The sequence below is a fragment of the Rana temporaria genome, chromosome 7 (genome assembly GCF_905171775.1).
Source record: "Rana temporaria chromosome 7, aRanTem1.1, whole genome shotgun sequence".
In the NCBI taxonomy this organism is placed as follows: Eukaryota; Metazoa; Chordata; class Amphibia; order Anura; family Ranidae; genus Rana; species Rana temporaria.
Window position 1 is genome coordinate 127903420 of NC_053495.1, and position 144179 is coordinate 128047598.

General features: G+C 42.5%; 1 protein-coding gene and 1 long non-coding RNA gene across 2 annotated transcripts; one reads left to right on the forward strand and one right to left on the reverse strand.

The window, feature by feature from the left end:
* The first annotated feature begins 2638 nt into the window (after nt 1-2638).
* On the forward strand, nt 2639-5684 carry LOC120945639. Its single transcript, XR_005750611.1, has 2 exons — nt 2639-2668; nt 5497-5684. It is a non-coding gene; the product is annotated as an uncharacterized LOC120945639 (long non-coding RNA).
* Nucleotides 5685-30454: 24770 nt separating this feature from the next.
* On the reverse strand, nt 30455-91642 carry SOAT1 (sterol O-acyltransferase 1). The gene is made up of 16 exons (XM_040359961.1): nt 91416-91642; nt 77240-77360; nt 65029-65087; nt 64237-64385; nt 63071-63133; nt 62692-62799; nt 59497-59776; nt 55107-55185; nt 53423-53504; nt 53122-53167; nt 51804-51933; nt 49097-49194; nt 47516-47614; nt 44823-44958; nt 42869-43014; nt 30455-31629 (listed from the first exon to the last, which is right to left on the reverse strand). The coding sequence occupies exons 2-16, from the start codon at nt 77355-77357 to the stop codon at nt 31573-31575; spliced, it is 1650 nt and encodes a 549-aa protein (XP_040215895.1). The 5' UTR covers nt 77358-77360; nt 91416-91642; the 3' UTR covers nt 30455-31572.
* Nucleotides 91643-144179: the final 52537 nt, after the last annotated feature.

The following is a 144179-nucleotide window of genomic DNA, read 5'->3' on the forward strand; positions in this document are numbered from 1 at the left end:
GCCGTGTTTTTACGGCCTCTCCTTTACACGTTCCCCGCGCGCGCTCCCGAGCGCGCGGCGGGGAACTTCTGTACTGGCCGTGTCCCTTGGACACAGCCAGTCACAGATCGCCGTGAACGGCCAATCGGAGCGGCCGTTTCCTAGGCGATCTGTGCGGCCAATGAGAGATGATCTCATATGTTTACATATGAGATCATCTCTCATTCCCGGCTCTCGCAGACAGCGGTGCTGTCAGGGGAGAGAGGAGACGGATCTGTGTCTCTTGTACATAGAGACATAGATCGGTCACCCCCCCCAGTCACCCCCCCTCCCCCACAGTTAGAACACTAATTAGGATACACATTTAACCCCTTCCTCACCCCCTAGTGTTAACCCCTTCCCTGCCAGTCACATTTATACAGTAATTAGTGCATATTTATAGCACTGATTGCAGTATAAATGTGAATGGCGCCAAAAATGTGTCAAAAGTGTCCGATGTGTCCGCCATAACGTTGCAGTCCCAATAAAAATCGCAGATCGCCGCCATTTCTAGTAAAAAAAAAAATTATACAGTAATTAGTGCATATTTATAGCACTGATTGCAGTATAAATGTGAATGGCGCCAAAAATGTGTCAAAAGTGTCCGACGTGTCCGCCATAACGTCGCAGTCCCAATAAAAATCGCAGATCGCCGCCATTTCTAGTAAAAAAAAAAAAAAAAATAATAATAATAATTCTGTCCCTTATTTTGTAGGCGCTATAACTTTTGCGCAAACCAGTCGCTTATTGCGATTTTTTTTTTTTTTACTAAAAATATGTAGAATACGTATCGGCCTAGACTGAGGATTAAAAAAAAACGTAAAAAAAAAAATTGAGCTATTTATTATAGCAACAAAGTAAAAATATTTTATTTTTTTTCAAAATTGTCGCTCTATTTTTGTTTATAGCGCAAAAAATAAAAACCGCAGAGGTGATCAAATACCACCAAAAGAAAGCTCTATTTGTGGGGAAAAAAGGACGTTAATTTTGTTTGGGAGCCACGTCGCACGACCGCGCAATTGTCAGTTAAAGCGACGCAGTGCCGAATCGCAAAAAGTCCTCTGGTCAGGAAGGGGTTTAAGTGCCCAGTATGGAAGTGGTTAAGAGGGAAGTTTCAGGAAAAAAAATTTCCACGGCCCCCTGCGTATAACACGCAGGCACAGTTTACACTCTATTTTCAGGGTAAAAAAGTGAGTGTTATACGCCAATAAATACAGTATATATTTCACACAAAAAAATAACTGCAATGTTCATCAATCACAACAAAAAGGTCAAAAATAGTCTGATCAGAACAGCATCACTCTCCAGCAATGATCACATCATGTCTTGTTAAGGATTGCAATCAACTATCTGGTCAACTTGCCTCTTCTACTATGTCACCATCTCCTCAATGCTCGATAGAAGCATATGAAAACAAAAAGGGGAAGATCTAATGCTCTCTGTTTCAGGGCTATTTATTGAACAAATCTAGCTGCGCTTACAGTGTAGCAGTCTTAGACTAGGCATGTATACCAAGCAGCCAGCATCCTCAGTGGGCTCATTCACATATACAACACTCCTGTCCTCCCAAATGGTTGTTGAGATAAGTACGCCCACTCACGGAATGACGTCACAATCAGCACCCTGCTTTACGTGTTATGTACAGGGACTTCCTCAGAAGCTGTCTACCAGAGAGGCAACTTTGCACATATTTGGTGAATGTGGAGGATAACAAGGTGGCAATTGTGGTGGAGAAGAGACTGTGATAAGCATCCAGTTTTGATTGATGTATATTGTGGCATATATGTTGCATACATTTTCTTTGCAAAAAAGGACAAACATTTTTTAACACAGCATTGTAATATAAAGCTTTATTTACATTGTATACAGTACACTCTTTGTTTTAATTAAGCACAATTATTTGTTATTTATGCATTTATAATTTATTCAAGTACAATTATTTGCAGTTTATATATTATTCACTGTATATTATTAGCACTAATTTATTTATATGTTTTTTCTGATTTATACTTGTGGAGCGCTGCACCATATGTTCTTTGCAATTTATCAAAAACTTGTGTGGAAAAATGTGGGACTCTAATTTACGGCGATTTTGAGTTGCTACACGGTGATACACATTTTATATAATTATGGTTATACTACTGAATGGAGTGCTTTTTGTGCATTGAGATCTTCCTCTAGTGGATCTTTGAAGCAAACTCTCTGCCAATAAACAGTATATGGATGATCCACAAGCTGTGACTCTGCTCTTTTCATGTTTGAACATTTATAGCAGATCTGTCAAGTTCCATCCAGACTTCACTGTGACTATTACAATTGGACACAATTAACACACATCATAATTAGTACTGATGCTCTATGGTTTCTTCAATGTTCAATAATTCACTGTCTGATTAATTATCTCCTGACACTGGATGTGTGTTTTGCCTATTATTCTTTTTTCTTCGTATTTTTTAATTTTAGGATGTACCGCGGGTATCCTCAGTGGTGGAAGATTTGGGCTACAACACTTATACCTTAGACATTTCACCATGATTAGTGTTTTTAGCTCTTTTAGAGTGCTGGGTTGCAATTTTTTGTCTGTAGTTAAATATAAATTTGCTTTCTTTTCCTCAACCAGGATGGGCTTGGAAATTTAGGTGGTGTTTTGGTAAGTTCCATCTGTAGATGCAAAATATATCCATTGATCCTAGTTTTTGAAATCTAAATAATATTTTACTTAATTATTAACTGCTTTAAGATTCATGCCTTTATTATTTTTATAATTGTCTGTTTTTACTATTTAATAACCAAGTAAATCAAACCATTCTTTTTTTTTAATGCCATGGCCGTAAATTTGCATGGACAGTAAATTGAACAAGTATTCTATTTTAAAGCAGTATTGAAATATAAACACTTATGTGAACAGTTCATCTAATATGATGATTTTTTTCAAAAAAAGCCTGGGCAATGGAGTTCACTATCTGTGCATTTCCACACAGGCAGTTAAGTTTAACAAGTAGTGGAGATCAGCACATCACAAATATGCCACAAATCTTTTGTACAGACCATTAGATTCTTTGCTAGAACCTTATGGCTCGAAACACTAAAGCCAGCTTTATACAGATGGAATTTCAATCAGTTCAGCAGAGTGCTGTCAAGATTCCATCCATGTTTGGGCAGGCTGAATGTTGCCAAGTCGATCCATTGATTGCCTTGGGTAAAACCAGCATGTACAATTTTTTAGCATGCGATTATTGCCAGCGGCTATAGCTACTAGCAACAATCATTGTGTTCACAATACATTGTGATCACAATAGCTCTGCAGAAGGAATACAGTCTGTGTTGATGGGGGAATTAAGCAATTGTTGCAGATCAAAAGTCGCATAATCTATGGCCTGTCTTACTCTGTTGGTGCCCTTAGTATGTCTGTTAGAATAGAGTTTCCTTTTATCAGGAATTTTTTGATGTGTTGACCTCCACATTATAGTAAATAAAAACCCGCCTGGATAGAACAGAGAAAGTGCAACCTGTAAGCAAACAAAAGTTTTTGAGGCCTAATAAAATGTCTACACATATCTATGAGTTGTCTATTCTATACACAGAAATAAAATCAGGTATCACAAAAATGAGTGCTGTTGGTAAAGGGTGCAACCTGGGCACCTACCAAGGGCCCCAAGTTTCTACGTTTTACCATCCTTCAAATTAGGTACACTTGTGAATTCCGGAAAAATGGTCTACATTTGAAGCCAGACTTAAGTTTCTTCTGACCTGCCTCATACTTCCCTTTAGCTTGCTTTATGAAGCTTCTGAATGCATCCACATTGACTTTTAGAAGGGAAAAATAGCAGTTCAGATTAATATATTAAATGATATGCTAAATTCACTAAAACAAGTGAGCACTGCTCCTTATGATCCAGTTAAAAATCCAAATCCTCCTAAACTGCTCCAACATTTGTCAGAAGTAAACAAACACCCGAGTACACAAGCTTTTCGTGTATAGGATTAAATGTATTACTGAAGGAAGGTCTGGGCTTGTACCTGGAGTTTCTTGAAATAGTAATGAGCAACTAAGACAGCGAGAGAGAATTAAGAACAAGTGTCTGAGACAAGTTCCATCTCAGCTGATGCCCTTGCCCATAGAAACCAGTCAGCCTCTATCTTTATCATAGGTGTGCGCAGCCTATTGCATTAGGGTGTGCACACCAAAGCTCAAACACACGTGTGTGTAATATACCATATATGGCAGTGGGCAAGTCAGTAGGGCTTTGTCAGCAGGGCAGAGATCGGTGTCAGTAGTTTATCTTTGTTTGTATTATTATTATTATTATTTTTTTACAATTTTATTTTTATTATTATTTTTTTAGGAGCCCTGTTTGGGGGCTTTGGTGAAATATCAGTGGTCTAAACAGACCCCTGATGTCTAACTTTTGAGGCAGAGAAAGGGACTGAGGACAGAGATTCCCCAGTCCCTTTCTCTGCAGCCAGTCAGCAGGGGGAATCTGCATAGTACAGGGTGATTAGGGTGTGCCCAGGCACACCTTACACCCTATGTGCGCACGCCTATGATCTTTATTATTTTTCTTCAAGCTTAGAAAATAAAAATGTAAAAGCTGATTGGCTGTGGTTCAGTAAAAAAATGTTTGTCTCAGACACTTTTTTTTTCATAACTAAATGACATTTATAATATTGTATTAATTCAGCAGTATTAGCAGAGTATTGACTAGTATGTAGTAGTATAAATCCAGTCTGCGGGAGATGCTATTGCAAATCATTGCACTCTATGGAGAGAAGCGAGTCATACATTAGGCAGCCAGCAGTGTGTGAGGTGCAGTGCGATGACAAGCACTCTGCCAATCCCATGTTTGCTTCACTAAGTGCATAATTCAACACTTTGTACTATTCAGCTGTGATTAAAGCTCAGTTCACATTGGTGCGATGCAGGAAGCCCTGCAAATCCACTGTGGGTTCCTGCATCGCACCCGACTCACAGGCAGTTCACGCTGCCCTAGGCGAATCGCTGGGAGTATCAATACAAAGTCAATGACACCCCAGATCGGTTTGCATATCGCAGTGTGAACTGTCAATTCGACATGAATCAGATCACATGGGCGTGTACACCTATGCGATCCGATTCTGGTGCGGACCAAAAAAAGGGTCCTGCACGACTTTGGTCTGAATGCGACGCAAATTCAGACGTACAATCTGTATGGCTGAATTTGCATCGCACAGACATCGCATGTGATTTGCACAGCAGTGTGAATGACTTCGAACCGCGCACTAATGTAAATCCAGCCATAAAAGTCAATAAAAACTACTTCCAACTCTGCCAGGACTCCTGTATGTCCCCCATTAGCATCTGATATAAATGACACCCACTGTCTTCTAAAATCACAAATCTGATTATTGTATTTAGTTTATCACAACTCCCAAATAAAAGACTTATAATAACATATGATTTAATATGTACAATACTGATATCACATTATTCTTTTACAGGGGGTGGGCCTCTCTGTGTGAACATGGAAAGAAGATCCTTCACATGGATGCAATCAAATACTGAAATTCCAATCAATACTCTCTTTTCATTTACCTTTTTTTCCTAAATCAAATCTCTCTAAATTAATATTAGAAAGTAGTCTCTACTGATTTTCAAATAATTGATTAATAAATTCATTGCATATCAATCTATGTGTTAGTGATTTCTTCTCATAGTTTTCTTCATTTGAGCCGTGAACATGTCTGGTAAAAGAACATATACGTTAGCCGGTATTAACACAGACCTATAAGTAATATTATATTTAATATTGCATCAGTCATACATATTATAGTTAGGGGTCTATTCATCAATGCTATCAGACAACTTTCACCCAAAATGTACACACATTTTACATTGGATTGTATTAGAAACACGTGTGAATCTTGGGTGAAAGCATTGACATGAAAATGTCACCTGTAAATTCTCCTTTATCCTTCCCAAGTATTGTGTCAGGGCAATAAATTACAATTAACAACTAGAAAGTTACTGAGGAGTCTCCAGCATAGGGAGAGAAACGACTTGGCTATGCAACTGCTTTCATTAAAAATTGAAAAAAGTGTAAAAACAATATCTTTTTTAATTCTTTCAAGTAAAAGTGACCTTTTAAAGTGTAAGTTCACCTTCACAGAAAATCTGTAGGGTGACGTTACACTGGACCCCAATACCCAATCCCCCCCCAGTCCCACTGCACCAGACTGACGCGATCCCCTGCTGTCAGACAAAAAAATGCCGTTTCACTGGTCCGAGGATTTGAAACCCCAGACCGGTGAAGTGGCTTTTCCGTGTTTGACAGCAGGGGATGGCGGAAGTCTGGTACAGCAGGACCGGGGTATGGAGAGGGGGTCCAGTGTAAGGTAAGCTTAGAGATTTTCTGTAAAGGTGAACTTACCATTTAAGTGAACTCTATGCGCAAAAACTGTCAATTAAACATATCCCCATAACAGCCACGAAGAATATAAATCCACTTTGTGGGCACCGCATGCCTCTAAAAACTCAGATATTACCATGTAAAATTAGCCGGGGCATTATCACTGTGCTGCACACAGCTTGTTTTTAGGGTTTATTGGATGTTTATATTTTTTTTTTACTTTTACATGTTTTTATTTGTTAAATAAGAATATTCTAGTTATACAAATTCTTGATCTCGTATTTACCATTTAATATAGAATGCCACCATGACCTAAAGCGTTGTGGAATTTCTAAACAGAGCACACAGCAGAAGCTGCTTCCAGACTCTGGGCTAGATTCAGAGAGAATTTACGCCGGCGTATCTATTGATACGCTGCGTAAATTCAAATCTGCGCCGGCGTATCTTCTTTCTGTATTCAGAAAGCAAGATACGCTGAAATTTGCCTAAGATCCGACAGGCGTAAGTCTCTTACGCCGTCGTATCTTAGTTGCATATTTACGCTGGCCACTAGGAGGCGCTTCCGTCGCTTTCAGCGTAGAATATGCAAATTAGCTGGATACGCCAATTCAGAAACGTACGTGCGCCCGGCGGAATTTTTTACGTCGTTTGTGTAAGGCTTTTTCCGGCGTAACGTTGCTCCTGCTATATGAGGAGCAACCAATGTTAAGTATGGACGTCGGGCCAGCGTCTAATTTTGCGTCGTTTACGCAAGTCGTTCGCGAATAGGGCTTTGCGTAAATTACGTCCACGTCGAAAGCATTGACGTTTTGCGGCGGAATTTCGAGCATGCACACTGGGATTCTTTCACGAACGGCGCATGCACCGTTCGTTAAAGACATCATTTAGGTGGTGTCATGTTTTATTTACATAAAACACGTCCACCTCTAGCAAATTTTGAATTCGCTTACGCCGGCTGATTTACGCTACGCCGCCGCAACTTACGGAGCAAATGCTTTGTGAATACTGCATTTGCCCGTGTAAGTTGCGGCGGCGTAGCGTAAATAACATACGCTACGCCCGCACAAACTTACGGCGGGCTACTTGAATCTAGCCCTCCATCTCTAATTTCAAGACCACACAGTGCTGTACAGAGCAGACAGAGAAGATGAAAGGAAAAGGAATTCATCATTTAGCTGTGTGTTAATCTGAGCTCATTAAACTCTTTAAACCACAGGTTGAGCAAAGCAGTTAGTGTTAGCCTGGGAAACACAATAAGTGGGTATCACTAAATGGCGGCTCGTGGTCCATGCCCGACCTGAGCAACTGCTCTATCTGGACTGCCGCGATCGAGCCACTGACACCAACCACTGCCCTACTGACACAGACCACTGTCCCACTGACACAGACCACTGTCCCACTGACACAGACCACTGCCCCACTGACACAGACATGACCACTGCCCTACTGACACTGACCACTGTCTGACTGACACCGACCACTGCCCTGACACCGACCCCTGACACCAACCGCTGCCTGACTGACACTGACCACTGCCCTACTGACACCCTCCACTGCTCCATCCCACACCTTCTTTCCCAAAAGCACTGTGAAAAAATATATTTAAAAAATAAAACCCCACCCCCCATCATTGTGAAAAAAAATTGTACAAAAATAAATTGTAAAAAATAAAAATAAAAAACAAAATTCTAACACTGTCCATTGCTCTACTAACACCATCCACTGGTCCCAAAAAACAGTTTGCAAAAAAAAAAAAAAAAACTACTGACTCTGTCCTACTGACACCATCCTGCATATACTACCCACCACTGTACACTCCACATTCCTCACCTGCACATATTACCCACCTCCATACATTCCACACTACTCTCCTACACATACTACCCACCTCCATACACTTCACACTCCCCTAGTGTACATAGTACTCACCTCCATGCACTCCACACCCCTCTCCTGCATATACTACCCACCGTCGTCCACTCTACCTGTGCATTCCCTATTTAACATTACTACATTCTGCGCTATGCAAGTCATCTCAGATTGTATTAAACCACACCCCTTTAAGTCAACGCCCAATATTTTATGCAAATTGTAGCACCCTCTAGTATTGTAGGTGCTAGAGTGAGAGTTGTTAGTGTATGTACATTTAGGCTGGCCTGGCTGGCAGCCAGGCCTGTTTGTTTTTGTTTGATCTGGGCTGGGATTGGCTCAGGGTAGAATCTGGGTGACTCACAGGCAGCATTACCAAGACCTCCCTCTTATTTCCAGAGTCTATAGAATGTTCTGGAAAGAGAGAAGGAGAGGGGATGTGGAGCTGCCTGAGGTATTCTGAGGAGCCCTGACAAATCCCCAACTTGGAACTGGCAGGGGGCAGGCCTTCTCAAAAACCCAGGATCAGCCCAATTTGGGAGAAGTTGTCGGGTGGAGGAGTTGGAGTACTGAGGCTGTCAGGGCCTTGGAGGGAGCTCTCCAGTTTGGGGGGGGGGGGGTGACCTTGGGCATGGACTCGGGTGCGGACAGGACTTTCCAAGAAAATGTGGAGTTGGTAAGAAGCCAGTTGTTGCCAGAGAGCCAGATCTGGTTTGCAGCCCTATACATAAGTTTGTGGGCAGAAGATGGTCAACTGAACCAAGGGAGTTTAGTCCACTTGATCCAGATCCCCCTAGTACTAGATCCACCATGCCTGCAAGGCCCAGCTTCAGCTGTCCAGGCTTTTAGCCACAAGCTTCTATGCATGATAAAAGGAAAGTAAAAGCTAACTTCACCTTTGAGATTATGTTACACATTACATCCATATTTATGGTGTAATTGTTCCGTTAACCATTTAAAGACCTGAAGAATTTTCCCCCTTAATGACCAGGCCATTTTTTCCAATATGGCACTGTGTCGCTGAAATAAAGTTGATAACTTGGCTTGTATTTAAATAGCACACTTACTGCTATTAAATCGATCGTGAGACAGATTCGTGAATAAAAAACGTGTGTTTAATGTACACACTTAACATAAGTACAAAAACAGTTTCAATGTATAAAAATAGCTTCAAATAAGAGTTCAAAAAATAAGAATTTCAAATGAATGAGATGTGTGCTTCAAGACTTTTCTGTATGCTTGCAAGATGTCTGTCAATTGTGAGCTCCTTCTTCTTGGTGGCTGAATAGGAAAAAGCTGCCGAAGCCATCAGACCTAGAGGTTATATATCAAAGACATTTCTTTGTCTGAATTTCGCGCTCAGAAAAATACCCTCCCAAAAGGGTGTGACTTATAATGAAAACCTGATACAACATCTGTTTTACATCTATCTCAACCTTTACATAGGAAATGGCTCCTGAGAACCTAGTCTAAATATTCTGTAGATCTCAAGAGGAAATGGCTTGTTTAGGTAAGAAAAGGTGAAAGGTCTGCAGACACAGCTAAAATCACAGTCTAAACAGAATGTGGCCTAGCTAATCAATCACTGAGAAACAGCCATATGAATTACCTCAATAGGAGAACACATTCCAATCAAATACAATTCTTTACTTACAACATTAAACACTTCAAATGCACATATATATATTTCATATTCAAACTTATACGTTTTTGGAGTTTCAAATCTCGAATTCAGCGAATTACACAAGAAAATTAATAGCTCAAACAGTCTCACATTCATTCATATTAACAAGAATATATATATTCTTTATAAAATCCTTCCGGAAGGGATTTTAGAATATAACATTCCCCTCTGAAATATGAATAATGATCATATTTCCTAATCATTTATACACCCATTTATGTCACAAACACTCTGACTTTGATCTAATAACTCCAAATGCATTGTCACCTGTCATCGAGTTCGCAACTCCAAAACCTAATCTCCTTTTAAGCTTATTTTGCAACATATCATCACCTTTCTTGATTTCATTTCTGATTTGCTTATACAGTTTTTTCATTCTAAACATTAAAAATAATTGATATATAATGCATAACATAATAATAATAAAAATAATAACTATAGGATGTGATAAAATATTTCCTGCTGCGGAAGTAATTGAAGTTTTTCCCCAAATAGATATACTATTTTTAAATTGATGCCACCAGCTAGAACCAGTTAAAGTGGACCATTGATGAACTACCTCTTGCAAATTCCCTTGCTCATGTTTAAACGATATCTCTGCATTCCTGAGTTCTTTAGCTAGAGCCATTAATAAACCTTGATCCTTTTGAATTACGTTAACCCATTCTCTCCATGGAAACTCATCTATTTGAGACAAATTATATAGTGTTGGACTAACACTAACATTTCTCAATGATAAATGAGATAAATTAGTTCTTATACCATTTACATTTATGGCCCTTAAATCACCTTTTACACAATACAATCCCCGTTTTAGGTTTTCTGTGTTTGTGCAAGAGGAAAAGAAAGTCTGAACCCTTTCTGTATCTTTCATGATCTGAAAACAAACCTTCCTTTTATCTACAAGAGTAGTTAATTCAGAAGAAGCTTCAAATGTTTCTATTCTTGCAGAACATAATGTATGATTATGATAACAAGAATGAAATATCCTTTTATCTTGATTAGGTAAACAAATAACTTTAGACTGAAATTGTAAACATGATGACAAATCTAATTGTTCTAATTCCAAATTATCCTTGTTAAGCGCAAAATCTGTATACTGCAATTTATAAAATAATAATTGAGTATCACTAATTGGTAATCCCAAAACAGTAATTGGAACCAAAATTTGTTCTCTCCCTGCTATAGGAATCATAGAAGAACTGTAACATACATCCTGACTACATCCTAACCATTTATTTACCCATAAATCAGTATGATTTCTTGCATATGCATATTCTCTGGGTAAATTCTGCAATATACCAAGAGGGGTAACTCCACTCTGAAAAGCTTGTGCAATTATTTTAAAATTAGTGGAATATTCCGTTTGAATTTCTAAACATAATCTGGCAATATGTGAATGTTCTTCACTAGTCATTAAATTGAGAGTAATATTCTGAAGATGTAGTATGGATGGACCCATTACATTGGCTGTTTTAATAACCATATCTTCTAATATCTGATTTAAGTTTCTTTGGATCTTAAAACCTTTACTTCCCACTAAACCTGCTGACTCAAGATCAGATTTTAACGTGTTAATATCCATACTATTTGCAATGCTGCCAATTATACCTATGCCCCCTAGGGCTCCTTCAACAATACCACGTTTATTTCTGTTATGATTCCTACTATTAATTCCAAACCATCTTTCAATACCCAATTCCATATTAACCAAATGTCTTTGACATTGTGGAAACCTTGTAGAAATTTTCCATTCTGAAATATTAAAATTCCACAATATAATGACGAATGTTCCCTCTCTCAATAGAGCTCTGGATTGTAAATGGTTAATCTGGAAAGGATTAGCAAAAACACTGTTTTTACCAACACATGGAGTTTTCCCTGGGGACATGACAATTATACTTGCATTAGCACATTTCAAGGGATAGCCTTCTATTAATATGCAGCACTCATATATACCAGTATCATTTAAAGATACACCTGATTGATGATAAATAAATTTATCATTGATCCAATTCACATTACCAAAAATTCCTTTGTGAATTATATTAGTTGTACTGTGGAAAAAACTACCCAAAAACTCACCATTCCTTTTCCAAGTTAACAATGAATTTTGAGGTAAATATATCTGAGTACTACACATCAAATTCAATCCATCTTCATCTTCAATGACTTTTAAAGACTGTGGTGACACTTTTATCTCTGGAACAATAATATCTACCACAGTAATGCTAATTTTGACTCGTAACTGAGTAGATTTTCTTATTACTCTAAAATCCCATTTTCTTACAATGTCTCCTTTTTCATCTCCAATTATATTTAGATGTTCTGGGTCTAATATTTTTACAAAACATTGAAAAAGGTAATAATACTGGTCTACTGGATAAAATATTTTTCCAGACCTTGACATATCATTATTAACATCTCATGACCAGATTGTTGAATCATTACCTTTTATAAATAATGACCAAAAACTCTTTTCAGTATATTACATTCAAAAATCTTGGTTAAATTATTAACCCTATAAAATCCTTGCATTTTAACAAAACTTGTTTTCGACTCTATTTTAACTTCTATTTCCACCTCATTACTATGAATGAAATATAATTCCATACAATGCTCATATCCCTGTCCCACAGCTATATACCCAATCAAATCATAAGCTGTATTGACATTGGTATATCTAAACCTATCCAATTTGTTATCTACATTAATATCATTGTCCATATTTCTTTTGCTTCTTAATACTGTAATGTCTTTGAGAAAATTGTCAATCCTGTTAACCTCTACATGGCTGGAACAGTTTGTGATATATTTTACCACTGATAAAAATGTCAATAGAGAAAAAATGAATCCTGTGACAATGACGATGATGATCAACTTTCTTTCTTTAAGATTTTTCATCTCTTTTGTAGTCATCTTTCCTTCTTTGATCAATTTTTGTAAAAATCATTCCTAGAAAAAAGAAAAGCAGTATCATTTATCTCAAAATATAAATTTTTATCTCATAAAATAACATTATCTTCTCATAATATACCATTTCCACTAATCAATGTATATCCATATTTTTGTTGTCTACGTGCATATTCCACTGAATTGAGAGGTCTTTGAACTTCCACCATTAATCATTATGTTTTCTCTATTGCCCCTCTGTGCATCGTAGACAAAAAAAAATTCATTGAAAAACCAAATGACATTTTCCTTCCTGTCAATAAATTCACAGTGTTACAGAAAACGCTGTACTTCTGAAACTTCATCTCAAAACAAACAAGATTAAATTACACTGTCTGCTGTGTATTCCATTTTGTCCCAATAAAACTTTACTATAAGAAAATCAAACAGTTTTTCCTTTACCAAAGTGACCTAAACTCTCATGAATGAATTTAGTGAATTCCCTAAAGGTGTTGAGGTATAACAAGACACAAAAACCCATTGAAAGTCATGACGCAACATCAACGTTCTCATGAACCATAGAAGATGTCGAATCAACCTGTAGAGGAACAAAAATTCCTTTTTCTGTTCTTCAGCAAATTAGGGTATCTGTGTGTTTGTTTTCCTTGCAACAATTATACCAATTCAGGTTGAATCACCATTTCACCATGTAAAACCTACTTCCTTTGCTAAAGTCTCTTAAATAGAAACTTCAAAATACTAATAAAAATAGTATAAATATATATATATATATATATTGTGCGTATGTGTATGTGTTTCAAACTGGATCAACTTCCTTGTGTGTGTGATTTTTCAAAAGTGTGTGTGTGTGTGATTCCTATCAGACTGTCAACACGTCTGCATGTCTCCCTTTGGCCCCCACCTTTTCTTACAAAGGAGAGCTTTGGAAGCAAAACCCCGCGAAATTTAAATCACAAGGATGTATGTCACTTACTCCAAAATTACTAAGGATGGACTGTAAAGAGCTGAGATAGGAATAATATATATTGTACTCAATGTTTGAAACAAATAACACTACATACATACACATATATAAATCCTTACTTATTAATTCGATTTCTTTTATCATTAAAATCAATTCCCTTCATGTCTTAAAAAAACTTCAATATGATCTGTTACATTTACTGCACAATGCACATCCACTACACTATACAAGTAAAAAAACAATCAATTCTGTCTCTTTTTCTAAACCAATTAATATTCCTTAAAATTTCACTTCACTTTTCATGAGCTAGACGTTACATATATTCCACTTAAAATCTCTTCTTTCATAATTGTCTGCAATTCTGCCAGAAAAATAAAATATTCAACTTTCTGATTCCCAACATGAAATCTGTCGAACTTACGTCAAAACCTTATTCAATAAACCTTATGCAATACCAAAAATCATAGCCAAAAAGTCATAACCAAAAATCATAAATTCCATGCCGGTCACTAAGGAACATGCCTATTTTTTCCTCCCAGCGTGACATTAGAAGTAACAAATGGCTTATTGTACTTTAAATAATATTGTTCTTCTTGTCTTACTTGAAAATTATACCTCCTATGCCTTGACATATTACTCCATCTTACAGAGTAAACTTCATAACGCCTTGGAGACGTTTTGAAATTATGTGACTTCCTGTCACTCACTGACCAACAATATTTTGCCATATGACCTTTCCTGCGACATAAAGAACATTTGAAAACTTGCTTTCTCTGTGCATATGACGATGGATAAACACATTGCTTCTTAGAATGAACAAACGTAACACATTCCTTGTCACTATTGCCTGAAATGCTTTCAAAAACATTCACTGTGTTTTTAGTAATGTCTGCTGCAATAATATTATCCTGTTTCCCTGCATGTGGTATCTCCTCCATTTTATCTGAGGACTGAGCAAATTCTGTTAATACCATATCTGACTGCGTTTTTTCACTCCGCTCAACATAATTACATACAGTTCCACAATTTAAACAACTAGCTGCAGTAGATACATTCTCATGTGTTTGCATATTGCCTGCATTACCCGAAGTGTCCTCTGAATGTATTTCTGTTACCTCAGAAATCATTGAATTAAAATCTGTAACTAGTTTCATTACATTACTTAATTTCCTTTTAATTTTAGCCAACGAGAATCTCTCTGCATCAATAGCCAGATTAGATTCTAAACATTGCAAATATAAAGACTTCCATAAAACAGAATAACAAATCTGTTTCGATAAACCTTGACATTCATCAGCTGAACATTTAAAACATTCCATGATTTTACTCACCGAATAAGAAGTCTTCCGTGTTCTACGAATCTCCAGGTCATTCACGATAAATCGATACTTCTAGGCTCTCGTCAAACTCTTTCCGTAGTTTCTCTCAGTACTAACATGTTCCCCCTTTCGATATAAGGGACAGTTGTAAAAAAACTGCGACAAAATGAGCGACTGGCTGATTGTTGACTTCTAGGTTCTCGTCAAACGTTTCAAAAATTATTCAATACTCTACTTCTCTGCCCTCCGATAGCACTTTGAGAAAGTGGTATAAAATTTGAAAATCGTTCATCGAATGGCTGGCTGAGCCAATGAAATAAAGTTGATAACTTGGCTTGTATTTAAATAGCACACTTACTGCTATTAAATCGATCGTGAGACAGATTCGTGAATAAAAAACGTGTGTTTAATGTACACACTTAACATAAGTACAAAAACAGTTTCAATGTATAAAAATAGCTTCAAATAAGAGTTCAAAAAATAAGAATTTCAAATGAATGAGATGTGTGCTTCAAGACTTTTCTGTATGCTTGCAAGATGTCTGTCAATTGTGAGCTCCTTCTTCTTGGTGGCTGAATAGGAAAAAGCTGCCGAAGCCATCAGACCTAGAGTTTATATATCAAAGACATTTCTTTGTCTGAATTTCGCGCTCAGAAAAATACCCTCCCAAAAGGGTGTGACTTATAATGAAAACCTGATACAACATCTGTTTTACATCTATCTCAACCTTTACATAGGAAATGGCTCCTGAGAACCTAGTCTAAATATTCTGTAGATCTCAAGAGGAAATGGCTTGTTTAGGTAAGAAAAGGTGAAAGGTCTGCAGACACAGCTAAAATCACAGTCTAAACCAGGGATCCTCAAACTACGGCCCTCCAGCTGTTGTAGAACTACACATCCCATGAGGCATTGTAACACACTGACATTCACAGACATGACTAGGCATGATGGGAAATGTAGTTCCTGAACAACTGGAGGGCCGTAGTTTGAAGACCCATGGTCTAAACAGAATGTGGCCTAGCTAATCAATCACTGAGAAACAGCCATATGAATTACCTCAATAGGAGAACACATTCCAATCAAATACAATTCTTTACTTACAACATTAAACACTTCAAATGCACATATATATATTTCATATTCAAACTTATACGTTTTTGGAGTTTCAAATCTCGAATTCAGCGAATTACACAAGAAAATTAATAGCTCAAACAGTCTCACATTCATTCATATTAACAAGAATATATATATTCTTTATAAAATCCTTCCGGAAGGGATTTTAGAATATAACAGTCGCTTTAACTGACAATTGCGTGGCCGTGCGACGAAAATTTACGCCATTTTTTTCCTCACAAATAGAGATTTATTTTGGTGGTATTTGATCACCTCTGCGGGTTATTTTTTTTTTTTTACTTTTTGCTATAATACATATCCAATAAAAAAAAAAAATTATATATAAAAAACAAAATGTATTCATCAGTTAAGGCCGACATATATTCTTCTACATATTTTTGGTAAAATTTATCACGACTACAAACTATGGGATAAATTTAGGGGACTTGCATTTATTTTTTTATTGGTAATGGCGGCAATCTGCGATTTTTAGCAGGACTGACATTGCGGCAGTCAAATATGACCCCAAATGACGTTTGGGTGGACAGGGACATTTTTACATTGATCAGTGCTATAAAAACACCGGCAGGGAAGGGGATAATACTAGGGGGTGAGCAAGGAGTTAAATGTGTTCCAACTGTAGGAGGGGGATGGGCTGCCTGGGACATGACAGAGAACACTATTCCGGATGACTAGGAACAGTAGATCTCTGTCATGTCATCTGTCAGAATGGGGATCCGCCTTGTTTACAAAGGCAAAGGCTCACCCACAACTGCGCCTGCACGAGCCGACGTACGTCTAAGATTCACGCAGCGGAGCCCACCTGCAGCTGGTCCTTAAGTGGTTAAAGCAAAACCCATGAAAAACAGATCATGTTGTTTATTTATTTCCCAATCCATTTAACTGTAGTTTGACATACCACTGTAAATTGTAGCAATAGCTGGTTGCAGGGCTGGGCTGATATAAAGGAGATTTTAAGAGAGAGTCTGAGGCCTCGTACTCACGACCGTTTTCCTCGGCAAAATCCATCAAGAAAAATGCTGGCAGAGCATTTTTGCCAAGAAAAACGGTCGTGTGTATGTTTTTCGTCAAGAAAACTGTCGTGGATCTCGACGAGAAAAAAACAACACGTTCTCTTTTTTCTCGTCGGGAGTCTCAATTTCCTTGTTGCGTTTCTCGTCGGGCTGGTTTACGACGAGAAACACGTTTGTGTGTATGCTTAGAAACCCGCGCATGCTGAGAATAAAGTATGAGATGGGAGCGCACCTTCGGTAAAAGTAGCGTTCGTAATGGAGATGGCACATTCGTCACGCTATAACAAACTTTTACTTAACACGCAGTAACATGAGATTAGCAAAAGCAGCCCCAAGGGTGGCGCCAGTGGAATCGAACTTCCACTTTATAGTGCCGTCGTATGTGTTGTACGTCACCGCGTTTGAGAACAACGAGATTTTGTCTTGACAGTGTGTATGCAAAGAAAGCTCGACAAGATTCTCGACAAGCCTGACAAGAATCTCGTCGAGGAAAACAACGATTCATTTACGACGAGATTCTCGGTCGTGTGTACGAGGCCTCAGACTGTCTATCTGCATAATCTTTAAAAGAAGGGACATCTCAGTTTAAGACTGAGACAGCAGGATGAACTACAGGAATAGACTACAGTTTAGTGAACTATTTTTCCCTTCTGGGTCTGCCGTGTCTACGGCCGGTATTATGGGATACAACTTAGCAGAAAATTGGAAGTGGGAGAAGCAGGGGTTTTGCTGGGAAGAGAGCCATTCCTTAGGGTTTCATGCTGGTGGAAGTTCATGGAAGGCATGTAAACTACACTGGCACTGGATCCCGCATGTGGGACTCAGCTAACTCATATATGCAAATGTCTGTTAAGTAACAGGAGTTAGCAGGTCATGGGCCGTTGATTCTGTTTGTGGCATTGAATGGCAGTGAGGAGTTAATTGAAATAAAAGAAAAAAATTTTTTATTAAGCTAAGAATTATTTCCCCTGTGAAGAAGAGGTCATCCATCTTAGGACAATATTAAAAAAACTGACTAGTCAGAGTGGAGAAGGGTTAGAGCATGGGTCTTCAAACTACGGCCCTCCAGTTGTTCAGGAACTACAATTGCCATCATGCCTAGTCATGTCTGTGAATGTCAGTGTGTTACAATGCCTCATGGGATGTGTAGTTCTACAACAGCTGGAGGGCCATAGTTTGAGGATCCCTGGGTTAGAGGGTAGGCTCCCAGTGGGTATGTCCTTGAAAGCTTATTAGTGTCTTCTAATCACCTGCAAGTATGAGCCTATAACCCAAGGTCCAGATACTTTGCCTGTATCCTATACTGTGCATTAAGATACAACAATTCCCATAAGCCCAATGTGTTCTCTCTCCCATCAGCATCAGTAGCATAGGTGAGTGGGCTGCACCTGTGCAGTGGCTTTGCTGGGCTGTGCTTGTGTCAGTCAGCTGCATCTATGCACTGGAACCAGACAATAAGAGGAATCAGTGTCCATTCAGCAACTGAATAGGACATGCACAAGGATGCCCATAGAGCTTTCTAACCAGCCAGGATCTCCTACTCCCAGGCACAGAGGGGAACATCTACCCTCGCAAATAAACCCCACAAACAGCCTGGTGGCGGGAAACAGGTGGACTCGTAACACCCAATATTCACATTCTTCTGGATAGCATACTCAGTAGTGTCTTCTGTGATTGGGCTCTGCCTCGGCAGGCCATGAACTTTGACCCCTAAAGCACCCCACCAGTTAACTCAGAGACGCAATCGCCTGTGCCACACACACAGGATCCAGTGACAATGCAATTTACATGTCTTTAGCGCAATTCCACCACCATCAAACCACTCTTTCAGGAACTGCTTTTTTCCCAGCAAAACCACTCTAGTTATTAAAGCACTTTATAGACCTCACACACAGCAGCACCCAACAATATGAGGGATGTCCTCCCATGCTTCCTCTCCGCTGTCATACAACAGATCGTAGCGAGGAAGGAGCTTAGAAGAGCTTTCCTTTGTTCAGTGCCGACTCTATATCTAAGGTCTGCCAGGACTGGCTGGGGTCATCCTGCAGAGCCTCAAGTAAAGCAGCAATGTGTGCCTGGCTAGAGTTGCAGTCTTAGATCACAGCATGGCTGTACCTGGAGACGGTTGCCCCGGCCCGCAGGTATACTACTGCTTACTGGCATCTGCCGGTGTTGCCCCCTTCGCTATTTGTATTAGCTATAGAGTCAATTAGGGTGCTATTTGCACAACACCCAGAAATTATATATATATAAAATTTGTTGCCAGATTCATTGCCAATTTGGTGACAATATTATGGTCATCACTAATCCCACAGTCTCCCTTCCTAAATGTATGTAAATCATGTAGCTTTGCAGCCATCTCAGATCTCCACATAAATAAATGTCTAAAGCCCTAGATATTTCCCCACTCACCAACTTGGCCTGCACCCTCCAACAACCCTATGATTGCCAGTGTGTTTGACCACCTGAGAGATCTCACTCACAAAAACGTACAGCAATTTATGCCATTCTAATTACACCCATGTAATTAGAAATCTGAACAAGTAGTTAACAGACTGGGAATGCTATCTGATCTCTTGGGAAGGGCATTTCAATCATAATGCCCTATCTGCTCAAGTTGTTATACTACTTTGGAGTACTCCCAGTTTATAAACAAACACTCGCATAATACGGATTTTACAAAAAAAAAAAAAAAAAAAAAAAAAAAAAAAAAAAAAAACTCTTTGCCCCCTTCCTGTTGAATTTTTTTTATTTGCCACCCTTAAATGATTGACTGATTTTTTTTTTCCTATATTACACAAAGGATAACCCAAATAAATACAAATGCAGTTTTTAAAATTATGATTTCTTTTATTAAGGGGGGGAAAAAAAGCCGTCCAAACCTGCCTGACCGTATGTGATAAAGTAAGTGCCCCATAACCCAATAACCAGTTGGGCTGCCCTTGACGGCAAAAAACTGCAATCAAGCGTTTGCAATAGCTAGCAATGAGTTTTTTTACATGTCCCACTCTTCTTTGAAGAATTGTTTTATTTCAGCCACATTGAAGGGTTTTCAAGCCAAAAAATGGCCTGTTTAACCCCTTAGCGACGACCATACGCAGCCTCGGCTTGAAGGTTGCAGGCATAAAGCTGGTACTATTTTTTAGAGCTGGCGGTTGACTATTTAAATAACAACTGATGTGGCTAACCAATGACCGCTCCACTGTCATCCTAAAGGAGCAGGTGGGGAACCTCCCCCCTCACGCCACTCCTCAGGCTTTCCATCCCACTTGGGAACCCGATCCATGATCCGGCACTTCCGTTGGCTAGGCCGAGACTGGAACCAAGACAGAAACTGCTTCGATCTAGTCTCCTAAAAAAAAAAAATTGCCCTTTTTGGCGATCTGAATACTTTTAAGTAGGGTTGTCCCGATACCACTTTTTTAGAACTGAGTACAATTACCGATACTTTTTTTAAATGTGTCCCCAAATGCAGCCATGTCCCCCCACATATTCCAGCCATGTCCTACATACCTTGATGATGCCGCACGTGCCGCCGTTAATCAGTGTGTGGGGAACATTACAGCTTTCGTTTGAATAGCTGTATCCCCGCCGCGTATAGACACTCCCCCTTGCACGGGATTGACAGATCATCCGTCCAATCCCGCGCAAGGGGGAGTGTCTATACGCGCCGGGGATACAGCTATTCAAACGAAAGCTGTAATGTTCCCCGCACGCTGATTAACGGCGGCGGCGGCGACAAGTATTCTATTTCAGTATCGGGGGTATTTGCGGGAGTACGAGTACTCCCGCAAATACTCGGTTTCGGGACAACCCTACTTTTAAGAGCAAAGCAGGGATTGGTTCTATTAAAAAAAAAAAAAAAAAAAAAAAAAAAAAAAGAAGGGGGGGGGGGGGGGAATAAAAACCACTCCCCATCCGACCTATAGCAGAACGACAGCCGGACGGTGGTTGTTATCCTGACTGGGCATCATATGAGGTCCAGCAGAATACCATGCCTGCAGTGGCACGCAGCGCGGCGATCAGTGGTGCTGTGTGTCACTCTGACACACAGCATCTCTGATCGTAGTAAGGAGCCTCTGACTAAGGCTCCTTACCACAAGATCAGCTGTGACCAAATCACAGCATGAACCAGGAAGTGCTGGTAAAACGTCTTTCCTCGGTTTGCACTGACAGGGAGAGCCAATCGGCTATATTTTATGGAAATTTAGGTGATACACCAACACAAAGTGGCACATAATTGTGAAGTGGAAGGAAAATTATAAACGTTTTTCAAATTTCCTTACACTAAAAAGTGTGGTGTGCAAGTCTTTTGGGGATGTCTACCAGCTTTGCACATCTACAAAGTAAAATGTTTGCCCATTCTTTACAAAAATAGCTCAAGCTCTGTCAGATTGGATGGAGAGCATCTGTGAACAGCAATTTTCAAGTCTTGCCACAGATCATCAATTGGATTTAGGTCTGTACTTTGACTGGGCCATTCCAACACATGAATATGCTTTGATCTAAAAAACAGTGGCTCTCAACTCCTGTCGTTAGGACCCACTAACAGGCCAGGTTTACAAGAGAACTGAAAGACAACAGAGGTGGTATCGTTTGCTGCACAATGATTTCAGTATTCTAGTCTGCATCTCCCAAAGGGAATACTTAAAATCTGGCCCGTTAGTGGGTCCTGAGGAAAGGAGTTGAGAACCACCGATCTAAACCATTCCATTGTAGCTCTGGCTGTATGTTTAGGGCCTTTGTCTATTGCAGACTAACAGGTTTTCTTCCAAGATTGCCCATCAACTATGACCAGCTTTCCCATCCCTGCTGAAGAAAAGCATCCCCGCAACATGATGCTGCCACCACCATGTTTAACCGGGGGGGATGGTGTGTTCAGGGTAATGTGCAGTGTTAGTTTTCCGCCACACATAGCATTTAACTTTTAGGCCAAGAAGTAAAAATTTGGTCTCAGCTGACCAGAGCACCTTCTTCCACATGGCTGCTGTGTCCCTCGCATGGTTTCTCACAAACTGAAAATGGAATTTCTTATGGTTTTCTTTCAACAATGGCTTTCCTCTTGCCACTTTTCCATAAAGGCCAGATTTGTGGCTTGCACGACCAGTAGTTATCCTGTCGACAGATTCCCCCACCTGAGCTGTGGATCTCTGCAGCTCCTCCAGTTACCATGGGCCCATTTATTGGCCGCTTCTCTGATGAATGCTCTCCTTGCCCTGCCTGTTCATTTAGGTGGATGTTTTGGTAATTTTGCAGTTGTGCCATACTCTTTCCATTTTTGGTTGGATTTCAACAGTGCTCCATGAGATTCAAAGCTTGGGATATATTTTAAATTTTTTTATAACCTAACCCTGCTTTAAAAACTTGGCCTGTTGGGGGTACTTTAGGACAGGGTTGAGAATCACTGCTCCAACCAACCTCCGAGGGATTCACAGAACAGCTGTATTTATACAGAGATTAAATTAGTAATTAAGCGACTTCTGATGAAAATTGGTTCCAGATTTTAGTTAAAGGTTATCAGAGTAAAAGGGGGATAAATACAAATGCACAACACACTTTAGACATTTATTTGGAAAACCATTTATCCTTCCACTTAACAATTATGTGCCATTTTGTGTTGGTCGATCACATAAAATACAATTACGTTTTTGGCTGTAAAATTACAAAAATTTCAAGGGGTGTGAATACTTTTTCAAGGTACTATACTTTGAATAAATATATTGCTACTGTTACCAAATGCTACCCAACCAATGCTTTCCTACCATACCCATTCAGCACATCATTTTTGATAACACACTAGTTGTGTGGATTGTGACTCTTTTTTGTTGATGCATCGTCATCTTACTTGTCCTCCTACTGTTACAAAACATTCACCATCTTTTTACAAAAGGAGTAAAAGCTATTTTCCTGAAGAAGCGAGTGTTCCTCTTGGTAAATGGTTGAAGCGGTGGTCAATAATGAATTATGTCCAAAGGAAATTGCACAGGACTTCTTCCTATACGTAAAGATGATTAAAGTAAAGACACTTCTACGATATTCACCAAGAGAAGTGAGCATTACATCTGAAAATAGAACATTCCTTTGCGAAGTGAAGAACATCTATTCCTTTAATTAATTAACTGCATTGTGTTAAAGAAATGGAGAGATTATAACATTTGTTTTGCATTCTCTATTACCACTACTGTGTATTATTTACTGGGCATCTATCAGATATGAATCAGAATTATAATACAATGGCATCAAACATGTTTTATAAATCAAGTATTTATTTACAAAGGTCCCCTTTTCCACAGTACATAAAACTATGTCTTTGAAAAAACATCATTTGCAACATCTTTATTTTTCATCAGTTACAGCCTCGAACCAGCAGAGGACACTCTGCACGATTCAGTGTATTGTACAGCAATTTCATGGTTAGCATTGATTGTATAAATTACTTAAAGAAATCAGAATTGGATTAACCTTGTATCTGTATAAATATATCTGTCAGAGTGCACTTTCGCTTGCCAGGAAATCCTAGTTTACACTTCAGACACTGGCCTTTATGAAAGCAGAGAGCGATGTACAGTAACCAGTGGCATCTGAACACAAATCATATTGCATTTGTGGACTACTCAAGCTAATGAAAAGTGATTGGATGCCAAGATTAAAGTATATGTAAACAACTAAAATCTCATATACATTTTAACATGTTCGTGCAATTTCAAATGCAATTCTCAGTCAATTTAAAATGTGCAACTTTCTTTAAAATAATATTTAGTGATCATGCCGTGAAGGTCCTTGTCCAGGCACTTCCTGTTTATCAGAGAATAAGGGTCTCCTAATTTTGTTGCTGCATTATCACCCTGCTGGAGACAAGCAGTTGGAAGGACACATTTGGCCGGCATGGTCTGCAATTGTTACCATCAGAAAGACAATGCAGAGCAATGATGTGCAACCAATTCTAGAGTGACCCCATGAAGATAGGAAGTGGCTGAAAGACCCCTTGTGAGATCAGCAGCACCGAGATGCAAAAAAGGATGGGGGAGGGGGGAAAGAAGTGTTAAAACTGTTTTTTTTTTTAAAATGGCAATAGTTTGAGACATAGCACTCTAGTAAACCAAATGCTATTTAATTAGGGCTTACAGCTTATTCAAAGCAAACCCAACACTGGTTGAAAGGAGTTAGAATAGCAGCCCTCTGTAAAGGAGGGAAAACATCCTACTACATCTTTTAGGCAGTGTATCAAATGTTCTCTGTTGAAGAGTTCTGGCCACCACTGCCAAACAACACTTCTGGGTTCTCATTGGAACTCCATCACTACAGGACATAGTAGTACATCAGGGGTCAGCAGGATGGACCAAGTGCACACTAGGGAATGCAATATCAGACCACCTTAAAGTGTCAGATAGCAGCGGGTACTAGATATGCCAGATAACGTATCCCCCAATGTGTACTTTGGTTCTCCAGTTTGTCCTCCAAATCACCACTGTGACTTTTAGTGATGCAGGGGTCAGCAGGAGAACCACAATGCACAGCATGAGACCAGGCATCAGACACACCCAAAAGTGTCATATAGCAGTGGTGGTCATATCTGAAGATTTTAAACACTGCCCAAGGGAGAGGCAAGCCTCTTATTCTATAGACTGTTGCTGTTTCCACTTTCAACTCTAACTGTACATCATTCTCACCCACCATTATATATGGCCATGTTCATCATAAACCAAGATATCCCATGGCTAGTAATCCTGCCATTTTTCACCAATAGAAGTTACATAATTCTTTAGTAATGGTCTCAGATTGTCCAAGTACTTGGAGGATGGAATATAAACTGACAATAAGTGGACCAATAGCAGAGGGAGCCCACCACTATGCAAATACAGGCGCTTTAACATAGAAACGTTTACCAGCGACTGTCCAGGGCAGACAAGCCTCTATACTAGACACTGCAAATAGTACAGCACTTATATACCAGGTCTAAAGTAATATCTCATAATTCACATTTTTTTTTCTTTTTTAAAAAGGGACCAGCAGAAATAAAGCGCCACAACAACAAATCATTCCCATCTGGGCATAACTTGGTTCAAGAATCAGCTTGGTCACTTGTACTGCAAGAACATCCTTGGTTAAATATATCCAAAATAAGTCAACTTGTATCACTTGCCAATTAAGAAAAAGGTGTGATCTGACACAACCATGTATATTAATGGCAGGCCTCCATCCCTGTTATGCATCAAGTGATAACCTCCCTTTCAGAGAGCGAGGATGGTCAGCAGATCTTACAATGGACTGGAATATATTTTTTGTGTCTTCTCACCCCCAGTCGTTGGCATGTTGCAGCTTGTGGATTCTGGTAAAGCTGCCTGTGGATGACAGAATTCCTCTCATATGCAATGGCTAGACTTGGCCCTGCATACAGCTGTGGAAAACTCACTGGGAGCAGAGTCCCCGTGATGCTTATACTGCATTAAGGTTAGTAATTCTTAGATCAGCCTCTCAACTTCTTTACCCCAGGGGAATAATTTTCAGGTCTCAGAGAACCCCCTGCTAAAATTAAATGCTGCCCCCCTTACATTGGTGGTCAGAATGCCAGTTTTACATACAGCTAAAGATCAGTGGTGTCATGCTGCTGGCTCTGGACCCGATAACATATTATAACTCATGAATGACATACCAACCTTCTATTTTTTTTTTTTTTAAAGCAAACATGGTTTTGCACAGAGAAGCCTGGATCTGCCTCTTTTCAGGTACCTAGTCGCTGCTCATGGCCCCTGCCTCCTGGCGAGTGCCCCCACAGCAAGCAGCTTGCTATGGGGGTACCCAAGCCGAGCTGCAGTTCAATGGCACCACTGTTGTGTCTCAACCAGACAAGAGAGTCCCGGACAGCCAAAAGGACATCGCTGGACAGAGATGGGGCTCAGGTATGTATTAGGGGATGCTGCTGCACACAGAAGGCTTTTTCTCTATGCATAAAGATAAAAAAAAAAAAAAAAAAAAATCTGGACTTTACTTCTTTAAAAGCAAACCAACCAGAAGATGTATGGTTTCCAGACTTCCACAGTCTGAAATTATGTAGGCTCCAGCCATGACTCAAGGAACCCCTAGCAGCCTCTGGAGGAACCCTGGATGGTTTAGAATTAAACTCCAAATAAAAAAGATGGCTGGAGGATAAAGACTTAATACATATAAAACAAAAGTCACATTAAATGGCTAAACAATGAAATCTGGTGCATTATAATTTAAGTGAGGACATTCATTTTCATACACAAGAATTACATACAATAAATTAAACTGGCAAATCACCACCTTATACACGTTGCCTTGACCATAATGAACTATAGAAGAGATAGAGTTATTTATGGAAGAAAAGCCATCTTCCACAAACATTTTAGTATATAATTATGAACAGCACTGCTAGCTCTCCCTAGAGTAACACTGTTAGAAAAAAATAAAATAAATGGTTGCTATGAAAGGTTTGGCAGCTTGTACATACAGGTATTTTCCTTGCGCATGTAATACTTTGATTTAACTTCACTCATTCAATGAATAAAGCACAAGTTTTTACAGAGAGGCATGAAGCAAATCAGAAACAAAAAGACTGATGTGGGAGTTAAGCCACCCTAAGGACTGTCCCACTGCTTTTACTGCCTTGCAGCTGATCTAACACAACCTAAAAAACGTTATAAATAATTCCTGCAGCGCTCGCATACAAAACATTTAGTGCAAAAATAACCCCCCCAAAAAAAGGAATACATGACTTACAATAAAAACAGGGAACTTACCTTATATTGCTTCTGAACTGTGTTGCTTAAATCATGCTAATGCATTGCAAGCATGTGTGAGTCTAATGACAACTTCAATAGGAGCAGAGCAAGGAAAGAACACCCTAATCATCTAGTGTACATTAGCATTATTGCTTTGTGTGCCAGTGGGGAGATGGGAAAGATCACTCTTACCCGCTCTGCCATAAGAAAAGAGCTTACTTGCTTCTCCTTCACTGTGCCAGCAGGGAGATGAATGTACCGGGACAATATACATGCAACACATATATATGTGTTTGAGCTTTGGGATGCACACCCTAATACATTAGACTGCACACACCTATGGCCCCTCTCTTATACAGTGTAAGTGTTTGCTGAAAACAAAGCATGTAAATACTTTTTTTTAGATCTCTTCACTCTGGTCACGTGACTCCCAGCCGCTTTCCTACTTCTACGGGCTACAGTGGGAGAGACCAAAATCTCCCCATGACGTCAGCTGGGGAGGTCACGTGACTGCTGTGCTGGCCGCTCAGCCCCTCCCACTGTAGCTGGGGGGGGGGGGGAGCCTGGAGTCAGACGACCAGTCTGTCGAGATCTAAAAAAAAAAAAAAAAAAAAAAACGAAGCCTGTGAATACCCTTAACAAACACTTATAATGTGTATTATGGTTGCATGGAAGAGGGGTTGGCAGTGAGAAAAAGAGGAGAGCTGCAGATGAAAGAGGCACAAAAAGTGACCACAGTAATCGGGGCTCAGCAGCCATGATTATCGTGGTCAGTACACAGAGGGGGACACAGGAACTAGCAGGATCGGCCAGGTTTTTTTTTTTAGTTTAGAAAAAGAGGCAGATAGAGAGCACACGTTTTAATCTGCTAGAAGGGAACAGATTTATTTATTTATTTTTAAAGGGTTACAAACCTTTTAAAAACACAAAAAGGTTGGGCCCTGGCTGCTGAAACCTAGCCTGTATAAGATGGTTAAAAAAAAAAACGGATGACAGTGCACACTCTACAGCAAAGCCCTTGTACTGATGATGTTTTAATTGAATACAGACAATCTTTCTCATGCAGTATTCAATAGAAACATGTCAGTATAGGAAGGATGTGATGTCACTAGTATAGGGGCATTGCTGTAAAGTGTGCACCGTCAAGAGTTTTTTTTTTTTTTTTTTTTTTTAACTATCAGATACAGGCCTTTGTCTTGCTCTGCTCTTATAGGTTTGTAATGCATTCACAACACTGAAGTAAAACACAGCTCAGAAGTAAAACACAGCTCAGAAGCAAACATGGTTTCCATTATTTCCCAGATTCAAGTGGCCAAACAACCAAAAATACAGGGAAAATTAAAGTGTATATATATTACCCCAAATATTTGATTGTTTCCATGTATGTGTTCACATATGTGTATTTAATAAATCATAGGTCAGTCATTTTCATATACTTCTTCCATCTGAAGTACCTGGCTTATCCTGGCAGTCCACTTTCTTAGTTCTAAACTGAAGCACAGAAGCCGATCCATGCTTGCATGGTCAGTTTGCATCCTTTGGCCGGGCCATTCAGAGGAACAGACATAGCATGCCTGTATTTGGTGGTCTGTTCAGCAACCTTCCCAATCACAGCTTGCCTCTGGCACACACTGCCTCCCAATCACAGCTTGCCTCTTGAACATGTCTCCTGTTTAAGCACAGTCTGCACCTTGCCTCAGGCTGAACAGGAACAGGCTATGAAATACAAGTACGCTTTGTATCTGCAGTGTCCTGTACACCTGCCCCCCGCTATCAGGAAGTAATGCATGGTTATATTTCTGAAAACTAAAGCAAAAGCAGTTATGGTGCCTGCATAAGTATAATTGTATTGGAAAGTGTTTATAACAATGTATGTTCAGGACTACATACTTTAAATTAGGACAGTCAAATGCATTTTTTTTTTGAATAGCCACTTCAATTTTGATCAGGTAACAAACTAGGGAATTACGGAAATACACTTTGGATTGAGTAACTAAAATATTGCTCTTCTCTAGAGCATGTTTTAACAAAGGCCGATTTAATACACCTCCACTGCAATGCCTACAGATTTCTTGTTTACTTGAATTGCTTCACAACCATTTATTTTTTGTATCAAAGCATCAAGTAAAAAAAAAAAGAAAAAGAATAATAATATTATTTAACACTGTCAACTATCAGAGAATGCAAGTTTGAACAAATGTAGCACAACGCAGTAAAAATGCCCATTGGTATAAAGCGATATAAAAGCAAGGCACACAGGCAAATTGTCACCATTTTTCTTAAAGGCCAACTCCAACCTACTGGCATTTCAGTTTTGGAGAAGCTGACTAATATGTTAGTGGAATGCTTCCCAATGGATAACCCACAAAGAAAAGAGTAAACAACCAATTTCTTAGACAGGTAGCAGGAGCCAGCAAGCAAGCCAACTCACTATGGCCAGTTAGCCTTTAAAATCCCCTGTGGAAACAAATTCTGTGGCTATTGAACCATTGAAACCTATGTAAACACAGGCACATGTAATCATAAGGTGGCACTGTAATCCAACACAAAACAAGACAATGTGAAACCTCAATTGCATTATTAACTGAAGTCTTATTACGGGACTAAACAATGCAGAACGGCAGCAGATGGCATAGTAGTAGGCATTGTTATGGATGATCCAGTCAGAGTATATTGTGGGCTTTCTTAGCCTGTTCATATTGTGAAGATTCATTGTGATCAAAGCCATACCCTTGCATTGGTCAGAGTACCTTGTAGTCAAACCATCACCGCCCAGATTCTTGTTATAATTATACACAAGTCCTTCATTTGGTTCTCAATGCGTACAATCATCAGGCCAATGTTTCGTGGCCAAAATAAATTAAACAATATATGATCATTAAAAGACAAATTGTCCCTCGTTTCTTCATAGACTTGCATTGTATTTGTATCCAGTAAAGAAGCACATGCTGCATCCTAGCAATACTGAGTATGTAAGCTCATTTACAGCCATCATGACACCAGTAAAATTATAGTATCACTTTTGATAGAACAGAGGTCCCTTTATATCCACAATGAACAAATTATGGAGTGAAATCAAAATACTTTGTTACTTATAAGGATTATGACTAGTCGTTCCCCCCCCCCCCCCCCCCCCCCTACATTCTGATCCTGAAATCAAACATTGGGAGAATGAGAAGAGAGGCTAATAAAATGTTTAGCTGTCAATGCCTTGCTTAGAAATTGTTCTAGTAGTATTATTGTAGCACCCTTCAATGAGCCCAGTGGGACCCATGTCCTGTTTTACACTAATTGGCTGACTGAAGTTCAACTACACTAATCTGCGCTAGAGGATCTTATTGTATACTGCTGAGGGCACCATCAGCATTAAAGAAAAAAGTTCTCTTTATAATAAGGTAAAAAAAACAATTATTTTTACAGTATATGATGTTGATTCACAACTCTCAATTCCAGCAGCAAAAATTACAATTTCTAAAGGAACGTGCTTCAGTAAAGTAGCAAAAAGCATGTGCATAAGCCAACGCTTAGCGAAAGGCGGCACCCTTAGAATCCCTTTAGAAACGCATGCTTCTTTGCTTACTTCTGCCAGTTAACTGAGAAATTACATTGGGAGCAGGCACATCTAAAAATGAATCCTAGGGATGTCCCTTTCAACATAATGTCTGATGCAAAGAACCCAGTGCAAATCCAATATGCTGGCATATTTAAAATGAGCTACAGTGTCTTACCTTTTAAATATAGCCTGTGCCCAGACAATAATTCTAATTGAACCTTTATAGCAATTCCGAGAAGCATGCAATAGGATAAATGAAAATGGGCTAAACAAAAATGTGATAGTTATTTCTAGAGTCGTGATATTAAAAGTCAAATCAAAAAGTGTTATTTAAAAAAAAAAAAAAAAGGTAATGAGGGTGGAGAAGGTAATCTTTGGTAATAAAAGTGTTATTATGGTTGTAATGTCACATAACTCATTATTGCTCTGTAATGCAGCATTGATAAAGGTCGCTATGTTTTCTAAAACGTGGCACTTTGCTGGCCTTCTCGTGCCTCGCTGGTTTCAAAGGGAAATACATTCAGTGAAAGTACAATGTGCAAAAGGCACCAGAACATCAGTCTGCAAAGTTATGCCTATTGATTTCAAGGTCCTGCTTGACGGCACAACCATTAATCAGTACAAGAACACATCTTTCTTAGATCAAAAAGGAAGAAGAATGGGATGTTCCGGGAGGAAGGTCAGTAACTTCTACTGTAAACCGAATTCGGTATATCTGAGGCTAAAGGAATGTATGATGTTACAGACATCAGAAGAATGGCATCATTTGAGGCATGATGCTCAATGCTGGTACTTGTCTATATGTAGAGGTGGTTTGTTAAGAAAAAGGAAAGTTGAATCCTTTACAAAAGCTGTAGTCACTGACTGCAGACTGTTTCCAGAACTGGTACAAAAACATTCAGTAACAAATTGAGGACGTCAGTCGATTTTCTTTTTGCCATGAGTCTGACAATGTAGCTTTTGTAGTTTCTTCAGTTTACTCGTCAACATGGCAGTTCCAAGACCGTGGCTTCAAGAAGTCCAAAAACGCAGGCTGGAAAACAAAGTTTTTAATAATTATTTTTTTAGGGATAGTGTGCATTACCGTATATCTAGTCTTTACTAATGCCAAACTAAGTCACCTTAAAGTGGTTCTAAAGCCTCAAGGTTTTTTACCTTCATGCATGGTCTGCTGCGGGATTCCCCCCAGCCCCCCTTATTCTTACCCGAGTCCAATTCCGATCCAGCGACATGCACTGACGTACCTCGCTGTGGCCCAGTCTCCCAGAAGTGGGCACAGGGTACCAAATGTGGCACCAGAGGGAGGAAAGAGGAATCGGATAAGCAGAAGTTCAACTTTTTGGTGGAACTCTGCTTTAACTGGCTCAACATGGACAATGCGCTAGGTAGCTTTAACAAGCTTTCAACCAATAGTGAGGGTTCAACTAAAAGTTACAAGCGGAAATTTACCGATAACTTGATAAAAAAAAAATAAAAAAAAAAGTGATGTTCTTTAGCAAGGTACACATTCCACATTAATAATTCTGCTACCAAAATCAGTGTGTGCTGTAAAATTGCCTCAAGCATTGTTCCTCTTTCTTCTTGCTGGAAACTTACATTTTGCTGAAGCCCAGAGCCCCTGAACAGTAGTAAATTGTAAAGCAAAACTAAGCTCATCAATTTAACAGGTAAAAACAAAAAGTTACATTCCTGGAATTCCAAGCTGTCACATTTGCTTGTGTCCTCAACCAAACTGTCAAACCATCAAATGGTTGGTGTCATAACTGATCACATGTGCAGCACCATGACAGTTGCAGATCAAACAGAGGCAACTTCCTTGGCTGTAAAGGATATGAGGGTTTAATTCCACTTTAAGGTTTTACATTGCTATACCTGCAAAAGAGGCCAGCCTGAACAGATCTGGCATACCTAAAAGTAGAACCAGAGCCACAACTGTAAAATCAGTCTGTATATGCAGTAAAGCATGCTTGTTATACTCACTGTGGTACCCAAGGGGTTAATCCTGCACAATGAGTGAAAAGGAAGTTCCTGTCTTCTCTGATCCTCCCCTTCTTCCACTGTCCCCAATATATCTCCCAATACGACAAAGCCTTTGAGTCACACTGCACATGCTCAGATTGGTGTGTATTGCGAGAGTCTTTTTCTTGGGAGGGTGCATGTGATTGTCTAGACAGTGCCGATTGGCCCTGTGCCAGAGGGCCAGGGGTCCTGCAGCCTCATAGGGCAGTCAGGGGAGAACCAAAACTCCTTCTACAAGCTTTAACCAGACACTGATAGAAGTCACAAGACTGCTATATACTGCTGATGTGAAAAGGTATTTAGCAGTTTATCATTACTAAAATAATTGCATTTCCATTTTGTGTGTACTGCGGGAGACCAGATATAGTGAATGCAGGCTCCTGGGTTTAGGAACACTTTAGCCACTTAAGACCCGGACCAAAATGCAACTAAAGGACCTTGCCCCTTCTTGCGATTCGGCACTGCGTCGTTTTAACTGACAATTGCGTGGTCGAGCGATGTGGCTCCCAAACAAAATTGGCGTCCTTTTTTTCCCCACAAATAGAGCTTTCTTTTGGTGGTATTTGATCACCTCTGCGGTTTTTATTTTTTGCGCTATAAACAAAAATAGAGCGACAATTTAAAAAAAAAAAAAAAAAATGCAAAATTTTTTACTTTTTGCTATAATAAATATCCCCCAAAAATATATAAAAAAGTTTTTCCTCAGTTTAGGCCGATACGCATTGTTCTACTTTTTTTTTTCTTTACCAAAATTGCAATAAGCGTTTATCGGTTGGTTTGCGCAAAATTTATAGCGTTTACAAAATAGGGGATAGTTTTACATTTTTATAAAAAAAATTTTTTTTACTACTAATGGCGGCGATCAGCGATTTTTTTCGTGACTGCGACATTATGGCGGACACTTGGGACAATTTTGACACATTTTTGGCACCATTGTCATTTTCACAGCAAAAAATGCATTTAAAATGCATGGTTTATTGTGAAAATGACAAATGCAGTTTGGGCGTTAACCACAAGGGGGGCTGATGGGATTATGTGTGACCTCAAGTGTGTTTACAACTGTAGGGGGGGTGTGGCTGTAGGTGTGACGTCATCGTTTGTGTCCCCCTATAAAAAGGGATCACACAATCGATGACGCCGCTACAGTGAAGAACAGAGAAGCCAACGGCGATCGGGTCCGCGAGTCCCACGGTCACGGAGCTTTGGACCGGCCTGCGACCCCACGGCTGGGCTTTAAGGACAACGTACCTATACGTTGATGTGCCCAGCCGTGCCATTCTGCCAACGTATATCGGCGTGAAGGGGTCGTTAAGTGGTTAAAGGATTTGTTACCCCAACACTTATATTCCTGATATGAGCCTGCTGTATGTACCATGTACTTGTATGAGAAAGTCTCCTGTTCTCTTTGTATTGCTTCCTTTGTGTGAAATCCCTGGTGTCCCTGCTAGTTCCTTTGCTTTCCTAATAAGAAATTACCACACCAAGCAGGAGTTTAGTGAGAGGGGGTTAGGAGTTTGGATTTAAAGTGCATTTTTATTTTTACTTATTTCACTTTGCATACACGCTAGCTGAAAATCGACTGTTTGTACGCTCCATCTGACAATTGTTGTCAGATTTTCCAATTGTGTGTACACAAGTCCCTCAGACAAAAGTCCAAAGTACAAGCACGCATGCTCGGAATCAATGATCACCAAACACAACATTATCAGAAGGTGCCCAAAGGGTGGCGCTTAAGCCCTGAAAAACCATGTAGTACGTCACTATGTTCGTGTTTGTTGGGCGACAATTGTGTGCCGTTTGCAAGACAAAATCCAGGCACACGACCTTCGGACAAAAGTCTGGCGCTTTGTCTGCGGAAAATTCGATCGTGTGTACAAGGCTTTAGATGGCTAATCACTAAAGCCTTGTACACAAGGCGAAAACTTATTTACAATATTTAATAGCAGAAACAAAAACTTTTTTTTCCAAAATTTTCGGTCTTTTTTTGTTTTTTTCGCAAAAATAAAAATCCCCGGCAGTGATCAAATACCACCAAAAGAAAGCTCTATTAACCACTTAAGCACCCCTTCACTCCGATACACGTCGGCAGAATGGCACGGCTGGGCACGTACATGTCTCTTTAAGCCCAACCGTCGGGTCGCAATTGTAATTTTCACAATAAACAATGCATTTTAAATGCATTTTTTGCTATGAAAAGGACAATGATCCCAAAAATGTGTCAAAATTGTCCGCCATAATGTCAGTCACGAAAAAAAATAAAAAAATAAAAAAAAAGCTGATCGCAGCCATTAGTAGTAAAAAAAAAAAAAATTTAATAAAAATGCAATAAAAACTATCCCCTTTTTTGTAAACGCTATAAATTTTGCGCAAACCAATCAATAAACGCTTATTGCGATTTTTTTTTACCAAAAATAGGTAGAAGAATACGTATCAGCCTAAACTGAGGGGGGGGAAAAAAGATTTTTAATACAGCTTACCTGTAAAACCTTTTTCTTGGAGTACATCACGGGACACAGAGCGGCATATTCATTACTATATGGGTTATATGGAGTACCTTCAGGTGATGACACTGGCAATCTCAAACAGGAAATGCCCCTCCCTATATAACCCCCTCCCATAGGAGGAGTACCTCAGTTTTGTAGCAAGCAGTATGCCTCCCAAAATGGTCCCCAAAAGAGGGGTGGGAGCTCTGTGTCCCGTGATGTACTCCAAGAAAAAGATTTTACAGGTAAGCTGTATTAAAAATCTCTTTTTCTTTATCGTACATCACGGGACACAGAGCGGCATATTCATTACTATATGGGATGTCCCAAAGCAATGCTCACAATGAGGGGAGGGAGAACATCTCCAAGACAAAAGGATTTAATTTAGAGATATACTCAAATCATAATAAATCCAACTTAGTTGAGAAAAATAATTGTAAATTTTAACTCAAAAGGGAGCCCCCGGAGTCCGAGGGTCTCAAACTGCAGCACTGCCTGCCCAAAGGCTGTATCAGTATTCCTTCTTACGTCCAACTGGTAGAATTTTGTAAACGTGTGGACAGAAGACCAGGTTGCCGCCTTGCAAACTTGAGCCATAGAGATCTGGTGGTGTGCTGCCCAGGATGCGCCCATGGTCCTAGTAGAATGAGCCTTTAATGATAACGGAGGAGGCAACCCTTTCAAGCCGTAGGCCTGAGTGATTAACTGTTTAATCCACCTTGAGATGGTGGATTTTCCAGCTGCCTGCCCCTTCTTGGGCCCATCCGGTAAGATGAACAACACATCTGTTTTCCGGATCTTCTCTGTAGCTTTAAGATAGGCCTTCATGGCCCTGACAATATCCAAGGTATGCAACAACCCTTCCTTTCTGGAAGTAGGTTTCGGAAAGAAGGATGGTAATACCAAATCCTGGTTTAGATGAAAACTGGATATAACCTTTGGTAGGAAGGAAGGATGAGGGCGGAGAACGACCTTGTCCTTATGTAAAATAAGATATGGTTCCTTACAGGATAAGGCTGCCAGTTCCGATACTCTTCTGGCGGAAACTATGGCGACCAAAAATACCAACTTCCTTGTCAGTAAAACCAAAGGAATTTCAGCCAACGGCTCAAAAGGTTGTTTCTGTAAACTTGACAGAACAAGATTTAAATCCCACGGACAAATTGGGGATTTAACTGGAGGATTAATACGTAAGACCCCTTGAATGAAGGTCTTAACCAGCGAGTGGGTGGCCAGCGGCCGCTGAAACCACACTGACAAAGCTGAAATCTGTCCCTTGATTGTGCTTGATGCCAGTCCTTTATCCACTCCTAGCTGGAGAAAACTTAATACTCTATCGATGGTATACTTGCGAGAAAGCCATCGCTTGGACTCACACCAGCCTACATAGGCCTTCCAGACCCTGTAATAAATCACCCTAGAGACCGGTTTCCTGGCTCTGATTAGGGTAGAGATTACTTTCTGAGACAGACCTCTACCCCTGAGAATCAGGGATTCAGCCTCCAGGCCGTCAAATTTAGATGCCGTAAGGCAGGGTGGAGGATCGGACCTTGCGATAGCAGGTCTGGCCGTAGAGGAAGAGTCCAAGGGTCTCCCACTACCATCTTCAGGATTAGTGAATACCATGCCCTTCTGGGCCATGCTGGAGCTACCAGGATGACTGGTATGTGCTCCACCCTGATCCTGCGCAGCAGGCGGGGTAGTAACTGGAGCGGGGGAAACGCATAAAGAAGTCTGAACTGATGCCAAGGGCAAACCAGCACATCGGTTCCGCAGGCCATCGGATCCCTTGAGCGGGATATGAACCTGTCTAGTTTGTTGAGTCTCGATGCCATGACATCCACGTCCGGCACTCCCCATCTTTGGCAGAGTGTCTGAAAGACTTGTGGATGTAGAGACCATTCCCCCGGCAACAGAGTCTGGCGACTTAAGAAGTCCGCCTGAAGGTTGTCCACTCCTGGAATTAATATTGCCGATATGCAGGGCACATGAGCCTCTGCCCATAGGAGAATCAAGCTCACCTCTCTCTGAGCGGCTTGACTCTTGGTTCCCCCTTGGTGATTTATGTATGCCACGGCCGTGGCATTGTCGGATTGAATTCTCACCGGGAACCCCTGCAATTTGGACGTCCAAGCCCTGAGGGCTAGTCGAGCAGCTCTGAGCTCCAAGATGTTGATGGGCAACTGCCTCTCTGGCTTTGCCCAAGTACCCTGGTGAGTGCAACCATCCAAAATTGCTCCCCAGCCCGTCAGGCTGGCGTCTGTGGTTACTATCTTCCAAGCCACTGGGCTGAAAGACTTCCCCCTCAGTAGATTCTGAGGGTCTAACCACCAACACAGACTTTGTCGGACTCTTGATGAGAGCGGCAAAGGGATATCCAAGGCCTGTGGCCTCCTGCTCCATGCTGACAGGATGGCTGCCTGCAGGATGCGAGTGTGGCTCTGGGCGTACGGTACCGCCTCGAATGTGGCCACCATTTTGCCTAGTAACCGCATACATAGGCGAATAGTTGGTTCCTTTTTGCTTAGAACCAGTAGGATCAATTCCCTGATGGCTTTGACCTTCATCAGAGGTAGAAACACTCTTTGTTGTTCTGTGTCTAACCTCATGCCGAGATATTCCAACTGCCTTGTGGGCTGGAATGCTGACTTTTCTCGATTTAGGACCCAGCCGAACCTCTCGAGGTATTGGACCGTGAGGGCCACTGCTCGTTCCAAGCCAGGAGACGAGTGATCTATGATCAGGAGGTCGTCCAGGTATGCTAGGATCGTGACCCCTTGGATCCTTAGCTGGGCTAGGATTGGGGCTAGGACCTTCATGAACACCCGGGGGCCGTAGCCAACCCAAAGGGAAGCGCCACGAACTGGAAATGACGCAAAGCCACCATAAAACGTAGATATCTTTGATGTGGCTGATAAATTGGAACATGAAGGTAGGCATCCTTTATGTCTATGGAAGCCATGAAGTCGTCCTTTTGGAGTGTGGCAGCTGCTGACCGCACGGATTCCATCCGAAATGAGCGGACCTTTAGGTATGCATTTACCATCTTTAGGTCCAAAATTGGCCTGACATCTCCATTGGACTTTGGGACGATGAATAGGTTGGAGTAGAAACCCAGCCCTTGTTCTAGGGCTGGTACCTCTATTATTACTTCCTGGGAGAGTAGATGATTTAATGCCGTCATTAATGCGGCTCCCTTCTCCGGATCGTTTGGAATCCTTGACTCCTGAAAATGAGGAGGAGGAAACCTTAGGAAGTCTAATTTGTAGCCCGTGGCCACGGAAGACCGTACCCACTTGTCGGGAATGCTGGCTTCCCAAACCTCTGAAAACAGACGCAGCCTTCCCCCCACCTTCGTGGGTGGGGGCGCCCCTTCATAAGGTCGGCTTGGGGGCTGGTTTCGCTGGTTTGCGAAACCACTGCTTCTTGCCTCTGGCCGCCTGGCCCTGCCTGCTATTGAAGTTAAAGTTTGATTTTGCAGGAGGCCGTCGATACTGCTTGGCATTAGAGGGCCCCTGCCCAGGGGAGTGCTGTCGTTTAAACGCAGGCCCCTGAAACTTCTTCTTAGTTGGCAAAAGAGTACTTTTGCCGCTTGAAATGGTCTGAATGTATTTATCCAGGTCTTCTCTGAAGAGTCGTCCTCCATGGAAGGGGAACCCTACCAGGAGCTTCTTGCATGGAGGCTCGGCCTCCCAGCTCTTTAACCATAAGAGTCTTCTCATATGGATAAGGGATAACGATAAACGTGACGCTTGCTGGATAGAATCCTTAATCGCATCTACCGTAAAGCGTATGGCCCTAGGGACATCCGAAAATTCTTCTGCCTGCTGGGCAGGAATAAGTTTAAGCATCTGCTTAGTTTGATCCGATAATGCTTGTGCAACCCCAATCGCAGCCAGCTGGCTGCACTACTGCCCCTGCAGTAGTGAAGGAGTTTTTAAGTAGTGCTTCCAAGCGTTTATCAACCGGATCCTTGAACACCTGTATGTTTTCTACAGGGCATGTTAAAGACTTGTTAACACATAAGATGGCTGCGTCCACCGAAGGGGTTGCCCATCTCTTGGAAAATGTATCTTCCATAGGATACAAGGCAGAGAATTTTTTAGGTGGTAGAAAGATTCTATCTGGCTTGATCCAATCTTGGAACAAAACTTCCTCTAGCAGAGGATGGATCGGAAAAACTGCGTTGCTTTGAGGCGCCCTTAGTGAGCCCAAAGCTGAAACAGTCGATACTTGGAGATCTGGTACTGGCAAGTTGAAAGCACTATGGACCAAGTCCGTTAAGGCTTGAACCCACAAGCTCTTCCTTTGGGAGACTGCCCCAGACTCCCCTGTATCCGGATCCTCGATCCCCGAACCTGCTTGGTCCTTGTCCAAGAGGTCTTCCAATTCTCCTGCGGAAAGGACCTCCTCCTCAGAGGGTCCATGCTCGGGTGACGGAGATTTATTCAGTTTTCTGCCCCGCAGAGCCATGGTTATCTTTTCCATTCTTTTTTCCCATCTCCTTTAAAGAGGTGGACAATACCTCGTCCGTGACCACCCTAGGGTTGGACTGACCCGTGACAGTCCCAGCCCCAGATCCCGATGGTCCCACCAAGGCTCCCTCTGGGGAAAGCAGCGGCATAACTTTGTCCGAGACCTCAGACTCTCTGGGGGAATCCCCACCTCTTGTACCCTCTGACCCGGATGCCATGGTACAATACCGAGGTACGCCCGCTAACTTATCGGTGTTTGGAACTATAAACAATTATTGTCCAAAAACCCGTTTGGGGGAAAAAACTGCCTTCTCTCCCTTTGATGGATTTTTTCTTTTTTTTTTTTTTTCAAACCCAAGAAAGAAAAAACATTCTGTCCCCCTTAGTAGTATAGCCAAAAAAAAACTGCTGAGATAGAAAAGAACAGCCTATTTCTAGGCTTCAAGACAGTCTTATGAAGACTGTAATATCTTTTCTGGCCACTGTGTGTCCTCGGCGCCCCGTGCTGCCGCTCTGGTCTCTTCCTCCTCAGTTCCAGCATGAACTGAGCTGATGGAACGAGAAAGGAAGGGCCGCCCCTTCCTTAAACCAACTGACCCGCCCTTCCCCCCTCAGCCAACGGCGTGAAAATTGCGCTCATAACACGGGGACGCGCGCGCGCCCGCCGACGGGGGGGGGGCTGTGGGGGTTGGGAGCCCACGAGGAGGCCAGCGTTTGCCTGTCATCCAGGCTAGGAGGAAGAACCCATGCAGCATCGCCTGGAGGCTTGCAGGTAAGCACAGCTCTCTTAACACACACACACACAGCCACTCAAATGCATTTCAATACTACCAGGGAGGTCACCTCTTATGGGGAAACAACACATAGAGCCATCCTATCATTAAGATATGTGACCTACTTTTGCCAGATGCAGCGCATAACTTTAGGCATGTCCCCTGTGACCCCCCAGAAAAACCTGCTAAGAACCAAGTTCCGCAAGTTTCCCCTCACTTACCTGCTCCATGCCGCAGGACTTTGCTAAGCAAGAGGCCCAATCTTCCCCCATCTCCGTGGGGCTGTCTAGACCTTCAGGCCCTGGGTTCCTATGAAGGATCCACTGTCCTGGGCTCATATAGCACTCTGGCAACAGAAACTTTAGGCCCCCAAAGGTTTCTAAGTTCTGGGCCCAGGGTCCAGCTCTCTAAAAAGAAAAGCATTATGGGCTATACCCCAAGGGTTTGGGGTCCGGTTACTGACCACTTTAGCGCTGAGGCCTTTGGACAGAACCGGTTAGCTCACCTAATCCCAAGGATGCGGAGGCAAGCTAAACCATGACCAACACCTAAGACACTGGCGTAAAAACTGAGGTACTCCTCCTATGGGAGGGGGTTATATAGGGAGGGGCATTTCCTGTTTGAGATTGCCAGTGTCATCACCTGAAGGTACTCCATATAACCCATATAGTAATGAATATGCCGCTCTGTGTCCCGTGATGTACGATAAAGAAAATGTTTTATAGATTTTTGAGGGATATTTATTATAGAAAAAGTAAAAAATATTGAATTTTTTTTCAAAATTGTCGCTCTATTTTTGTTTATAGCGCAAAAAATAAAAACCGCAGAGGTAATCAAATACCACCAAAAGAAAGCTTTATTTGTGGGGAAAAAAGGACGCCAATTTTGTTTGGGATCCACATAGCACAATTGTCAGTTAAAGCGACGCAGTGCCGAATCGCAAAAACTGGCCGGGTCCTTTAGCTGCCTAAAGGTCCGGGTCTTAAGTGGTTAAAAATGCTAAAAAAAAAATTTTGGGTACAGCGTACCATGACCACGCAATTGTCATTCAAAGTGCGACACCGCTGAAAGCTAAAAATTGGCTTGGGCAGGAAGGGGGTGTAAGTGCCTGGTATAGAAGTGGTTAATGGTTGGTGTCAACACTCTAACTGCTACTTTTTCCTGTACAGATAGGTCAGTTAACAAAGTTGAAAACTAACAGACTTACTGCCTGGATCACCAGAGGGCGGGGGGGGGGGCCATAAATAAGAAAACTAATGCAGCCACCACATCTAGAAAATCGGTGAGCTGCAATTCATAACATTTTTGTTTTTGAGCTTAATAACACTTTGGCTTTAAAGTGGAGCTAAACTTGCCTTTTTTGAATGGTCCATGTCCCACACCAGAGCCAGCATCTTCTGCCATGTGCCGGTCTTTGGCAGTTTTCATTGGTCAGTGTGGGATGGTTTCACTCCTGCGCATGCACAGGAGTGCAGTCCCCCAGCACATAAGAGCTGTGCTAGAATGTAAACTGAGCTGGGTTTCTACAGCTCAGTGTACATTCCGAAGACAACTGCGAGGAGGCAGGTAGGTTTACGCGTCTTATCTGCAATAAACAGCCTGCCTGCTTGCAGTCTGACAGCAGGAATTTAGTTCTACTTCCATACAGGGCACTCCACCCCTTCATTTCCTGCAAGATTTGTAAATAACCTTCACTGATGAGGGGGCACCAATATGCAGCCCTAATAGGGACTTCTAGGTGGCACTGATGAGGAGGCACTGGCAGGCATTTCTAATGGGCACACATTGGCAACCCTGGTGGTCATGAGTGGGCATACCTGATGGTCCTCCTTAGGAAGGGTTGCACCGATAATCCCCCCTGTGCAAACCACCCCATCAGGAGAGCAGCAGATTGGCTTTCCTCTGGCTTCTGTCAGTGCGCAATGGAGGAAAAGCCAATAAATTGCTCTTCCTGTTTACGCTGTGATTGGACACAGCTGATCAAATGGTAAGGAGCCCAAGTCAGAGGCTCTTTACCTTGATCGGAGTTGCGGTGTGTCAGACTGACACACCAACGATCGACGTGCTGTGGGCCCCCGCAGCTTATACTGCTGGATGTCATAGGAAGTCCAGTCAGGATAACAACTACTTTGCGCACGTCATTCTGCTATATGGCAGACGGGAGGTGGTCCATTTGTCAATTCATTTTTATAGGGTAACACCAAAACTATAGAGCTACAGTCAGTAAGGTGCAGCTAGTGTGCAGTACTACAAAGTAGGAAGTCAAGCCTGCATATGTAAATCAACCAGGCCTGCCTCATCTATATTTACAATAATAAACTTTACACAGAAAATTCTTTATAACATCATCACTTATTGAAAAGGCTATTAGCAAGGCATTGATGGCAATGTGATTCTCCATATTATATAGTCTTCTTTTGCTCTGCTTTATGATAAATACCTGTTAACATCTGCAACAAAAAACATGCCATGGGCCAAGACGTTTATTGAATGGACTAATACAACTACTTGCATACACTCACATTGCTGATGGGGCAGTGTTTCTGGGCATACCACTCCTGGGAATAAAGACATAGGAGAACACCCTGACCCAGGAACAGAGACGTCCACATGATCACATTCCAGATGGGACCTTTCCGACGGTCATGAAGGATGAAGTTAAAAATCACTGTAAATAAAGAAAGAGCATGATTTAAAAATAATGTATCCTGCAACATTTGACCAAACTCCTAAAACCTTTTGCCTTTTGTTTTCTATTCCTGCGTTGTGCAACCATTTGATTCAAGCGACATTGTATTAGTTCTAGAAGAATGTGCAGTGCAGTTGCTCATACTTGCAATGCCAAGGTAAGCGACATAGTATAAAAGATTCTCTTATGATGAACAATAGACTGTTTAGAACACAAAACTGACTTAACATGTAGCCAATATGGAGCAGCAGGTGTCAGACGTGTGTTGATACCACCAACATCAGATCAGCTAAAAAACACACAGATGGGGCTCTGTTCTGTTGCATCTGACATTTTCTGTTTACGGTACATCCGACTACCTATAAAAGAGGGCTCTGCATAAGTGGAGCAGACACATACCAGCCATCCACATGCTCAGCGTTTAGCTTTGCAGGGTGAAAGTGGCAGCATCAAGGATCGATGAGGCATGGGAGGGAGCCACTTTAGAGGCAAGTCTGTTATAATTTGCCAATCTGCATATGGTGAGGGGAAAAAAATACTTGATCCCCTGCTGATTTTGTACGTTTGCCCACCGACAAAGAAAAAATAAATAAAATAAAAAAAATTAGTCTAAAATTTTTATGGTAGGTTCATTTTAACAGTGGAGACTGAACAAAAATATCCAGAAAAACGCATTTCAAAAAAGTTATAAACCGATTTGCATGTTAATGAACTAAATAAGCATTTGACCGCTTCGCAAAACAGTCAGTACTTGGTAGCAATCACAGAGGTCAGACGTTTCTTACAGTTGGCCACCAGGTTTGCACACATCTGTTTGCAGATCCTCTCCAAGTTATTAAGGTTTTGAGGCTAACGTTTGGCAACTCGAACCATCAGCTCCCTCCACATATTTTCTACAGGGTTAAGGTCTGGAGACTGGTTAGGCTACTCCAGGACCTTAATGCACTTCTTCTTGAGCCACTCCTTTGTTGCCTTGGCCGTCTGTTTTGGGCCATTGTCATGCTGGAATACCCATCCACAATGTCCTGGCTGACGGAAGGAGGTTCTCATCCAAGATTTGAAGGTACATGGCCCCGTCTATCGTTGTGCCAATACATTATGACTTAACCCTGCATGGGGGCCCACATTGTTTTAATTTTACTGGCGGTTTACTAGCACTTTAAAAACAAGGTATTCACATGTTTCATTGCAGCACATATCCCAAAAATGAGGGGATAAATGTTTTTATTTCAGGATAGTAGGGGCCCATGCACATCATTGCTTGTCACCCTTCTGACCAGATCCAGAACCACTGGTGTTTATAGCAAAAATGGCCTAATATTATAGAGCCATTTACAGTAAAACCTTGGTTTGAGAGCAACTTGGTTTGAGAGCATTTTGCAAGACAAGCAAAATGTTTAAATAAATTCTGCCTTAATATACAAGCGATGTCTTGATATAAGAGTAGCGTCATGTCACAGCTGAGTATAAAAAAAGGAAAAAAAAAAAAAAAAAAGAAGAAGAGCCTCTAAGTGTAGCAATATGGTTACATTTAATGAAGGTACAACATTTAGCAACTTATTGCTACACTTAGAGGTGGGTGCCTCTCTTCCCTTTTATACCCTGTAAAAAAAAATGCTTTGCTATACAAGTGCTTTGGATTACAAGCATGTTTCTGAAACAAATTATGCTCACAAACCAAGGTTACAGCCATTTCAGGCTATTTAGCCGTCATTAGTGCAGTGTACAGCTTTTATAGAGTAGAGTATAACCCCACAGGTCTTACATATTTACCAAGTGATACTTACTGCCAAAGCCCATAAACAGAATGAAAAGAACAGGATAGAAAAATCCAAAGCAGATCCCCAGTGCGTATTCATGAACCACAGCGGAGACAGTAAACACAGATAACATGGCTGCAGCTTTGAATCTTCTGCCAAAGAACTTGAATTGTAAACAGAGAAAAACAGCAGCAATTAGATTATACTGTTAGCAATGTTAAAAAGGATGACACTCTTTAAATAACTTAAAATTTAAGCCTATTTCTGTAAATTCAATAATAAAGATTCAACAGAAAGCAAAATAAAATAAAGATAAATGTATGAACAAAAGAATTCTCTCTTGACTGAAGCAATGAGGAGTTCCATGTTAATTTCAGGATGGCACTGCTGAACTCCTTTGATGATGCAAATTGCCTGCGTTTTCTAGTTACCCAGTACTTAATGAGCCACTGAAGGGGAAAAAGCAAGCAGCAAGTGAAGTATCTTGGCCATTACACTTGTACTGGGTCAGTGACTCCAAAAGTTGTGAAGAGAGAAGATCAGTTAAACAGCCAGGCAACCAACATTTTTTTTTTAGTAATGCTAATGAAGAGAAAATGGAAAATAAGCACTTATACCATAGGTGGTAAAGAACAGAGGAGGAATGCTAGAAAGCTTGTAAGCTAATGTGCATGGGCTTTTGAGATAAGGTAAAGTACATCTAAAGCCAATTGTTTTTTCATTTGAGAATAGAGAAGAGTTAAAAAAAAAAAAAAAAAAATTTTAGTTAGTTTTTTTTTTTTGCTTCCTGCATCCTATTGGGAAGATTTATTTGCGCTTCCTTTTCTGGAGCCACAATAAGATGAAATCTCTCCAAAGTGAGGTGAAATGGAATCGCAGAAAAGTGATCACCTGAAAAGGTGTCCCCATTGGAATAATTCCCTGTTCTGGAGACAACTAACATTTTGAACTCCCAGTCACTGTTCCAGTGACAATGGTCTCATAAACAAATTGTGAAGGTAAATATTCCCAGCGTCTAGACAAACAGCAATAAATCCTGACTTGGTTTCTAACCCTCACCTCTTTGCAAAATTAAAGAAAAACAGTTTTAGCTTTAGAGACACTTCTAGTGATAGATCGGCATGTGCTATATTTTTTTCCCTCCACACAGGTCAATTTAAAATGCATGGTAGACACGTGACACACAGTTAAACTGCTTGGCTGATAAATGAAAATATGTCAATTTGGTATACTTTTTAAATAGCTTTGAAGTTAAACAAAACACTATTATTGTTAATATACACTTACATTTTGAACCAAGTGTTACAAAAAATTTTAAAAATAAAATAAAAAGAAGATTTTTATACACTTGCTGTAAAATCTGTTTGATGCCCACAAGGCTGTGGCAAGTTTTGGACATGTAGGTTATACCGTCTCTTGTAGATGGCAGTATAACCCCACAAGTCCAAGACTTACTACAGTCCTGTATCCTACAATGAAAAAAAAAAAAAAAAAAAAAGAAAAAAAAAAGAAGGAGGAGCATTTGCATTGAGGAAAAAAAAAATGTTTACATTGTAATAGAGCCGTAGTCTTTTTTATGTAAATACTTGTGCTACACACGGAATGTTTCTGTATCATACAGCCTTGCAATCTGTATGGTTTGTGAAACCTTTTTTTTCTAACATGCAGAAGTCATTATCTGTATAGAAGAAAAAAAAAAAAAAATGGGTTTCACAATCATCCCACCTATCAAGGTTAGTGTGTTCCAGCTGCACTCAACTCTGAATCACACAATCTGTATGTGCATACAGGCTTTAAGGCTGCATTCACACCTAAGCGACAGCCGCGTACGCGTGTAGCGGCAGATTTGCCGCGATTACAAATGTTTCTTTTTTTTTTTTTTTTTTCTCTAAAGTATTCCCATTGCTGTCTATGGGAAAACGCGCCTGTCGCGTGAAAAAAAGGGTCCGGGACTTTTTTTCAGGCGACAGGCGTTGCGCGTCTATGAGATGTGAACCATCTCCATAGACGGCAATGGGAATTCTCCCCTCTAGCGACAGAAGCGTCCCGCGTCGGGCGTTTTGTCGCTTAGGTGTGAATGGGGTCTAAGAGGTTGTAAAAACGCTTGTTTAAAAAAAAAAAAACCCTGCAAGACTTATAGGCTTATCTGTAGCATAAAGTGGTTGTAAAGGGTTTAACACTAATTCTAGCTAAAGCACATTTCCTAATCACATTTCCTAATCAAACATAAGTAAAGGTCCAGTGAACACTGCAACTCAACCAGTCGATGTTTACTTCTTGGCAATAAAACAAGCAGAAGCGAGGACAAAGCTGGCCATATATTGCTTGTTTTTTGCCAATTGCTGCTGAATTGGCCGAAATGAGTAATGATTAAGCACAGATCAGATGTGTGAAACACATCTACGTGACTAACACCTGGTACGTCTGCAATCAAAGGCACATTTGGGAACTTTGGATGTGCAGCCATTTCTTCTACCTCCAAGGCCAGCCGATGGAAGTGGCTGCTGGTCACTCGGGTCTACTAGTGGGATAAGCGAGCCAGAGAAAGCTGCTTGGATTGTTTTTACAAGAATGCCAACTATTGGCTCCAAAAACGATACCGCTGAGATGATGCCTGCAGCAGGCACCATCCTGCTATAACCAGAGTCCAGCCATGTTAAAAAGTGGTCAACACACACACAAACCCTAAAACATGCAAACAGAGTCACCCAACTTCTTACCCAGAGAAAGTCCCGATAGGCATAATAGTACAGCCAGTCATGGACAACCACGTTCCAGGTTCGGTAGTAGTTGGCAAATGAGGTTGAATTCCACCAGTCCTAAAGGAAAGGAGATATTTACAAGCATTGTTATAAGAGCAATCTTTTCACTGCCAAGTTAAACCATTTTTCTCCCCAGGAGGCTAGAGTTAGTTAGTTAGTAAAGCACAGAGCTTGTCGAACTAAAAGATGGCACTGCTGATTTTGTACACGTCACATGATAGTTGTGAAAATATTAAACTAGATTTATTAAAACACAACCTTTGAAATTCTTACTAAATCTAAAGGATCAAACTGTAGTAATGTCAATACATATTTGTAAGTGCCTTTCCACTTTTGCGGTCAAATTTGGAAAACCCCACTATATGCTTATTATGTTTCCCAGTCACACCTTTCTAGGCGTTTTTTAGGGCAGGCCTCAGACCCCCATATACATATACACACACACACACACACACACACACACAAACAACAACAACATTTGCTGTTGGATTGCCTTTAGAGATTTACCAAAACCATGTAAAAATATTGTATAGTGTGTATTCAGCTTCAGGCAGACACTCAGGCTTTCACACAGACTGCAGGGGAGCCGTTTTTTCATGTCTGAGTACTTCCGATTCAGTTTCACATGGCAGGAGATCAATACAAAACTAAAGCAATGTACAATCTCCCTGCTATCCACCCAGGAAAAAATAAAAAATAAATTGATGAGACCGACAAGAGGAAAAAGAGCCAGTGTCATTGCTACAGCAGCCTGCTATATGTGATCAGCAGCTCATTAGTCCTAGGTTACCAACTGGCTGTAGGCAAATACATTTCCTGCAAAAATGATGCAATGGTTATCCAGCTGTCAATTATGTTCCAACATAACCCCCATCATGTTCACAGCGGTAAAAAGATTAAACCCTTTAGTTCTGTGAAGAGAAAAAAAAACAACACACACACACACACACACACACACACCTTACTTCAAATCATAATTTGGACATTACATTGCCAATATTTATATGCTCCTCATAAATCCCATCTAAGTCACGCTACATTTGTGAAACCTCTTTTTTTTTTTTTTTTTTAAGCAGCTCTGAGTGCAATACTCATCCATCCACAATGGTTACCCACAGGACCTCTTTTACAAAGAATTTTCTCCCTCTTCTAGGTTGAATGATGCAGAGAGTCGCTCAACCCAAAAGACTGAGGAAAGACACTAAGTGAAGGCCATCATGGGATGCCATCAGTCTCTGCATCATCTAGGACATGGGTCTTTAAATTTCGGCCCTCCAGTTGTTCAGGAACTACAATTCCCATCATGCCTAGTCATGTCTGTGAATGTCAGTGTGTTACAATGCCTCATGGGATGTGTAGTTCTACAACAGCTGGAGGGCCGTAGTTTGAGGATCCCTGATCTAGGACTATGCACTTTCAGGAGAACTGTACTATGAATTAAAAAAAAAAAAAAAAAGTTGCTGGGGGGGTTTGGGTTTTGCTTCAAAGCAGGGGATGGTGGTCCCCAATTTTCTTGTAGGTGAAGTAGAGAGTCTGTACCTTGTAGAACATCCGGTCAGCGAAGCGAAGCATCTCAGCAAATGCATTGAGCCAACAATGCAGGAAAGCGAAGAAGGCCAGGAAGAGAATCAACACACCTAAAAACAGATGGGATAAACTCAAAATCAATAAACACATACATACTGCTGAAATGTAACCATACTACCAAATATTGTTTTCTGACAACTCTATATGGTTAATATTTCTAATCATGGTATTCTGTATAATAATTTTTCCCATATGCCAGTATTTTAATTAAGGACAAAATGTATAACAATGCCAGTGGTGCTTACAACAATCAATCACTTTGCCCACAGTTTTCTATAGTTGATTGGCTTAGATATACTCCTAAAATACAACAAACAACAAAATGTGGCATATTGCAGCTTGCCAGTCCTTTCGGAGTGGTGGCTGCATAGGTTTTCTTTTTTCAGTCTATGTGCATTTTCTGTAAATGCAAAAAAAAAAAAAAAAAATCCTATTTATCCAGTTACAAATCTTGATTTCTGCACTAAACTGAAAACTCAAAAGTTTATTATCTTTCCCAGCTCTCATCTTCTGTGAACTACTGAACACCTTTCACTCTTTAACTGAAATGAGAGTAGGAGATATTAGAATATTAATAATACATTCATATAGCGCCAACAGTTTACGTATCGCTTTACTATATACAGGCGCATCTAATAAAATTAGAAGATCAAAAAGTAAATTTATTTCAGTAATTCAAAACGTAAAATGCATGTATTTTATATAGATGCGTGACAGAGTGATACATTTCAAGTATTTTAATTTTGAGGATTATGGCTTACAGCTAGTGAAAACATAAAATTCAGTATCTCAGAAAGTTAGATCATTATACAAGACCAATAAAAAAAAAAAAAAAAAAATAGATTTTTAAATACAGAAAACTTTGATTTTGGACTTGATAAAACACAGTGGACCAACACCAGCAGATGACATGGCTCCTCAAATCACTACCGACTGTGGAAATGTCACACTGAGCCCCATGCAGACTCTGGGACCTCGATTTCCAAATTAAATTCAACATTTTCCAGAGTCAGTGATGATTTATCAAGTCCAAAGATAGAGCAGGCCTCTATTCTAAAGCACTTCATGCTTCCCTCTGCTGACCAGCTTTCTAAAGATGCCTATTTCATTTTCCAGCAGGACTTGGCACCTGCCCACACTGCCAAAAGTACCAATTCCTGGTTTAGTGATCGTGGCATCACTGTGCTTTACTGCCAAGCAAACTCGTCTGACCTAAACCCCATAGAGAATCTGTGGGGTATTGTCAAGAGCAGCCCTCAAATTCCACCCGCATTTTGCGAGTGGATTTTGAGGGCTGGCGAGGAAGGGCTGCCTGGGAGGGGGGGTGTGCACATCACTGTCATGTGGGGTTGTATGGGAGTCTTTCTCCCAGCACTTGCAGAGGGGAAGAGAGGAGAGCAGACAGCCGGAAAATCACTACTGGCTTTCATTTCAATTTCTGTGTGTTGCCTGCACTTGCTGTCACACACAGCCCCGCCCCCTAGTCCGGGGACTTTGATAGACAGATCACCTGTCCAATCACGAGTGACGTGTATCAAAGTTCCCAGGACAGGGGGCGAGGCTGTATGCGACACCGAGAACACACTGCAATTGAAATGAAAGTGTGATGTTTCTCGGCGCTCTTGTCATCCACCCGGTAATCCACTTCCTCTCCTCTGTTCCCTTGCATGAAGGACACAGGCAGCATGCTGGGCACAGATAGGCAGCATGATGGACAGGGGCAGGCTGCATTGGTGAGGTTGCATTGGTGGGCAAAGGTAGGCTGCACTGATGGGCATGGATAAAGTAGTTAATATTTATTTTTAAAACATAATTCTGCATAAATCATTTAAGTGTCATTTCATGAGGGCGTGTTTGGGGGCAGGGCATGGTAAGGGTTGAGTGGGGCAACTGGTGGCGAGTAACCCTTGAGGGTTGTCTAGAAGCTCAGGACTTGAAATTTTGAGCCCTGGTCAAGAGGAAGATGAGACACCAGACCCAACAATGCAGATGAGCTGAAAGCCACTATCAAAGCAACACCTGCTGAGGTTCCATAACACCTCAGCAGTGCCACGGGCTAATTGCCTCCATGCCATGCCAAAGTAATTCATGCAAAAGGAGCGCCAACCAAGTATTGAGTGCATACTATACATGGACATACTTTTCAGCAAGGCAACATATTTTTTTTTTTTTTTTTTTATTGGTCTTATGGAATATTCAAATTTTCAGAGATACTGAATTTTCGGTTTTCACTAGCTGTAAGCCTTAATCAAAATAGAAAAAAAAAAAAAAAGAAAATGCAAGAAATATATCACTCTGTGTAACGCATCTATATAAAATATACGTGCGTGTGTGTGAGATATATTATATATATATACACACACACACACACCTGAAAGAAAAACGATTGCAGCCACCTTATCCAAGCACTGGTAAGGTTTTTTTTTTCTTTTTACGTTGACATGCTTTAATTGGCACAATATAGCAAAGTAAGGACGGTGTCCACAGTTTAACTCATGGAAGTTTACTGAAGAGAGATCACAGTAAAGTAAACTGGTTGCTATGGGTTACTGCACTTTACATACGTTTACTTGCTTTATTTAAAATGAGCAAAAATAAAATTAGCAAATTAAGAGAGGAATAAAATTAACTGCAAAAATGATAGGTGGCTGAAACATACCTGGCAGGATAGAGTTGAAAATACAGAGGACAAGGACCTTCAGGCTAAAAGGCTCCTGGCTCATGTTGTGGAAAAGTGGAATGCAGAGTCGGACAAAGACATAGTAAGCATAGAAGAGGCAGCCAAGCACCTAAACAAAATGAAGAAAGAAAAGGTTAGTAAATGACAAAACTATTTTAACTAGGATACCCATGTGATATACAGGCTCAGAGCGCATTTACCAAAAAATACATCAAAATGCCTATGTATTTCCAGATAGCTGTAAATATCCAATAGTACCCAAAAATCACACCTATTTCTACAATAAAAAAATAAATAAAATTATGTAGCCAGTTAAGACAACATAGTATAGTAAAAGTGAGAGCCATATTACTGTTAGGCTGGAGTTCCATTTTAAGATTTGAATAGAGCTGGGCAGGGTTAAAACATCACTCTGATCCCTATTGCTGTTCATGTCTTAAACGGGAAAATTTCCCACTACTCTACCGAACGTTACTCTACTGGAGGTCATCTAACTTTAAATATAGAGAGCCCAAGGAGGATGCAATAATCTGCATATTAAAAAAAAAAAAAAAAAAAAATGTAATAATGCAAAAACTTGGTTACTCCTAAAGTTATCCTCTAAAGAAATCCCAATCCTGATTTTTAGATGGATTGCACTGCAGTGTCCTCTTCCTAGAATAGCACCTACCCACTACCTGCATGCCCATGAATTCCCATGACTGATCATGGTGCCAGTGCTGGAATTGCTGATGACTGCTTTGTTTTATCTGGGGAACTCCAGATGTCGATGGAGTGACTGCCCACATACCCCCAGCATCAAGACCTCATTTCAGCATACAACTGAACCCGAGAAAGATACACGCTCAGTACAGGTGACAAACAAGTTATAGGCAATTCACACAATGTTGTGCCGCTTTCCCAGGCAAAGAAAACGGTGAGCCCACAAGTCATTTTATAACTTCTACCATTTAACAGGAAGATATGCTTTATAGTCCAGTTCTGCTTTAATACAGAAAGAAATTTTTCATAAAAACAGGCCAGCAGCATAGTATAGCAAATATAAAAAGTCATAACTTATGACTAAGGCCCAGTAGGGCTGAAACTCGTCAACATTTTTTGTATTGCCCTCCTGCTTTACGGATTTAACAAAAGATTACTTTTTATATTTGATATACCATGTTGCCGGCCTGTTTTATGAAGATTGATGGACAGCGGTTGCAGCTGTGGTCAGGCACAAGTATTGTCTATACATGCGATTATAGCCCGAGAGGGTAGTAGCACCACACAATTTTGTCCATTACAGAAAGCCATTTACCTGAAGAAATTTGGTCGCAACATAGCCCCACCTTATGGATGGATTCCTAAAAGGCAAGAAGCAAAAGAAATCAAGCTCAATAAATGTATCTGAACAATGCTATATACTTACTACATGGTATTTAAAAAAAAAAAAAAAAAAAAAGGAGGGGGGGGGGACAGATGTCATTGAACAAACAGTGAGCATGCCAGTACAAAATGGTTATTTGTAGGCAAAAGGTTATCACATAAGGGTCACAGTGTTACTTTTAGACACGGGTCACATAGTACAGCTAAAAACGGAACAAAATTGAGAAATTTACCTTGGATAACTGTCTCTGTAGATCAGAGTTGGAGCAAACAGGAAATACAGGTATTGCGTAACTTGTGGGACTGGAGCAACAGCTAAATTGGAAGGAGACAAAAAAAAAAAAAAATATTGACACAGCTCCTATACTGTTCAAACAGAGGAGAAGAGCTGTTCTCCATATAAAGTATACAACACAGGCATGTCAAATGCAATGACACTAAAGGATTAATAGGACGATAACCGACATTTTAGTGCGCAGATTATGGCATAAAGTACAACGTTCTACCCTAACCCCTCAACTATTCTTCCTTGCAGACAAGCCCTCCTATTTATAACAACATGCAATCTCCCCACTAACCCTCCCTGTAACCCCAACCATCTCACTAGCCTTTCCCTAAGGCCCCTAATACTACCAACCCATTCTGGTTACCCCAAGGCACCCCTCACACTAACCCTTTGTGTAACCCTAAAACACGATTCTTCCATGAAACCCCAACACCAACCTTTAGGCTGGGTTCACACTATTGCAATTTAGATGCGGCTTTCCCAGCATCCAAGTCTCTGAAAGGAGCTGGTTCACATATCTCCGGAGCAGCTCTGGTACGAATTGCACAGGAGTCTCGTGCGTCTTGGTTAATTTCAGGTCCAAATTCAGACAAAAATGCAGGCTGAAATCGGACCTGAAACAGTGAATGGAGACGCATCAGACCCCTGCTGGGAGCAGCTCCATGCGCAGGTGTGAACCCAGCCTTAAGCCAACCCTCCCTGTATCCCTAACACAGACTCCACCACCATCTCTCCCTGTAATCCTAGGGGTGACCAAACACTTTACAATTTAATTGTACAACCCCATTTAGATCTACCATTAACTATGTAATGCAAGGAGCTGCCTTTGACACAATTTAATAGGACTGTTGTATGGATTGTATCCTATTGCAGTTTTTGGTAATATACATTCACATAGTATAGTGTATGGCCAAGCTTAACCCATTAAAAATGTATCCCTGCAAGTCATTACTAATGCTTCCTGTAACCCTAAAGCCCTGTTTGCATCCTCTGGTGGAAAGATGCCAAACACCAAAAGCAGGGTAATGCAAGAAAACATTGCATCAATTCATCCAAGGGCAATGCTTATGAGACTGAAAAACTGCTACTGGGCTATGGAAAGGAGTGCAATTATAAAGTAAAATTTAAAATAAAAAGTCAATATTTACTATCTGGTTTTGTCTACAAATATTTGCAAATTAAACAATTTTATCTCTGACTTTACTTATTAAAACTTTGAAATGAGGACAGGAAGCATCTATAATAAAAAGTAATCAATCCGATTATTTGCTTAATTTTTCAGAGAGCTAGAAGATAAATCCTGATTGGTCACATTGCGTGATCTATAATATGTTGTTCCTTTTCAGCATTTCTTTTATTTTGAATCATCCAATTCTTTTCTCCAGGTTTATCTTTTTTTTTTACCAGGCTGTAAGAAGAGCAGGGTAAAAAAAGGTCTCGCTTCATGTACACCGGATGTTTTTACAAGCTCTCCTGAACGATTTAACTTGACAGATAGTAGCCCACGCTTAAAGGTCAACGTAACATGGCTAAAAGCATTTCAGGGCAGTGGAAAAAGGCTTTTGAACGTCCGTTTAGCAGCAGCAGTGTACATGGGGCCCAACTGTAGACATGGGTGACTTCTTACTTACATGTCTTCTCCTTGGCAGAAGAGAAGATCCGAGGGATATTTTCTCTTACAAATGAGTGCGATTTCATTATCAGCCGAATCTGAGAACACAAAAAAAGTCAAATTAACATCCCAACGCTTGTTTTTCAGTATTAGATCTTGAAAAACTTGTGAGAATAAATAAAAAACAAAAAGGGGGGGGGGGGGGGGGTGGGGGGAGAAATTTTGGCTACTATTAGCCACTTTCTGGAAATGCTTATTGTCTGGATGTCATAAAAATGCTTTGGTTTCAAGATCTTTCAAGCCAATGACCTGAAACAAGTATGCAGATCAAGCCTCTGACTTTACCGACTGCTATTTACTAGGAGTCAGTACTAAAGACACAGAAGCTAGTTGCACGCTACGCAAACAACTAGCATTCCTTGGAACAGGTCAGCAATTATAGCGCCCCTTTTACTCTCAATAGGAAACATGACAATGTAGTCTTAAAGTACAGTACACATTTAAAAATTCTTAGAGGTTTACAACATGCTCTCCTGCATCTTCATTTACCCACAGAGTGAGTGAATGAAGTCCTGGGTAAGTTGTGAGTCAATCTAGGATGCCATATGAGCCACTGGCTCCCGCTGTGGTCAACCAAAGCCAGTGACATGGCAGTCGGGGCATGGGGCCCGAGTCCTGCAATGGATGCAGCAGCAGGACTTTGGAGTGAGCCTGCACAGATGCCCCCATGGTAAGCAGCACTGGGGGTGCGTGAAGGGGAGAAGCCAGTGTTGCTCCAGGGGGGGGGGGGGGGGGGGGATCAAGGCCGCCCTGTGCAAAACCCTTGCACAGAGCAGGCACCCTTTAAGGTTTTTTTTTGTTTCGTTTTTTTTATCAGAAAAAGTATAAGAGCTTGCTTTAACAAACATTTGAGGGGGGATAAGCAGCTGCAAATGTGTTAGTTTCGCTAACAGCTCCTTTATTATAAATTATGCTAAACTCTTCTTGACAATCAGTTTTGCACAGGATAGGTACAGAATTATAGTATATAATAAAAATTTGTGTTGCACATGATGTAGGATGTAAATTTATTAAAATAAAAAATGCCATGCGGTTTTAACCATCATACCACTGAGCACTCCTCCGACAGGAAAGACTTACGAGTGGGTATTAGAGTTCGGAGTGATACATAGAGGATCCTACACAAGCACGCTCAGTGACTGGGAACCTATGCAGCCAGGAAGGCTTGGATTCGGCTGGCAGCCCTTGGTGACAAATATGTGCCGGTCGTGAATATATCCCAGCGGGATAACCATCTTAAGTTGGATATTACACCAAATGCAAATTTGACGGTCTGTTTATGACACGTGGAAGGGAGTGGTGGGATTTACACAGACTTGCATCTCAAGCTCTAATGCCGCATACAGACGGTCATTTTTTGCGATGGAAAAAAAATGAAGTTTGAAGTGATGGAAAAAAACGACATTTATGAAACTTCATTTTCAAAAACGATGTAGCATACACACCATCGTTTTGAAAAATGATGAACAAAGTGACGGCACTCTAAAGGGGAAGTTCTATTCGCCTTGAGGCTGCTTTTAGCTGGTTACTTGTTAGTAAAAGATGTTTCGTGCTTTTTTGTCTGTTACAGCGTGATGAATGTGCTTACTCCATTATGAATGGTAGTTTTACCTCCCGTCTCAAAACTTGCTTCTGGGCATGTGCGGGTTTAAAACGTCATTTTTGCCCACACACGATCATTTTTTATGACACAAAAAATGACATTCAAAAATGACAAAAAATTCGAGCATGTTCGAATTTTTTTTTTGTCATTTTTCAGAAGACATAAAATGACATTTTGCCCACACACGATCATTTTAAATGACATTTTTAAAAATGTCATTTTATTTCATCACAAAAAATGACCGTCTGTACGCGGCATAAGAGTTAAACTTGGTATGGCTGCTGCAGTTTTGCCAGACTGTCTCATGCTGCTTGTACCTGCACCTGTGTTTTAGTTGTCCAATTGCCTTAATGTGTGCCTGCATACTAGGCTGCTTATCCGTCCGCTTGTGCTTATTTTGTTTGCTTTATGCGCTACATATATGATTTATAGCCGTACTTATCTGATGGACAAAGATTCACTGAAGCTCATATCTTAGTACTCTGGGACTTCCTTTACTTGAATATTGTGATGATCCCGCAATTGCAGCAGGTTAATTATGCTAAATGATCATACAGTACCGATATGTGAAATATACTTGTTCAGTCCACCAAGTGAGAGACTTAGTCTGATTGGGTGAATATTGAGCCTAGATGTCTACCGTTTGCTGTATGGCATGTTAATGGCTAACATTGTAGAGGACTCGCTGACCCTTGATGTTAACTGCATTACTGTCTTTTGTCAGCTGGCTAGGTATGCGAGTGTTGGTATGCCCGAGACTTCAGGTGTATTTTTATTTTGAAAAGTGAAAAAAATAAGTGCAGTGCCAATATGGAACCCGTCCCAATAACGGGTTCTAAATATCAAATCAAAGATATAAACCTCATATGTGTAACAACTATTGTGAACAATAGTGGGAGTGATCAAGGCAAGAACACCCATCCGAACATACTATCACCCAATGTTCATAATCAGTGAATGTATTCCCAAAACAATAGTGAATGTTCATGTGAAGTTCAAGGGTGGAACCCACAGTATCAATTCAAAATGATAAATGTCCATACATTGTAAAAAGTGACCCCCATAAGGTCAGCATGAATGGTTTCCCTCCAAGATATAGTCCCCGGAACTCAGAAAAGACGCAATACCCTTACCGGACGGAGAGGACCCACAACACACCATACGGCGGGGGGGTCACAAAGGCTTAATGGGCCGATTGCCCTCTCTGGTCACTGTTTCGGTCCGATTCGCTGTTTGCGCTAGACGTAGTTCACCTCAAACTTTGTCTGAATAGGACTGCTGCCAGATATCAAACTCCAATCCGAATTCCAATGGGGAAAATCGCTGCTGTGAATCCTGTCTGCAAGAGGCTAGGGACTCTTTTGTAAAGTGGAGGGATACAGCCGAATAAGCTGCCAATGATCGCCTGCATCAGTGGTGGACAGTGTTGTAAGTAACGGCGTTACCTAAAGATGCCCCTTTTGAGGGTAACGAGTAATCCCCTCGCGGTAACGCCGTTCCCATTACTTGGGCGGCGTTACCGCAATTACACCTACTTGTGTCAGCCGTCGGCCATCCATTATTAAAAAAGCGCGCCTCCTCCTCTGACTGTTCCGTGATAGGCGGAACACCAATTTTCCCAGCAGAGCCTCTGTTTAGTGTTCAGCCTATCACGGATGCCTTCTCATCCTCGGCCGAGAGGACATCCGTGATAGGCGGAACACTGAACAGAGGCTCTGCTGGGAAAATTACTGTTCTGCCTATCACGAACAGCCGGAGGAGGCACGGCTTTTGAATAATGGATGGCCGCGGTCTGACATGTCAGCAAACAGGAGAAGGTAGGGAGATCGTCGAGGCATGTTTACAGATGGCACAGTGAGGCGTGTTACAGATGGCACAGTGAGGCGTGTTACAGATGGCACAGTGAGGCGTGTTACAGATGGCACAGTGAGACGTGTTACAGATGGCACAGTGAGACGTGTTACAGATGGCACAGTGAGACGTGTTACAGATGGCACAGTGAGACGTGTTACAGATGGCACAGTGAGGCATGTTGTAGAATATAAAAAAAAAAAAAAAAAAAAAAAGTCACAGTTACTTTGCTGAGTAACTAATTACTTTTTCAATGTAGTAACTGAGTCACTAACGCAATTACTTTTTCGGAGAAGTAATTTGTAACTGTAACTAATTACTTTTTTAAAGTAAGATGAGCAACACTGGTGGTGGATTGATCCAGTGCTGGTGGTGACACCTGCCATCTCCTGCATTTCCCGGCAAAAAATGAATTTGGATGGAAGCAGCCGAGAGAGCCCAGCCCTGTGCAGTGCCACAGGAACCTGGAGGAAGCAGGTATTCAAATAGTTTTACCATTGTGCAAATTGTATATTGTGTGTGCCAATTAAATTAGAATTAGCTTTAATAAAAAAAACATTTGAAGGAGAAAGTGTAGTTTGCCCCTATATGAACAAAGCGGGTCCTTTCCCCACATGTATTTGTGTACACAAGCAGGAGGGCCAGAACAGAAGTAAAGGAAAGCTAAAAAGAAAATCAGAATGCAAGGGACCCAAGAATCAAATGAGCAACGCATTGGGGTAGATTTACTAAAACCATTGCACACAGAACCTGGTGATAACCAATCAACTTGCTCAATTAAGCTCTGACAATAAAACCTAGAAGCCGATTGGTTACTATGCACATCTACACCAGATTCTGTGTAAAAATAATTTTAGTAAATCTTCCCCAATAAGTTGTAGTAAACAAAAATTACCTGTTCCAAAATGACAACAAACCGGGATGCTGGGGGCAAGCTGTGCTGCAGAACTATGTATGCTGGACAGAAGCCAAGACCCATCTGGAATGTCATATATAGGAATCCATAAAACAAAGTGCGGAGTTTGCGATGAGAAGAGGTCTTGTATCCCTGTGCCCACATCGACAAAAGTACATGTGGAATGATCAACGTGCCCAAGAACATACATAACCATGTAGAGAAAACAATTGGGAATTTGCCAAAGGCATATTCTAAGAGATCAAACTCCAGGACAAGTCTAAAAAGACAAAAAAATAAAAAATAATAGGATTAGTATACACACAGCTTGTCTAAACTCTAACAAGTGTTAAAGTGGTTCTAAAAAGGCATACTGTTTGTTACAACAAAGTGTTACTATAAAAAGGTAAAAAAGTGTTTACCTTAATGTATTAAGGTACAAAAACTTTTGTTCTCCATCTTTCCCCTTCCCTATGTGAAGGAGAAGAGATCCAGCACTGTGCATGGCTGCGTCTTTTCTCCCCTTTCTTCCTCTTCACACAGGGACTTGAACAGCAGCAGGAGAAATCAAATGCAGCAAGGAGGAAATGGGGGCATGGCTCCATAGACACACAGCATGGGAGCGAGCAGGCACTGTGCACCTCCATAGCAAACAGCTTACTATGGGGCCACACCAAGAAGAGGAGGAGCCAGGACCGCTGACGGGGCACCTGAGAGGAGAATTTAGGGCTGTTCTGTACAATACCATATAACAGGGTTGTTATTTTAAGAAACTCTTTTTAAATAAACATGTTCTAATTACCTGCTCTGTGCAATGGTTTTGCTTAGAACAGGCTGACATTACGCTTCTGGGGTCCTCCTCAGGCACTCCTGGCTCCCCATTGACACACAAAGCGCAGTGAGAAAAAGAGAAAGAGAAAGAAAAAGAGAAAGAGAAAGAGAAATAAAAAAGAGAAAGAGAAATGAAAAAGAGAAAGAGAAATGAAAAAGAGAAAGAGAAATGAAAAAGAGAAAAAGAAAAAGAGAAAGAGAAAGAGAAAAAGAAAAAGAGAAATAAAAAAGAGAAAGAGAAAGAAAGAAATCTCGGACACAGCGATGGATTGAGATCAGGCAGACTTTTGTTTTACCCTGAAGCAGAGAACTAACTTTAGAACCACTTTAAAGTAAACAAACAAAAAGACTACAGTGTGCAGAACCCCCCCCCCCCACTTATACTTACCTGAGCTCAATCGTGCCAGCACTGTACCCAAGAGCAGTGGCTTACATTCTCTTACGATACTGCGGCAGAGCACATATGATTGAAATGTTTATTATAAAGAAGACCCTTTAGACCCCTTTCACACTGAAGGCAGTTTTCAGGCGTTTTAGCTCTATAAATGGCGCCAATAAACCCAGCCAGCCTCCAATGCGGTGCGCTTGTTGGACAGGGGGAAAAAAAATAATAAGTTCTGCAAGCATCTTTGGGGCGGTTTGGGAGCACTCCCTAACCGCCCCTGCGATGGATAGGCAGTGCTTCCGAAGCGCCTGAAAAGTGCCGCAAAACGGACGCTTTTAACCCCCTAGCACTATAATGAGCAGCGCTTTACCGCCAACGCGCCTACAGTGTAAAAGTAGCCTTAAAAATCATTTTCTCCATTACAAACAGAAGTTATCAACTCTGCCCACGTCTTTCGCAGCACCTATGCTTATGGAAGAACCCAAACAGGCCCTTAGTGCTGCCCATCCTTCTTCCAGTGCCATTGCTACTCTGCAGGAGATGACAGGAGGCAGAGATCAAGATGGGCCAATGCTAGTTGGTATGGAAAAATACATATATTTTGTAAAGGACTATACAACTGCACCAAGTCTTTTTATTTTTGCATTTGACTTTAGGGATTCCATATACACATTATATTTACCATTTTAAAAGTACAAATATGTAGGATATTGTGAAATAAATTGTACATTCTGTATATAACTGTATTCTATTTTGTATGTTTTGCTTATGTATTGCACCCTGCACTTATTGTGCACACGGCACTAATGTTTGATTACCTGTTTGCACCCTTTGATTTTTATCATAATAATAATAATAATAATAATACTAATAATAATAATACTAATAATAATAATAATAATAATAACCACCCTGTCTATGTTACGCCTCTTGTTACCATACAAGTACCACTGTAGTATTATTGTGATACTTACGCAAGTATGTGTTTAAAACAGTTACCTGGAAAGATGCCGAGTGTATCTTTTTGTGCAAGTTCCCTACTGCAGTAGTTCTTATTCATTTGTAACCACTAATCAATATGAGGATAGGGTAAGAGCCCATTCACACAGGGACAGCACGACTTTGGGAGGCAACTTGGACACGACTTGAGTATAAATCATCAGGCAAAGAACAAGGCAACTTCTCAAGTCACCTCCAGGACAGGAGGCTTTCCAGTGGCCAATCAAACAACAATCAGCTCTGTGGGAGGGAGGGGTTTGCTTGAGAAATGTATGTTCTCTTCCTGTATTGTTGCTTCAGTTAAGACAGTGATCCAACTGAGGCGACTTTCATTGAAATCAATGGGTACAAGTTGCCTACAAGTCGGATTGAAGTAGTACAGGAACCTTTTTTGAAGTCAGAGCGACTGCAGTAGTGTGCATTAAGACTTACATTGATTTTCTCATGCAGGGCGACTTGAAGTCGGATACAAAGTCGTCCCTGTGTGAATGGGCTCTTACCCGCTATAAAATTTCCAGAACAGATATATTATTGCCTTTTGTGAAATCCTATTTAATCAGCATGAAAAATGACACAATCAAGGTCTTTCGTACTATTAATAGAAAAGGCTTGTAGTTTTCTGCCTGAAGGACACTTGGCCAGGGCCATGGCAGAGTAAATGTGAAATCAGACTGAGCCAGGAAAATGTGTGATCGCTCAGTCTTTTGAGAGGCAATATCGCATGGATAAGCAATTAGCAGACCTCCAGCTGTTGCAGAACTACAATTCCCATGAGGCATAGCAAGACTGACAGCTACAAGCATGACACCCAGAAGCAGAGGCATGATGGGACTTTTAGTTTTGCAACAGCTGGAGGTCCACTAATTGCATATTCCTGCACTATCGGATTAATCATATAACTGTGCATTATCACTCAATGGTTACAACGATGGTACAGAATTATACAACTAACAAAATATATTCTCTAATAGGACACTCACCTGCCCTTATCAATTCCATCCACCACCAGTGTGCTGAGAATGAAGAGGATGAGGAGGGCAATGAACATGTGGTAGATCGTCCGAAAATGATTGACTTCAAAGAGCTCACTACAGGAAAAAAAAAAAAAAAAAAAAGTAAAATGATTAAACCACCATCCATAAATATTTTATAATATTTACACGTGTGTGTGTGTGTGTGTGTGTGTGTGTGTGTGTGTGTGTGTGTGTGTGTGTGTGTGTGTGTGTGCACGTTTTATTTTAGTCTTTTCCTACACAGATTTAATAAGCAAGCCAAACAAAAAAGTCTCTGGGCACCTAAGCTGCAACAAAGATTATTATGTAATCCACTCTAAATATCTATAGGAAGGTTATCACTTACTCAAGTAGAGAACGTCTCGACATAAACAGCTTCCCATGCTCAGGTGGCGGCCTGACCACTGCCCTAAAAGGAAAAATAATTTTGTGTTATTACAGTTCTATGCACAGCAGCAATGCTACACAAAAGTAACACAAGCTCAGGGCTGCTTCAAACGAGCTGCTACATTGCAATGCGGTGGGGCAAAGATCAGCACAGTCATGAAAAAATAAAATACAGAAAGCGGTGCAATTCGCCGAGCACATCGCTTAGCGAATTGCACCGGTTCCTGTATTTTTTTTGTAAACAAACTTTATTGAGATGTCACACAAATATCGCAAAGTTCAAATGCCGGCTCGGCGGAGCAAGGCAGTGAATTGCCTCGCACTGCGCTGGGCTGATAAAACAGTACTGCATGCAGTACTTTTCAGCGCATTGTGCCCATACACAACCGCAACGCAGTGGCGCGTAGGAGAACATGTATTTTGCCTCGTCTATGCGGTGGGACTGCGCTGGAATAGCTGTCCAGCACAGAATTACCCTCATGTGGTGTAAACCAGCGCTTAGGAGATATATTAGGAACAAAACGGTTCATTTTTATTACAAAGGACTGCCTAGCATTAGGCAGGTACTCACTTTAATGAGGGACTTCAATATAAAAATGTTTACTACCCCTTTCAGGGAATGCAAGAATATGGCAAATCAATAAAATATCAACTATCCATGGTCAGATTACAGAATCTACAATGCTGTTTACAAGTGAAAATTACAGCAACGTCTGTTCAGCGGTTATATGTTTATAGTATGAGTTGGCTGTACGAGTCATTATAACAGGGGGAGTTGCGAACTCTGGAAACATACAGAACAATCTTTTTCCCTTGAGTATATCGACATTGCAGTTGCAATGACACTATGAAGTAAACTACAGACTCTCAGAAGCAATATTTGTGGGTTTGTCACTGAGATAGGAAGCCACAAACTGTACCAACAACCTGACAAAGGACATGGCCCTTTTTTTTTACTGAAGTGATCTCCATAGTTGAACACAGACTGCAGATAAACAAATAGAGGTTGTAGCTTGTTCCTTTGTGCAATACAAAAAAAAAACCTCACACAGGAAGGCAAATCCAACATTCCATCAAAGTGAGTAAAAGGAATAAAATTTGAGACAATTTATTCTGTCTTATTACCTTACTTTGTTGCCCTCTTTATCTCCATTTCCAGGGTGGAAGTTGGTGGCTGCAGTGGAGGCTTCTAGAGCTGTGGACTCTTCAATCAAATTGTTCACAAATTCATCGAAGTGAATGTCTACTTCCTTCATTAACTCACTCTTTAAAAGCTAGAGGGCAAGAGGAAGCACTTTAAATGTATCAATGTAAAGACATGCATTTTTCTCTCTCATGTATAGAATATATAGAAAATAAAAAGCTCAGTGACCATAAAATTTAGATTATGCTTTTAAGTAGTTCCTGGGTCTGCACGTGTGTTGATGCCATTAGGAACTGTTCTTCACTATCCTTGTTGGATTTTATTTCATTAGGAATCGGTGGGCAAGAACACCCAAACTTCTCTGGAACAGGTGGGCGTTATCCTATGGATGTTGCTGTTGGGGATATAGCAGGCATTTAGGAAGTAAAAAAACTAAGCCTGCTGTGCCACACACAGAACTGAACCCTAAAAAGGTGGTCCTACCCTTTAACATCTATGCTTCTTTCTAAACTTGCAAATAGACATTTTCCTTTCCTACGGATTTTTTTTCTTTTCTAGATACAGGATAAAATAAAGGGAGTCGTTGGTTGGTACCACAGTGCTGTTCCAGCGAGTTGAGTGCATGCCCAAATTTTAGTATGTACCAGCAGTCTATTTCAGGTATACTTTCTCCCCCATGTGCAATAATACAATAGAGAATGCAGTCAAGCAGCGCAGTTGCTGAATCTTTCGTTTCAGAAGTTTAGGATCAGCAGATAGAACAGGATGTTTACCTCCGCCTTCTTCTTTAGGTCCATTTTTCTGTTGATGACGTGTTCCAAGTCCATAAAACCTGTCCGTAAGAAATCACAAGTCAGGTCACTGTGCACTGAACACTGACCGTTCAAGTATAAATGTGCCTGGAGGCGAGTTTAACACTATGCAACATCTTTAGTACAGAGAATTCAGGAACGTTAGGGTAGCCTTACATGTTAATATTATAATATATGGATGGAGGAATTCCAGCTGTCACCAGCTGTAATCTGACAGTCGGTGTAGTGTCACATTCGGCTCCCTATCACAGAATGCTCCAGAAGTGACGTTTCGTCGCCGCCATATTGCTACACCCCACACAGTAATGATAGAGAAGGGGGCAAGCAGACATCTTGTTACACCCTCCAGAGTTTTAGATTTCACAGTTATTTTCAACACAAAAACGGAGCTTAAATACAGTATTTGGAAATCCGATAGACTGTTTAAATGTTAAATTTTAAAAGCAGCAGCAAACCTGCTGACCTTACATGGCTGCTAATGTGACAGAACACCTCCGATTTTCACATTTAACATGTAAACAGTCCGTCGCATTTCAAAATACTGTATTTAAGCATACAAGCTGTGTTTGTGTTGAAAATAACTGTTAAATCTAAAACTCTGATGGGTGTAACAAGATGTCCGCTTGCCCCCTTCACACTCAATCATTACTGTGCAGGAGTGTGAGGTGTAGCAAGATGGCGGCGACAGAACGTCACTTCCGGAGCAATCTGTGATGGGGAGCCGAATGTGACAAGACACCGGCAGCTTTCAGAATACCTATTATGACTACAGATGTTTGGCTGTTGTCACTATTCAGCCAAGAATTTTTCTCCAGACTCATAAAATATATATATATATATATATATATATATATATATATATATATATATATATATATATATATATATTTTTTAGGCAGAAACACCCACAGGTCAGTTTTGGCTATTTCCTGCAGAATCACCTGAAATTTAAGCCGTGTGTGGCCAGCATTACATGAGCTGAAAAAAAACAGACAAGAAAAAATAATGAAAATCTTAACCGCTTGCCGACCACCCGCAATGTATTGCAGATGCTGTAGGCAACGTGACATACCTGTACATCACTACTTACTTCCAGGTGGTTGCACACAGCAGGAGCCTGTCAGGGATCTGCTGATCATCACAGCCCAGAGCTCTGTGTTGGTAGACAACACAGAGCTCTGTACAGAAGGAGCAGTCAGTTTGCTTTGATGGAATGAGAAACAGATCTTTAGTAAAAAGTAGGGTTGTCCCGATACCACTTTTTTAGGACCCAGTACAAGTACCGATACTTTTTTTCGTGTACTCGCCGATACCAATAACCGATGCATCTTAAAAAAAAAAAAAAAAAAAAAAAAAAAAAAGTAGCCTTGTGTCCCCAAAGAGAAAGCCAACCCCCCACTGCCGTCTAGTTGATCAGCGCTCGGGGAACATAACAGCTTTCATTTGAATAGCTGTGCGAGTACAAGTACTCGCGCAAATGCTCAGTATCGGTCCCGATACTGGTATCGGGACAACCCTAGTAAAAAGCAGAACACTTTAGACACACTTAACCCCTTGATAGTAATAGATGTTAACCCCTTCCCAGCCAGTGTCATTAGTACAGCGAGTGTGTATAGTATTAGCGCTGATCACTGTATTGGTTTTACCGATTGTCAATTCACCCCAGCGTCAGGTGAAAAAATTGTAGCAGAATACATTTTGGCCATAATTTATAAGAAATCACATTATTTTTTTTTGGGTGCAACGTTGCATGACCGTGCAATCGCCAGTTAAAGTAGCGCAGTGAACAGGCTTAGAAGAATGGCGTTGGGAGCCGGTTTAAGTATAGTTATGATTTGACAGGAGTTCCACAATAAAGGGAACAATGCTTCGAAAAATACTGAAGAGGTGTTACAGACTCCTTCAGCAGAGACTGTGTGGCCATAGCCATGGTACCCATTACAGAGGAAGCCAGGACTTGAGCAAGTAGGTTTTTAACTCCATCACATTATACACATATTTGGTGCCTCTGGACCCTGGACTTTATTCAGACCCTTGCAAGGTTGTTCAGGGTAGGGTTGCCACCTAATCCCTTTAAAACAGAACACATATGAATTACACAGGTTCTGAGGCTAATTAAGGTGGTAATTAGACTCATTTGGTGCCTTACCTGCATTAAATTAGCCTCAGAACCTGTGTAATTCATATGTGTTCCGTTTTAAAGGGATGAGGTGGCAACCGTAGTTCAGGGAGAGCTGAGAAGCTGCACCGAGACCTTGGTTGCACTCTGAAAATACTTCTAGATTATCAATGGAGGCCAGAAGTACAAAAAGCAAAAAACAATAGGAGTAGAATGTTGCAATTACTGGTGACAAACACCTCCTGGGCTTTACAAGCTCTTTTTCAGTTTCATGAACTCTCATAACCCTCTTCCTACCCCGATGTCTTACTCACCTAAAGGTGTTACTATTTAACTCCAGATTACACTTGTAGTCAAACGATTCACACTACGGTCTATAGAAATAAAAGACCTTTAACTTTCATTCCTGCTGATGTGCAACTATTAGATGACTGTGTGAGACAGTGTATTGAAAATTCAGCTACCAGAGTCTTAGTAAGCAGTCTGGGACAACCTCAAACAGCAATTTTCAACCACTTTTAACCAGCTTTAGGCCTCCTTCATATGGGTGAATATGTGCATGCACCGGAAACATTCCTGCAGCTCCTTCACCTGTACAAAGCAATGACTGACTGAGCCATTGGTGCTCACATATCCACATACCCAGGGGTTACCTACAGTTAGGGACAGATTCTCACCACTAAAATTACACATTAAAGCCCATAAATTGGCCCTAGACCAAATATATAAACAGCTTATTGCTAGAAGTTTCTAGGAAATTCTTGGTGCTTGTTCTATTCCATCAGCTACATTTTATTTTCTAATGCATTCCCTGCATTAGACATTGGCTCCTGCTGATGTCAATCAAATCATGTGAGAAGGGAGCAGACAGCAAACAGCCCAGCTAGGGATCGAGTCCACGCTTCTGCCCCCATAGTATTGTTATGGGGGCAGATAGAGAATAGTAGGAGCAGACAGCACCAGCTAGGGACCTCTGAAGAGGAGGGTCAGGGCCATTTTGTACAATACCATTGCACAGAACATTTTTTATTATTACAAATATATATTGCTTACAACAGCTTAAACCACTTGCGGACCTCCCACCATCGTTATATACGTCAGCTGTTTGAAGAGGAATATTGTTATTATGGCCGTGATATCGCTTATCAGGGGCAGGAAAGGCCTCCCTTCCCGACGCGCTCCGGACGTCTCCGCTTCTTAATCGGAACCGTCGCTTTCCTGTGAGCATGGATGCCCAGTGGAGGGGGAAGGGGGAATTTATTTTTTCAAAATTACTTTTTTTATTATTGCATTTTAGTGTATATATATATATATATATATATATATATATATATATATATATATATATATATATATATATATATATATATATATATATATATATATATATATATATATATTAGGGCTGTGGAAATTAACTTTTAATTCATCGATTAATCTTTAATTTTTTTGATCAATTAAAAATTATTTTGATTGGTACTCACCTCTCCGTTGGCTTCTGGGCCTTCAGGGAGTTCCGTCGGAGATCCGGTAACGTCACGGACACCGGCGGGGCTTGCCGTGTCTATCTGAAGGGCTCCTTTGCTGTGCCTTCATATCTGCATGCCGGCGGGACCTTACCATCTGCCACACGCAAGGGCTGTTACACTTCCCTCTATCTACCTGGGGTTCTACAGCCATCCACTGGGAGTTGTGATAGTTCCCTTCATGGGACATCTACATGCCGACGGACTGATTTCAACCTCTCCTCATCTGTATCGTTGTACACATTTTTATACTAGTATACTTAGCTACATGTTTTTATGACTGCTTTTGCTACCGTTTGGTATTACTCGCACCATTTTTACAGTTTATGTAGCTACATCTATTTTATCTCCAGTGCTATAAAAGTTTTAATGCCATTCCCATCAAGCTCTGCCTTTGTGTGTTTTTTTGTATCCTGCTATCCATTTTTCCCGTGGTTGGTAGCTGCACTGGGAATCAGCCTGCAAGGAGATCAGCTAAAAGTAGTTGGATCTGTATGTGCTTTATAATTAATCGAAATTAGTCAATTAAATAAAAAAAAAAAAAAAAAAAAAAAAAAAAGGTATACAATGTTTGGGGCTGCCAAGTCATTTTCTAACACACACACACACACACACACAAACAAACACACACACTTTAACTTGTAAACACTGGGTCAGAAAAAATAGGCCCAGTCCTTAAAAATCTTTAGTACAAATGTGATATCACAAGGTAAGGCAGCGAGATTAAATCCTCTGTAAATAGAGCGACCCTCCCATTTAATTTTTTTATGCAGCTTAATAAACTATCTACCGCGCCCAATGGAAAACGGAAGTTCGATAGCTAGGACCAGAGAAAAAGCTACTGAAGTAAACACTTAACTTTCCATTTCTCAACAACCAAAAAATATACCTAGTATTCCACTAGTATTCTGCTCATCCAGCAGAAAGCAAAGCTGGAATATTTTGGCCACTCATGAGCCTGCACAGGGAATTGAAACTTTGTCCTTTTGACTACACAAGAAGTGAAGGAAACTGGGGGGGCGGGGTGTCAAATAGCTGGAAGAAATCTAAAAGTCTATTCCAAACTAGCAAATCTTGGCTGTAGTTCGACTTTACACTATATGAAGTTTCTGGACTGCATGACAATTCTTGTAATCTCATCCTGGATAAAGACTATACAAGGGAAAGACAGAAAGTACACATGCAGCAATTTGGAAAGGGATACATCCTTGAGATAAATGTGAACATTGATCACACAGCTAATCAGTGTGTTCTGCTATGCACGTTTCAGACAGGAGAAAGATGAGCCATTTATTACGTACAGTACTAAAGCAAACCAGAAATTCTGTGCTAAATCCCAAACCAAAAAGGTCATATTTTGGAGCTTACCAATTAGATGTGGTTGCTGCATTCGTTTTTCTTCTCCGTTTCACCTGCTTATCTTTATTAAACACACACACACACACACACACACACACACACACACACACACACACACACACACACACACACACACACACACACACTCTTTCAAAAGGTTTACACACTTTTTTATATTTAAATAGTGATAATAAAAGTGTGGAATCTTTTTGGGGCTCAGGCAAGTATTAGGGGGACTGCTGCACCGACAAGGATTTTTACCTTCAAGCATAGAATACGTGAAGGTAAAAAACATTGAGCCTATATAACCAATGATAATTTCTCTTTTTTTTTTTTTACAAAGATGAACCTATTATTTTTAACTAGTAGCCTGCAAAGCATTGCATCCACGATCAGCAGATCTATGTGCAATACAGGACTCCTGCAGACTGTCAGTGTAAGGCGTCTGCTTACACCTTGTACTGGCGGGCAGTTACACTAACAGTGTGAACTACCTAGAGCTCTCAACAGCACCATGGAAGTTCACTGAGAACTACAAGCTGACAGATGCAAAGTCTGTCTGTACTTGCAGTTATCACATTGACAGAACTCTGTAAATGTGGAGGGGGGGGGGTAAAAGTGCAGATTAACCAAATTGTCTCCTGGCCACCTGTGTGGAAGGAACCTTACTGCTTGTTAGGATTTTATTCAATGAAGCTTTAATCGGTTTCTGCAATGACAACATTCTATGAATGGATGGGCAGATGAATATAAGGTCTGCCTCTTCAACTGATGGAGAACTTTTCATTTTGGGAACCGATAGTAAAGCTTCTATAAATGGAGTTGTGGGTGGGTAAAAAGGGCAGGCATAGTGGGCATATTTTGACAAGCGCCCATGATAGATGAAGTTGCTCATATTAACCCCTGTATCACCAGTTGCAGGGGAATCTGGGGGGCAGAGGATGGAAGATGTCAAGAAATAGAGTAGGTTTGAGCACATGGAACACATATCATTCATGCAAGTACCTGTCCTAGTGCTAAATTTTAAAGAAATACAAATAAACTCCTAAAATTTCAGCTTTAATGCCCATAATATGAGCTCAAGTGCATTTTAGGGGGAGGTTACACTAGGATTTATGTACTGTGCCTGAGCACATTTGATCCCCAAAATCCAGTTCCTATGTGATCACTCCAAACTGTGCTCAGGCATGGTTCAGCATTCTACACCTTGGCCCGCTTAAAAAAAGAGGTAGTCTCAGCCATGGTTCATTTGGTCTCCAGTACGGTGTGTAAAAGTGTTATTACTAACCCTGCCCGAGCGCAGAACTCATGGATCACTGTGCACTCATGAAGCATGGATCACTGTAGTCTGGCATGTGATGACGTAAGCATGATTGGCCCGGAACAATGTGAACGCAGACCAGCAGGAAGGGAGGTTGGGGGGGGGGGCGCAGCGCAATCATACGCAGACACAGTACAAGGCAACTGTAACTAGTGTAAGCATAGCCTTAAGGTGGATGTAAACCATCTCCTATACCCAGTGAAGTGAACTGAGGTGGATATGCAGATATGCATGTAAAACTTATGTAGGGAGTATGGTTTCATCCCCGTGATAACAGAGGAACTAAAACAGCAGAAAGACTCTGGACTTTGGAGAGAGATAAGTAAACACTATAGATATAATGTGCCTAGGTCAAATTTCACGAATAGGGTTTACATCCACTTTAATGACTAGTACTTACTGATATTGCATTTTGAACAATTGGCTGTATATTGTGGCATGTTGAGAATTCATCCATAGACTTGTAACATTACATATAGGTCCACTTTGTGTTGCAGGAAAGGTATAGTTAGGAGATTCAAGAAAAGCAATACTTTTCATAGATAGGACTTCAGAGAGACGATCAGATTAAACAGACCACCAAAAAAAAAAAGTTATTGCCCAAAGAGAGTATTAAACTTTATTATTTGCTATATAAAAAAGTCAAAGCAATTCCTCCATCGTCCTTATAAATAAACCTCATTGTACTGTCACTAATCAAAGTGTAATTTACAATTCCAAGCAGGAAGAATATACCGACATAATCTGACAGCTGTGACCAAAAGGTATTAAGACTTTGTTCAGGTTCAGTAATGAATAAGTCTTTGACCATTCACCCAGAGAAGAGACAAAACACTAGGACTCTCAGTTCTTTCCTTTGTGTCATGTGGCCATTGTGCTGTGTGAGCAACCCGGAGTATGAACTCAGATTACTGGAGTGCGACACATGCTGTAATGCTCCGCTTCTGAGATAGACCAAAATAGGGGTCCATTTATTATAACATCTTAAAGTATTGTAAGGTCTTACATTAACAAGCAAAAGGGTAGGCCACATGATCTTGTTGTGGATGGAAGCCCAGAAATCGTACATCGTGTGTCAGAGTCCCTTCATAGCAATTACATTAATCCCTCTGTTGAGAACGGCTTAGAGAACCATACACAGCAGTCAGCACAAGTACTGTATATGTAATCTTTGACTACTTTGAGATTATGTAGCAAATGAACGGAGAATATCCCTTATGCGCCACAGACCGCAAACCTGCGGGAGGGATCTTTGGACCGGCTCATTAAGAAGGAAAACGCAGCAATGAGGTGAGCCGCTTTAAAATTTCAGTATAAATTAAAAATAGCTTCCAAAATTAAAAAGGTGAACAAACAATGTCTGTAATGTGACTTTTTCCACCTTCAAAAACCTCTATCCTTGTTACACTTGTTGGGTTTATTAGAGTTCAGTTTTCAACTGTTAGTCACAGTGAGGTCATCATGATGAAATACAAGGAAAGCTACCAGGATGTACACAGTGTAAGGACACAGGAAGTATTGGAGTCACTATCACGAGTCCGCTTATGCTTACTTGGGCTTTTGTAAACACTTTTCTCCTGGCAGGAGAAAAAAAAAAAAAAATCGGCTTAAAAAAAAAACAAACACACACACACACAACACACCGCATTTTTGCAAAAGCGTTTAGGGGCGGGTTATATGTTTTATTGGCCAGAGTTTTCACTTATTCTGGCCACTAAAAAAAAGAAAGTAATAAATGCAAAAAAAAAAAAAAAAAATTGCAGTTAAAAGCCTGCAAAGCATTGCACCAGCAATTGGATTCCTGATGCCATGCAGGTCTCCAACAGACGGTCAGTGTAAACCAGGGCTCAACAAATCCCAGGCGCCAGGTCGCCATTGGTGATTAGAAATTGCATCCTGGTGCCTGGGCTTCAGTCAGCTGTCCACATCCACCTCCCACTTGCAGACCACACTATAGCTGAAAGATGGCTACAGTGCCGTCGCCCCAAACTGAGGCATCGTTTGTGATCGCTGTATTTTTTGGACACAGCGGATCAAAAATCAAGGTAAAAAGGTCCAATCAATCACAGCGAACCTCTACCATGTGATCAGCTATGATTGGACATGGCTTATCACATTTAAACAAATGCCGGTTATCTGCATTTCCTTTCCTCTGCGCTGTCACAGCGGAAAGGAAAGCAGATAACTGGCTATCCTGTGACAGGGGAAATTTACACGGATTATCAGCGCCCAGATTGTCAGTGCAACCCCATCAGCGACCATGAATGCCGCCTATCAGCGGCCATCAGTGCCGCATCACCGACCATCAGTGAGGAAGAAATAAATTACTTGTGGTGATTAAATACCATCAAAAGAAAGCTCTATTTGTGTGGGGTACAGTGTTGCATGACCATGAAATTGTTAAAGTGTGACAGTGCTGAAAGCTTAAAAATTTGCCTGGGCAGAAAGGAGGTGAAAGCGCACAGTAGGCAACTGGTTAAAAAAACACTGGCTCCTAGATTCAAGACAACATTTTTCAAGCCCTGATGCAAGTGGTTTGGCCGTTCATTGTATTGGCAGGTAGTTTCACATTGACAGGAACTGATGCCACAAAGGATGTAGGTACTTGCTGTTCATTCATAGAACTCTGAATGAGTGATGTGGCTGTGTGAGCCATGCCCCACATGGCCTAGCTCTTTTCCGTGACAGTTGGTATGGGGAACTTCTCCCTGTACTGCTGTCCCAGAGGGCTTAGATCGCAGAGCCACTGTAGAAGCATGTTCGACACGAAAAACAGGTGGAACATGCAACGTGTTCCCGAAGCTGAACTTATCCTTTAAGCGCATTTATACATGTTTACACGCATTTAGCAGTTTTCTCATTTTTTTTTCAGCCAAAACGCTACTCTTTTGAACACAGAAGTGATGGTGTACTTTCTGCCTCTAAACTCCTGTAAAACAATTTATGTGCTTAGACACATAGATTAACGTAAAGGCATTTAAAGGCAGGAGAAAAAAACAAACAAAAAAAAAAAAAACACACCACGTCAAATGTCCGTTTTTGAGTTGAAGTGTGCACAAGGCCTCATTAAACTGTGGGAAATGTAAAAATTGGCCCACTTAAAACAGCAGGGAGCATTTTGGAATTATTTTCAGCAATCCAAAACACTGAATGGATATCAGAAAGGCAAGCAGCACTTCAATGCAAATTATCTGAAAGCTTAGATGAGATTATGAAAGGCTCCCGTCTGGAACTAGTGAGCACACATAAGCGGATGGAAATGGACGCACATGTTTACATCCTTCCGCCCCTCTAAACTTCAGCTTCCATTTAATACCGACAGGCAGATTTTCTCAGAACGGCCATGCGAAAGGGATCCAAAGATAGACAAACTGGACAATAGGAATGTGCAGTAAATAGGAAGGGCTTGGAAATTGTATTTTTGTTTACAGGAAGTGCAGAAGCTTTGCTGTCAAGAAGACCTGAGATTTGGTCACTAGAGGACAGTTTTGGTGCAGGGACCTCTGGGTTCCTGCCCTTCAAATACCTGCAGTAATTGGCTCCCTTTATCCCAGAACAAAGTTTCTTTAAGGAATTTGAAGCAATCAGTTAAATAAACTAACATTTATATGTTGGCTGTTTTACCTGTGAAAGGATTTGTATGTCTGCCCATCCAGTCCTGCGATTACTACAGCTCTGCCACACAGGACACCCTTGTCTGACAGGGGCAGGAGACCCATTTCTTTTGCTACTGAAGTTAAAATGGACCTTGCACTTTTCGCAAGGTCAGATTAATTAGTACAAGCTCCTCCCCCCCCCCCTCCCCCATCTTAAACCACTCCCAGAGAAGAAGAGAAAAAAAACAAACACACACACACACACACACACATGGGGGAGGGGGTTGAAATTTAAAAAATAATGACCTCTCCACCATCTTCCAAGCTGCATGGCGTGACATCAGCATCCTTCTGGCGATATCCCAGGGAATGCTGGTTACCCAAACTCTTGCAAGATGCCACAGTACCCAGCATTTCCTGGGATCTTGCCCAAAGGATGCCAACATCACCTAGGTGCCACAGAGAAGGGAAGTTTATTAATTAACTTTTCACCACTCGCAGGTCTTCTCCCTCCCTCAGCCTGCGACTAGGCAGTTTAAGAACACCATTGAGCTAATCTGTCACTTTGCTCTCTCCTCCTTTCTACATGCCGCTCCTCACTAAATGAGCACTGCTGCACAACCGATTGGCTTTGTGATGCGTTTCCCACTCCCAGCCTGAGCTCTTCTGTAAGGATTTGTGAATGATTGTTGTAAAAATTGTGCTGCAGACTAGTAAAAATCTAGCTTGATAAGCGGATGCCAAGGAGAATTAAGCTTGGCGCGCGCACAGTTTTTTTTGTTTAACCCAGCGGGCTGAATAAAAAAAAACCTGACAGATAGCCATACCAACACAAGCAATGGTGGTGCAGCGATCTACCCCGATTTGCCGTTGTATCAGACAGGGCCCCCTTCACCAGAACACACTGACCAATGGCCGCGAGTACCGAATGGCTGCTGGTTTTCCAGCGAGACCATGAGAATGGCTTCTGTTGGACAGGCAGGTGTACACTGTCCAAATATTTGGATCGTGTGTACCCAAGCTTAAGGCTACACCTAACCATGCATGCAATGATAGTCATTTTGCACAAACCTAGCATATGGTGTTTGTTGCCTGGCAAGCACTCTTACCCACTTACTTCCATACGCAGGGGAAAATGATCGGAAATAAGCATGCAGATAACATCTAGCATTTCTAATTTGCATACTGTCCTAGATCAGTAATGAAGTCAGTGCCTCAGCATAACAGCCAGCTAGTATTTTCTTGAACAGCTCATGTATTCCTCGTAACAGGTTAAATTTAGAAGGTGCAATCTAAACAGCTTGGGCAATACAAACTATGCAAAAGCATTTGTCTAAAAAGGTATTTCAATAATTATTTTGTCATGTATCAGTTCTTAAAGTGCACTAAACCCCCCCCCCCCCCCCCCCAACAAAGAAAAAAGGGGGGGACCTACTTAATATTAGGTGGGTGCTCATGTTATGGCTAATCTCTGTATTTACAGACTAAAATAGAGCAAATAAGTTCATTAGAGTTTACATACACCGAGTAAACCATATGAACACATGCAGACCCCAATCCTTCCTACCACTACCATCTCTTAACATTTTATTTTTCCGAATAATTTTTATTGAAATGTTTTTTTTTTTTTGTATTTCAAAAAACACTCAAAAGTGCATATATAAAAACGCCAGGTACAGAAAGACAAACTGCAACATTTTGTTTACACATATTGCAAGGTAGGCATACAATATATAGGGATATAAATCTGTTCCTATAAACATCAGATATTGGTGTGGAAGACTTTGCCTATATATATATATATATCTATCTCTCTATCTCATAGGCATTTACCTTGCCAAACAACTAACCAAACAGAAAAAAAAAAAAAAATGGGTAATGTGTATACACAGTACAATGCTCCACCAGCACATAGTGATATACATTTGACAACAATCTCCACTCCTCACTCCTGCCCTATATCACGTAATCCTATGCAACATATATACTGGCGAGAATAGGCTTTACTCCCCAAGTAACATTGCAGTAGCCCGAGTGAGAAAAGTGATAGAGGAGCTAAACCCAATACCGCAAACCATGGCTCCCAAAGTATAAGAATTTATTATGGTTACCCATGCATTGGTACACCTGCAGCTCCTTCAACAATGTGGCACTAACTTGCATATGCCAGTCTTCAAACATAGGGGAACTAGGAGAAAACCTATTTCATAGCAATCGTTTTTCTGGCGATAAACAATAATCCGATTCCTACCGTTTGTCATATTTCTGAACGGTCTGTCTGCTTCTGTTCTTCTTAGAACTTCCTCTTTCTCCGGAGGTTTGGAGACTAAACGACGACTCCGTAAAACACGACAATCGTCTTCAGACATGGTCTAGAAAAATTATGCAAATTTTGTTTTAAATAATTATGTAAGGGAAATCAAAATGTCAAATTTATATGAAGAACATATGCTTTCAATAGTTAAAATATACATATTCATGTTAAAGATGACAAGAAATGCAATACTTCTCAGAACACATAGAAGCCCGGGCTAGACGGAAAGGTGAACGCTTGTTTGGTCATGTGTTCAATACAGGATGTTGTTCGGTGTTATTCCCAGCTTTCTGGCAGCCGCCTTCTGGCCAGTGTCAAGGATCTGCAAACTAACATCTGCAGGTTGGAACACAGCCACAGCAAGGATTCTACACCTTGTATTAGAACCAGAAAGATCTTTCCACACGTAGAACATGCTATACCCAGATTAACACAAAATGACTGGACTGCATCCAGCAGGGAGCTTAAGAAAAAAAAACGATAGCCAGAAGGAATGATATTTACCATGGTGCAAAGAGCAATATACTGCCCTGTAAACCCTTGGACCCCTTTCACACTGGGTCGTTTTGCAGACGTGTTGCGCTAATAAAAATGCCATAAAACAATTTTGTAGACGCTACAACTTTTGCGCAAACCAAACGCTTATTGCGATTTTTTTTACCAAAAATATGTTGAAGAATATGTGTCAGCCTAAACTGAGGAACACACATATATATTTTTTTTTTTGGGGGGGGGGGGGGATTATTATAGCAAAAAAAAAAAAAATTGCTTTTTTTTTTTAATTGTCGCTTTGTTTATGGCGCAATTGTTAAAGTGATGCAGTGCTGAATCGCAAAAAGTGCTCTGGTCTTTTGGCCAGCCAAATGGTCCAGGGCTGAAGTGGTTAACCAATACCATAACTTTTATAACAAACAAATCCGTATGATTTATATATCTCTCTCCCCACTTTTTTTACCCCAAACACTTTAAATAGTTCTCCCATTTCAGGGAACCCCTGCTCAAAACAGATTAATCAGCGGGAAGAATGCCACATTTACAGTTGTGGCAAGAACGCCACCCATCCAGATAACTATAAAAAAAAAACAAAAAAAAAACAAAAAAACACAAACACATATTGCTGCAATTCCACTAGCTTTGGTAAGCGACGTTGGCCTTAGAACCATACAAGCATCATCAGATCAGAGGCTGTTCAGCCACAGCTCAATGAACCCCTAGCAAACTATGGAGAAACCCTTGTTTAGAATGGCTGTTATAGACAAACGAGAAACACTTTCTTGGTGCGTTTCCAGCCAGACCATCCTGGTCTATCAGATTACCGCTACCCATCAGATTGTGTAATGGAAGTGACTTTTGACCAAAAATACTTACTGCACATGCACCAAGCGTTCCTAGGCGCTATGCGTTCCAAACACTTCATGGACGTTTCATTTTAAAGCCTATAGCCACACACACACACACACACACACACCATCAGTTTTCCTGCAGGTTTTTCTCTTCAGGTTTACCAAAGCCATCTAATATGAGGTCAAACCTCAAGAGTTTCAATTCGTATGCAATCAGGCAGGCCCATGCACTACATGGTTTTGGTAAACCTGAAGAGAAAAACCTGCAGGAAAACTGATAGTGTGTATGGGGCTTAAAGGGTTAGCTTTGAGCAGTGCAGGGGTGTACCAAAATGGCCTCCGCCACTTTCCCACTTTCCTACGCATCGAGGCCTACAGGTAACTGACTGCGTTTTGTACTTTTTTTGTACTTTTAAGAATTTTAATAAATAAATAAATAAATAAATAAATAGTGTAGCGTCAGAGTCAGCGACCCATCAGAATTGGTAACGGAAGCCATCTTGCTACACCCCACACTCCTCCATTAGTAAGGATACACTAAGAAGGGGGAAAGCAGACATCTTGTTACACCCATCGGTCTTTTGCAGCTTACACTTATTTTTAACAGGAAAGTGAGCTTATATAGTGAAATACAGTACTTAAAACTCTGTGTGACTGGTTAGATGTTGAATTTTAAAAAGCAGCAAACTTCTGTCAGATTAGCAAACCTGTGAGATGAGCAGGCTTGCCGCCGCTTTTAAGGCTCCGTGTAGCCTATGGAGAAGTGTGGGATATAGAAAGATGGCGGCGACGGAACGTCACTTCCATTACAAATTCTGATGGGTCGCCATACCTGAAAAAACAGCGGCACCCAGCTTCTTTCAAAATGTATCAAAACAGCATCACAGATGTCATACTATATATTTAGACACGCTCACTTTATTGCTAAAATTACTCTGAAATTCAAGACGTAACTGGGTGTAGCAAGATGTCCTTTCAGATTACCGCTACCCATCAGATCATAAAGTGTTTGGAACGCATAGCGCATGTGCAGCAAGCATTTTTTTGTTGGAAAGTCGCTTTCGTTACACAAGCTGGTAGAACACCGCTTCCCAGGTAGGGAAGCATGCCCTCATAACTTCACCAGTTACTAACAAGCATTTAACCTTTGCAGTTGGGGGGGCAATTCATAGGGTGCTTTAAAAAAAAAAAATCTCCATTTCCACAACTTGTTCATATTGCTCAGTAGACTACAATAATAGACTAGCAGGAAAAGCAGTTGCAGTAATCCAGTTCGTTAATGTAATCCATTTGATGCCATTGTGAAAGCAGTTTACAAGCCGGGGAGCTTCAAGTGGACAAGGGGCACAGTTCATAGGTGACAGGAACACCGATGTAGAGATACAAGTGAAAAATTAGTTCCGTTTTATCATTTTACTGTTCTTATTTCTAAGCATGTGATCTCATACATGGCAATAATGCAGTTAAGTACTTGCATATTGTCCTATTAATTGCTAGAGTAATGCAATTACTCTCTGGGCAGAGGTGGAGGTGCAATCTTAGTGACACTATACAACATTTTTTGGAGTGTGATAATCTAATCTAGCAGATAAATGTCAGTATTTATGTGGGTACACAACTACTGACTGTCAGAGCAAATGTCATATCGACCTATACGAGGGACCCATTATCAGTCTGATAACTGCTCAGTAAAATAGGTTCACCCTGGGGACATGCTATCATTTGATCGCCTCTCAAGGTTTACAATAAACCATAAACTTCCAGTGAATGCAGAGTGCTGTGACAAATAGGTAGGTGCCTGTACAGAAAACAGACTATACTGAAAAAAATTCATTTTGGTGAGTAGGTCTGCATGTTTTTAAATTGTAATCTCCAACAAGCAGAGCCCTCCAATTCCTCCTGTATTGAATTGTAACTGTACCGTTTGCCCTCATGTTGTAAAGTGCTGCGCAAAATGTTGGCGCTATATTAATCCAGTATAATAATGTAAAAAACACACTGCTGGAGGTCCATTAGGCCTGGTTCACACAGTGCGTTTTTTAGTGCATTTGACATGCAGGAATGCTCCACAATTGATTTAACTTTTTTTATAGATCCTGTACAAATCTATGCAATTTCCTGCAATATGTTTTTGGAAACTTTATTTCAAACAGGGATGTGCAATTCTGACCCCACAGACGTCAATGGGAGCGCATGAAAAAAAAAAAAAAAAAAAAAAAAAAAAAAAAAAAAAAAAAAAGCATGGTTTCCGGTTTTGAAGATGCATCAAAAATTATCGTCCGCAAATAAGGTTTTCAGCCTAAAAAAAAAAAAAAAAAAAAAAAAGGGGGGGCCCCCCAATAATGGCTGCAGAAGATTTTGCCTTGCTTATAGTGCATTTTTCATAGGTCATGGGACAAAAAAAAATAAATAATGCAACAAGGGGGTGCGTTTTTGATGCGTTCATTCTGCATTTGCAACGCATTTCAATGGAAAGATGATTTTTTTTGGTGCAGTTTGCCAAATGTGCACCAAAAATGCATCAAGCAGGATTTTTAACACCTGCCTGGAGTTTGCATGTTCTCCCTGTGCCTGCGTGGGTTTCCTCTTACACTCCAAAGACATGCCGATAGGTTAATTGGCTTCTGCCTAAATTGGCCCTAGTATATGAATGTGGGTTAGGGACCTTAGATTGTAAGCTCCTTGAGGGTAGGGACTGATGTGAATGTACACTGTATATGTAAAGTGCTGCGGAAATTTACAACGCTATACAAGTACCTAAATAATAATGAATGAATGAATGAATGAAAAAATTTATATAGCGCGGCACATGCGAACTGAATCGCCTCTGGGCGCTTGTTAATAATATTATATATAAAAAAAAAAAAAGAAAAAAAAAAGAAAAAAAAAAAGTCAAGCTGTGTAAACCGGTATCAAATATATGTCAACTCTAAAAACTACATGCGCTTGCAAAAGTGGTATGAAATTATTGTGCCCAAAATTGCCCATATGTGACACTTTAATCCTTTTGCTGCCAGAGTCGTTTTTGCACACATCTTAAAAAATCATTTTAGGCCTGAAGATTACACAAAACCCAATATTATTTATTTTCTGAAAGCAGACACACTAGAGAATAAAATAGTGGTAGTTGCAATTTATGTCACACGATTTTAACGCAAAGGTCTAGGAAACGCATTTCCCATGATGCTCATGCAGTGTAGTTGAGCATCATGGGAAATACAGTTCCAAAACATATGGGGTGCCAAGTTTTGCCATCACTGCCCTATAGGTATCAGTTTAGTGTTAGAGGTGGTCTGGTGATGGAATTGCTCGCATACGTGGCGATATGCAACAACATGTGCATCGTAAATCAACGCTTTCACGCGTAGGCGCTCCGACGCATGCGTTTACATTCGAGCATATATGTGAGGGGGCCCTCAAGCATTTTTTTTTCTTAAACTCCCACCCCCCTATCACATAGGGGACAAAAAGTCCCCTACGTGATGATTTTTAGGTGAAAGGTCCTCTTTATTGGAATATGCAGGGTCTAAAACTCTCTAAGACCCTGTACTACACTGAATGTTTTGCAATGCAGATTGCTTTGCAAAACATCCTCTCTCGGCAAAGTGAGCCAGGGACACAGACGTCAGACGCTTTCCGGGTCACGAGAAGGGGAGAATGTGTGTCTGCTCTTCTCCACCCGCCATGGAGATCACAGGACCGCCGATGGGCAAGTGGAGCATGGTACCGCTACCAGGGGTGTGTGAGAGTGATCGTGTGGCAGCCGAGCCACACAAATGCTCTCACCTGACAGGCAGGAGTCTGCCTGTCAGTTAACACAATCGGACCGCACGGCGAAAAGGGTGAACGTGTTTGTTACCCTACAAAAAAAAAGAAGAGGGAACCCTGTTCCGTGAAAGCATGAATAACAGCATGGTGCTTGTGCAGTGTAATCTGGTCCCTTGTATCATGATACCTGATTGATCCTGCCTAGTTCTGCCCTTCCCTCTGTAAACTGACCACAGTTTATCATGGCTGCTGAGCCCCAACACAGTTGTCAGTTTACGTGCCTCCATCATCTGCTGCTATCCCCCCCCCCCGCATGTCAGGGGTGTGTGTGTGTGTGTGTGTGTGTGTGTGTGTGTGTGTGTGTGTGTGTGTGTGTGTGTGTGTGTGTGTGTGTGTGTCCCCTTTCCCTCACCTTCAAGCACCATTCTGAGCAGTATAAAAAAAAAAAAAAAAAAAAAAAAAAGAAATAAAAAAAATGTACTTCTCACAATCACTGCCAGCCCCTCTTCTAGGAGAACATGTACTATACAGCGTATGTCGTTTTTTAAAATTCATCTTCTAACAGAACGGAGAATGGAGTGGGGAAGCATGCTTAGAATCTGAACAATTTGATGCTTCACCAAAAGTGCGTCAACACTAGGCTTGACACTAGGCTTTCCATTACATTCAATGGTGTCCGTTCACAACCAAGTAGTGTTAATTGAAGCTCGCCGCTCAAAAAAAATACATGAGCTTCTTTTGGGGTAGAGTCGAGTGTATTGGCCCAATGAACTTTATTGGGAGCACCTAAAAACCACACATTCAGGAATTTTCTTTCCTGGTAACTAGCTTTTCACTTGGTCAAAATATTATATTACAAAAAAAAAAAAAAAAAAAAGCCTGAAACACGCGCAAAAGTGCTCAAGAACACCTTTAGAAATGCTCAAAATAAGCCAGAAAAAACTGCCGGCTCAAGTGTAAATGGGGCTTACATACCCAGCAGAAAAAATGTAAACAAATACTCAAATGCTATAGTGGCTAGGAATTTGTTTACATGCTGCCGCTGCTGTATTAGTTGCCAGTGGCGGCCCGTCCATTAGGGGCGCCCTGGCGCTGCCCCTCTCTCCCCTCCCCCTATAAGCAATAAATAGATTTATCTACAAATGCCGCGGCCACCCCCTATTTGCTTGTCCGGCCCCTTTAAAGGTTCATTTTTTTTTTTTTAAGCACCCGATTAGAACCAGAGGGTGGGCAAGAGTTGCAGAGATTGCGAAAGGAGCCCACCCAGATGTGTTACAAAGAATGAATATTTTCTGTTGAAACACTGATCCTCAATACGGCCAGTCAGAAGCAAGTGCGAGACCCGTTTTGCGATTGGCCAAAAAAAAAAAAAAAAAAAAGGAGAGGAGCAGACTCCCGATTGGCCACTGAGGAGGAGGGAAAAAAAAGGAAGCCGCCTTCGTCGTGGAGGTCTGGAGAACGGGAGGCTGCCACCGAGCAGGGGAAGCTGCCGGTGATGGGGTAAGTGCTACTAACTGACCGGGTGGGGCGTAAGAAATAAAAAGGCATCGGTCATCACATACCTCCTCCTGAAAATGTCAATTGACTGATACTTTAAACTGCACAGCCAAAAGAAGCATACCACCAGTGAAGACATTTGTTTCCGGTCAGTGTTTAGCTAAACTGGGGGAAATCTGCAAATCATGCAGGATTTCACTTCATTTTTTGAGAGAGTTTTGTTTTCTTAAAAAGGAGGAACCAACAAAGCATTATATTTGTCAGAAGAGATAGTAAAAATGTCAGCCAGTTACTACAGCTCCTTAAAGTGATTGTACAAGGTTTTTTTTTTTTTTATAACAACATTTTATACTTGTAACTGCACAGAGCAGCTACAAGTCACAGTGCTGGATAGAGATCAAGCTTCAGTAAGTATTTAAAAACAAGTCTCTCTACGGTCAATGGTTCAGGCGCATAAAATTGTTAGAAGGATAAAAGCAAAGTACTTGGGTCTGTATATATATCTTTTAATACCAATACTGCGTTTCCAAAGATAGGAGTTTACTTATTGTAAAAACATTGGTTACTTTTGTTATATTCTCACCTTCTCCTGACTTATATGCCTCTCAAGTCCATTTGAGCCTAAACTGTCATGCATTGATCCAGCTCCCGCCAGATGATTTGAATAAGCCAATCTTTCACATTTAATCCATTCTCCCGCTTGATTTACCAGCTTCCAGTAGCCGGTATAAAAGACAACTTTGCACCATCATTTGGTATACTTGACAAAGGAGGCGAGGCCTCCGAAACGCATTGTACACTTTCTCTCACATCCTCGTGGCTTGCTGCTCTGCCCCAGAGGGACACACCGCTACCTTCCCCCACTCCCCCAGGGGCTCCGGCACTCTGTGCATGACAGCCAATCCTGCCGGCCAGAGCTCTCTCACTCGACACAGCAATCTGTTTCCAAGATGTAAGTGTTTAATTGTTGTTTTTAAGTAAATTACTTTTGCAGGGACATTTTTTAACATGGTTTCCTCATTTTCACATCAATGCTTTTTTTGTGCCTTTGTGTTTTTGGTAAGGGTCCGGAACTTATACCCCCCCCCCCCCCCCGCAAAAAGCAGCGTTTTGCATGTAATAGAATTCAATGGACCCGCATCCAAAACGCAAGTACAGTACTGTGTTTTTACCACGATTTGCGTTTTTTTTTACCTGTTTATAGCTGGTTGTTAAAGGAAATGAAAAAAAAAAAAAAAAAAGTGTCAAACGCAGCAAGCTCCGCAAAAACGCTCAAAAGCAACATGCATAGGTGTGAATCAAGCCCAATAGAGAGAATGCTTGAAGGAAAAAAATAAAAAAATCTTCATTCTTTAGAACCCCTTTAAAAGAGAAGTATGGCCGTCTCCATGGGGAGAACACAGCGATTATTGCTAGTGGCTAGAACATGGTTCAAATCAAGTATGGCTGACTTTATAGTGGAACTGTAGCATGGGGAAAAGTCATGTGTCACTCTTGCCATCATGTACAAATATACACAGTAAGAAAAACTTACTATACGTGCCGTTTAAAGTCAGTCTTTGGACAGCTTTGTGAAATCTGGAATAAACAAAAATGAAATCATTCAAATCAACTAATCTAATCCTAACAAACGGTTTCCCCATACACAAACAAGAAAGAATTTAGACAGTCTCAGCCATCAAATATTTACCTACAGCTTTTTTTTTTAAGTTTTAAGCCTCATGCACACTGGATGTTTCGCTCGTTAAATATTTTAGCCCATCACAGACTTTAATAGGCTGCAAGACGCTGTGCTGGACACTTTATCCAAGCCTCCCTGGCGTGCAAAACTGACAGAATGTGACCATGTATAAAATATCCATACCTTTACATTTCTCTTTAAGTAGTGGTCACTGGAACTATCCTGTAACAGCGACAACTCTAAAATTTAGATTGTTTTTTTCAGTTCCAGTCCTGGTGACTATCAGCCCAATGGGGACACAAACCAACAACCAAAAAAAAAAAAAAAAGTCCTAATCCTAGACCACACTACCAAAAATGTTAAAAGAAAGTTTGGTTTTCAGATATACCTTAACCCTATCATGTTTTCAAAGTTTTATTCAGCAACAGTTTAATAGATCAATGAGGACAGGTTTGGGGGAAGATGTTGATCTAGAGACAGAACCACTGAAGGAAGTGAGCACTTCTAACACATACTGAACACCATCTGCTCAGAGCTGTCACTTATCTGACACTTTGACACAGAGGAAATGAGACTCCACTATTTGAAGCCAATCTGCTAAGAAAAACATTCAAAACAAGAAGTGATCTCCTTCATGCTGAAAGCTTCCCAGAAGTCTGCAACATTTAGGGCTCATGCGCTTTACATAATGGGCGTTTACCAGAATACATCTGTACCTGGTCACTAAATTGTACAAGTGGCTGTACGTGAGCATCTCTGACCCTAAACACAGAGATACGGCTGATATTTTCAGTATAAAGATTTGGTTTCAAATATACATTTGCGTGACAATTTAAAACAGTTTATTGGTATTAAAAGGTAAAAAAAAAAATCCTAAATAGCTTCCTTTACCTTAGTGCAGTCCTCCTTCATTACCTCATCCTTCCAGTCTGCTTTTAAAATGTCCTTATTTCTTCTGAGAAATCCTTTCTCCTCCTGTTCTTCTGTCTAACTTCACACAATGATGTGAGGCTTTCTCCCTGGTGTGGAGTGTCGTGCTCGCCCCCTCCCTTGGACTACTGGAGAGTCAGGAAGCTCTCTGCATTGCAGATAGAGAAAGGAGCTGTGTGTTTCCTGACTCTCCTGTAGTCCAAGGGAGGGGGCGAGCATGACACTCCACACCAGGGAGAAAGCCTTGCATTACTGTGTGGAGTTAAAGACAGAAGAACAGGAAGTGAGGATTTCTCAGAAGAAATAAGGACATTTAAATGCAAAAATCGAAGGATGAGGTAAGTGAAGAAGGACTGCACTAAGGTAAAGGAAGCTATTTAGGGGGGGGGGGGAGAAATTGTACCTCTACAACCCCTTTAATCATTTAGCCTAGGTTCACACTGCTGCGAATTCAAAATCGCGGTAAAATGCGAGATTTTACCGCCGTGATTTTGCCGCGATTTCGGCCGCAATTTAATGTAAATCGCGGCCCGAAATCGCAAAAAGTAGTACAGGAACTACTTTTTGAAATCGTAGATGCGGCGTCGCACTGATTAGGACAGTGCCATTGCCGACAATTGCTGCCGATTTGAGATGCGGTTTGACATGTCAAATCGCATCTCAAATCGTTCCAAATCGTACCCAGTGTGAACCAGGGCTTATTCTTACTCCGTGAGCCAAAGGCTGTTTTTTTATGGGGGGGGGGGGGGGAAACATGTGACCAATAGCAGAGCACTAGAAGCCCTCCCTGTTTGTTTGCCTGCAGACTGGTTATGAAAGAGCTGGGTCATGTAACATCCGTAAATCAATTGGGAAAGAAGGTAATTTATTTAAACAAAATAATTATGGTGCTCCATATACAGATATAGAAGAGACAACATAAATGAAACAGTGTGTGTGTGTGTGTGTGTGTGTGTGTGTGTGTGTGTGTGTGTGTGTGTGTGTGTGTGTGTGTGTGTGTGTGTGTGTGTGTGTGTGTGTGTGTGTGTGTATCACTTTAAGCCTGGGATTATGTAGAGATGGATCAAACTCAGAAAACAAAAAAATGAATTTTATATACTGAACTGTCTTCAATCCAAATTGTTGCTTTCCGACTGACGTGTATGGGATAGAAATGCAACTCAGATTCCAGTATTCATGAGCTCCCATAAATATTTGGACAAAAAGCCACATCATACTGTTGTGTAGAGGCAAGTCGTAATTCTAAAGAACGTCATATTTACTTTATGTATTGCCCTGGGAATGTTTTCCATGTATGACTAGATGTGTTAAAGTGGTAGTAAACTCCACTTATTATAAGAATACCTGTAGGTACAAGTTATTAAGGCTTACCTGGAGGTACAGCGAATATCTCCTAAAAATACACCGTTTAGGAGATATTCACTTTTGTAGCAGCCAGTGAAGTCACTGCCGCATGTGCTCTGCGCTCTGAATGGATGGCACACTGAAGTATGCCGTCCATTTAGAGCGCTATGCCACGACAGTGATTCCCTGCACATGTCTGGGAGTGACGTCATTACGGCCCAGCCTTTCAAATGGCCGGAGAGCATGAACCCGGAAGACCAGGTAAAAAAAAAAAAAAAATAAATGGAGGTGCCAACAGCAGTTACAGCGCACCACTGGAGGGCTTAGTTTCAAGGTAAGCATGTCATAATGTGCTAGAATGCGGTGCATACTAGCACATTAAGACTAACTGTCTGGGTGCCCCAATTTATTTTCTCTCTTTTGGACTTTAGCAATGCTTTAACTGAAGGTAAGAATTTGCTACGGATCCATTTTTCTGTTTTTCAAAAATTCAGGCTGGGATCACACATGTGCGGTGCGAATTTGAGCTCCGTTTTCACAGCCAATAGACAAAGTAGTTTTTCAAAGTTTCATGTCTGTCTTTGATCAGTATCAGATCAGATTTTGTACTGTTCACAACTGTGCAGTTCAGAAGTGTTCCCATAGAAGTTAATGGGCCTGAATTTGCACCCACACTGCCTAGAAAACACACTTTTTTGGGCAATGCGAATGCACCACAGATATGTGAACCAGTCTCAATCAAATTAATGTATTTTAAAATGTCTTGCAAATTGGATGCGGTGTAAGCTGCATCCAATTCGCACAGGTGTGAACCCAGCTTCACTCCCCATAATAGACAAAGAGGTTGATTTACTGAAACGGGAGACTGCAAAATCTGGTGCAGCTCTTAATAAAAACCAATCAGCTTCCAGGTTTTACTGTCAAAGCTTAATTGAACAAACTAAAAGTTAGAAGTCGATTGGCTGTAAAAAATAAAGCAAGGCCTGGAGTCGCATTGCCAGAATCTTGTTTCGTTTTTGCCAAGTATGGGAAATTGGGTGAGTTTATTTATTTTCGGATTTTGTTACTACCACCTAGTGGAGAAGGTTATACAGTCAAGCCACAGTTATTCTGGTGCTGTCCAAGCTAATACCATGTATATAATGTATTCTATATCCAGGACCCCTGCGTGGGCAACACATATTCTTAGATGTATTGTTCCAAAGTTGTTTTGGACGTACTTGTCTTACATATGAAAAAAAAAAAAAGGGGAAGAAGGGGTGAAGGAAGCCAATTGGCTAGCATGCACAGATGCACCAGATTTTGCCCTCTCCAGGTTAAGGAAGTAGGTGCAACCACACACACACACACACACACACACACACACACACTGATTGCCCTTAAAGTAAATATAAAAGGCAAACTCTTTAATTTGGGTTTGAATATAGTAAAAAAAAAAAAAAAAAAAAAACTGTGTCAAAAACAGACAGAGGGTCCAACACACACACACATATATATATATATTTTTTGTGTGTTGGACCCTCTGTCCAGTTTTTTTTATTGCTTCCTATCGAGTCCGATGGGAAACCCAAAAATGTTAAAGAGGAAGTAATGTTGATATGTAATCAACTGGCTGACAGTCAGGTAAACCTGCAAGACAAAGGCATAATGAGCTAGTACGGATAGTATACTAGCTCATATACTTACCGTATTTATCGGCGTATACCACGCACTTTTTTGCCCTGAAAATCAGGGCAAATCGTGGGTGCGCGTTATACGCCGATACCAGCGCCGAGTTTGAATACTGCGCCGACATATACCGAGCGCAGTACACTCGTGTATTGTCGGGCAGTCTCGGGTCCACTCGCGCTGACGTTCTGGACGTACAGGAAGTCAGCGCGAGAGTTGCCGAGCCTGCCCGACGATACACGAGTGTACTGCGCTTTGTATATGTCGGTGCAGTATTCAAAGTCGGCGCGGGAAACGAGCGGGCAGGACGCGGGGACGCCGCTGAAGGATGCTGGACCCGACGAAGAGGACACCCGCAGACGGACGCCGGACCCGACAAGGCCGCCGCGCTAGACACCAAAACTGTAAGTACACCAAGTATTCCACAGGAATTCGGGGCGAGTTTAGGGGTGCGCGCTATACCCCAATAAATACGGTACCTCAGAACGAAGCCCCTGCAGCAGTCCCAGCACACCGCTTTGGCCCGGCAACATGTCTCCCGGAAATTACTTTTCGGACTCTGGCACTGTGATTGGCCAGAGCTGCGAATAACGGTAAGGGCACCTCAGCTGAAGCAACGGTATGAAGAATGCCATTTCTTCAGTGCTGATGAGGTCATCAAATGCCAATACAAGGGATATCTCCTAAACCGTGCAGGTTTAGGAGCTATCCACAGTAGCTACAGGTGAGCCTTATTATAGGCTTACCTGTAGTAAAAAGCGGTTGTAAAGGGTTTACAACCACTTTAATGCATCCTTCTGTCCTGTCATGTTCACCGAGCCGTGCATGCGCAGCTCAGCGAGCATTTACAGCCCCCGATCCGTGCCGCAGTGATGCGACTCCCATGCGCAGGAGTGGCGTCATCGTGACCTGGCCTATTAAGTGGCGGAAGGCATGGGACCTGGAAGGAAGACTGGGCAAAGACAGAAGCGCAGAGAGCCCGCTGGGTCGGTCTCAGCGCTTGGTCGGGGGACACCATATTCCAGGCAAGTCTACCATGATGTACTAATTTGCTGTTATACTAGTACATTATGGCATAACCCATCTTAGAAGAAAAATGTAAGCGGTCACCAGAGAAAGCGGCGAGGAAACATCCTCTGAAGGGGACACCGTTCCCTTGACAACACTACAATAGGAAGTCTGGTAGAGAGCTCTCCTCTCATTTGACGTCTTCACAGGAAGTGCGCCTCTACTCACACCTGAGCGTTCTGTCCTGCAATTCCCCAAAGCATGTCAGCATTAAAAATGATAACCGCCATTATTCTCCACAGGCCCGGTCACACCTGAGCGTTGCGTCGCTTGTTGGGTCAGGCTTCTGTGGAGCAGAACGAACATCTTTCAGCCCCCATAGACTTGAACAGAAGCATGTTTATGTGCAATTTTCAGAGGTGCTTCTACTTTAAAGGCTATGGGGCCAAAAAAAAAATAAAAAAATCACAATTTTGCTTCTGTACTACGAGCTGCGCATACAAATACGCAAAAAAATAAAAAACAAAAAATCCTCCCACCTGAATACATTGGCACAGAAGTGCAGATAGGGGTAGAAATCTCCCCAGTCCCCAGCAGAGACAAAACAGAAAAAAAGAATTTGATGAGTACATTTTTTTCTTTGTACATACATACATATCGTAGAAACAGTATGTGGGGTGTCAGAAATGACAGGAATAGATATTATGGGGTGCCTTTGTTACACATAGTTGTAGTCTACTAGTAGAAGCATGTTGGGAAAAACACAATGGCTGCTGGAGTGCCATCACTCATTCATTCATTCCTAGGACAGGTTATGAGGGGACACACACACATCTATATACATACACACACACATGTCCTGAGGAGGGTGTACCTGGCTGACTGGGGAACCCGGGATATGACGTGTGATGTTTCCTCTCCAGAGACCAGCTCCGGCTCCCTTCTCCTCACGCGAAGCCTCCTGTAGCTTTCCTTAGAACTGACCCATCTCTTCCTGCTCCTCTCTATTAAAGCAATGCCTGTGACTCACCGAGCCGCTCTGCACAGCGCTCCTCCTCTATGGTAACCGGGTAATATGACCAGAATCTGATGGGGCTCCGGTCATCACTGCGCATGTGTCCTCCGAGGACCGGGGGACCGCAGGGACGCATGCGCAGTGCTTGCTCAGGAGTATTACGTGTGCGGCTTGTGATGTAGACATGGGAAGTGCAGTGATGACTGTACTGTACGAGTCAGCTTTTCACACGGAGTTATATACTGAGGGAGATGTAGACTTAAAGCGGATGTGCCATGGGAACAAAATATTAAAAGTCAGCAGCTACAAATACTGCAGCTGCTGACTTTTAATATTAGGACACTTACCTGTCCTGGAGTCCAGCGCCGATCGCAGCAGAGCACGAGCGATCGCTCGTCACTCTGCTGCTCCCCCCGCCATCCACGCTGAGGGAACCAGGAAGTGAAGCGCTGCGGCTTCACTGCCCGGTTCCCTACGGCGCATGCGCGAGTCGCGCTGCGCCCGCCGATTGGCTCACACGCTGTGTGCTGGGAGCCGAGTGTTCCCAGCACACAACGGGCGACAGACGGGATGTGACGGAATGCCCGTCTTTCGCCCGTATCGTGTGGCCGGAAGTGGGTGCAAATACCTGTCTTTAGACAGGTGTCTGCACCCCCCTCCCCCCTGAAAGGTGTCAAATGTGACACCGGAGGGGGGGAGGGTTCCGATCAGCGGGACTCCACTTTAGGGTGGAGGACCGCTTTAATTTTCAGTGTCAGGGAAGTTACATTTCAAAGAGCTGCCCTGGATATTTAACCTGTTATGAGATGCTGAGGGGCAGGGGTGTAACTAGAAATCACAGGGCCCCATAGCAAAATTATGTATGGTCCCCCCCCCCCCACACACACAGCTGCCATAGTGTCAATGCAGCATGACCTGTGCCCCATACAGCGTGATCTGTGCTCCATACAGTGTGACCTGTGCCCAATACAACGTGACCTGTGCCCCATACAGCGTGACCTGTGCCCCATACAGCGTGACTTGTGCCCTATAGAGCGTGACCTGTGCCCCATACAGCGTGATCTGTGCTCCATACAGCGTGACCTGTGCCCCATACAGCGTGACATGTACTCCATACAGCGTGACCTGTGCCCCATACAGCGTGACCTGTGCCCAATACAACATGACCCGTGCCCCATACAGCGTGACCTGTGCCCCATACAGCGTGACCTGTACTCCATACAGTGTGACCTGTGCCCAATACAACGTGACCTGTGCCCCATACAGCGCAACCTGTGCCCAATGCAGCATGACCTGTTCCCAATACAGCGTTGCCTGTGCACAATACAGCCTGGCCTGCCTGTGCCCCATACAGCGCAACCTGTGCCCAATGCAGTGTGACCTGTGCCCAATACAGCGTTGCCTGCCTGTGCCCCATACAGCGCAACCTGTGCCCAATGCAGTGTGACCTGTGCCCAATACAGCGTTGCCTGTGCACAATACAGCCTGGCCTGCCTGTGCCCCATACAGTGTGACCTGTGCCCAATACAGCGCTGCCTGTGCCCAATACAGCCTGGCCTGCCTGTGCCTAATACAGCCTCACCTGTGCAGAGGAAGAGGCAAGCCGGCGGGATTGCCCGCTGTAATAGCTTTCATTTGAATTTCCCGTCTTCCCGGGGTTCATCGTCACATGGCCCTACCTCTTGGCCCGACGCCTTTGATGACGTCACATGTCCCGCATTGGACCAGCAGTCTGTCTATCAAAGGCGCCAGACCAAGAGGTGGAGCTATGTGACGTGCGCCCCGGGAACACTGGAAGTTCTAATGAAAGCTATTACAGCGGGCAATTCCGCTCTCTGCTGATACGGACAGCTCGCCTCTTCCTATCCTCTCTCTTACCCTGGCTGGGAGACCATGCTGGTGGTGCTCTCATCCTCACCAGGCCCCCCTTATCCTCACTCTGCTGCGGGCCCCATAGCGCCCGCGTGGGTCGCTATGGCGGTAGTTCAGCCACTGCTGAGGGGGAGAAGTCAACATAATAGAACAGATTATAGCCAACTTACTTTAAAAGAGAGGTATGGCCATACTTGTGATGTGGGTCACAAGAAGAGCACTTTTTTCTGCTCTTCTGTCACCCAAATTCAGCAGGCTAAAAGCACGTTATCAGCTGATGTCACATTGCTGGAAAAAACTGACCATATTGTCAGGATCCACCCAGATATCCGACTAGTAGCTGGCTCAGCCTCTCAGTGTACCATTGAGAGCCTGAGCAAGCCACTCTCGCTTCGCGCGACAAGATGGCGCTGAAGGATCAGAGAGCTGATTACTGACAGTCACCACTTTCTGCTCACTGAAGACCGAGAACTGAGTAATCGGGGGTCATGTTATCTAATGCAGCCATATAGGCATGTATGAATGTTTTTTTTTTTTTTTTACATCCCGTACTTCTCTTTTCAGTGGTGTAACAATAGTTTCCACCCGGCCTATGACAAGATGACGCCGCGGGAACCTCTTTTTAATCTGGGCAGATATCATATGACAATAAAACAAAATACTTGTGCTATGTTACAAATTCGTGAATGTGAAGATGCATATATATAAAAAGGACCTGCAGCTGCTGTCCACTAGGTGCTAGGACCTCAAATGTGATTCTATAATATTCCTGTGATAAACAAACAATAAATAAAAAACACAGTCTTTTGTAAAGTGCTCAGGTGCTCCTAACGGGTTTAAAAAGTGATGAGGTGCTTCATGTAAACATGCTGTGCCGTGTGCCACACTCCCCTCTTGTATCCCCACTCACCAGAAACAATGGACCCTGAGCTTTGCAGTCTGGAGGTCAGACACGCTTAGATCTGGTGTTGGTGAGATAGGACTCTGGAACTCCTCAGTAAGATCTCCAAACATAAGGGATCTTGGGGGTAACTAGAATATCCACCAGGCTCGATAAAAAAACATTTACAAGAAACTGTGTGTTTTTTGTTTATTGTTTTTTTATCACAGGAATGTTATACTATCACCAACTGTAAGCGCTGTATTTATTTTTGATTGAGATGTCATACGACGTCCTCCCTGATCATTCTCCCGCAAGCAGGTTACAGGTCCTTTCAAGCCATCCATTGTATATAATTGTGTTGCTAGCTGTGATTGGTCAGTGTGATCATGTGGTACAGATTGGGTTAATCACAGCTCATCTGTACCATGTAAATAGCTCTGACCAACCACAGCTAATCACAACAAAATAAACTTTATTTCATTCAGTAAAATGGTTGCATATAGCAATGTAATGCACTGCTATATGCAATCATAATGTGTAAAAAAAAATACTGATCACTTTCCCAGAGTAGTACAATGTTATTATGATATATATATATATATATATATATATATATATATATATATATATATATATATATATTGCACCCTCTAGTTAGGTAGGTGCTAGAATGAGAATTTTTCTACTTAGGTAGGCCTAGCTGGTGGCTAGGCCTGTTTGTTTTCATTCTGGGCTGGAAGTGGCTCAGGGAAGAGCTGGGTGACTCACAGGTAGCATCACTCTCACCTCCCTCTTTTTTCTAGAAGGTGCTACAAAGAGAGGAGAGGGGGTATTTTTAAGGGGCCTTGACCAATTCCCAACTTGGATTGGCAGGGGGTAGGCCTCCTTAAATACCCAGGGTCAGCTCAGCTGGGGAGGAGTTGTCGTTTGGAGGAGCTGGAGTGAGAGAGTGTGGAGGCTGTTGGGGCCTACAGGGAGCCCCCCAGTCTGGGGGGGTGTGTTTACCTTGGGCCTGGGCTCAGGTGCATCCAGGAGGAGAGAAGAGATCCTGGGAGAGAGGCACATGAGAGAGCAAGGAGAGGACAGCGAGAGAGAACACTACTAAGAGACTCCAGGGAGGACAACTGGTCACAGGCAGGAAGGCTGGTGAGTGAGCACAATCAGGAGGACTGGGGAGGCACGCCTGAGAGAACTAGGAGTTTGCAGTTTGAGATATGTGTAGAACCAGAAGAGTTGACTGTGGGAAGGGCACTGAAGAGAGGTCATTGCAGCCAGGCTGGCTGGCAGGGCCTGAAGAGAGCTATCTGGGATCAATAGCTGAATAGAGGACAGTTAGAACCTGAACTATTTCTATGCCATATTGGCTGGGGGCCCCTGCCCGCAAAAGGCAACCCACTGAGGCCTGGCTGAGTTAGTGTCATGCCTAATCATGCAGTGCTAGCTAGTCTGGAGGAGTAACAGTCTGCGGCAAGTGAAGTGCTGGAGGAATAAAGGTCTGCAGCAAGTGAAGTGCTAGAGGAGTAACGGTCTGCAGAAAGTGAAGTGCTGGAGGAGTGGAAGGAAAGAGGTCTTAAGCAAGAGTTATACTGGAGAGAAGACTGGAGTGTATATAGAAGTCTCAAGCAAGTTGCACTGAATCTCTCTGGGCATCTCATAATTTCCCATTCCCATCCAAATTCAATCCCCTCAAAAAAAATAATACAAAGCTTATGGACTGGTCTGTGTCTCTGAGTGCCGAGAGAAATGAATGCCAGGCTGAGTAGGATGACAGGTGAACCACAACATTCAGCAACCCTTACTGGGGCATGGCTACATATATACAGTTGTGCTAAGGTTTACATACCCTGGCAGAATTTATGATTTATTGGCCATTTTCTCAGAGAATATGAATAACACAAAAACTTGTCTTTCACTCATGGTTAGTGTTTGGTTGAAGCCATTTATTATTAATCAACTGCGTTTACTCTTTTAAAATCATAATGACAACAGAAACTACCCAAATTACACTAATCAAACGTTTACATACTCCAGTTCTTAATACCATGTATTGCCCCCTTTAACGTCAATGACAGCTTGAAGTATTTTGTGGTATTTGTGGATGAGGCTCTTTATCGTCTCAGATGGTAAAGCTGCCCATTCCTCTTGGCAAAAAGCCTCCAGTTCCTGTAAATTCTTGGGCTGTCTTGCATGAACTGCACATTTGAGATCTCCCCAGAGTGGCTCAATGATATTGAGGTCAGCAGACTGAGATGGCTACTCCGGAACCTTCACTTTATTCTGCTGTAGCCAATGACAGGTTGACTTGGCCTTGTGTTTTGGATCATTGTCATGTTGGAACGTCCAAGTATGTTCCATGCGCAGCTTCCTGGCTGATGAATGCAAGTGTTCCTCCAGCATTTTTTGATAACCTACTACATTCATCTTGCCAACAATTTTGACCAAATTTCCTGTGCCTTTGTAGTTCACACATCCCCAAAACATCAGCGATCCACCTCCTTATCTTTCCTACCCTGCCAGGGTATGTAAACTTATAAGCACAACTGTATGTTTAAAGAAATTATACATATTTTTTTTCTGTTTTGTCACCAGTGTGGAATGGTGTCCCGGATATTCCAAAATGGGTAGAACCCATTGGTGGATGGGACAAGGCAAAGATGGAAGGCTCCAAACAACATATGGGGGAGAGAAAGAAAACGCAGCCCCAATGGTGCAGGTCAAAAAATATAAAGGTTTTATTGAAATAAAACCGCAACTATACATAAAAGTGATAAAAGGGGAGGAGAAATGGTTAAAAACCAAGCCCTACGCGTTTCGTCCAAGAGGGACTTCAACTGGGGCATTTTAACCATTTCTCATATTGCCCCTTTTATCATTGTGATCACTTTTATGTATACTTGCAGTTTTATTTCAATAAAACCTTTATATTTTTTGACCTGCACCATTGGGGCTGCGTTTTCTTTCTCTCCCCCATCCACCAAGGGGTTCTACCCATTTTGGAATATCCGGGACACCATTCCAGGACATCGTGCATTCTTGGCCCTCCACTGAAGATCCATCTCACCTGTTGATCCAGTTCGAAGAAGCTGAGCAGATTGTGCCCTGAGAGTGTTCATGCCTTATTGATCTGTTGTCGCTGACAGTCAGATCCACACCTTCTGGTAAGCGCATTCGCATCTTTATTGAATTTAAGGAAATTATTGTTTGCCTTTGAGGATCCACGTGGTCATTCCATTGTTCATCCATTCACTTCCAAGCTTGTTTATGGACTTTTTTGGTTATTTTGAGTTGTGTTTGTTCATAACACTTGTTTATTTACTCACTCTACCACTGTTTGTGATTTTTCACCTTATCACTGTTTCAGCAGAGTGATTACTTATTTGTTTTCATTCAGAGAAACATTTGTTTTTATGTCACTTCAGCGCTACATTTTTTTCTCCAAGTCACTCGCATGCCTGCACCCGCGTTTACTGCACGGTCTCTGAAGATCCAGCACTGTATTCCAAACCTTCAGAGCGCATGCGCCGGCAACGCCACCGGCTGCCTGCACTCTGAATACACAGTGCAACTTTAGGAGATACCCACAGTACCTACAGGTAAGCCTTATTATAGGCTTGCCTGTTGGTATAAGTGGTGTAACAGAGTTTACCACCACTTTAACAAAATAGCCGAAGATACAAGAGCTGATTAACATATCTCATGACAAACTCACAAAAGTCACGATGACGTGGTTATGCTGGTCCCATTTTCAGACCATCACTGCCTACCAGCAGCTGTTCGCAAACCAATAGGATCCCCTAAGAGCCTTTCCTAATATCCTTTTGCTTATGCATGCTGGAATATAGGCATTTGTTATCATGGTGTGTGCACAAACATGTGTGCATGCACAGTCAGTATTGGTGCCAGAGGGACTATTTAAGACATGCTTTAACAGTGTCAGTGCTGACTGGTCTTCAGCATGTTCCTTGCTTCCTGACTTGTGTTTTGTGTATGCTTTCTGTTATGGACCCGGCTTCTTTCTGACCTAATCTTGAATGCTGCTGTGTACTCTTGATCAACCAGTTTCCCACTCTAGCTTTGTCCCTGACCTTGATCTGGCCTCTGATTAGGTACAGTGTTGCCCGCTTGTTGCTGACCTCGACTTGATCTGTGACTTCTGCTTGTCCTATGTCAAGATTCAGCTGTCGCTGCTACCCTGTTTCCCCAAAAATAAGACCTACCCTAAAAATAAGACCTAGCGTTATTTTCCAGGAGGGCTGCAATATAAGACCTACCCCGAAAATAAGCCCTAGTTAAAAATGCTTGTAAAATCCTATAATCCACTCGCTTACAGTAGTATATAATGTACAATGTGTGTGTTTCTGTAATATAATTATGGGGAAGAGAGCTCCGGCGGGTCACAGAAGCGCAGAATGGCGCTATAACGAAGGTATTTGGCACAATTATATTACAGGAACACGCACATTGTACATTATATACTACTGTAATAGAGTGGATTGTAGGATTTTACAAGCATTTTAACTTAGTTCACACTGTGGATTCCTGACAGGCAGGGAGGGAGTGGGGGAGAGAAGACAGCACATTACATGGTAAGACCTACCCCGAAAATAAGCCCTACTGTGTCTTTTGTTGGCATAATTAATATAAGACCCGGGCTTATTTTCGGGGAAACACGGTATGTTAATTTCTCCTACATGGCTGCTAGTGTCATTGGTGAACTCTGCCACCCTGAAACCTCAGACCAGCCAGAGTTCCCACCTGACACATCTGCTCTCACATTCTGCTGTATTCCTGACCAGCATCTCCAGTTTTGGGTTCTACAAACTACCTTCCCTAGCTCTTGTGTTCCTCCTGCCCCTTTGTACCCTCTGTCCCACTTTCAGGAGTGCTTGGGCAAGAGATACAAGAGAGGCTGCTCTCATTATCTCGGTCTTCTATCAAGTACATGAAAACCATTGAGTAGATTTTCCTTCACCTCCTGTCCCAGGAACAGAAAATTAAGAAAAAAGGAAGAAATCTATTGTGAGGGGAACTCCCCACTTAGATATTAGTCCCTGGAACACATGCCTTCAGTGTAAGATTTACCCTCATCTCTTTTTTGGGGACATTCTGGGAGTCTTGGGAAAACAACAGGAAATTGGACAATATTCCAATTTGACGAAAACACCCCTCTTAGACAGCTGTCCCTGAAATCAGGTGTCTCCATTGAACCATTTACCCTCACCTCTTGTTATGGGGACATTATGAGTGTCTCCAATTGAAGCTTTACCTTCAAACAACCTTAAAGTGATTGTAAAGATTTTTTTTTTTTTTTTTTTTTGAATAACAAACATGCATATACTTACGTGCTCTGTGCAAGGGTTTTGCACTGAGTGGTCCAATCCTCCTTTTCTGGGGACCCCGGTGGCACTCCTTGCTCCTCCTCCTTATCGAGTGCCCCTATAGAGAGCCGCATTTCATGGAAGCATTGTCACTGTCAGGACACAATAGCACAGTGTGGGGAGATCGCTGTACTACCATTGCATAGTTAGTACAGAAAGCTCCTCATTTTGTTTTACGTTCAGCCTCCTAGGCTGAATGAAAAAAACTTAAGCCTAGTACACACTACTAGGTTTCCTTCATTTAACCCAGAGGGCTTGACAAAAAAAACCTGACAGCTCAGGTCAGAGCTGCTGTACTAACTCTCCAATTTTAGCACAGCAATCTCCCCTGTTGTTATATTGTGTTCTGACAGGGGGATGGCCCCCCACCAGAACACTCTGGGGGTAAAACGGCAGACCTTTTTCGGGCATACCCCTTCGATAGAAGCTGGCCAAACTGCCAGCTTCTGTCGGACTGGCTGCATGACACACAGGCGAAGTGTCGGCCAGGGTGTATTGACCCGGTTAATGCCGCCCGACTTTCGGCATGTGTGTACTAGGCTTTATTGTTTGCCAGGATTAGGCTGGATTCACACCTACGCATTTTTAGTGCTTTTTGCATGTTAAATGGACTGTAGTGCAAATCTGCAAAAGCACTAAAGCCTCGTACACACGATCAGTCCATCCGATGAAAACGGTCTGGACAGTTGTCTTAGGATAACCGATGAAGCTGACTGATGGTCCGTCACGCGTACACACCATAGGTTAAATCAGTGTTTCTCAACTCCAGTCCTCGGGGCGCCCCAACAGGTCATGTTTTCAGGATTTCCCTGAGATGAATTGGCTGTGGTAATTACTAAGGCAGTGAAACTGATCAAATCACCTGTGCAAAAAAATGGAAAGCCTGAAAACATGACCTGTTGGGGCGCCTCGAGGACTGGAGTTGAGAAACCCTGGGTTAAATAACCGATCGTGTCAGAACGCGGTGACGTAAAACACAACGACGTGCTGAAAAAAACGAAGTTCAATGCTTCCAAGCATGCGTCGACTTGATTCTGAGCATGCGCGGGTTTTTAACCGATGGTTTTGCATACTAACGATCCGTTTTGACCTATCGGTTAGCAATCCATCGTTTAAATTTTAAAGCAAGTTTGCTTTTTTTTAACGGAAGGTTAAATAACCTATGGCGCCCACACACGATCGGTTTGGACCAATGAAAGCGGTCCATCAGGACTGTTTTCATCGGTTTAACCTATTGTGTGTACAAGCCTTAAAGCTGCATAGGTGTGAATCCAGACTTAGGGACAACCGTAAAATTCTGTGTTTGTGTTTCAGTGACAATGAACCCTCGACTTCACACCTCAACTTCACAGACTGCCTAAACCTTCCAAATACTAAAATAGAAAGTTTTGACTTTATAGACAATCTAAAGCTAAATATAAAATTAGTTCTATGGTTGCATAGCCAGTAAGTAATTAGTAAACAATTTGCGTGATGTCTATTGGAATGTAACAAGGAAACTTTTGACGTATTAATTGTTTTTCATCCTGTATCCTAAACAGTAGTTTGTATTCCTAGTCAGTTACTCATCAAAGTATATTATTTACAGTGAATGACAGAAGATAATGGCATTTTGTAGCATCATGCCAGATCGTGATTTCTAAAGACTCTAAATGACAGTGCCCTGAATAGATTGATCATGGAGATAATTTATACCTGTTTGCAAAATAGGTCTGAGTAATTCAAGGTGAACACGTGGATTAAGTTACAGACTCTAATCACATCTGTTTCCCTGCCAGACAGAAGGCATAATGAGGCAAACCACAGAAAAAGCCTTAGGCAGCAGGAATCTGCAGATCAGGAAGTTGATACTATACATGGTGGGGTAATAAATCTATTTCAAGTACACATGACATTAGTTGGCGTTTTATGGTAAGGAATTATGTAAAAATCACAATTTTTTTGCTAGAAAATGACTCAGAACCCCCAAACATTATATATATATATATTTTAGCAGACACCCTAGGGAATAAAATGGCGGTCATTGCAACTTTTTTTCTCGCACTGTATTTGCACAATAATTTTACAATTTTTAATAATATAATTTTTAATGGAAAAAAACAGTTTCATGAATTAAAAAACAGCAAAACAGTAAAGTTAGCCCAATTTTTTTGTAGAATGTGAAAGACGGTGTTACGCCGAGTAAATAGATACCTAACATGTCACGCTTTAAAATTGTGCATACTCATGGAATGGCGCCAAACTTCGGTACTTAAAAATCTCCATAGGCGACGCTTTAATTTTTTTTACAGGTTACTATTTTTGAGCTTCAGAGGAGGTCTAGTGCTGGTGGCGGGAGGGGGGGCGTCCCCTCCTGCTGCCTAGAAGAACAATCGAGCGGCAGAACCGCCGCTTTGATCGTTCTTCCGGTGCACAGAATCGCCGGATGAAGACGGCTGTAACGGACCTATGCTTGCTGCCGGGACATCGATAATCTTCATGCAGGGAGGACTACAAGGAACTGCATGGCTTGTCACAATTGGATGTACCACATTGTATTCTGAGCTCAAAGGGTTAATTGGACAATGGTCTCTTTCACTGCTAATTGCTAATGTACCCTTCGCATAGCTAATGAACTCTCTTTTGTGTAGGTAACAGCCTCCTGTGAGGTGTATGCTGATGGGGATTATGTGTGAGTGATAATTGTTTTAAAGGTTAATTGAATTCTATTGTCTGATCGAGCCAAGTTTAGGAGCCAAAACGTCTAGCGGCTGATTGGCTCAAGGGAATGTCATTGTTTCAAAGTATGTGTATTGAAGTCCCCCCTGGGGGGGGGGAGTGTCATTTGTTTCTGTACAGTTTGTAACCAGATATAAGGAAGAAAAATGTGGCATCAAAAGTCAGTCCTGCTTGACTCTGCAAACGTAGCCCGTCTCGTTTCTTGAAAGGGCGTTCGATGGGATATACCGGCAGTACCTGCATATTGCAGCTTGCCAGGGAAAAGGACGTCTCCAACGGCTGAGACCCTCTCACTACATGGGTAGCCGTTACATTGGTTGGCAGCGGTGGGATGGTCCTTTTATCCAAAGAGCAAGTGCTGAATGGAGTGGCAGTACGCCAGGCTGAAAAGATCCACACTAAAAGATCTATTGGAGAGTCGTGGTAGGAGCGCCAGCAACAGACCACGGAGGGAGCTGATAGCTGAACTGCTGGGGCTGGACGAAATGGATGGATCCATGGAAGGAACTGAGCCCCTTGCACCGGTCAGCAAAGAAGATGTAATTACTGGGATTGTACAGCGGAGATTATCCTTGTATCCAGAAACGTCCGTGGAACTAATAAACCAGCTGTTCCGGGAAGCAAGGGAGGAGATACAAACCAAGAGGGGGCAAGAACTGGAACTGGTAAGAGCGAGACAGCCCATTACACCTGCAGTTCCTACCCCCCCACCTGCTGCTACAGGAAAGAAAATACCGTTCACTGCATTTAAAGCTTTTGTAGAAAGTGAGGAGGAAATCGATGGATATTTGGCGGATTTTGAGAGGCAGTGCTCACTACACCAGGTCCCACCAGACCAATGGGTCACTATTTTGTCGGGGAAATTGTCGGGCAAAGCCAATGAAGCCTTTCGGGCTCTCGCACCAGAGGATATTTTACAATACCAGCAAGTTAAAAAGGCGCTGCTAACCCGATACACCGTAACGCCAGAAGCCTACCGCCGGCGCTTCCGGGAGTCCAAGAAGATGGCTGTGGACTCCCACATGGAATGGGCCAACCAGTTACAAAGGGTGGCATCCCTTTGGGTCCAAGGGTGCAAGGCCAACACCGGGGAGGAAGTATTGCAGCTGTTCCTAATGGAACATTTCTTCCAAGACCTGGCCGCAGACATACAAGACTGGGTACGAGATCGCCGTCCCGCTAACTTAAACGAGGCGGCTCGGCTAGCAGATGAGTACGCGGAGACAAGGAAAGTAAGCCAGGGTACTATGCGGCTGGCTCAGAAGGTAGAACCGCGTACTCCAACCGTCACCCCACGCCCAGAGTTTCGGGCTCCAGTCCCACCACGTCCTCAGGGGCCTAGCAACTACCCCCGGGATTCGCCTAGGATGACGTGCCATCACTGCAGCGACACGGGACATATTGCTCATTATTGCCCTTTGAGAGCTACAAATAACAATTGGAGACGCACAACACCCAACACAGAGGTCACTCCATCACGTCCCTCTGCGGCCCACTGCCTGGAGACCGAGGGGGGCCCTGAGAAATGTCTGGGAATTTGGTATGAGGCAGACCCAATACAAGCGGCCTCTCCGGATAACCGTCAGCATCACCGTCAGGAGGTACGAGTGAATGGACAAGTAGCACAAGCCTAAGAGATTCCGGGACTACTATCACTCTGATTCAAAAACATCTGGTAAAGCCAGAGAACGTGTCCACTCGCACAGTTGCCGCCCGGGTCGCAGGGGGTGCTGTATTTCGCGTACCCACCGCCCGGGTGCACTAAGACTGGGGAGCCGGGTCAGGAAAGACCACAGTTGGTATCATGGACAACCTACCTGCCGAGGTGGTGCTGGGCAACGACATTGGCCCTCTGACTTCGGCTTATTTACCTACACCTGCTGCTGCTTGTCCCGTGACCACCCGCGTTGCTGGAATCAACCCACTTGCTGCTGAGAACCGGGTAAGACTACCTTCCCCAACATGTACTGTAGATCCGGCATAATATCACAGTCTAAAATGGGAATGTGACAAGTTGGCCAGTAAGAAATCAGAGATGCACCGACACTATGTCATGTATTATGAGATGTCCCGTGGCTTGAACATTGAAATACACAAACAGGCGGAAATTGTCAAAAGATTAAATGGGATTTGCATCCAGGTGGTGCCGTATCTGTCCCAAGAGCATCAGCAACAGGTTTTGGGAGCCATTGAGAGAGCAAAGCAAGTGACTGTTCCAGAATTGAATTCTATTATTCACCGTCACCATCAGCTACCGACCTGGTAAGCCAATGGGAAGGCCGACGGACTGTCCAGGCAAACAGAACTTTTACCCTAACAGCAGACCGGACATCCCCAAGTTGATCCGAAAAGGATCAATCCGGGTCTGCCGGAGTGTTCCACAAAAGGGGAGTAGTGTAACGGACCTATGCATGCTGCCGGGACATCGATAATCTTCATGCAGGGAGGACTACAAGGAACTGCATGGCTTGTCACAATTGGATGTACCACATTGTATTCTGAGCTCAAAGGGTTAATTGGACAATGGTCTCTTTCACTGCTAATTGCTAATGTACCCTTCGCATAGCTAATGAACTCTCTTTTGTGTAGGTAACAGCCTCCTGTGAGGTGTATGCTGATGGGGATTATGTGTGAGTGATAATTGTTTTAAAGGTTAATTGAATTCTATTGTCTGATCGAGCCAAGTTTAGGAGCCAAAACGTCTAGCGGCTGATTGGCTCAAGGGAATGTCATTGTTTCAAAGTATGTGTATTGAAGTCCCCCCTGGGGGGGGGGAGTGTCATTTGTTTCTGTACAGTTTGTAACCAGATATAAGGAAGAAAAATGTGGCATTAAAAGTCAGTCCTGCTTGACTCTGCAAACGTAGCCCGTCTCGTTTCTTGAAAGGGCGTTCGATGGGATATACCGGCGGTACCTGCATATTGCAGCTTGCCAGGGAAAAGGACGTCTCCAACGGCTGAGACCCTCTCACTACATGGGTAGCCGTTACAACGGCGATATCTGAATGATGCCTGCAGCTGCAGGCATCATTTAGATATCACCGCACAAAGCCGAGGACGTCCCAGGGACGTCCTCGGGTCTGAAGTGGTTAAAGTGAGCCTGCACCCCATCATAAACTTCTATAGTAAGCCTAACAGCAGACACTGTATCATACGTACCTCTATTACCATTAATGGCCAGAAAAACATCTGTGTAAACTTCTGATTTTGGGAATTTCAAAATTATCTTTTTTTTTTTTTTCTTAAAATGGTACATTTTCTAGTTTAAACATTTAATATGTTCTCTATTATGAATAAAATATGGGTTAGCCCTGGTTCACATTGATGCTACTTTGAAATCGCGCTACTTCACTTGAAGTAGCGTGATTTCAAAATAGCAAGGTCAGCGCGATTTCAGGTGCTGTATGTCAGATGTCTATTGAAGTCGCACCTGAAATCTGCAAAAGTAGTGCAGGAACTACTTTTGCAAATCGGTTTGGTGCCGCAAAATCGGTGTCGCACCGATTGGAACAGTGCCATTGCCTCCAATAGGCTGCGACTTGATCTCTCAAATCGCACGACAAATCGATCCAATGTGAACCTAGGCTTTAGGATATTTGCAAATCATTGCATTCTGTTTTTTTACAGATTTTTCACAGGGTCCCAACTCTTTTGGAAATGGGGTTGTACAGGCAATAAACTGCAGTACAAAGCAACCATGCACACCAAAAAACAAATACTTATATGTATAAGTATAGGCTCCCTAATTTAGCCACGTGACTGTCATGCCGCGTACACACGACCGTTTTTCGGATTGTAAAAAATGAAGTTTTTAATGGTCTAGAAAAAACGAATTTTTTTTCAACCCGATCATTAAAACGGCCTTGCCTACACCTGATCGTGAAAAAAAATGCTATAGCAAAGCGCGGTGACGTACAACACGTACGACGGCACTATAAAGGGGAAGTTCCATTCGGAGGGTGCCACCCTTTGGGCTGCTTTAGCTGATTCCGTGTTAGTAAAAGACGATTCGCGCTTTTCAGTCTGTTACAGTGTGATGAATGTGCTTACTCCATTCCGAACGCTAGTTTTACTAGAATTAGCGCTCCCGTCTCATAACTTGCTTCTGAGCAAGTTTTTTCACGTCGTTAAAGCCCACACACAACTATTTTTTAAAACCTTAAAAACGACAACGTAAAAAACTTTGTGAAAAAATAGAGCATGTTCGAAATTTTTAATGGCCATTTTTTTAGATCGTGAAAAATGCTCTGAAGCCCACACATGCTCGTTTTTAATGACATTAAAAAAAAACTTAATTTTTTAGAACCCGAAAAACGGTCGTGTGTACGCGCCATTATTCTCAAACCTCAATGAACTCTGCAGAAAAAAACTGTCACTTTTTTTTTTTAATAACTACACTCATCCTTGTGTGTCAGCTTTGTTAATTGACTTGATTCACATAAATGAACGTACCATAATATAAATACTAATTGAAAAAAAATTACAGTTATTTTTAATTAGGTCCAACAATGTTTGCTAATTACAGTTACATGGTTAAAATAAAGATAATCATATTTTGTGTTTAAGCTTTATGAGCCTAATTTGCATTTTACATAGGATCTGGTATAATGTCGTCTGACCCCTGAGTTTAAGGCTGGCCATCAGGGCCATCTTAATGCAAGGGCACTGCCCAGGGGCCCCAGGTACATAGGGGGGCCCCACAATAATCTTGCATTACATCATTCTTGCCAACTGTCCCGGATTTGCCGGGACAGTCCTGCTTTTCACTAAACTGTCCCAATAGGGTCGTGTTCTGTAACCTATACTTTGCCCTCCTGATCACAGTATTGTGCCCGCCTGACCCCCCCTGTACTGTGCTTTTCTGTATTCCCACTGTACTGTGCCCTTCTGTATTCCCCTGTACTGTTCACTTCTGTATCCCCCCCTCGTACTGTGCCCTTCTGTATTCCCCTGTACTGTTCTCTTCTGTATTCCCCCCCCCCTCGTACTGTGCCCTTCTGTATCCCCCCCTGTACTGTGCCCTTCTGTTTTCCCCCTTTACTGTGCCCTTCTGTATCCCCCCCTGTACTGTGCCCTTCTGTATACCCCCTGTACTGTGCTCTTCTGTATTTCCCCCTGTACTGTGCCCTTCTGTATCCCCCCCTGTACTGTGCCCTTCTGTATTCCCCCTTACTGTGCCCTTCTGTATTCCCCCTTACTGTGCCCTTCTGTATCCCCCTGTACTGTGCCCTACTGTATTTCCCCTGGACTGTGCCCCGCTGCATTCCCCCCCTGCACTGTGCCCTTCTGTATTCCCCCTGTACTGCACCCTTCTGTATCCCCCTTTACTGTGCCCTTCTGTATCCCCCCCTTTACTGTGCCCTTCTGTATCCCCCCCTTTACTGTGCCCTTCTGTATTCCCCCTGTACTGTGCCCCTTTGCATTCCCCCCTGTACTGTGCCCTTCTGCATTCCCGCTGTACTGGACCCCTCTGCATTCCCCCTGTACTGTGCCCTTCTGCATTCCCCCTGTACTGTGCCCCCCCTGCATTCCCCCTGTACTGTGCCCTTCTGCATTCCCCCCTGTACTGTGACCTTCTGCAATCCCCTCTGTACTTTGCCCCTCTGCATTCCCCCTGTACTGTGCCCTTCTGTATTTCCCCTGTACTGTGCCCTTCTGTTTTCCCCCTTTACTGTGCCCTTCTGTATCCCCCCCTGTACTGTGCCCTTCTGTATACCCCCTTTACTGTGCCCTTCTGTATCCCCCCCTTTACTGTGCCCTTCTGTATCCCCCCCTTTACTGTGCCCTTCTGTATTCCCCCTGTACTGTGCCCCTTTGCATTCCCCCCTGTACTGTGCCCTTCTGCATTCCCGCTGTACTGGACCCCTCTGCATTCCCCCTGTACTGTGCCCTTCTGCATTCCCCCTGTACTGTGCCCCCCTGCATTCCCCCTGTACTGTGCCCTTCTGCATTCCCCCCTGTACTGTGACCTTCTGCAATCCCCTCTGTACTGTGCCCCTCTGCATTCCCCCTGTACTGTGCCCTTCTGTATTTCCCCTGTACTGTGCCCTTCTGTATTTCCCCCCTGTACTGTGCCCTTCTGTATTCCCCCTGTACTGTGCCCTTTGTGTTGACTAGTCTTTGATTTATGGAATGTTTTCCTTTTGTAAAATCGATTTTATTGAAAGTACTAATGAATATATGTTTAATTCCATCAACTATTTATACTTTATTTGTAAGTTGGTGCGTAAATTGGGGCAAGCTGGTAGGGGCCCCAGTGCATTACGTTTCCCAGTGGTCCATGATGCTATTAAGACAGCCCTGCTGGCCATACATGGTTTGAATCTCCTTCTAAACCAGACAAGATTCAAACCGTCGATGGGCAGGCTGAATGTACCAAGTTGATTAATCGATCAACTTGGGAACAACCAGCCTGCCAGATTCTCTTACGATTATCGCTAGTAGCTGCTATAGCCGCTAGCGATAATCACTGTCTTCTCCTGGCGGGGGTGGCTTCCCCCACGGTGGTAGCAGACAATTGCTCAGCAGGAGGGATTCCCCTGTCAGCACTGTCTGTGTTGATGGGGGAATTGTGCAAGTTTATTTCCTGCAACACTTGGTTGCAGGAAATAAATTTGCACCATGTATGGCCTGCTTAAGTCTACAGTTTCTCATTCCACTCCAATGTCCTGTCCAGCTGTTGGAGCTCTAGGTAACTGTCTGTATCATTCAGAAACTGTCCTACTGCCTGGAGATTAGGCACATGTGCATATTGTATGACTCCACTAATAAGAGTGGGGTACATTCAGAGAGCAATTACCCTGGCGTATCCATAGATACGCCGCGTAATTGCTAAGTTGCGCCGGCGTATCTACTTTCTGTATTCAGAAAGCTAGATACGCCGACTGTAGCCTAAGATACGACTGGCATAAGTCTCTTACGCCGTTGTATCTTAGGGTGCATCTGACGCTGGCCGCTAGGTGGCGCTCCCGTAGTTTTCTGCAAATTGCCTACTTACGCCGATTCACAAAGGTACGCGCGTTCGTTTTTTACGTCGTTTGCGTTAAGACTTTTCCGGCGTAACGTTGTTCCTGCTATTAGGAGGCGCAGCCAATGTTAAGTATGGACGTCGTTCCCGCTTCGAAATTTGAATTTTTTACGTCGTTTGCGTAAGTAGTTCGCGAATAGGGCTGGACGTAAATTACGTTCACGTCGAAACCAATACGTTGTTGCGCCGTACTTGGAAGCAATGCACACTGGCATATATACACGGACGTCAATCACGTTGGGTCAAAAAATTTAAATAAATAAAATTTAAATAAAACACGCCCCCCTTCCACATTTGAATTACGCGCGCTTACGCCGGCCCCTTTTACGCTACGCCACCGCTACTTACGGAGCAAGTGCTTTGTCAATACAGCACTTGCTCCTGTAAGTTACGGCGGCGTAGCGTAAATACGAAACGCTGCACCGCCGTAACTATGCGCGCCCGTACGTGAATCTACCCCAGTGTGTAGGTAACATTGGGAGTATGAAGGTAACATCTGAACTGAACCCTGGCTTGCATGAAGGAGCAGAACATTCTCTAAAATGATTTGAAATGGAGAAATCACTTGCTACTAAAAGTATAATAGAAGAAAAACAGCATTTTCTTCTTCATAGATAATATGTCTCCCTATTTCCTCATGATTAAATCATTGATGTTTTCCACGCATTGCTATACATTAATGTTTCACTGTTTTGCAATACACTTGTGATCTCCCTTACGAAACTGTATCCTTTCATCTCTGATTTACATTAGCTTTCATAATCATGAACGATACCAAGCCTAATATGTATATCGTCGAATAACGTTGGGTAAAAATAAACTGATATATGATCTTGTTATCTGTATTATTTTCCAATCTGAAGCTTCTCTAGACAAAAAAGCTTAAACTTTTACTAAACCCAGGACCCTCTATTCCATAGGTGTCAAACACAAGGCCCGCGGGCCGAATCTGGCCCTCCTGGCCATTTCATGAGGCCCTCGCACCTCTATTGCAGCTGCAGGAGAGCTCCAGCCCTCCTCTGGTCCTCCTCCAGACCCCTACTTTCTTCTTTCAAGCAATTAATCCAGCTTCTTCCCAGCAGCAGCATAAGGAAAGGGGGTGCACTGTGATGTAAGAAGCAGGATTGTTTCCGTTACTGCTAGGCCTGAATTTGCTACTCTCCTCCTCACCCATCTTTCTTTCTATCTACCTCAAGTTGTTGTTTTACCGTGTTGGGTGAAATAAAGCACAAGAAAAGACACCGTCTCATCATCATCATACCCCTAGACGCTCACAGAGGTAACACACCATCCCTATTCTATCCAGCGGCTCCTTCGGAGGTGAGCGCTACACCATTATCAGTGAAAGTAAAAGAAAATCCCACATTTTGGGCTGTCCCCAGAAAACTAATAGAGGGGAATCTTCCAATGGGGACACTAGTTCTGGTGACCTTGGCTATGGGAGAGGAAATTAAGGTAAATCTCCTCAATGGGGCAAAGATGGGAAATAAATTTACCAACAGGGGTTATAACCCTCCCTTGCTCTTACCAAAATGGAAAAACAAAGTTTTGCCTATTGCTCTACTTTAAAATTAACCTGTAGTGCCCAAGTATCCCTAAAATCCAAGTGTTCTATAATGCAGATGTATCGCTCACCCCCGAAGGAGCCGCTGTTTAGTTTGGGATCGGCCTATTAAGTTACCTTCTTGACTTGGTCTAGGGGTGATAGCTGTGAGTGTGAATAAAGAGCAAGTGTCCAGACGTCAATTGAGTTTTCAATGCTTTATTCCAAGGCCCAACATGGCCAACATCAACATGACACACAGTAGAGAAAAGTTGATGAGCGTAGAGAAACTTTAGTATCAGGCCCTGGATATGAAAGAGAGCAAGCCTGCTCTCAGCAATAATGTAACCCAATTCGTCGCACCCACAATCAGGGTGGGTAAAGTGCCCCCGGACAGGCGTCTATCACAGGCCTGGCAGCCGGAGCGCCACTTAAGGATCACTGGGAGGAAACAGGCCTCTGCCACAGGCTTGACAATTTGAGATTTGTGAAATTAGATTGAGCGAATCCTCCCAGTCAGTTCAGATATTGTCACCCACTGACAGCTTGAACATACCTGTCATGCAGTGTGGTGACTGGATCCCCGATGGTTCGTCTAGGCCTCCTGGACAACCTCTGATTCTAGGTTCTCCCGAGCCAATCCCCCATCGCACAGCTCCCAGCTTAGGATCCTCTCAGCAGAAGGTTGGGACCCAGTCAGTCGCTGGGGCCACTCTCTAAGTTGGGATGAGGCTCCGCATGGTGCATGACCTCAGGAAAGCAGGCCACGCGCACCCTGAAGGTGGATGCCGCACCTGGAACTCGGGCCCCGCACAGAACAGAACGGCCCAAAGGCGGTTGCCCAGATATATCCCCTCCCAGCATGCCCAACGAGGGAAGAACTCCTCTGATTGGCTGCCAGGAGAAGGTGGGTCTGTCAGAACCCCTCTAGCGCCAGCTGCCGCCCAGGGGTGATAACGCACCACCGGAGCGCAGACTGACCTACAGGACAAATTCTGAAATTGGCAACAGCCTAAATTTCCATAAACTGTGAATGGGAGTAAACTAATCCTCCCATTCCCCATTAACTTTAGCGTAGCGCCCGTACTGAAAGTAAGGGGGCGCTACACAGATATCAACCACTCCTTCTCCTTAGGTTTGTATTGCTGTTAGTTATCCCACTACTGTAGAGAAATACACATTTTATTATTCCTTGTGAAAGAATAGTGGAATTAACAAACTATTCATCAAGATGCTTATGTTCTTGTCACAAAATATTGGCAATTATGATTATGGGTACTCCATAAACACCCTCTGCCAACCATTTGTAAGGAAAGAATCGGTCAGCAGTAATTACATTTCTGACCAAATCTTTGAGCAATGTGAAGATTGTCAAAAAGTTAGAGGGGTTTTTGACCTCAATACCAGGCACTCCCCCTACCCCCTCCTGCCTAGGGCAATTTTGATCTTTTAGCGCTGTCACACTTTGAATGACAATTGCGCGGTCATGCAACACTGTACCCAAACTAAACTTTTATAATTTTCTTCCCACAAATAGAGCTTTCTTTTGGTGGTATTTGATCACCTCTGCAGTTTAAAGATTTTGCACTATAAATGAAAAAAGACCGACAATTTAAAAAAAAAACTGATGGGCACTGATAGGCAGCAATGGCTGCACTGGTAGGCGGCACTGATAGTCTACACTGATGGGTGGCACTGGATAGGCAGCACTGATGAGGAGTTTCTGACAGGCTTTACTGAGTGACACTGATTGCCACTTTGATCGGGCACTGACAGGCATTACTGATTTGGGCACTGTTGTGGGCACTGATCGGTACTGGCATCCATTTATTATAGGCATAGGCTGGCAGAGGTTGGGCACTGATTGGCAGCTAATGGACACCATTTGATGGGGGCTGTGTTGATAATCAATGTGCTGATTATCAGCACAGACCTCCCTCTGACAGGGAGAGAAACCGACCACCTCTCCCTGTCAGCGTGAACCGAGGAGAGACATTTATCGGAACTTCCTTATTCACACGATAATCAGCTGTGATTGGTCACAGCTGATCACGTGGTAAGAAGCCCTTTGTCAGAGGCTTCATACCACGATCAGAGTTGCGGTGTGTCAGACTGACAAACAGCACCTCTGATTGCCGCGAAGCCCGCCCTCCCGGGCATGCGCCGGCCCTGTTATCCTGATCACGTCATATGAAGTCCAATCAGGATAACACAACCATTTTGCCACCCTCATTCTGCTATATGGCGGGTGGCAAGTGGTTAAACTAGGCGACGGGGGGGGGGGGGGGGTCAGAGGTAGAGATGGTCAGTGCAGAAAATATTCCAGAGGGTAGTATTGGGGGCATTAGTGGTAGGTTGACTAAAGCACATAAACCCAAGGTAAGTATAGTAACAAGTTCTAGTTGCAATCTCGGAACACCCAATAAGAGCATAGTATGCGCCTGGTCTAAACTATGTGGCATGTTCACCAATGCCAGAAGCCATGCAGACAAGATGGGTAAACTAGAGCATTTAGATTTTGTGGGCATTTCAGAGACCTGGTTCAAGAGCTCTCATGATTGGCTGGCAACCATTCAAGGGTATACCTTTTATCGCAGGGATAGAGAGGGTAAAAAAGGTTTGAGGGCTATGCCTATATATCAAGAATAATGTACAAGTGAATGTGCGAGATTACATCACTAAGGGAGCTAGGAAGGAGGTGGAATCCTTATGGGTAGAGTTCAAAGGGATGAAACTAAGGGGAAAATAATACTGGGAGTATGCTATAGGCCCCCTAACCTGAGGGAGGAGGGGGAGACGGATCTCCTATCACAATTTGGATTAGCAGCAAGGATGGGGAGTGCTATCATAATAGGGGATTTTAATTATCTAGACATAGACTGGGCAGAGGGAACCACGCATTCGTCTAAGATTTGACAGTTCCTAAATGTCTTGCAGGACAATTCCATGGGTCATATGGTACATGCACCGACTAGAAATAAAGCATTACTGGATCTACTGATTACCAACAATAAAGGCCTTATCACGGATGTGGAAATATGGGGCAAATTAGGACAATTGGCTTCAGTATAAATCACACATATAGGAAATATAAGGGGAATACAAAGACACTGAATTTCAAAGAGCCAACTTTCCTAAACTACTAACCTTGCTAGAAGGCATAAATTGGGATAAAATCTTAGGAACAAAGAACACAGAGGAGAGATGGGTTTGCTTTAAGAGCATATTAAATAAGGGCATTAGCCAATGCATCCCATTGGGTAATACATTTAAAAGACCAAAAAAAGTCCTGTATGGCTTAACTCCAATGTAAAAATGCATATAAAAGCAAAGGAGAAGGCCTTCAAAAAATACAAGGTTGAGGGATCATCATCAGCATTCAGACTTTATAAAGAAAGCAACAAGAAATGTAAGGGTGCAATTAGGGCGGCTAAAAAAAAACAAACAAGAAAGACACATAGCTGAGGAGAGCAAAAAAAAATCCCAAGAAATTATTTAAGTATGTAAACAGTAAAAAAGGGAGGACAGACCATATTGGCCCCATAAAGAATGAGGAAGGACATCCGGTTACAAAGGATGGGGAGATGGCAAAGGTATTGAATTTATTCTTCTCCTCAGTCTTCATGAGCGAAACAGGGGGCTTTAGTAACCAAAAACCAAATAAAAATTAGACTTGGGAAACTTAACATTAATATATCACAGGACCAGATGGCTTGCACCCGAGGGTACCTAGGGAACTCAGTCAAGTAATTACCAGACCATTGTTCCTAATTTTTCCTGACAGTCTACTGACTGGAATGGTACCAGCTGATTGCAGAAAAGCCAATGTAGCACCAATATTTAAAAAGGGTCCAAAATACATTCCTGGGAATTACAGACCAGCTAGCCTAACATCAATAGTATGCAAGCTCTTGAAGGGGATGCTAAGGGACTATATACAAGATTTTAGTAATGAGAACGGTATCATTAGCAGTAATCAGCATGGGTTCATGAAGAATCGTTCCTGCCAAACCAATCTATTAACCACTTCCATACTGGGCACTTAAACACCCTTCTGACCAGACCAATTTTCAGCTTTCAGCGCTCTCACACTTTGAATGACAATTACTCAGTCATGCAACACTGTACCCAAAATGATTTTTTTTCCTTTTTTTCCCACAAATAGAGCTTTCTTTTGGTGGTATTTGATCACCTCTGCGGTTTTTATTTTTTGCGCTATTAATGAAAAAAGACCGAAAATTTGGAAAAAATAATTTTTTTCTTAGTTTCTGTGATAACATTTTGCAAATTATTAATTTTTCTTCATAAATTTTGGCCACAATTTATACTGCTACACGTCTTTGATAAAAATAACCCAACGTTTTTGGAAATTATTTAGTCTGTGTGAAAGTTTTAGGGTCTACAAGCTATAGTGCAAATCATAAAAAATTATCACATCTGATCACACCTGATTTACTGAAGGCCTCTCTCATTTCTTGAGACCCTAACAAGCCAGGAAAGTACAGATGGCACTGATGAGGTGGCACAGATGGCACTGATGAGGAGGCACAGATGGCACTGAGGCGGCACAGATGGCACTGAGGCGGCACAGATGGCACTGAGATGGGTACTGATGAGATGGGTACTGATGTGCACCGATGAGGCCTGTGTACTGGTGGACACAGATGAGGCGGCACAGATGGCACTAACGAGGCGGCACAGATGGCACTAATGAGGTGGCACAGATGGCACTAATGAGGCGGCACAGATGGCACTAATGAGGCGGCACAGATGCCACTGAGATGGGTACTGATGAGATGGGTACTGATGTGCACTGATTGACTGTGGCACAGGTGGGCACTGATGAGGTGGCACATGTGGGCACTGATGAGGTGGCACAGGTGGGCACTGATTGCAGATGTGCACTGAGGTGGCAGATGGGCACTGGGCACAGGTGGTACTGGTGGCACAGGTGGGCATGGTGGCACAGGTGAGCATGGTGGTACTGGTGGGCACGGTGGTACTGGTGGGCACGGTGGTACTGTGGGGGAGCACTGTGGTACTGTGGGGGCACTGTGGTACTGTGGGGGGCACTGTGGTGGGCACTGTGGTACTGTGGGGGGCACTGTAGTACTGTGGGGGGCACTGTGGTACTGTGTGGGGCACTGTAGTACTGGGGGGCACTGTGGTACTGTGGGGGGCACAGGTGGTGGCACTTGTTTTTTTTTTGCGCTGGTTACTGATTTCTCTCCCTCTCCCTCCTCACACGCGGTGTCTGTGTGAGGAGGGGAGAGCCGACAATGAGAGATGATCTCATATGTTTACATATGAGATCATCTCTCATTGGCCGCACAGATCGCGCTGTAAATAGCCGATGTGATTGGCTATTTACCGCGATCTGTGTTTGGCTGTGTCCAAGGGACACGGCCAGCACAGCAGTTCCCCGCTGCGCGCTCGGGAGCGTGCGCGGGAATGAGCAAAGGGGCGGCCGTAAAAAGACGGCCTGTTAGAGATTCAGAGCCGCGCTGCGGTCGTACAAAGTCGTACGGCCGTCAGCTAGTGGTTAACCTCCTATGAGGAGGTGAGTCACCATCTAGATAAAGGAAGGCCCATAGACGTGGTGTATCTGGATTTTGCAAAAGCATTTGACAAAGTCCCCCATAAACGTTTACTGTACAAAATAAGGTCTGTTGGCATGGACCATCCGATGAGTACATGGATTGGAAATTTGGAAAGTTCAGAGGGTGGTGATAAATGTGGAGTACTCGGAATGGTCAGGGGTGGATATGGGGGTCCCCCAGGGTTCTGTGCTGGGACCAATCCTATTTAATTTGTTCATAAATTATCTGGAGGATGGGGTAAACAGTTCAATCTCTGTATTTGCGGATGATACTAAGCTAAGCAGGGCAATAACTTCTCTGCAGGATGTGGAAACCTTGCAAAAAGATCTGAACAAATTAATGTGGTGGGCAACTACATGGCAAATGAGGTTTAATGTAGAAAAATGGAAAATAATGCATTTGAGAGGCAAAAATATGAATGCAATATACAGTATACACTGGGGGGGAGAACCTCTGGGGGAATCTAGGATGGAAAAGGACCCGGGGGTCCTAGTAGATGATAGGCTCGGCAATATGGCATGCAATGCTAAGCTGCTGCTAACAAAGCAAACAGAATATTGGCATGCATTAAAAAAGGGAATTAACTCCAGAGATAAAACGATAATTCTCCCGCTCTACAAGACCCTGGTCCGGCCGCACCTAGAGTATGCTGTCCAGTTCTGGACACTAGTCCTCAGGAAGGATGTACTGGAAATGGAGCGAGTACAAAGAAGGGCAACAAAGCTAATAAAGGGTCTGGAGGACATTAGTTATGAGGAAAGGTTGTGAGCACTGAACTTATTTTCTCTGGAGAAGAGACGCTTAGGAGGGGATATGATTTCAATTTACGAATACCATACTGGTGACCGAACAAAAGGGATACAACTTTTTTGCAGAAGGGAGTTTAACAAGACACGTGGCCACTAATTAAAATTTGAAGAAAAGAGGTTTAACCTTAAACTACGTAGAGGGTTCTTTACTGTACAAGCGACAAGGATGTGGAATTGCCTTCCACAGGCGGTGGTCTCAGCAGGGAGCAATGATAGTTTCAAAAAACTATTAAATAAGCACCTGAACAACCACAACATACAAGGATATACAATGTACTGACATATAATCACACACATAGGTTGGACTTGATGGACGTGATAAGGATTGATAACCTATGACACAACTTCAGGGCATAACCCATTCTGCCTCTGACTCAAATTATGAAAACATGCAGAAAACTGAGAGGGAGATCTGCTTCTTTCTGTGTTCCAGCGTCAAAAAGGAGGAGCTTTTATTGCTACTGCAGATTTATAGACAAAATGACATCATACACATGAGCACAACTGATTGGTCAGTCCATATAAGGGTTTCTTCCTGTGACGTTTATTCTTGGCATTGTGGCACACTTCAGACTCACGGGGGCCATCTTTCTTCAGTCGATAGAGTGGTCCGGAAGGAGGGAGTTTAGGAGTGCATCTGTCTTTACTCAATCATTTCCTGAAGGTTCTTTAACCCTATATACTCTGTTACTTCATTTAAGGATAATAACATTTGTTGCAATACCCGCACACATATATATTTATCAAGAAATAAAACAATATAATGAAAGAAAGGCAACATTTGAATGGTTTTAGCACAAAGTAGCATATCATAAAATATTCATTTTAGTAACTTCCATCACAGACGTGTGTCTTTTTTCAACGTTATCTACTATGTAACTATGTGGATTTTTTATTTTCATTGAAGGTCTGCTTTAAACTTGTGGTGAACATGCAAGTAAATGTAATTGTAAAAGATAGATGTGCCCAGGTCACATTTCATGAATTGGGTTTACATCCACTTTAACCCTAGTTTGTGTGTGTATGCATGTGAGATAGGGGCATTAGATTGTAAGCTCATTGAGAGCAGGGATGGTTGTGAATATACAATATTTAAAGAGCTGCGTAAATTGTTGGCACAATAAAAATACCTGCGATAAATAAGCCAGACGTGTTACAGATAGAATGTTTGTAGATCTTTCTCAGCTAAGGTATTTTGCAAGTGTAGCGCCTGGTTACTTCCAAGTACCGGTTGTCTTTAAGAAATTTAGAAGGTGATCAGAGTACTAATGACTCTGATCCAAATTACAATGTTTAAATAGGGTCTCTGTTTCAGCTTGGCTGTGCTGTGGGCTCATTCTGTTGTTGCTGGGGTGCTATGTCACCCCAGGGCGACAGGTGGCAGCAGCAGAGTTGAGACTTGTATACACCAAAAAAGCACTCATGGAAGCTAAACTAAACTGATAATAGACATAAAACTATAAAATTGAAGGATAATTTGTATAAAACTTTGCAAACTAATCAGTATAAAGGGGGGGGCTAGATGAGGACATTAACCTCAATCTCCTCATTTAACCCCTTCGGTGCCAGTGAATCGAACATATATATTCAGAAGACCTCCCTTCTACATAGAAGGGAGAATCTCTCATTGGTGGTAAGTGTACCCTTAGGGATATGTTCGATCACAAATACCTCCAAATGTTTAAAATCTTTATCATGACAGTGAAAAAAATGTGGAGGGACACTGTGTTCCGTACATCCTTTTTTGATCAGACGACGGTGGTCGCCGATTCTGGCACGTAGTGCTCTAATCGTACGGCCAACATAGAACAGACCACAGGGACACCGTAATACGTATACCACGAATTCTGTGGAACATGTCACAAACTGTTTAATACTGAATATTTTGCCAGAACGCAAGCATATCTTTTCTGTGCCATGAGTAATAAATTGGCAGGTCAAACATGCTCGTTTCTTACACTGAAAGATCCCCTTTCTGTCGTTAAAATAACTTCTAATGTCCAGGGGAGAACCCGAGGGCTTCTTTTGTATCTTACTAGGGGCTAGAATATTTTTAATTGTTCGGGCCCTACGAAAGGTGACCTGCGGGGTGGCTGGGAGTACTGGGGCCAGCCTCTGGTCCAAATGAAGGATCTTGAAGTGTTTTTTAACAATATTGGCCACTGATTTATAGCTATCATTATACGTAGTGGTAAATCTAGTGGTGAACTCCCCCACGAACTCTCTTTTGGGGATTACATTGTCAGGTGGTTCCAAAAAGAAAGAAAAAGCCTCTTTGATCAAATCTTGAGGATAACCCTTTTCCTTGAATTTTTTCTGCATTAAGGAACTCTGCTCAATGTAATCCTCCTTCCTGGTACAATTTCTTTTGAGTCTATTAAATTGACCTTTGGGGATGTTCTTTTTCCATACGGGATGATGACAGCTATCGAAGTGAAGATAAGAATTACCGTTGGTTGGTTTGGTATGATTTTTGTGATTATTTTCTCTTGCTCGTGTGTTACCACTAAATCCAAAAAAAACTATTCATGAGGGTCTATTACATGTGTAAATGTCAGGTTAAAAGTATTTGAATTACAATGAGAAAGGAAGAATAGAAAAACCTCAGACGTCCCACTCCAAATAAGAATCACATCATCTATGTAATGTCCGAAGAAGACAATGTATTCGGCAAAAGGATTATTTTGCCAATTGTTTTCCTCCTCCCACTGTCCCATAGTGAGATTAGCGTATACGGGTGCATAGTTTGCTCCCATTGCTGTCCCTTTCACTTGTAAATAAAATTGATCACAAAAAGTAAAATAATTATGTTTCAAACAAAAATCAACCGCCTCTATTAGAAACTGGGACTGGAGAGAGTTCACTTTTATTGAGAAAATATTGGACCGCCCTGATCCCAACCTCATGAGGGATAGAAGTATACAATGAGGCGACATCGAGGGAGGCCCAAAAATATCCTGATTCCCATTTATAATGTTTAAGGGCGTCAATTACTTCTTTTGAGTCCTTTATATAGGAGGGCAGTTGTGTGACAAGGGGTTGTAGCATGTGATCAATATACATAGAAAGACCATTCAAGAAGCTATTCGTGCTAGCTACAATGGGGCGTCCTGAAGGGTCTGTGAGGGATTTGTGAATCTTTGGCAGATAATAAAAATGAGGGGTGCTACATTCAAAGGGGAGAAAAAACTGTCTCTCTTTTCGTGAGCACTCCTCTTTCCCACGCTGTATGGATTAAAATTTTCAATGTCTGCTGGAAACCAGGGAGGGGATCCTTAGATAATTTTAGATAAGTATCTGTATCTGCTAGTAGGCGACTAGCCTCTTTCATATAGTCTGTCTTATTCTGGATAACTATACTCCCCCCTTTGTCCGCCTGTTTAATAATAATCGTAGCATTGGTTTTTAAGACCTTGAGAGCTTGACTTTCTTCTAGCGTTAAATTCATATGTTTAGAATTCTTAGGTTTATCACACAAGGCTAGCAGATCTTTATAAACCGCCTGATAGTACGTCTCAATGAAAGTCCCCTTGGATGAACTTGGAAAGAAAGTGGACTTTGGTTTAAAAGAGGTGTTAAGTATAGGCGGTTCTACCTGAGACATAGGGACATCACCCTCTGTGTGGCCATCTCGCCAAAGGTCCTCAAGGATTTGCAATATATCCTCTTCGGGCGTAACCAGAGGTGAAGGCGTTGGTATCACCATTTGGTTTGCATCAATAGATTTGTGGTTAACCAAAGGGTTAGTGGCAAAGTGGCGTTTCAGGGTGAGCTGATAAATGAATGTAGATCCTTAAAAAGTCCAAATTTGTTTGGGCCGCTAGAAGGAGAAAAACTTAGGCCTTTTTGGAGGACTCTAATCTCAAAAGGAGAAAGTATGTGAGAGGAGAGATTGTAAATTTTTATGGTGTCTCTATTAGGCTCCTTTCCATTCTCTCCTTCTTGTTGTCTCTTCTCTCGGACCCCTGCTCTTCGTCCTCTTCTAGTTTTCTTTTTTCTTTCGCTCCCTTTGGAGGTAAACTTTGAAAATGTTGGGAATTTTGGCCTAAAGGGGGTGTTCCTCCCTGTGTCAAATCTAATTGAGAAGGGATATGGATGCCCTCCCCAAGGGATTTGGGCCTGGCTCCCAGTGTTTTGTAGATTTCTAAATCGCGGGACAGGGGACTAAAACTATTATGCGTGGAAATATTAAAGCTCTCTATGGGTCTAGAAAAATTGGATACAGTAGTGTTGGCAGACATTATAATAGTAGACTCTACAGTGGTAGGGATAGAGACTGGAAGGGGAGAAGGGGGAGCAACATTCGATGCTCCACATTCCATAATGGACACTTCACCCTCATTACCAGCTAATTCGGAGGGACAAAGCCTCTGTATAGATGGATTTCCCAAGGGGACAAGATTGCTGTTTCTTGGTGGCAAAGAAGATTCATAGGCCCTCTGTTGGTATTGACTATGATCTCCGTTAAGTGATTTGGATTTATTTTTTTTTTTTTTTTCAAATAACAATTTTTATTTTTCAAAAAAATTTCAGTACAGAGTATAGCAGCAGTTCAAGTACCGAAGATGAGCGGAGATACAAAATTCCAGCTAGGTGGGCTTACACAGTGGCTCCATCTCTATGTCTGCTATCGGTGATATGTAACCCAATTGGAGATCTAAAAGAAAGAGTAAAGAAAAGAAGAAATAGGGAAAGAGAGGGGGTGGATGTAAGGAGGGAATGGGGTGAGAAGGGGGGGACAGGGCGGGGAGGGAAGCGAGAAGGAAAAAGGTAAAGAGGAGATGGGACAGGAGAGACGGGGGGGGGGGGAGGCAGGCAAGATTGTCAGGGTGAGCAGCGTACCTTGGCGGCCTATTGACGACTCACGGCGGGTCCTCCACCACGTGCCACCTCTCCCAGACCAGATCATGGGCATCCAACCTATCCTGGATCCTAGCCGTCATTTTTTCCATGAGTTCTACATCTTTGACCCTAGCATAGAGGGCTTCTTGTGATGGGGGGGTTGGTTTCTTCCAATGAAGCGCTATCAAGCACCTCGCAGCTGTGGTTATGTGTCTCAGCAGTTTCTTGTAGGGTTTAGCTATGCGAGGGAGGGATAGGCCTAGTAAGAACAGCTTCGGGGAGAAGGGTATGGGCGCCTCCAGGAGGCGAGATAGGAGCTCTTGCGTTTGAGTCCAGAATGGGACAATCAGGGGACACGTCCAGTAGATATGGAACAGTGTGCCCTTAGCTTGGCCACAGCGCCAGCATCGGTCAGAGGTGGAGGGGTAGATCCTATGGAGGACGTCCGGGGTCAGGTACCAAAAGAACAGCACTTTATACATATTTTCCTTATAAAGGGTGCAGATTGAACTCTTGGCCGCCTGCCTCCAAACCGCCCCCCACTCGTCCTCCGAGAGTACCTCCCCCAGCTCCTTCTCCCATCGGAGCATATAAGTATGTTTGCCTTTGGTTTGTATGGGGTATTCATTAAGGATTTGGTAAATGTCTGATATGAGACCCCTTCGGGCAGTGCCCTCGAGGATGATTCGCTCAAATGGGGTCGGTTTTGAGAAGAGGAGCCGGGGAGCGATTGTTTGGGCGTAGTGCCTGATCTGTAGGTAGCTGAAAAAAGCTTGCCGTGGAATGTCATGCTTGGCTTGGAGATCAGTGAAGGAGTGTAAGGTGCGGGATCTGGGGTCTACTAAATGACCAAAGTGGAATAGGCCTCGTGAAGCCCAGGGCCAGGACATCTGGTGGGTGAGACTGGTCGGTACTTTAGGGTTGTAGAGGAAAGAGGTCAGCAGGGAGCTATCGGACCGAAGTCGACCGTCTCGGGCTAGCCTCCTCCATGTACTTTGAAGCTGCCGCATGGAGCCCAGTAAGCGTCCGGGCTCCACTGCCGCATCCGCGTTCCACAGGAGGTTGTTGGGGTGTATCGGCGCCAGCCAGATCTTTTCCACCTCCGTCCATCTATTGTAAGACTTCTGGGGGAACCATGATGCCACCGCCCGGAGCTGCGAGGCCTGGTAGTATTTGACCAGGTCTGGAAAGGCCAGACCTCCCTCGGCTCGTGATGCCGTCATAACCGAACGTGGGATCCTGTGGCGTTTGTAGTTCCACACATACCGGAGGAGGTCAGTTTGTAGGGTTCGCAGATGCGCGCAGGGGACCGGGACAGGGAGGGTCTGGAAGAGGTATAGTAGTTTTGGGAGGACAACCATCTTTATTGCCGCTATCCGGCCCAATAGGGATATCTGGTGGGACTTCCATTTGTGGATCAGTGCCCTTATTGAGCTGTATAGGGGGGGGAAGTTGGCTTGGTACAGGGATGCAAAGCTTGGGGTCAATTGGACCCCCAGGTATTTCAGGGAGGTACGCTCCCAGTGGTACGGGAAGACGGACTGCAGGTGTAGGGCCGATTTGGATTTATTTTTAATATTATTTTTATTTTTATTTTTCCGTTTATTTTGTGTTCTTTGTACAGGAGCACCAGAAGTTTCACCTCTTAGGCGCTTCCATTCAAATATCTGACCATTGCTGTAATCAAACAGATCCCTTTCAAGATTATTTGTTTATTTGAGGATCAATAGATCCTCATCTTTTTTGACATTACGATTTAGTACTTCTCTTTCTCTTTGTATCACCAATATTTTAATCCATTTTATTGTGCAGAACTCGGACAGGGATCTCCACTCCTTCGTGAGATCCTCGTCCAGAAAACTGCACTGTTTCTTGATCCGTAGACCACGAGGTGTGATTCCTAGTTCTAAATATTTCCTTAAGAAGGCTAGATCACACCATTGGGTTTGTTCAAAAAGCCTTGCATCCTGCAATTGGAGGAAAGCCTTCCTCATATGTATCTCAAAAAGCTCACTATGTGGCCGATTGTGACTGTTCGTGGCTTCAATATGTTTCACAGGTGGATTTTTGCTGTTACTATTAATATTTTCAAAAATTGCTCGAAGTCTATTGGTTCTATCAGTGCACTCATTACTATTCATTATTAAAAAAAAAAAACTCTTGGTTTGAGAAATAACACTTAATTAAAAAGGAGAATGGGGGACATAAAAATAAACATAAGCATATACAAATTCGTAAGTAAACACTTAACCGGAACTAACCCAGAGCAGCCATGTAAATCACCCAGAAGAACTACTCGACCACTAGAAATAAACACAAAAAACATTCACTAGCGCTCTATGGGAAAGGCTAGTGTCCCAAGGAATATATCAACCCTCATACAGGGCGTGAACCAACCAGTGCTGCAGAGTCAATGGTACCCGGAAGTACCGATAATACAGATATACACCAAAAAAGCAATCCGCGCTCATGGAAGTCCACAGAAATAAATCAGCCCAAAATCATGGGGGAAAAAAGAAACTCATTAATTAGCAAAGTCTATGTTGAGAAAGAACAGTCCTTTTATTAGAAATCAACTTCAAGGCAAAGTTAGCATTTGGGCAGTCTAAATTAAATGAACTACCGACAGTGACCAATTTCCATATTGCACATGTAGAGAATCTCTTGCACACTCCAACCGTCTCAAAGGGGGTCAAAGCTCACGGCCTTGCTCTAGTACACCCACCGCAGATGAAACCCACAGTACCTTGCCGGTGTGATGTATACCGGGACGCTGGTGAGGAGATGGATGCTGCTTCACTGGCTTATGCCAAGCGGTGCGAGATCTCTGTCACCTCCACGAGAGGGACGCCTGATCTCTCTGTGACTCCAACCGCCGGGGACACGGCGCGGTGCGGTCTGTGGAAGCGGACGCTCTCCCTGTGTGAGCGCGCTGACGTCACACGTCTGAGACGTAGCGTGGCTTCAATGCAGGGAAATCCTGAGTGCCCTCTGGTGGGGAGATTGCAGAGTACGCTCTCCTGTGCTGGTAATAACGAAGAATTAATAACTGTTAATAGTTGATGGGATCATAAAAATAGGATGGAATTTCCATAAAGAGGGGAAAATAGATTAAAAATATGTCCTTGACGACGCGTTTCGCGCTTACAAGCGCTTTTTCACAGTCAATAGGACACGGGCAATAGCTTTCATTATATAGCCAAAAAAAGGGGGAGTGGTATTACTGGGAGGAAGAGGAAATGGACACTAAAGGGGCATGTATACCAAACCAAGAGCTTTAACCCCCTATAACCCAATAAACAACAGCAAAAGAGAAACTTATGCATTAACCATCCTAATACTAATGATTTAAAACCTTTATACACATATATACATATTAGACGTAGAGCATAATAAATAGTAATGATAATTCCTCTGTCATATATAAGTATTTAGATAAAAAATTGAATAAAAATATATATATAAAAAAACATATACTGTAATCAATAAATAAACAGAATGACCCTAGTGGAATCCTGCCATCTAGTGGCCTAAACTGATAATAGACATAAAACTATAAAATTGAAGGATAATTTGTATAAAACTTTGCAAACTAATCAGTATAAAGGGGGGGCTAGATGAGGACATTAACCTCAATCTCCTCATTTAACCCCTTCGGTGCCAGTGAATCGAACATATATATCCAGAAGACCTCCCTTCTACATAGAAGGGAGAATCTCTCATTGGTGGTAAGTGTACCCTTAGGGATATGTTCGATCACAAATACCTCCAAATGTTTAAAATCTTTATCATGACAGTGAAAAAAATGTCGAGGGACACTGTGTTCCGTACATCCTTTTTTGATCAGACGAAGGTGGTCGCCGATTCTGGCACGTAGTGCTCTAATCGTACGGCCAACATAGAACAGACCACAGGGACACCGTAATACGAATACCAAGAAATCTGTGGAACATGTCACAAACTGTTTAATACTGAATATTTTGCCAGAACGCAAGCATATCTTTTCTGTGCCATGAGTAATAAATTGGCAGGTCAAACGTGCTCGTTTCTTACACTGAAAGATCCCCTTTCTGTCGTTAAAATAACTTCTAATGTCCAGGGGAGAACCCAAGGGCTTCTTTTGTATCTTACTAGGGGCTAGAATATTTTTAATTGTTCGGGCCCTACGAAAGGTGACCTGCGGGGTGGCTGGGAGTACTGGGGCCAGCCTCTGGTCCAAATGAAGGATCTTGAAGTGTTTTTTAACAATATTGGCCACTGATTTATAGCTATCATTATACGTAGTGGTAAATCTAGTGGTGAACTCCCCCACGGACTCTTTTTTGAGGATTACATTGTCAGGTGGTTCCAAAAAGAAAGAAAAAGCCTCTTTGATCAAATCTTGAGGATAACCCTTTTCCTCTAATTTTTTCTGCATTAAGGAACTCTGCTCAATGTAATCCTCCTTCCTGGTACAATTTCTTTTGAGTCTATTAAATTGACCTTTGGGGATGTTCTTTTTCCATACGGGATGATGACAGCTATCGAAGTGAAGATAAGAATTACCGTTGGTTGGTTTGGTATGATTTTTTGTGATTATTTTCTCTTGCTCGTGTGTTACCACTAAATCCAAAAAAAAAACAATTCATGAGGATCTATTACATGTGTAAATGTCAGGTTAAAAGTATTTGAATTACAATGAGAAAGGAAGGATAGAAAATTGCTTTTTTGGTGTATATCTGTATTATCGTTACTTCTGGGTACCATTGACTCTGCAGCACTGGTTGGTTCACGCCCTGTATGAGGGTTGATATATTCCTTGGGACACTAGCCTTTCCCATAGAGCGCTAGTGAATGTTTTTTGTGTTTATAGAGTTGAGACTTGGGTGTTCTTTTCCAGCAGCCAATCAGGAGGGAGTGTCCTCGCTGGGCATGCTGGGAGAGGCTACTTATGGGACAGACGCCATTGAGTCTGGGTCTTCTTCCAGTGTGGCACCCACCTTTAGGGTGACCACATCACGGCGCCCCGGCGTTATGGTCTACCTGGCGTGACACGCGGTGTTCCTGGTTCCGGGACCATGTTGGTCCGGAACATTTGAGCAACGGCGGGGACCCAGTGATCGACTGGGTTCCCACTTTTGAGCATCCCAAGCGGCATAGCTGTTCGGGGGAGTCTGTCTGAGGAGCGCCAACGAGAGGCTGGTGATCCAAAAGGATTTCGACAAACCACCAAGGTAGCCGGACACTGAAGGATTGATCACCTGTCAGTCGGTACCTGGGCGATGTTAAGAAGGAGATCCAGGCGTAATTCTTACGAGGAGGATTGCCTCCATAATTGCAACCAGAGAGGGCCTGTGGCAGGGGTGTCTCTCTGAAGTCCATTCAAGGAGGGTCTGTGGCAGAGACTTTTCCTCAAAGCTAAGTTCATTTCAAGGAGGGTCTGTGGCAGAAACTTTGTCCTAAAAAGGTTCGAGTGATACTCCGGCTGCCAGGTCAATGAGAGAGGCCTGTCTGGGTACGCTAAGCCCACTCAATCAGGAGCAGGACTCTTCCAAATACTATGCCTGAATCTGCTATTCTCCTTCTTCTTTCAAACTCTATCCTTTCATCACCGGTTCATTGTTTTTACCCGGCTGGGTAATAAAGAGCACAGCAAAGACACTTGTTGCGGATATTCCTTTACTACTGCTATATGCACCATTCACCCCTAGGAATTCGGAAGAGCCACGAGGTAAATGTGCCACCCAAAACAAACCAGCAGCTCCTCCGGGGGTAGTGCTACACAAGTAAAATACAAACTACAGTATATTGTATGAAGAATGTGCCTGGATGTCTGACCACACTCTGAAGGCAGAGGTTGTACCAGGAACACCATTTACCTTTCTGGTCTGTTCTGTTTTCTAAAAAACACTTTTTGTCAGCAGATGCCATTTATAGCCTACTTACTTTGAGTCTGGAAGAGCTGGTAGGATAATAAAAATGGACCTGGTAAAAAAACTAAACAATAATCATGAACCTTTCTAAAAAATTAACATCATGTTTGAGATTTTTTGTAGTCCCATTGGTGGCGTGTATGCTTCTGCGCTATTTTTGGGTTGGTCTCAAGGGCGCCCGGGGAGTTTGCTATCCTCCTAGCATCTCCCCTTTAGTCACCCACATCTGGCTTAACCATAACCCTGCATTGTATTTGACTGCCCATCAGTGCCCAGCGATTACATTTTTGTCCGCCTTTCATCTGGCCTTATTCCATTAGGGTGAATTTTACATCTCCTGTACCCCTTTTTCAGCTTCGGTGTCCTCAGATGGCTTGGCGTTCCCTGCCTGCCATGGTTACCCTATGCTGACCAATGACAGCCATCATCCTGTCACCTACACGCACAGCCTGATGGTTCCTGTAGTCTAGCTCGATGCTGGGGAGTGGCCAGCCACCATGTTGGGTTGTGATTTGCCCACCCGACGCCGCATGACGTCTGACGACAGACGCCAGGTCAGGACAGCCTATAAATCAGCTCACACTGCACCGAGTGTGCAGAGAGCTGTGGGCTTTTGCTGTGATGGTGGGAGACTACATCAGATAGAGATTTGCAGCAGGTATTTCCCCATTGACTTTAACATTTTTACAATCTTTTTTTCTTCCAGCGATCTGTACTTAGTGACTTTGTTCTTTCTCTCTTTTTCTGGCTTTTTTTCTTATATAAACCTTAACAGCATTGTCATTATTTCAGACATTGGATAGATTGTGCTTTTCAACATACCTTTGAGCATACGTCCTGAAAACCGTCTTTTAGTACCAATAAGCTTTTTAAGCTCTAACTATAAAATTTCATGGTTCATTTTCCATATATATTGCAATCCCTCTTTTTTCTCCATTTTTTTTTTTTTTTCTTCTTCTGGAACACTGGCTATATAACAGCAGAAATCCCATTAATAACATTAAATCCATCTGCCTTTTGGCTGTTACTATACATAAATCTTTCAACCTATATGCTTTATTTTTTTAATCCACCCTTTTGAGTTTTATCTGCCCCGGAAGGAGGTAAGGGGCATTTAATTAATATGTGAATTTTATTTTTCTAGCAGTATATGCGCAAAATATCTCTTTCTCATTCTCGGCGTGCCAAGGATGATGGAGGCTTTTTCACTGTATCTTTTAAGTAAGTAATTTGTTTTGAGACATTGTTCCAAAAATTGTCTATATGGCTCCTGATGCGAACCATTTATAAATGAACAGATATCGTTACAAAGCTTTCTTTTATTCCTCTAAATCTACCTCTTTAGATAGAATTTTTCTACTTGATCTTAATCTCCTAATCCGCCACCTCATGCATTAACCTTTATAGAGTGTCCTGTTGGGACCCACCTTGGAATTACCCTTGATTCCACCTAAGGGTCTGCGCACTTCAGCCCACGCCCCTGAGGGTCGTTAAGTGTCGATTTCTGCGGGTGCTTGTAGGTAAGCATATCTTTGCTGTCTCTTTGTTGAACATCCGGACCACCTGCTATTGTACCTTTTTTTTCCCCCCTCAAATGTTTCACACCAAGAATGTTATGTCTTTTGTTTATGCAATATTGTATCCATATGGTGTGAATTTGTTACTCTATATGGCTAATGTATATATGTTTTCTGTTTAGTTATAAATTTAAAAATGGATGTCGTTTTCCCCTGAGGAAGCGGAACCCGCGAAACTTGTAGGGAAATGCGATCTTCCTGTTTTCTCAAGTTAACTACAATCCCGCTTGTTTTTGACCATTGGTATTCATGAAATCAAACGAATCATAGGTTTTAACCACTTCAGTACCGTGAGTGTTTGTCAGATTTGGTGTTTACAAGACTAAAACATTTTTTTTTTGCTAGAAAATTACTTAAAACACCCAAACATTATATATATTTTTTTTAACACCCTAGAGAATAAAATGGCGATCATTGCAATACATTTTTGTCACACCCTATTTGCGCAGCGGTCTTACAAGCACACTTTTTTTGGAAAAAATTCACTTTTTTTAATTAAAAAATAAGACAGCAATAAATTTGGCCCAATTTTTTTATATATTGTGAAAGATAATTTTACGCTGAGTAAAATGATACCCAACATGTCACGCTTAAAAATTGCGCCCGCTCGTGGCATGGTGTCAAACTTTTCCCCTTAAAAATCTCGATAGGCGACGTTTAAAAAATTCTATAGGTTGCATTTTTGAGCTACAGAGGAGGTCTAGGGCTATAATTATTTCTCTCGCTCTAACGATCGCGGCGATACCTCACTTGTGTGGTTTGAACACCGTTTTCATATGCAGACGCTACTCACATATGCGTTCGCTTCTGCGCGCGAGCTCGTCGGGACAGGGCGCTTTAAAAAAAAAAAATTCTTATTTATTTTTATTTATTTTATTATTTTTTACACTGGGAAAAAAAATAAAAATTAATCACTTTTATTCCTATTACAAGGAATGTAAACATCCCTTGTAATAGAACAAAGCATGACAGGTCCTCTTAAATATGAGATCTGGGGTCAAAAAGACCTCACATCTCATATTTAGACTTACATGCAAAAAAAAAAAAAAAAATGGAAATTTTGTCATTTGAAAAAATGACAACAAAAAAATGTCTCTTTAAGACGCATGGGCGGGACTGACGTTTTGACGTCACTTCCGCCCAGCAATGCTATGGGGACGGGTGGGGGCCATCTTGCCCTCACTCGTATTCCCACACAGCATGTGAAAGGACCTGATCTCCTCCGCCGCTACCGACGGCTCCGGTAAGCGGTGGCGGGAGGGGGGCCCCTCTCCCGCCTCCGATAACGGTGATCTCGCGGCGAATCCACCGCGGAGACCACCGTTATCTTTTACAGGACCGCTCACACTAAAGATGGATATTTTGGTTGTGGCAGCAGCAGCTGCTGCCGTTACCGAGATATCCATCTTTAAAGTGCCGCCGTATATAGTTGTAAGGCGGTCGGGAAGTGGTTAATATGTACTTTTTGTATATTTCTATGTATTGAATAAAATTCTTTTCCCATTTTTCCACAATTTTAACATCATGTTTATTCTGGCACATGCAAAATATAAACCAGAAAAAAAACAGTTTTCATTGTTGTAAACTTTCTTAGATAAATGTAACAAGTATGTCTGGTATGTATTTTATTCAACTATGTAGTAATAACAGGGACTGTCCACCAATACTGCAATTTGTGCTAAAGAATCAAAATATATATTATATGTACAGTGGATATAAAAAGTCTACACACCCCTGTTAAAATGTCAGGTTTCCGTGATGTAAAAAAATGAGACAAAGATAAATCATTTTAGAACTTTTTCCACCTTTAATGTGACCTATTAACTATACAACTCAGTTGAAAAACTGGCTTCTGTCTTGCCACTCTACCCCATAGCCCAGACTTATGAAGAATACAGGAGATTGTTGTCACATGTACCACACTGCCAGTACTTGCCAGATATTCCTATTAGCAGCCTCCCTGACTAGTTTCCTTCTCGACCTTTCATAAATTTTGGAGGGAAGTCCAGTTCTTGGTTATGTCATTGGTGTGCCATATTTTCTCCACTTGATGTCTTCACTGTTTTCCATGGCCTATATATAATGCATTGGAAACACCTTTGTACCCTTCTCCTGACTGATACCTTTTAAGAATGAGATCTCTCTGATGCTTTGGAAGCTCTCTGCGGATGATGGCTTTTGCTGTAGGATGCGACTAAATAAATGTCAGGAAAGACCTACTAGAACAGCTGAACTTTATTTGGGGTTAATCAGAGGCACTTAAAGGGGTTGTAAAGGAATTTTTTTTTTTTCATAATAAGCATCCTTTACCTGCAGACATTCCTCTTTTCACTTCCTCATTGTTAATTTTTGCTCAGAAGTTGCTCTATTTCTTCTCTGTTCTGTTCACTTCCTGCTTGTCTGATTTTACTGACCATCGTGAAGGGAGGCTTTACTGCGGTGGTCAGTAACGTGCTCACCCCCTCCTAGGAACTACATCTGTGCGGCAGGACGCTCTCTACATGTTAGAGACTTCAAGGAGGTGTGAATTACTGGGCGTGCCGCAATTCATACTGGGAAATGTAGTTCTTACATGAACGAGCGATGCAAACCAGGAAGTGAATGAGAGAACAGAAACTAGAATGCCGGAGGTGATATAGATGAAGGAATTTAATAGGTATTTACTCGTTTTTTAACAGAATCATTACACTATTCTGTCTGTCTACCTTGCAGACATTAATTTTAGGCAAAACATTTTTTCCTTTACAACTCCTTTAAATGATGGCTGTGTGTACTGACTCCTATTTAACATGACTTTGAATGAAAATTCTTAATTCTGAACACAGCTACATCCCCAGTTATAAGAGGGTGTGCACACTTATGCAACCACATTATTTTAGTTTTTATTTTTGCTTCCCAACCCTAAAAGATTTCAATTTGTTTTTCAATTAAGTTGAACTGGCTATTTATTAGACCTGGACCCTGGTAGGGTACCGCCCTGCTACAATATATATATATATATCTATATATATATATATATGTACTTTTATGTGAATAAAATATTAATATTAGACCTCATTCACATGGGCATACCATGTGACCTTGGAGTTTAGAGACCCTAATGTAAAGGAGGAACTCTGGAGACCCTGATTTAAGGGGTCGAGGGAATACTGGGGTCCCTGATGCAAGAGGGGGGGGACTCTGGGGACATGGGCATGTAACAATCCTTAACCCACTGTCTTCACCTGTGCGGGATCCAGCTGTGTGCAGGCAACCTGGTCAGATCAATGACAGACAGACAGCTTCACAGCCCTTCATAAATCTGCATAAAAGTGCCAGGGTTGCCAACCATTTGTATTTTCAGATACAGTTTGTAAAAAAATACTTATTTTTCCCATACATAAACATTTGTGGATGGGAGAACTGTTCATGAAAATAGGGCAGATGGCTGGCAGTGTAGTGGGAGGCAAATCCTGTGTTTCCTCTAACATCAGAAACCCTGATGTAAGGGGGGAGGGAACTCTGGGGACCCTGATGCAAAGGGGGGGACTCTCAGAACCTTAATGTAAGGGAAAAAACTCTGGGGTCCCTGATGTATGGGGGGAGATTGTGAGGACTTTAATGTAAGGGGGAAAAGCTGGAGAACATGATGTTAGGCAGTAACTCTGGGGATCCTAGGGTAAGGAGGGGGCTTTGGGGACCCTGTTGTAATGGTGGAAACTCTGAAGACCCCGATGTAAGGATGGAGGGGACTCTGGGAAACCTGATTTAGGGAGAAACTCTGGTGCCTTGTACACACGGTCGGACCAAAACGATGTGACTGGTCCGTCGGACCGTTTTCATCGGTTCACCTCTGAAGTGGCCGTACGGCCTGATATGCGTACACACCGTCAGTCCAAAATCTGATCGGGTCAGAATGCGGTGACGTCAAACACACGACGTGCTGAATAAAACGAAGTTCAATGCTTCCAAGCATGCGTCGACTTGATTCTGAGCATGCGCGGGTTTTGAACCGATGCTTTTCTGTACTAACCATCGGTTTGGTTCGATCGGGCAGCGGTCCATCGGTTCGGTTTTGAAGCATGTTTTAACATTTTGGACCGAAGGAAAACAGACCGATGGCCTATACAAACGGTCGGTTTGGTCCGATGAAACCGAACTTCGGTTCATTCTCATCGGTTCGGTCCGACCGTGTGTACGGGGCCTGACAGGGACTGACAGAGACTCTTGATATAAGGGAGGACTCTGATGGGGACTATTGATGTAAGGCGGGGGGGGGGGATTTGACGTGAATGGCGAGCTTGCCCTGACTGCTGCACTCTATATATTGTTTTGGATGTTACTTACTCCTTGTTGTACATTACATAGTCCTGACCAAAATGTACATTGTCCCAACAATTGCTGGTAAAGTTCTTCTTTAAGGTTAGGTTCAGACAGACAAAGTAATATCTTTCTGTGTGCATACAATCATATGTAATGAAAACATTGAATTAAAAAAAAAAAAAATGATTCTTTGTTCTGAGGTTTATGCATATCTGGGAGACTGTCACTTGTGACACAGTAAGTAGGGTTATTTTGTGTGGTGTATGTGTTCAGTGTATACCGCAACTAAGCACAGATTCTTTATACCCCTCCCACTGTTAGGCAAAATCATATCACAGCGTGCATATCCCAGGGTGCCCCAGGTCTTTCATTATCCTAGTCATGCTCACATTTTGTCACACTGTTTTGACTATTTTTAATTGTAAAACCAAGCAGATTGCTTGCTATGTCAATGTTTACATGTTGTTTACATTGTTTAAATATTGATTGCGCTAGCGTTTTAAGTCTAGCTAACTACTACATACTGTATTCTGTGTTGTGTCCTAAAATGGTTATAATGTAATTTGGAATAATTTGGGTTTGCTGGTTTTATAGAGATGCAAGACAGTCATGTACAGTACCTCAAAAAAGTGAGTACACCCCTCACATCTTTGTAAATATTTTATTATATCCTTTCATGTGACAACATTGAAGAAATGACACTTTGCTACAAATGTAAGGTAGTGAGTGTACAGCTTGTTTAACCACTTGTCCACCGGGCCTATTTTGGCACTTCTCTCCTTCATGTAAAAATCACAATTTTTTTGCTAGAAAATTAATCAGAACCCCCAAACATTATATTTTTTTTAGCAGACACCCTAGGGAATAAAATGGCGGTCATTGCAAGTTTTTTCTCACACGGTATTTGTGCAATAATTTTTCAAACGCCTTTTTTTTGGGGGAAAAAAACGGTTTCATGAATTAAAAAATAACAAAACAGTAAAGTTAGCCCAATTTTTTTGTATAATGTGAAAGATGATGTTACGCCGAGTAAATAGATACCTAACATGTCACGCTTTAAAATTGCGAACACTCATGGAATGGCGCCAAACTTTGGTACTTAAAAATCTCCATAGGTGACGCTTTAACATTTTTTACAGGTTACTATTTTCGAGTTACATTGGAGGTCTAGTTCTAGAATTGTTGCACACGCTCTAACGCACGCGACGATACCTCACATGTGGGGTTTGAACAGCGTTTAGATATGTGGGCAGTACTTGCATGCGTGTTCGCTTCTGCGCGCGAGATAACGGGGACAGGGGCGTTTTGAAAAAAAAAAAATATTTTATTTTTATTTTACTTAATTTTTACACTTTTTTTTTTGATTACTTTTATTCCTATTACAAGGAATGTAAACTTCCCTTGTAAAAGGAATCAGTGTGACAGGTCCTCTTTATGGAGAAATGTGGGGTCAATAAGACTAAGACCCCACATCTCTCCTCCAGGCTTACAAGCATGAAATCGGTGAAAAAAATTTACTGATCACATGCCGACAGCCGCGATTGCGGCTTTGTTTACTTCCGGGTACCGAGCCTGACGTCATAACGAGCCTCCAACGGTCATAGAGATGGTCACCAGTCATCTCTATGCTTTCCAGGCACCAGTCATCTCTATGCTTTCCAGGCAGTAGCTGCAGGCATCATTCAGATATCACCGCACAAAGTCGAGGACGTCATATGACGTCCTCCCATGGACAAGTGGTTAAAGGGTTTGTAAAGGAATTTTTTTTTATCTTAATAGCTTCCTTTACCTTAATGCAGTGCTGTTTTCATGTCCTCATTGTTCATTTTTGCTCTCAAGTTGCTGTAATTCTTCTCTGATCTCCACACTTCCTGCTTGTCTGTTTCCTGATAACCACAGTGATGGGAGCTTTCTATCTGTGGTCACTAACGTGCTCGCCCCCGTCCTCGGGACTACAGCAGTGCATCATGCTCGCTCTGCGCAGCATACAGACTTCAAGGAGGTGTGATTACTGTGTGTCTAAAACCCCGCAGCACCTCCCCCCATTGGATACGTTTCGTTTTCCAAACCATCACTGCCCTGTATGGCTCTGTGGCTCTGTATGCTCTGTACAGCAGAGAGGCAGGAAACAACATGCAAAAACAAAACTAGAAACTACAGGTACATTATATGATTGATTTTTATCTATTTTTAATCGTTTTTAAAAGGAATCAGTTAACTATTATGTCTCTATACCTTGTAAACAGTCATTTCAGCATACATTTTTTTTTTTTTTATTTACAAATCCTTTAACAGTGTACATTTGCAGTCCCCTCAAAATAACTCAACACATAGCCATTAATGTCTAAATGGCTGGCAACAAAAATGAGTGCACTCCTAAGTGAAAATGTCCAAATTTAGTCCAATTAGCCATTTTCCCTCCCCAGTGTCTTGTGACTGGTTAGTGCAGATGTGTTACATTTGGTGTTATCGCTCTCACTCTCTCATACTGGTCACTGGAAGTTCAACATGGCACCTCATAGCAAAAAACTCTGAGGATCTAAAAAAAAGAATTGTTGCTCTACATAAAGATGGTCTAGGCAATAGGAAGAATGCCAAGACTCTGAAACAGAGTGGCCAAGACCATACAGCAGTTTATCAGGACAGGTTCCACTCAGAACAGGCCTCGCCATGGGCGACTAAAGAAGTGCACATGCTCAGCATCATATCCAGAAGTTGTCTTTGGGAATAAGGCATATGAGTGGTGCCAGCATTGCTGCAGAGGTTGAAGGGGGGGGGGGGGGGGTCGTTCATCAAGGTTGATGAAGAAAAGAAAGAGAACCATGCGGTATCAGGCCTGGATATAGAATGGAGCAGTCAGTACTGCTCTGTGTAGAACCAATTTTGTTATTCGTCGCCACTCTGCTTGGAGTGGGTAAAGTTCCCCCCGGACAGACCCCTATGATAGGTCTGGTAGCCGAAGTGTCACTCTGGATAATATTGGGAGGAACAGGTCTCTCTCACAGACCTGGCTCTAGGGCCTCTGCCACAGGCCAATTTCAATAGAGGAGTTAAGTGAATAAGAAAAAGAGAATCCTCCCAGTAGACTTTTCTATATAGGGCCCCCGGATGACAGCAAGCATACCTGTCAGTGGTCCGGACACCCGATCCCAGACTGGGATTCTCTCAACAGGTCTTGGAACCCAGTGAAACGCTGGGGTCCCCTCTTTCCTCAGGATGAGGTTCGATGCAGAGTTCAGCTTTGGCCAGGTGGGCCGCGAAGATTTCTTAACACATGACCCCTGTCACAGATATAACCTCCCCCAGCATGCCTCGCGAGGGAAAACTCCTCTAATTGGCTGCTGGGGGAAGACTTGCTCTGCCAGAACCCCTCTGGCGCCAACTGCCAGCCAGGGGTGGCATTGCACCCCCTGACCACAGACTGACCCAGTGGACATTTCTGGAATGACAGAAGTCCCAAATTTAAACAAACACCGAATGGGAGCAAGGTAACTCTCCCATTCCCCAAAAACTTTAGCGTAGTGCCCATGCTGAAAGCAAGGGGGCGCTACATATGAACAGCCATTGCCATTATGGTACTGACGATCATTTATATCACACCACATTTAGCACGTTGTATGGAGTCAGTAAGTAGGTTTGGTATTATATCTGTGTTTGGTCCATACAGGGATTATTCCTTTTTTATCAAACTGTACCTTTTGGGCCAGATCCACAAAAGGGATACGCAGGCGCATCTACTGATACGCCGTCGTATCCCTGTTTCTATCTATGCGGCTGATTCATAGAATCAGTTACGCATTGATATTCCTAAGATCCGGCAGGTGTAATAGTTTTACACTGTCGGATCTTAGGATGCAGTACCTTGGCCGCCGCTGGGGGCATTTCTCGTCGAAATTCCGCGTCGGGTATGCAAATTAGCACTTACGGAGATCCACAAAGCTTTTTCCCTTCGTTTTTTTTTCCGTAAGTATTAGTTTGCCGTCGCAAAATTAGGGCTGCTTTTACAAAGTGTAAACTTAGTACACCATGTAAAAGTAGACCCTTCTTTCCCGCGTCGCTGTCAAATTTAAAAAAAAAAAAAAAAATTTCCGCCGCAACTCTTTTTTTTTCTTTTACACCCGTCGCGATTCTCAAAACTCGGCGCAACGTAAATCCGCGCAAAGCACGTCGGAAAAATAGCGTCGGGAGCATGCGCAGTACGTCCGGCGCGGGAGCGCGCCTAATTTAAATGGGACTCGCCCCATTAGATCGGGCACGCCTTGCGCCGGACGGATTTAAGTTACACAGCTGCAAATTTCTAGGTAAGTGCTTTGTGGATCGGGCACTTAGGTAGAAATTTTGCGGCAGTGTAACTTAAATAGGAACATTTAAGTTAAGCCCGCTGGCTGTGGATCTGGCCCTTTATGTATAGGGTTCTCAGGGGTCAGTTTTTTTTTATTATTTTGATATTTTTTTATCTTTTATTCTTGCATTATTTTTATGGATTTTTTGTTTGTTTTTATACTTTTGGACACTCTATCTCACCAAGCATATTTTGACGTTTTCCAAACCTCAGCATTAGTTGTTATAGGTCACCATGGGCTGTCTGGCATACTGTGAATGGCTTGTTAGCCACCCTGTCAGAGGAGGAAACAACATTATGTGTATCTCTCATATTGTGACGTTATGTGCACTTAGTTTGTGAGGGTGTCCTGCTGTAGTTGGCTGACTGTCTGCTTCCCTGTGCTCTCCCGCAAGGTCATCCAGCAGTTGCTGCTGGATCTGTGTTGGTGGGTGATGGGTTGGAGGAGATTTGCGTGCCTGTTTTGTTTGTGATTTTTTATTTTTTTATTTATATGTTATATGACATGTTAGTATGGGAAGGCAAGGAGCATAGGCTCTCATTAGTAGTTTAGTGTAGCGGGAGTGTATTTTCTAATTGATTTATTGGTTAATTGTTCAATTGCTTAATTGCCATACCATGCTTATTTGTTTAATGCATATACTGTATATATTTCATGCAATGTTTGTGTATATGAGATTTGAGTAAGCGCTGACTTTAGCGCAAAACACGTTACCTTGCTTATTCCTGTCATACCTCTGATGTGATTTTAATGCTTCAATAAAGATACCAAGCAGTGCAGCAATATTCCAAATGTTGCATGTTACTGTATATAGGTATGTAATTAATTGAAACAAAATGAACTTGCTATTCCTGAAAGGTTAGTAATTAATTAATGGTTATAATCTCACACCAAGAATATCATACTCAGCAATAACAGGCTCTAAATAATCCGCTTACAATCATCTGTGAAATTCCAAACACAGCGGGGGCATCACTCATACCGGGCACCCAGGGCACATGCCTCGCATCTCCTGCGGGGTGCTCTGACCCTCAATGCTGCACTCCCCTGCCATTGCAGCAGCCATCATATCTCCCAGAGAGTTGTCTGTCATAGTATATCACTTTAAGTCAAGGGAACCTTCTCTTAAGTTTTTCCCTGGCTCTGACATGCCATATGACACAACACAAATGGGGGAACCTGGGAGAAAGAACATCTCCCATGCCACGCTGTATCTGAGATCAGTAAGTTCAGAGGAGATAGGATGACCTGTGGGGATGGGTACAAAGAATGCAAGGGGTGAGAGGATTTGCGCTGGGTGGGGGGATTTGTGGTGGAAGTTGATTTGTGATAGAAGGGGGGAAGAGAATTTATGCTAGAATAGGGGATTGGGGGGAGGGATGAGGACTTGTAATAGAAGTGAGGTTGAGGGAGGGATTTGTGCTAGAAGGAGGGATATAGGAGGGAGAGGATTTGACACAGCAGTAGATAGGAATGTGGTTACCATGGAAAAATCAATAAAATATACATAGTGCTCTCTGATTCACTTATAACATCCTTTATTAATATAAAAAGGTTACTCACAAACGAGAGCACTAACAATCCAGTGCTAGGATGCAGAGCGTACATAACACGTCTCATTGAGACAGAGAAAGTTGGCTGCAATGACATCATGGAGTCCTCCCGCACGCGTTTCGTACCAGTGGGCAGGACTTCCTCAGTGATTATGGAGGCTCATGTGTCAACCTCCCTTAAATACACGTCACCTTGCGCAATTAACATCCGGATCCTGCCTCCTCATTGCGTACATTGCCATAGCAACAGAGGATGCTGTTGCTGTGAAGCGGCTGGATCTTGATTCTTGGACCCCCTAGAGGCAATTGTCACCCTTAATTACCCTTGTGGGCAAAGCCGGATTGACCTGTTAATTCAGAGGTCCACAGTTTTAGGTGAGTGGCCTGTATTCACGGTGGTGGAGGCGCTAATAAAGACGCACGTATCGCAATATGTTTTCTGAGCACCCTGGTCACTACTGAAGAGGATTGTATCTATCTGTAGTGCCTGTGTACTTTTAGTACAGGTTCTATATCAAATTTAGTTGGGGGATGAGAGAGTTACCTTGCTCTCATCCATAATGATTTGTTAGATTGGGCTGCTGCCAGCCCTGGGCTGTCCTGTGGTCTCATTCTCTGTTCCAAGGATACCGTTCCATCTCTGGACAGCAGGTGGCGCCAGAGGGGTCCAGACAGAGCCGCCTTTCTCTAGCAGCCAATGAGAGGAGTTTTTCCCTTGCGGGGCATGCTGGGGAAGGGTATTTCTGGCGCAGACGCCAGTTTTCCCGGGTCTTCTACCCGGGTCTGCTACCCGTTGCTGGTTCCAGGTGCGGCACCCACCTTTAGGGTGTGCGCACATCACCGCCCCCGAGCAATATGGCCTACCATGCCGGGGCGCACGTACTACGCGGAGTTCCTGACTCTGGGCCCTCATTGCCCGGAGCAACTAAAGCTGCAAAGAGGCTCCAGTGACTTACTGGGACCTCACATCTTATGAAGAAGATCCCAAGCGAGTTGTGCTGTTCGGTGGGGAGTCGGTCTGAGGTGAACCTGGAGGCAGGTGATCCAATAGGGCTTAGACGAACCATCGGGGATCTGAGTTATCCGACACTAAAAATCTATACGTTGGCAGCTTGCCAGTCGGTGACTCTTAAACTGGGAAAATTACCTGAGGGAGCTTCAGGTAACTACAAATTACTTATTGAGAAGGACCAACCTTGATGAGTGGCGACGAGATAAGAATCACTGTTTGAAGCAGGACTGCTTCTATTATCCGTAAGCCTGAATCTGCAACTCTCTTTTCACCAACCTAACTCTATCTACTTGAGTTGACTGTTTGCCATGTTGGGCAAGAAATAAAAGCATTGGCCCAGATTCAGCATAGCTTGCTCTATATTTGCGGGGGAGCAGGGCAACGATTTTGCCCTGCGCCCCCGCAAATATTTTGCCCTGCCCTCGATTCACGGAGCAGTAGCTCCGTGAACTGCGAGGGCGCGCCGGCAAATTTGCCCGGCGTAAGCGCGCGCAAGTTAACCACTTGCCGCCCGCCAATGACGTCGGCAAAGTGGTTGTAGAATCCTGACGACGTCATATGACGTCCTCAGGATTCTGAGCCGCTGCGCGCCCCCGGGGGCGCGCATCGTGGCGATCGTTGTTGCGGGGTGTCAGTCTGACACCCCGCAACACCGATCTCGGTAAAGAGTCTCTCACGGAGACTCTTTACCACGTGATCAGCCGTGTCCAACCACGGCTGATCACGATGTAAACAGGAAGAGCCGTCGATGGCTCTTCCTCACTCGCGTCTGACAGACGCGAGTAGAGGAGAGCCGATCGGCGGCTCTCCTGACAGGGGGGGTTCGCGCTGATTGTTTATCAGCGCAGCCCCCCCTCGGATCGCCACATGGACCACCAAGGATGCCCACCAGGGAACGGCAAAACAAAAAAAAATGGGGGGAAAAAAAGTCCAAAAAAAAAAAAAAAAGTCTGAAAAAAAAAAAAAAGATGCAAAAAAAAAAGATGCCAATCAGTGCCCACAAATGGGCACTGACTGGCAACAAGTAAATCAGTGCCGCCCCACAGTGTCCATCAGTGCCGCCCCACAGTGTCCATCAGTGCCACCCCACAGTGTCCATCAGTGCCACCCCACAGTGCCCATCAGTGCCACCCCACAGTGCCCATCTGTGCCACCCCACAGTGCCCATCTGTGCCGCCCATGAGTGCCCATCTGTGCCGCCTATGAGTGCCCAGTGCCGCCCATGAGTGCCCATCAGTGCCGCCCATGAGTGCCCATCAGTGCCGCCCATGAGTGCCCATCAGTGCCGTCTATGTGTGCCCATGAGTGCCACCTATGTGTGCCCATCCGTGCCGCATACCAGCGCCGCCAATCAGTGCCACCTCATCTGTGCCCGTCAGTACTACCTCGTCGATGTCCATCAGTGCCATCAGTGCCGTTTTTCGTCCGTTCCGTTCTTTTGACGGAAGAAAAATAGGGTTTCTTCCGTTCAAAAAAACGGAGCTTAACGGAGACAGATGTTAACGGACGTTAGCGGATGCTCATCCGCTAACGGACGCTAACCCATAGGAAAGCATTGCGCTCCGTTAACGGACGCCAAAAAAACGGACGAACGGAACGGACGTGTGAAAGAGCCCTTAGGCTGCTGCCAATTCCAGAATTTGTCCTGTAGGTCAGTCTGCGCTCCAGGGGTGCGTTATCACCCCTGGGCAGCAGTTGGCGCTAGAGGGATTCTGGGGGACCCACCTCCTTCCAGCAGCCAATCAGAGGAGTTTTTCCCTCGTTGGGCATGCTGGGAGGGGGCATATATCTGTGGCAGCCGCTTTTGGCGGGTTGTTCTTGCGGGGCACGAGTTCCAGGTGCGGTACCCACCTTCAGGGTGCGCGCATCCATGGGCCCCGCCACCGCGTCCTGCCATGGTGAGGTCATGCATCATGCACCTTAATTTGAGAGGGGCCCCAGCGACTTGCTGGGTCCCAAACTGTTGCTGAGAGGATCCTAAGCTGGGAGCTGTGCGATGGGGGATTGGCTCGGGAGAACCTAGAACCAGAGGTTGTCCGGAAGGCCTAGACGAACCATCGGGGATCCGGTCACCACACCGTATGACAGCTATGCTCAAGCTGTCAGTGGGTGACATCGATTGAACTAACTGGGAGGATTTACTCAAACTGACTTTCACAAATCCTAAATTGTCCAGCCTGTGGCAGAGGCCCTGGGGCAGATCTGTGGCAGAGGCCTGCATCCTCCCAGTGATTCTGCAAGTGACGCTCCGGTTGCCAGGCCTGGGATAACTACCTGTCCGGGGGCACTTTACCCACCCTGATTGGGTGGCGACGAATTGAGCTATATCATTGCTGAGAGCAGGCTTGCTCTCTCCTAATATCCAAGGCCTGATACTAAAGTTCCTTATCAACCTTTCTCTATCGTGTGCCATTTGATGTTGGCCAGTTTGGGCTTTGGAATAAAGCATTGAAACTGAATTGGTGTCTGGACATTTTCTCTTTATTCACACTCACAGAAGTCACCCCTAGACCAAGTCAAGAAGGTAACTTAGAAAGCCGATCCTGAATCAAACAGCGGCTCCTTCGGGGGTAGCGCTACAATAATATAACATGACATCACTTCCATACATTATCAAAATTGAACTTTAAGATCAAAACATTGAATAATAGTTTTAAGCGATTTCAAACAAAATGGAAAAATTTCTACCAAGAAAAAACACTGCGCAGAAACAATAAGGTGTAAATGCTGCCAAGTACCAAAAAATTGCAGATACAAATTAAAAGACAAGTGAAAAAGGAAGAGGTACAGCGCAAAAACTATTAGTGACTAATGAAAATACCTATAAATGAGCTAGGTAGATATGTAAAAACACAAGCAATACATATATAGAAATTACATACGAAATGGAATCCCAATAGTGCAAAAAATACCAAAGTTCAGATAGCGTCGGGACGCAAGCCACGCCTACGCGTTTCGTCAGAGGATAACGTCTTCAGGGATTGGCTGCTCAATCCCTGAAGACGCTATCTCGGGAGACTATAAATATTACCCTGGGCCTATTCTGACCGCTGCAGTGGTCAATATTTCTGGTAAGCGAACTACAATACTTCATTACTTTGGGTGTTTCACTCTGGTGGATAAAGATCTTTTCGATTATTGTGGATGTCACGTTTTGAATATTGCATAGGCGATTTTCACTAGACTTCATTTTTCACTCTTTGGATTTTTTCATTATTCACCATAAGCGTACGGACTACACTTATCCATTATT

What these genes read in the sequence shown, in the direction of transcription:
- SOAT1 (XM_040359961.1), bottom strand. Translation starts at nt 77,357, where the DNA reads ATGTCTGAAGACGATTGTCGTGTTTTACGGAGTCGTCGTTTAGTCTCC. An exon ending in GTTCAGAAATATGACAAACG is followed by an intron (nt 65,088 to 77,239) that starts GTAGGAATCGGA and finishes TCTTACGGACAG; the next exon opens with GTTTTATGGACTTGGAACAC. An exon ending in AAAGAGGGCAACAAAGTAAG is followed by an intron (nt 63,134 to 64,236) that starts GTAATAAGACAG and finishes TTTTCCTTTTAG; the next exon opens with GGCAGTGGTCAGGCCGCCAC.